The sequence below is a fragment of the Perissodus microlepis genome, chromosome 6 (genome assembly GCF_051167445.1).
Source record: "Perissodus microlepis isolate ML-2025 ecotype Zambia chromosome 6, ASM5116744v1, whole genome shotgun sequence".
Classification (NCBI taxonomy): Eukaryota; Metazoa; Chordata; class Actinopteri; order Cichliformes; family Cichlidae; genus Perissodus; species Perissodus microlepis.
Window position 1 is genome coordinate 7287250 of NC_140466.1, and position 143748 is coordinate 7430997.

The window sequence follows — 143748 nt, forward strand, 5'->3', positions numbered from 1 at the left end:
CTTGATTTCTGTAATGAGAGGCATATTCGAATCGTCATATCTCCTTAATGAAAGTTAAGACATAAGGCTTGTCCCAGTATATCTTCAGACACTCCTGACGCTCACAATTCAAGAATTATTTTCTCACCTATTACCGTTCTGAAATGAGTTAGACTTGTTTGAGGGTAGGAAATTCGTCCTTCGCTCAGATTTCTTCAGATTTCAAACTCTGGAAATGAACCACTTTTTTCTCTCGTCATATCTTTTTAATGGATTTCCACAGAGACCTGAAAATTTCCATGATTGTTCACCAAAGCCTGCTGTCTCTTATGGTGAAAGAATGATATTGATACTCCAAATAGATTTAGAGTTAGAAAGCGTTGTTTGAGGGCAAGTCAAGGCAGTTTTTGCTTTGCTCTACTCAGTTATGGTGCATTAGAAGTCAAATATCTTTAATAATTCATATTTTAATGATAAATTGTCAACACTTTAAGATTCCCCCATCTCTTCTGAACAAAACGGTGTAAGAATGACCGTTCTGGCCCCTACGGTTAGGAAATTATGGTCATTTGTTTGAGGGGAGTCGTCATTATGAGAAATAGACTGCAAAAATCCTGTGTCTCTCTGTGCTGCGTGCACCTGTTTTGGCGGGAAAAAATGCACAGGCTCTCTGATTGGTGGATTCAAATTCAGCAGCTCCCAGGCTGCTTGACTGAGCTAGAAACTTACTTCTCTTTCCCTGTGTGTGTGTGTGTGACAGAGAGAGAGAGAGAGAGAGAGAGAGAGAGAGAGAAAGCCTTTTTATGGGATGATCTCATTGTAAGATTTAAATTCAATATATTTAGACTGGTTGACTGAATTGGATCTTGTGTGTGTGTGTGTGTGTGTGTGTGTGTGTGTGTGTGTGTGTGTGTGTGTGTGTGTGTGTGTGTGTGTGTGTGTGACAGAGAGAGAGAGACAGAGAAAGCCTTTTTATGGGATGATCTCATTGTAAGATTTAAATTCAATATATTTAGACTGGTTGACTGAATTGGATCTTGTGTGTGTGTGTGTGTGTGTGTGTGTGTGTGTGTGTGCATGAGAGAGAGAGAGAGACCCTCTTTAGGGCAGCATCTCATTGTTGGAAAAAAGTATAATATATTCAGACTGGTTGACTGGCATAGACCCTCCGTGTGTCTCTCTCTCTGTGCATTTGTGTATACATTTTAGATTTTGTGTGTATCTGTTGGCTGTTCCTTCTTGTTTTTTAAATTTATTTTTATTTCTTTATTTTTTTTTCACAGGTGAACAACAATTAGTTTTGAGGGAACTTAACCATGTTCTGTTTTTTTTTCAGCTTGTCATCTTACTTTTCCAGTATTTTCACTTAAGTTATTACTATTCTGCTCAATCATAGTATTTGTTCTAAATCATTGTTATTATGCTATATTGTAGTATTTCTGCTAAATCATACTATTTCTACTGTATTATATTTTTCTCTCTAAATATAGCATTTCTGCTATATAATTGTATTTCTGCTATGTTATAATATTTGTGCTAAACCAGAGTATTTGTGCTGAAACATAGTATTTCTGCCAAATGATAGTATTTCTGTCAAATTATAGTATTTGTGCTAAAACATAGTATTAATTTAAAATTACAATATTCATAGTTCATCACAGTGTCTCTGGTAAATCACAGTATTTCTGCTATGTTGTACTATTTTTCTAAATCATAGTGTTTCTGTAATGCTTAAGTATTTTTGGCTAAATATATTCTTTCTGTTATCTTATACTATTTCTCCTAAATTCTTGTATTTTTGAGAAGTTATCATGTTTCTGGTAAGTTACAATATTTCTGCTAAGTTCTGCTATGCTATTGCATTTCTGCCAAGTATTATGTTTCCTCTAAGATATTGCAGTTCTGCTAAGTTATTCCATTTTAGCAAAGTTCCTTTGCTTCTGCAAAGTTTTTACAATTTCTGCAACTTTTCAGCTTTTTCAGCTAGTTTTTGCATACAGCTTCAGCTTTAAAGCATCCACACTGCATTTTCGCAGGAAATGCAAATTTTTATAGTTAATATTAAAATCTGTAACATAAGGTATTGTTTGGAGTTTAGTCGGTTACTGTTACTATTTTTACCATTTCTTCTTGGAGCAACTGTTATACACATTATTTCCTTAGGGATTAATAAAGTGTTCTGATTCTGATTTTGATTGTTTCAGGATGACCTGCCATTATCCAATGACACATCTGCTTACCTGTATCTTTTGCTCATTTCTCCTCCTCTTCTTTTCTATTTTTTCTAAACTGAGCACCTGATGGCTTTGAACTTTTCTTGTCCATCTTCCATTGGTTTTAATTTTGGACTCCAGTATGAACACAAATCCCCCAACTTGAGGATCACCACAACACAACCTAATAGACCTACACCTTAGTTCACAGATTCACTTTGTCTAAGGTGTATTTCTGGGATTTCACACAACCCAGGATTCAAATCATGAATACATAATGGGCTTGGATTTACAACATTATGAACCCCTTTCCACGGGTTGTGTGTGAGACATTAAATCATCAAAATATAAAATATACATTTTAAATTGTTATTGATCCCTTTACCCCGAGTCCTAAAGTGTATATTTATTTTCTTACTCTTCTTATATTTATTGTTTGTTTACTTGCACTGCTGTAACTGGAGCCTCGTCGTCACGTCTCTCTATATACTGGACTGTATGTAGCGGAGATGACAATAAAGTTTACTTTGACTTCAGCAGCAAGCAGGCGCACTGAGGGCTCTCGCGCTCACTTTTCGCGTATAGAATTTCGAAAAAACATCGGTGCAAATTATAAGTCTGTATCATAATGTCTGGTGTTTTCGTGTTTGTTGTTTTGTTTTATTTTGCGTGTTGGTTATTAGATGCTGCTCCAGCCAGCCAGAGAATCCCCCGCAGCCCCGCCCTCTCCTCCCTGCGCCGCAAGCAGCAGGCGCACCTCGCAAATGGAGGGTGCCCTTACTCCCAGGAAATGGGCGATAGAAAACCGATCGGTGCCTATGCCATTCCCAATATGCGCTGGCTGATGTCGGGGCAGCTTGAGTACGAGCAATTTTTTTTTTGCCGATGCCCGTGATGCCGCCCCCCACCACGATGCCGCCCCGGGCAACCGCCCGTGTCGCCCGTATCAAAAACCGCTACTGCTAGGGAGACTCCTATAAAAGCAAAGAAATACAATTTTAAAAACCGTAGAAAAAGAAAAGAAATGTGTGTTGTTAATCACAGGACCCTAGGACCAGATCCTTGCCCAAGCAAAGGTTTAAATTAACCCCCTGAAAAAAAGAAACTAACATTTCCAAGGCCAAGAAAGCACCGTCTATGGTAAATGTGAGAAGTCACGTGGCTCAGGCAGGAGGATTACCTGGATTGCAGAACTGCACTGCCACCAAGAGGATTGTTGTAAAAAGCACTTCACTTATGTGGACAGTTCATTGGAGATTTGGAGATAATTTACAGGATGAAGGAAACAAAATGCTGAGGAAAGAGTAATGAAACCACAGTGTTTTAGAAGAGCATGTTATACATTTATTATTGAACCAGCTTTTGAAATCCAAAAGACAGGGTAAGGGATTAAAAAAAAAAATCATTGCACTACTTAATAAAGTATTACTAGTAACAACTCTCATACAAAATGTACAAATGTTTGTTAAAAATTTCATTATCATCATCAACAGACCTTCAAACGATTTTGGTTACAGATATAATACATAATGAAACTACTATGACACCACTTTAATGAAAGTTTCATAGAGTTTAAAGGAATATATATCAAACAACCCAACAAATTGCATGGAAAATGAACAGATGCACACTAAGGATACTGGTTGTGCCATTTTCTGAAAAGACATAAATAGTGGGACTGAGGTAATTGCTAGTGTACCAAGCAACGAAAAACTGTCCAACAAAAAACGATCCTAAGACACAAAAGGGATGCGTACAGAAATGAAGAAGAAAAACAGTGATTCCCATTGTTTAAATAAGAGTTGTTGTCTTTTTAAAAACGTCTGATAACACTAAAGAAGTGTTTTGGATAAACCAATGTTCTTTCCAGATTCTGGAAAACAGAAATCCACTTTGAATTAATGTTTCCATCTGATGTGGCAACAGTGAAGAAATACAAGTTCTACCAGGAGAAAATCAGATTGGATAAAAAGGCATGTCAGACGGAAGACACTGCAGGTGCCGCACTGAACTTCCTCTTTACTTTTTATGGCCCATGTTAGCTTGTCATCTTAAAAATATTGACCATTTGGGATTTACATTTGAAAGCCTGATTTGTGCTTGAGGTTTATTAGTTATATCATGACTGATGATCATTATTAAGATACCGAGAATAAACACCTTTGGAAATAAACTGTGGGAATTTGAAAGAACTGATATATTGAGGGTGTAGTAAATACTGGAAAATGATGTTTGAAGAACATCTGTATTTTTTATGCATTAATGCTTCTTTTTCTTAGAAAAGAGTGTGTGTATAGGTCATAAATCTACATATTAAAGTGCTGAAGTGAAAAATCCACCAGTGAACCAAAGTAGATTTAACGGTGACCTTATAAGGCTCTTTAAACTTCTTCCCCGTGAGTGATGGGGAAAACACTGGATTCGCTACCTGCCAAAAGTATAGAAAGGTACCAAAAACAGACAGTCACATTTTAAATACCATATTCCCATTAAAATTATAATATATTGAGGATTGATGAAATTGTTGAGTTTTAATTAATTCAACCATATTCATCAAATATGTCTTGGAGGAGGAGCTTACTGAGCATGTTGAGATGTTGATAAATATATTTTCTGTTTTTTAAGGGGAAAAAACTAAACCTATACTTGTTTTAGAGAAGAAGGAACAGATGTAGATTCAAAGGTCTAATGTGTGGTTTAAAAAAGAAAGACGCACTGTCAGCTTCCCAAGAACCTTGGTTGTGAAGATCTGAAGTTACCCTTGACCTTCACTGGGTCTAAATCAATCTGAAGTAAAGTGGAAACAATTTAGGAAGCAAATGCACTGTACCACATAGGCTGCATAAATTCTACAGGAGGTGTAAAACTCACATCCCCACAAGTGAAAAGGCTCACACTGCTGAAAAAACACTCGCGCACAGACACTCGGATAGAGAAAATAAAGTGTATTTTTTCACTGTTCCAAAGTAGCTCACTCTTTGTCACACAGTGTACAGTATCTTTGTTTCACCCTATACAGACTGCTCAGAAACCAAGGAATGCAAGAATACACACAGAGAAATTAAACTGGCTCATTCTGCTGCACAATTATAATGAGTCTAGTTAAAAAGGTCAGTCTCTGCACACCAAAAATGGCACTGCTTAATTATAACCAGAAAAACAATAACGAAAATATTATCTTTGGACTGCCAATTTCCCCCCTCAGTGTTTGTTAGTACAACTATACAGGTGGTTTTCAAATAAGCCTGTTCTTCTCTCCACTACCAGAACTTAACAGTTCACAATTCAGAAGGGTTCATAATGCCATTTTTTTTTAAATACGTACATATATGTCCACCTGCACATGACACTGTGTCGTGGGTGTGTTTTTAAAGGCCATTTATAGTGAGCGTTAACCATCAGAAGAAGGCAGGGTAGCAGGGTCTAATAGTCCAAAAACGGAAGGCCTATGAAGTCCAGTGATAAAGTAAGCACGAGTCAGCAAAAAGTCTCCACACTTCTATAAATGCTGATCCCAGGTGAGAATTACCATTCAGTTTCTGGTGGGATAGAGTGAAGGATTAATGAGCAGTGGTCCCAGTTATGTGTAAGCAAAGGCTTGTGGTAAAGGGGTAAGGAAGTTCACTGATTGGTTGGTGCATCCAACAGGGAGTCAGGGATTGTGGATATTTATAGGAGGTCACTCAGAGTCCCGTTGTACCTCAGAGGCATCGGCTCGACAGATAGGACAGGTCCTGTTAGCCTGGGAAAAAATTAAATAAAGAACCTAAATTATTAATGTACCAAATACAAACAGCACAGCAAATAAAGTGTGTAAATTTTCTGTTTACTGAAGTGATTTACAAGTCAGGAGAATGCAGGCTGCTAGATATAAACACGAGTGAGGCAATATCTTTTTGGAAGTTCAGTTGTCACAGTTATTTGCTGTGCCATGACTGCTCTGCCTGAGCTTCACAACCTCAGTGGAATTTATTACCGTTATCCTAATAAAAGAATGTCATCACTCACCTTAAGCCACTTGTCTACACACTTGGTGTGGAACTCATGATTACAGGGTAATACTCTCAGAAGCTGGCGTGACTCGAAGTCACACATGCACACCACACACCTGAAAGACAAATGTTAGGAGCTTTTTTTACACATGGTCTTGGGCTAACATTTTAAATTGCACAAACACCTGCAACTGCTCACAAAACAAAAGAAAATCCACGCAAAAAGGTACTCACAGTGTTTGCTCAGATTGATGGTTGTTGGGGTTGAACCTGTATGATGGAAGCTGTTCTATATCTGCTTTAGTTAGACCTCTGGGCTTGGCCTCTCCCAAACGCTCTGCGAGGTTCAACAGGGCCTGAAGATTTCGAAGATAAAGGACATGTTTACAAAAAAAAAAGTCATCATATTAACTGTCGCTTGATTCTAGGATGCAGTATTTTCAAACAAAATGAAAAATGTGACAGCTCGACAGCAGTTTGTTCTACCTCGTAGTTCTCCACCTCTCCATCATCCACATCCAGTTCTAGACTGATAGCAGGGGCCACATTTGGAGGCATAGGAAGCACGGACCTGTGGTGGATGAAGAGCATGAAGAAGTTTAATACACTGCATTCATTACCATCCTGAGGTACACTCAGATCTCTTGCAAATTCAGCCACGTAGTTCCAACAGAATTTTTTTTAAGAAGGAACTTACAAGAAGTAAGGCAGGAAGCTGGGGTGGTAGGGAGACGGGGGTACTGCCTGTTGAGAACGGTAACGCCGGCTTGTGAATCGCCGAGGCATAAAGTGAGGATAGGGCTAAGACACAGCAAAAGAGATGGAAAAAAATGTATTACACTATGGTTAAAAATTTCATGTTACAAAAATCCTACATTGTAACATAAATGAACATCTGATTTGACAAATCTACTCACCACTGTAAAAAGCTCCTGTGACAGGGGGTCGTGGTGTGAAAGGAACTGGAGCGGTGTTGAAGGCGCCAGAGCAGAGGGCGGCTGGTGGTGATGGTGGTGATGGTGATGGTGGGCATAGCTGAAACCTCCACCCACTGAAAGCTGCTCTCCCAGAAGCTCAACCTCATTTTCAATCCTCTGTAAGGGCTGTGATTAAATGACGAAAGCATGCCAGGCGTTATGGTGGGTTAGACATGTTTGCTGTCCTATTTTTTTTTTCTCTGTCTTTGGAGATTTCAGCAAAATCACAAAACAGCATATTTTAATAACACAATTTATAACTGATGGCTTTACAGTTTAATTAATATTAAAAGTTGTAACTCCAATGATTCAACTACTCTTAAAGAGACACATTAAGACATGTAACATGTAAAATCTTAATATTTGTAACTTGAAGAAACAAATGTACACGTCTTGTAATGTGGAATAACAAACAGAAAAGAATACCAATTTACTCTATAACTTCTCATCTGTAGCTAAATAAAACACTTGGACAAATGAAACAAATATACTGGTCTAGTTTTAGCAACATTTCTTGTATTCTACCTTTAGTATAACAAACAGCAACAGCAACTTTGGGCAAATAACACACCTGTGTTTGACTAGCACTGACACTGTTTAAAGTCTTTATAAAACCAGATATAAGTCACTGCATGTATTGCACACAGCGATATAGGTCATTGCCAGTAAAGCTGATCACGTACCGAACGCGGCTGTTGTGTCTGGAAAGGCAGGAACTGTCCGGGTGTGGGGAGGTGGGGTGGGTGGTGAGACATGTGAGGTGGAGGGTGAAGCAGGAATTGAGGATCACTGGATAGCAGTGAGGGAAAGGCATAGGGCACCGGCAAATGTTGCACTGAACATGCCTGTATCATCTGGAAGAGAGTGGAAGAGAAGAGAGAAATAAAATGGGGGTCACTGTAATATGTAGTCTCACCACAAGGTGGCAGCCACAACTGAGAAAACTAACTAGTTTCCTCAAACAGGAAAGGTTTTGGCACACTTTTGTTGCTCACTTTAGTTTTCTTTTAAAGAAACTGCACAGTACAAAGTGTTTTATTTTTCAAATCAACAAAGAAACCCACACACTCCTACTAACTTTTACACTGTTTTATGCCTCTCACCGGGTGGTAGTGTTGTCCAGTGCTGAAGACCACGCTGCAGGCAGGGACCTGTTGTTGTGAGGAGCAGGTAGGTGGAAGATGCTGACTGCTACACAAAGGCGCTGTGAGACCGTGAGTAGGGACTGGGGTCACCGTGTAGGAGACAGGTACAGTGCCCTGCTGCAGCTGATGAGAAATCACACCAAAGTTGAAGTACAGCCTCTCTCTCTCACACACACACACACACACACACACACACACACACGCAGCTTTCTATCATTTTCCACAGAAAATAAAATATTTGCAGACTGACCTGTTCATGCAAATCCATAACCATGGCTCCTTGTTGCTGTTGCGTTGAATGATGCTGTTGCTGATGATGGTGGTGGTGATGGTGGTGAGTGGCCGGGTGCAGTAGTCGCGATGATAGGCTGGGGGGATGGAAAGCTCGGGGTTCCTCTGAACCTACCCCTCCACCCCCAGACGTGGGAGGCTGACCGTAGGCGCTGGGAGTGTGTGTTGGGTATGTCTGCGGAGTGGATGGATGGGGGTTGTGGTGGTAGTTTTCATCCTGGAGCTCGGATGGTGACAGACGAGATATGGGCCCTTGGGTGGGGGGGTGGTGATGAGGAGGCAGGTGGCGAGAGGGTCTGGAGAGACGGCCACGCTGACGTCTTGCTGGTGGACTAAAAAAGGGATAAATAACAGTTTTATATCACAGACCCTGAGGTAAGTTGTAATAGTGGAAGTGTAAAAATAAAATAAAATAAATAAAAATCTGGAAACTGCCACCTTACCTGCGTCTGTGCCGGGCTGGAGTGAGACATCTCTCCTGGTGGTAATGTGAGTGAGGATGAGACTGTCTCCGACTTTGGGGTCCTGATTCCCAGGGGCGGATGGGAGGAGAAGGGGTGGAAGGTGGGGGTGCAGATGAGGTTAGCTGTTCCAAGACGGACTGACTGGACAGCCTCTGGCGCTTTGGACTGGGGCTTTCCTCACTCTGTAGAGGGAGGGGTGAAACACGGAGGAGGAAAGGGGAGAGGGGAGAAGAGGAGAGAGGGAATGGATATTGTGGTCAGTGACCCATGGAACTCATATCAAATAAATCAATTTCACCATGCTTTTCAGTCCCTCTAGCTTACAATCCATACCATCACATTAGACATTATGTTCCTTTGTGACTAACGGTACTTCCTGTATATTCCATGCGAGCTTACATACTTTGGATGCGTGCATCTGTGAAAGAAAGCATATTACACCACCAGCTCTCGAAGGCCCTGAGGGTTGAAAGTCACTTCCTCTTGGCGCAAGGAAATGCAAACAAAACAAGCACTCACAAGCCCATGTGCGAATTACGAGAACACTCCCTAAATTGGATAGCTTGACAAATTCTTTCTTGCGAAGTCAAAAAAGTCAACAATACATACACAAAAACAGAGACATAGCTCAGTTTATTAGTCATCCAGGTTTAGACTGACTAATAAGTTATACACCGCTTCAATCCTACCAACTCATCTGTGAGTCACTTCACTTACTGTCAAACAGTGACTCGCACGCTTAGCACTTGGTGAGGCAAGAACACACACATATCCATGTGTCAGTACTTAGTCACTCTTTTACGAGGACCTTTGCTGTGCTCTGAAGAACACATGGATTCTTTAAGAAACACCACACACACACACACACACACTTCCCCATAGTTACCCTCTCAATGCTCCCCCCCTTTCTACTTATTTGATCCCTGCTTCCAGCTCCCCTCTTCGTGGGAGAGACACGTTGTTAAAGTGTGATAAAAATGACTCAGCGGCTGTGACTTTTTAGCACACATACACACAGACACACACATACACAGCTCAGCAACCTTGAGAGCAGTGTGATAGCTAACAGGAAACAGCTGGAGAGCAGACTGCAGAAACTCACACACACACACACACACACACACACACAGTTATGGAAACGCCTGCAGACATGCGCAAATTCACATTCACACATGGGCAGCTGCCACTGTTTGAGTTCTACAGCCTATAAAGAACAATAGCTTCTGAAGTTCTTTGGAGGCAAACTCTGCTGTTCGAGAAAGAAAAAAAAATGTTCAAAATGTATTCTGACTGCAGGCCCAAACAGAGTATACACTAATGGCTTGCCCATAATATTGAATGTGACCTGGGCTTGACAAGTTTATGGGAAAGGCAAACAATAACTACTATCAGGCAACAAGGACAACAAAAAAGTCATCTCCATACATCTCCATATGTTTAACAGAAATGGTGATGCAGGCCGCAGTTTTGAACTTAAATAGTTTGACCATAAATACAAATACCTTTAAAAAACAACAGTTTATTGATCAGCACCCTTTCATTGATCAGAATGTTGGCGATTCGACTCCTAGTCTGCATTAGGGGCTGATTAGTCGACTAGTCACGATTACGTCGACTATCAAAATCGTCAACGACTAATTTAATAGTCGACGCGTCGTTTGAAGCTTTGTAAGATCCCAAAAGACGCAGGAATAAGTAGTAGGAGTGTAATAACGGACTGAAACAGAAGATGGCAGCACTGCATGTACAAGGATGCCAGCTGCCGTTAAACCCCGAAGAAGGAGAAGCAGTGTCCGGTATCGTAGCTGTGTCCAAATTCAGGAACCGCATCCTCTTGTGCCCGCATTTGTAGGCCGATTACGTTACAGCGACACGACGAAGACTGTCCAAATTTGAAGACTCCAACAAATGAGCCCTTCATTTCCCCAGATTTGAAGGATGGGTCCGGGTGTATACTTCGTGGCCCAACCTATCCCAGAATTCATAGCGCGGCCCAGCTCAGTTTCCAACAATGGCGGCAGCTAGTTAGTTTTAATATTACTCTTATTATTTTTTCTGGGTCACAAAATAAACGTTTAACATATTTTCAGGCGAGAATGTAGCTGTGTAAACCTCAAATATCTGATCAGTTTATCAAGACACCACATATTTTCAAAAGCGCTCCGACGTTTTCGGAGACGTCTGTTACCCACCCGCTCGATAGCTAGGCTGGGTTCAAGGCTCACTAGAGCCGGTGAGAACACCGGAATTCCGGCAAATCGTTTTCAAACCCACCGCCGTCTTTTGCTACTCAGGTTAAACATGATGTATAAGTCACTTACATAACTTAAAAATGTTATTGTTTGGCTTTTTTCAGTATTGTATTTGTTCCTGAGTAAATCGGTTTGGCTGAGATTAAAGTTATAGTTTTTACACAGCTGAATAAACATCAAGCAGACAACTGATTATCAGAAGTGTGAGACGCTCGAAAATATACTCCAGTGTCCTGTTATATTTTAGATAGCAAGGAGCAGACGGCTGAGTTTATTAAACTCCACCGAAACAATCTGCAAATTTCATTAAAATTTAATAAACTAACATCTTGTCTTTATGTGTGTGTGAATGCATCTTCTATAATCAATAAGACTAGAAAAGCACCATTTAAATGCCAGTGAATTTTTATGAAATAGTGTGCAGGCGTGATTACCGTAAAGTAATCACGCCTGGTAAAGTTAGTTCTTTACCATCCCTAGTTACAACAGTGTTTACAACAGTGTTTCTGCCTTTCATCACTGGAGGGCTGGTCTGTACAGTAAAAGCTGTTTAGCAGCTAGAAGCCAGGCTAGAGTAAACTTGAGCACACCGTCATGTTCAAATGCAGTCAATTTAAATCACATGTAGATGGGAACGTGTGTAATCTCCCCATTAAGCATATTTGTTATTTAGAATAGTAATTTCTTGAATATTACATAAACTGGTACCAATATATCAAAATTTTTCTATTCTGCCCAGCCCCAACACTAACTATGGCTTTCTTTAGTATTGCATGTACAATATTATATCAGCGGACTGGAAAGAAGGAAGGATATTTGATGAAAAAATATATAAATAAAAAATAGAAATACAGAAATGAGTATTTGGTATTTGGTATTTGAATCTGTCCAATCAAAGGGCTAAAGCAACGTGAGAGAATGAGGGCCCCTTGGATCCCTAATGAGTGAAAAAATGTGGATTTGGGTGTGCCTCTTCAATTTTTTATATGTTATGTGACTCACCATACACCTTATCATTTGGGTCCAAGATAAACAGAATACAAGCAAGTCTGTTGTAACTGATTTTGAAGCCATGTGATAGCTGAGCAAATCCTTTCCTGCCTTATCCCCTGATTAAAATTCATTCAGATCTCTATTTTTAAGGGTTTTCTTCAACAGGTAAGGAGGAATGAACCAAACATTTTGAAAAATAAATACATGAATAAAATGGACGAGGCGCATTGAGATGGCTTTTGCTTCAGTCTTGTTTTTGTGTTCTTACTACTCTGTAAGCTGTTTTCTAGAACACATCTCGTATTCGGTGCTGTAATGAATTCAGTTTATCTTCAAAGTATGAAATTTTCTTTCGTCAAACAGGTGAACTCGAAACAAACTAAACAAATAAAAATATGAGCCTTGACATGACGAGAGGACTAAGACTTCAGTCACACAAATATGTTTTCATTTTAAAACAAATCTCTGTACATACTAGCAGTGTTTTAGAGTTTTACAAATAATCTCTTGTCTGTACTAACAAGGCTATGAAGGCATATTAAAATGACGACACACATGCATGCTGGGCATGATTGTGACACTGTAAACAAGACAAAAGGGATTTTGGCTTATAGAAAAAACTATAATGAACAAAAAGCAAAGGTACAAAAAGAAAGGACCTGGACCAAAGATGAGGAGTCGCAAAGCAAATATGACAATCTATTAAAGCAGTACCATAAGCATCATCAATCGCTACAGGAAGAAATGGCAATGGGGGGAAAAAATGCCCACACAAGAAGGATGAAATGCCTAGCTATAATGTTTTGACCCAATTTAATTAGCAAACATGGCTCAAACAGAAACGTAAGTCTTTTCTGCCTGCTGTCCAGGCTAAAACATAATCCCAGACTGTTTTTGAAACTAAAATCTGTGTTTTTAAATTCTTTTTTCTTTTTTAGGATGGACACTTGGCATATATGAAGTACACATCAACAAATTAAACTTATCCTCACTGCTTTGCTTTTGAAACACATTTTTAATCACATTTAAAAGTCAGCAGATTCTTTCGGGAGACTTGAATGCAACACAACATATGTTGAAGTTCAAGTTGGAATCGGAGTGAAACAGTGAAGACAGGTTATTTGTTATATAAGAAATGAAAAATAAGCTTTTCTCCATTCCATTTTATCAAAACCAGCAGAAGATACTACAATACGCCCATTACGGCATTGGATGGAGGGCACTAGTGGTCCACCCCCACCCCACTCTGAGACACTAAGCTCCTCTCTTCCAACCCAACACCCCACAACCTCTCTACCAGCCTCGCCCCAACCCCAAAACCCTAGGGACATCTACTGTGCCCATTTTCATATCTAAGCCAGTCTACTCTACTCACTCTCCCCACCCTTCCGAATAACCTCCTACCATCCCCCCTTTCCTTCCATCAGATAATCTAAACCCATCTATGATCGCCTCTTCATGTGCCCCCTGCTTTTTCCCTGTCTGCCTGCCCTGTCCAAGACCCTTGCTTAAAACATGAGGCCAAAAAAGGTTCTTAGACAGGACAAACACATCTTAACAAATGCAGACTATTGCCCATTACTATGAAAGTTTGATGGGCCTGTCTACCCACGTTAGAGGGAGGGGAGCACTGCCAGACAAAGGAGTGTGTGTGTGTGTGTGTGTGTGTGTGTGTGTGTGTGTGTGTGTGTGTGTGTGTGTGTGTGTGTGTGTGTGTGTCCTAAAGCAATGTGTTATAATGTGCCCTCATGTTCTAATTGAGTGCCCGAACTTGTGAACTTATACACAGACACACACATCTGGTCCAAAAACAAAAGCTAGAAAATATGAGAAGAAAACATTCTGACACAAACAAACTGACACACTGTGACAAACTGTGAATCCATCTATGGCAGCGGTCCCCAACCCCCGGGCCTCGGACCGGTACCGGTCCGTGAGTCGTTTGGTACCGGGCCGCGAGAGTTGAGGCTCAGGTGTGAAATGTATAGTTTTCAGGGTTTTTATCAGTTTTCAGCATTATTTTGTTATCGTTTTTATCGTTTACTCTGTTTTCCTGGGTCTTTTCACGTGTGTTATGAATAAATCTTCTTTTTTTCGGTACCGGTACTAGTTTTATTTTGTTGTATTTATCTGCGACACCTTAAAGGCCGGTCCATGAAAATATTGTCGGGCATAAACCGGTCCGTGGCGCAAAAACGGTTGGGGACCGCTGATCTATGGCTCACACACCCTCCTATTCCTTCTCACAGCATCCACAGCATGTTCACAGACCAGAGTGGACAGACATCCTGAAGCAGAAGTGCAGACACACCCTTCCACATTCTCTTTCACCATGTCTACATTTGGGGTATGCATGTATCCACTCTCACCCACATACGCATAGCAACTCTGGCCAACAGCTGTTATGGCTTCACTGTCTTTGCTGAGAACCAAAATAAAAGAGAGGCCCAGAGACTGCATGAAAATACAAACCTAAAAAAAATACAATAGAGACCGGGTTTCTCTTTCCTGCCATGAGAATCTGTTCACGAATTTGCACACTGAGCAAATATGGTCATTTGCTTTTACAGATTCATTAATATTTTGCAGACATGCTCCCACTAGCACTCAAACACTTCTCCCTCCCCCACTTATTTTCTTTCCATCAACAAGATTTCAAAGCCCATTTTGTTTCCTCTGCCACTGTTCCTCCCTTCCTTCCCCTCCTTTCGCTTCTCTCACTCCAACCAAGTTCCACAGCTGGAGGTGAAATCATTAGCAATACCCCCTCCCTGTTTTTGGCCTCGCCTCTCTCCCTCCCCTCTTTTCCTCCAAGCTTTCTGCAACACCTTCCTCAGCATCCTGTCTCGCCTCTCCTCCTTTTTTTTACCCGTTTTCCACTTCATCTGTTAGCTTTTAACACACAACTTCACTTGTGATGATGACTATCATTTACTCAAGTACACTTGTATACTGAAATATTATCAGTAGCACACACACAAACACACAAGGTTTTTGTTTTGTTTTTTAAACTGGTGACACAAACATATAGTTTCTGAAACAAAAAGGATGCGCACCCTTAACAGAAAAGGGAAACTGTTTTTAGTGAAAACACTGCAAATAACGGAAAGCGGCTAAATGCAATATCCAGTAATCAGATTAATCTGCTGTAAACAACTGGACATCAGCTGGTTATTCAAAAGCATGGTATGGTATGCTTCATTACACAAAAGTAAACAACAAATACATGAAACAATGACAGCCTAACTATTTGTAAAGAATAAACTTAAACAACAATCTGCAGTCCTCTCTCACAGATGTATAATGTGCATACAGTTATGTACCACCTCTTAACATACTTTGGCATTTATGAAATGTAAAGCAGAGGCACTGCTGTTTGAGTTTCTCAAGGAGGCAATTGGAGGCAAATGTCTACACAAGAAGCCTCATTGCCTGCTGCTGAATACTAAACACCATCAAGCACTTCCCAGAGCTAAAGCTTCATCTCTGGGAGAGGGGTCATTAAACCAGTACATTTTTAAAAGTTTTTCCATTTTGCAGAAATTCTGTGAAAACTTTAATAAATGTCTTTCTTACCTTATCGCTCTCCTCTCCATACGCATGGTCTGGGTGGCAGTGGTAGGACCCACCAGAGGCTCCTGTACAAAGAAGGAAAGAACATGTAAGGCTTGCTACAAACCTTTCGAAATGAGTAGTTTTTCCCTATTATACCACTTTCAAGTCCATTTGAAGGTCACAATTGATGCCCCTGTATGGTCACAACAAACGGAGGGCACTCAGACATCCTTACTAAGCCATCTCTACACTCCTACGACTCTTTTTCCCCACTCAGACCCTCTTGGATGCAAAAAAACTACAGCAAAAAGTCTTAAATTGCCCAGAAATCGCCATCATCTGCGCTTGGTAAGTTTAACAAAATTGTATTTGAACAACAACATCATGCCAGGCTAAAAAGTTTCTCTATGTATTTCTCATCCAAAAATACAGAAGCAGGTCATTTCCCTAAAAATACAACGCAAATAGGCATCAGTTTTTCTTATGTACATGGCCGTGAAAGTTTTTTTTTTCTGCAGTGTATTGTGTGTCATTTTACAATATAAACTACAACATAAAAGGAATACCTTTTGGCGTTATTGACATTATAGCCATCATTGTTTGGAGACCTCTGTATTATCTCCATTTAATCCCTTTGTTGTTATTATTCTAACCCAACTTAAGGCTTTATACACAGCAGCAAAAAACAATGACAACATGTTTGTTTGTGAGAACGCTTGCTGACCGTGTGTACGGCAAAAAAGTGACTGAAACACATATGGCATACTCTTGTCTCACATCAGAGGCAGTAGATGTAGGCACACATGCAAAAACACACACACACAAAATAAACACAGTAATCCTGGATTAGAGAAGCTTTCTGATGATACCGCTGCTTCCATCACAGCTAAGACTTTTACTCTTTTGTTTTTCAACAATCCTTTCATCTTTTTATTGTCTTTCCTATTTATTCTGGCTTTTATTTTTCCTTTGTCGTGGGGACGTCTCTCGCCTGAGACGTCCTCACCACAGATGGTGGCAGTGGTATACACACCAAGGGTAAGCACTCCCAAGGGCACTCCAGACAAGACTACCTTTTCAATAAAAATGAACAAATCAAAAGTAAAAAGAAATAGATGCACAAAAAAAAAAATTACAAAGGTGTTTAAAAAGAGAATTTTTCACCTATCGGCTGTTTGTTTGTGGGATTTTTCCTGCTTACAGCCAGCCTCTTTGAAGTGAAGCTATGACTGACAACAAAGGGGGGGAAGAGACAGAAAGAGGCAGAGTGAGGTTTTCACAAGTGAATTCTTCAGTCCTTAAAAAGCATTTCCTTTCATACTTCAATCCCTAGAGCAGGACAAATAAATGGATTGAAAAGGTTGAAGTAAGTAAAGCTTATATTAGTGTAGTGAAAACCAGGCTAAAAGGCTATTTCCACTGAGATGATTTGGGACGGAGTACTGGTGAAGTATTCAGGGAGCTCGCCGGCTGCATAGCGGCTCGTCTCTGCAACACTCATTCACTGATCACAATAGGCAAAAATCCAGCTCCCTCCCTGAATGTGGTCTCACTTGCACATTGTCAGAATCCTGTAAATTGACTCAGAAACGAGTCATTCGGTTAGAGTCACTCTATAGAGCACAACACAGAAGCTACAGAGCAGGTTTAAAATGTTGCAGTAACATCGTGTTCACTGTTGGACTAACAGACTGTGCACAATCTTGGTTCTGCTGTTAGGGCACAGAGAAAAGCCGAATGGTGGGATTTGCAGTATGAATTACAATGTGCGAGGAAATGGCAAATTCTTCGACAATATCTAGGAAGTTTTAGACAGTACAAAATGGATTTCATGGACACTGAACTACTGTACGAAGGACTTTGTCACATGAACCTTCATTGGCAAGCCACGGACTCTGCAAAGGATGTGACCTTCTTGAATCACCTTTTCCGTGTCTTCAGTCATTTTCGCAAATCCAATGCAGTCCTCAACTTTTCTTGACATGTGAGGAAGCAGTGGGGTCGAACGTTAAACTGTCTTTGCCCCACCAAGTAAAAAGTCTATGACAAAGAAATGGGTAATATAATCAAGTAAGTCTCCCATTATAAATAAAGATATAGATAAAGTCCAACTTTACTGTTTTGGACTACAGTTGGTGATGGTTAGTCTTATTCTGCTGTGGAGACTTCAATGAGATTGTTGCAGCAGCACATGAACCAGTTCTTCACCTGGTTTGAGTGGCCCTCCCAGCTCACAGCAATTTTCCAGGGTAAAACAGCACCAGTCCAAGATAGCAGAGTTGGTAGTCAGTTGGTGACAATGAGCATCTTTGGAGAATAATAATATCATGGACTAAAACAAAAGCAGTCTGGCCAATGAAGCAGTCAGTGTACAAATACAAGAGGCTAGGGTTAGCTGGAAAAACAGCTAACCAGGTTAAAAGCATAATGAACCAGTATTTGTGAAGTAACATTTACATACATGTGGGAAAACAGCAATAGGCTGCAAAGTTTTCTAAACTTAACTTTCAGGTGATTTTGTGTTTAAAACTGAATTTTGCATAGCTATCTGAACAAGAGGAAGTCGAACACAGTAAGATATTTTGTTGCTAGAATAATAAGGTCAACAGACTGCATCGTGATGGAGAATTGAGTTTTTTTGACAATTAAATGTCTGCCGTGTGAAGCAGATGATATGAAAAACTATGACTTATAATACTAAAGACACAAAGTACTGCTTTAGAGCACCACAATTCATCTCTTGTCTCCTTGAAAGTCACAAAACAAACTTTTGAAAAAACTTTTAAAAAATGAATTGAGTGTGCAGTAACCATTTCCTGCTGTGTGAAATTTAAAAAGGTCTTATCTAAATGAAGGAAAAATGATTGCAAGCAATGCCAGCTTAAGTAACTATGTGGAGAATGAATAGTTTGCAGGCCCCGCCTTCCCCGTGGCTGCAGAAAATTGCCATCGACTTTAGTTGTTTGTTTCACGAAACCAGCACAACAATGTTGGCAGGAGAGGGTGAAGGAGGAGAGAGAACGAGAGAGAGAGAAAAGTGTGGGTGACAAGAAGAGGGCAAAAGGGAGGTGCAGAAGAAGAGGACAGGGCTGGAAACATGCATGAAAAGGTGAGACCACTGAGGAGGAAAGGGAGACAGGAACAGACACTGAGTGGAAGAAAAACGAGTGGAGGGAGAGAGAGAAAGAGAGAAGAGCCAGAGAGAGGGAACAGGGTGGGGGTTGTGGCTTCCCCTCTTGACTGCTATTGATTTTCCGTAAGCCTCAGAGTGCATCAGCTATTTCTATCCATTTCCTTCACCTCTCCCTCCCCTTCTCATCCCTCCCTCCCTCCCCCCCTGCACTCAGCTCAGACACCCTCCTTACACATCCTCCTCCTCCTCACACTCTCCATCACTTCATCACCATCCCTCCCAGCCACCGATCTATTTCCCTATCTGCCGGCCTGTCTCCCTCCCATATATTCCTGAAGCTTTATCGCACGGCACCCACATTTCCTTTTCTTGCCCTATCGCACCATCTCTATCCATGATCTCCATCAGCCTCTCTCTTACCATCTATCTTTATTCAACTACATCTTCCCGTTTCATGTCCAAATGGAAAAACACAGGAGAGAGTGGGTGAACAGAAATGATAGATGAAAGGATAGATGATAGATAAGCAAAAGGTTTACTTAACAAATCACCAGCTCAACAGTAACAACCAGCCACAGAAGGCTTGCTGCAGAACTTGTATCCATTTACATAGCATTCACAGAAAGTAAGCAAAACTGAACATATGTATATCACACACACACACGCATATACACACCTCTCACATCACCCCGCCTCCTGAACACATGTCAGAGCACACTTCACACCCTAGCGCAAAGCAGTCAAGTAACAAGCTGATATCCAAGCTTAAAATAGGCGGGCATGTAACGCTTGCCCAACCATTACCTGCTTCACACGCGCTTCATGGCAAAAGAGTGTGTCACGTATAGAAATGGGACTGATTCTACCGTTCTCCCACTTCATTGTCCTCCTACATTTCCTTCCTCATTATCTTTCTCATTATCTTTTTTGTGCGTTCTGCTGCAGTCCTTGAGGTTGCTCCTCCATCCTGCATTTCTTCTCAAGCCTGAAAATTTACATCCCACAGTCTGCAAGCGTGTGCAGGTGGTTGCACATAACATACTTGAGTGCGAACTTGTTGTGAATATGGGCAACAGTGAGTAACTCACACGTCTATGTTCTTTTTTGAAACCTCATCTCTGCATGCCTACATCAGAATATTATGTCGTGTATGTATAATAAATAGTGTTTGCTGAAGCATCTTTCAATGTTTTTGGATTTAAACTTTTGCCATGATGAAGTTTGCATGCCTTATGACGAGGCTGGTATTGTTTTGACCTTATGCATCTTTCAACATAATGGCAAAATGTGGATCTGCAGACACACAGAAACTTTACTGTGCTATGCCATTTGGGTATCTTAACACCCACTGAAGTATACTTTGCAATTGACTTTCATTTCATTATACTACAATACAGGTCAGACTCAAACCCGAGCCACTGAACTCCATGCGGCATGTGGTCGCCTGCTCACCTACTGAGCTGAAGTGGTGCTTCACTACTACACTTTTTTTTTTTTTTTGTTAAATCCGTCTCCCTGAACTATTACATCCATTAATTTTCTTGCTCTTGCTTTTAAAGTTTGCTGCTAACCAACTAGCACCAATACTCCCTGTACTCATACCAGCTGGCCCCGTGTCCCTTGTTCTTCTAAACAGAGCCCCCACGACTCTGAGTACTGGTTCAGGAGCCATAATGTCGATATAACCACATCTACAGAACAGAGGACAGTACTACCGCCAGCAGGTTCAATCCAGTGGAGTTGAGAGTCCATTCGCAGGGTACGAGACTCACTGGAAATTAACCTGGTCACACCGCTCCAGTATGCTGCTCTTCTATTATGTATTTGTGACACAAAAAAATGTAAAAATTAAAATATTTGCAGAGGAGTTTTATTTCATAATTGATTTAAAAAAGCGCATGTGTTAGAAATAGTTGTCTAAGAACTCAATAGCGTTGCGGCTGATATGAAGCTGGTCTCTAGCTCGACTGTGACGTCATCCTGTCTGTATGCACATGTTTCTAACAGTCCCATTCCTGCTCCCAGCCCACCCAGGCAGCAAGTAAATAAGGCGTGTGCACTGACGCACCAAGTCAGTCAAGTTCATAAAAATACAAAATGCACACAGCGAACCGCTCTTTCACACTCGTTTTCTTTTCTCACTCTACCTTCTGTCTTCAGTCTTCCTCTCCACATTCCCCTCAGTGAAAGACAGAAGCCATCTGAGCAACAGCATTAGGACAAGGAAAGTAATGGGCAGAAAAGGAGAGTGCTAACTGTCTTAATTCTCTACTTTCCATCATAAATTTTGACACTAGTGCCACAAAGTGAGCTCTCAACTATTTGAACTACATTCTGAGGAGCCCATTGGAAATAGCTACTAATAAAATGTGCTTGCTCTCTGTCTTTGGGGCAACTAACACATCATTTATAAGCCAGGATCAAGAGTGTACCCTGGCTCTCTACTTATTAGAGCTGGGATCTGCTCCAATCCCTAACTTAAGTGAAACTAAGCCTCCTGGACATCTTTTATCTCAAATGAAAAGAAAAAAAGTGTAATATTATTTCATAAGCTGGAAGGTATAAATCTCACAGCCCCCAAAAAACCTCCAACTAGATACTGAGTAAATAAATAAGTAAATGAAATTATCTTCACATTCTGACCAATAAAACACCTTAAGTGCAATATATATATATATATATATATATATATATATATATATATATATATATATATATATATATATATATATATATATATATATATATATATATATATATATATATATATATATATATATATATATATATATATATCAAAAACAAAACCCAATTTCCCAGTTTTTTTTTAGTTTTTTTTCACCCCTGAGAGCTTGACAGGTGGCAGGAAAGGGTATCAAAAACAAACACAGACAGAAGCTTATAGTTCACTGAAATATCTTAATGACTCTTCTCTACCATCCCTACAGCGTGTTCCACCTCTCTGCTGCCCATCTGTATGCACAGTATGTTTAAACAGTTCCTGTTTGCCAAAATACAGCTCCATGAAGCGCTGAATTTTCAATGGATGTAGCCTTTTAGCCATATGTTGGCAAAATGATGAATGTTTGGAAAACACTCAGCATATGTGTGGACAGCAGAGAAGTGGATTATCCTGCACATGAGGTTTGGGGGTGGGAAGGGTTTTCTTACAATTACACTTTACTAAACACCCAAAACAAACTTACTACTTCAATCTCAACTATGCAGATTAAAATATTCAGTTCATGTAAATGAGCAGTCTTGGTTAAAGCAGTGAAAACAAAGACAAACAGAGGTGGAAAGGGAGAAGGACACATTGAGGGGTAGTGTTGAAATGATCAACAAAGATAAGGATACTCAACTGTTGAAGCACAGAATTGCAACAGAAGCTATTTGAGATTAAAAAGAAATTTCCAAAGGCGAGAATAAGAAAATATAAATCATGAAGTTGTATACATGAAGTTGTATTACACCCAAATTTCCCCTTGTAGGACAATTAAAGGATTATTCTATTCTGTATGAAGTTGGTTGGGTTTATACTTGTGCTAAGGGTTAATGGTGGCCCTATCATAGTACTTGAAAAGTACAACTTGACATAATATGCCATTTCCCAGCAGCTTACTGAGAAAGGGTTACATGAGCAGGAAAAGAATTTTACAAAAGAGGATATTTCTCGCAACAAAAGGGGAAACACAGGCTTGCAGCCATGATATAACAAAAAGGTACATCCAGTGGACATATGCAATTAAACTGAAAGTAACAGAAGGCCAACATGCAAACACCAGGAGCAAAGTATGCCTCCCTCCCATCCTCCTCCTTAATTCACTCACCATCCATTCCTTTCTGACACATACCTTTACCCACATTCCCAAAGTTAGTGCTTGTCTTGACTTCAGTCAACTGTTCTGGCCTCTTCATGCCTCCAACACTTTTTCAGTATCCACACCTCCTCTCAGGTTGCACACTCAACTGCTTTGTGCAAGAAAAACATGCTTCCTGTCTATGCTTTGCTTATGGCCGCACCCCTGACGTGCTATGTTTCTTCAACAGCCCTCTTCCTTATATTTGTTCACATCTTCCTTTTGTTATCACTGCCTGGTCTCAGCCTAATCATCTTCCCGTTCCTCATCCCCTGCCTGCAACTGACCTTCCTAAAACTCGTTCACTGTACTTGCTTAATGCAGTCCTATGACTACAAATTCCCACCACTGACTTGTTTTTTAACCAGCTATTGCAGTTTTTGCTCACTCATTGGCTTCCTTCTTCTCTCCTCATACTGACCTTTCTTCAGGAGTTAAGTGACCCTTTGGCATTCTCTCTTACACTTAGTCTCAGAAGCACCTTTTTTCCAAACCAGATCAGAGCCCTTTCCCTTAGATTCTGAGCTAATTTAAGGTCACTTTCCCCTATTCCAAGGATCCTCTCTTGCTGACCAAAGTGACTGCTTTGTTGTTTATTTGGAGTGACAGAGTAGCAGGGAACCCCTGCTACTTGGTCAATCCAAGTGAAAGAGTTTCTCTTCAAACTAGAGGGGGTTGCCTGGGCGACAAGACAAAGGAAAGCAAAAAAACAGAGTGCATGTTTCCACTTCTGTTACAGACAGAAGGATGGAGAGGACAGGAGTGGAGTGGAGGGGTAGAGGTAGAGTGGCAGGATTGTCCGCCTCTCTGCTGCTTTGGGCAATCCATTAAAACGATCCCTCCATTAGACAAATGTGAAGGAGGAAGCCAAAGAAAATGGACCGGAGGGGTACAGAAAGGGTTGACTGATTCAGACGGGAGGGAGAAGTGAATGTGAGTAACAGGACAGACTGTGACAGAGGTGGGTCGCAATCAGGGTAAGATATCAGCTGCTACAAAGGATGTTTTTATCAACTTGGACCAATTGGCAGCAGTCTTAAGCATTTTGAGAGCTTTTCTGTGCTTCTCTTTTGCAACCTCAAGTCTTAGTTTTGCAGACATCAGCTCTCTTAAGTCTGAAAATATAATGATTTCCTAAAAAGTCATGTGAACTTTATGACAGATAAAAAAAAGAGGAAAATACCCTTTGCACTGTGTACAATATGAAACAAGTATGAAAGAACAACACATAAAGAGGAAAATGGGAGCAAAATAATTACAACGGGGGACTAGGAGAGTAGAGGAGATGAGTGGAGAAAAGGGGAAAGGAGAGGAGAGTAGGGAGGGGACTGAAGAGTACAGGATATCATTATCTTTCATGTCCAACGCAGGTGACTAGCAGTGGAAGAATGGATTAAGTATCCCTCCTCTCTCCCAGCAAGCAAATCCCATTCTGAGAATGGAAAGAGGGTTTAATAAGAGGTGTGTAGTGGTGGGAAAGGTCCAGCTAGCCAGCTGCTTTACTCTTGTAGGAGTACGTTTAACTATAAAAGTACACCCCCACCCCCTGCTTCCTGCAGTTAACAATGTAAACAGCACTCAATTAAAAATACATAGAAATAAAACAATAACTTACATTATATTTAAACTGCAGTATCTACTAAATGAAAGAAACTTTTATATGTGTGCATTTTTTCTACTGTTAGACTCATCATCTACCTACACAAATGCAGGAGAGAGTAAAGTACAAACACAAATGTGTACATCCACCTGTAGCCTTTCTGAGTATCTGTTCTTTTGTGGGTGTCAGGTTGTGTTGAAATTTGTCTGAACAACAAGTTGGTAAATTTATAGAATTTCTACCCAGGTCCTCCTCCTCTAAATCAAAATCAATTTGGATGGAAATACAATAAAGTCATTCCATTCATTGATTTGAGCTATCCATTTCACAGCGAAGCTACTATGATAGAGTACAGGCAGCAAGTCTCAGTGGGTCGATAAACACTGAAGATAACTAGAAGCAGTTTGGTGAGACACTGTGACTTGGCAAACTAGTCTATATTTTTATTCTTATTCCTATTAATTTGTCTTGGTTCTTCGTTCCTTCCTAAGAACAACATACAGAGACACAACTTTATTTCCTTGGAACTCAACATAAAGGTATACAAGTAACACACACACTGCTTCGACAACCTAATGACTGAGTGTTCAAAAGAGGCCTCTCTTTGTTTATGTGGGTTCAGCTGTGTTCTTGCTCTCAGTCTTCCAAACAGGTAAATCCAGTCTCTCTAAAGACCTGCTCAGTTTTTTGTGTACACAGATATGCAAACACCTACTGTTTAAAATGTGACAGTTTTTTGTTTTGTTTTTTTAAGTCATCATCATCTTCATCATTATTACTCTTATATATGCAACTCAAGCCATGGACTTCAATAGTTTCATTTCACTGTGTATCTCGATGGTGTACCCAAGTGAGGACATATTTTGAAGAGGTGAGCAGAAGTAAGTACCTCCACAAAAAAAAAAAAAAACTAGGCCGTCTGTCATATATGAGTTGCTTAGTGAGAGAAATGACTGCGGTCTTAGACATATCCCAAGAGGTAGAATCGGCATGAGTAATTTGTCTGCTGTAATGAGACCAAACCTAAACCCTGCTTTTCCCAGAGTCCTTACATTTTAATGTCAATGACTCAAATTAATTTGCAAAATAAAAGATTTATAAAGCAAAAGTTCCACTACATAATGTCACTGTATAAAAAGGGGATTTTGTTTGAGAATGTTACAATGTTTCTTTAAAATAATAATAATAATAATAATAACTAGTAAAATGTTTCCACAACACCCGTGGATACTGCCAACTGCAGAAGCATTTTCAAACCTGTGAAGCCAGTTAGGTGTGCTATTAGCTTTAGTGAAAGGAAAACTTTCCCATAGCCTCAGTGAATGTGAAACTCTAGCTGTGCTGCTTCTATGTTATGAAGTTCACAACACTGCACTCACTGTGTTGTGTGAGAGTGCCCTCACATTTATTTAACACCAGTCCACACATACTCTAACCAAGTTTGCTTTGCAATGGAGCAAAAACGTCACAGCAGAGGTTACCCAGGTAGCTGTGAATAAAAAAAAAAATTAAAAAGAAAAGAACATTTGAAACGGAATACAACCTCAGACGGAAACCAAATATCTGTTAAAACAGAGGCCATGGCTAAGATTGTTTACCACTTTGGTCAGCTGATTCTCTGTCATAAGCACTTTTTTTGTATGTGTATGTGCATTTATAACAGTAAATGCTGACTAAATATTGATCTATTCAATATCATAATATATGAGTAATATATGAGGATATTTTAACTCTTGTTCACAACTTCACACTACAGTCCAACAAGTTGGGTTATCTAGCTACAATTTTCGCTCCAAGAAGCTTTGAAAAAGAACAGACCATACCTAGTTTAGTCAAAGATTTTGCCTGTACACATTATAAGGCTTGTTACCTAGCTACATCAATATTTGTGTAATTGACTAAAAGTAGACATGCCACAGTGCCTAAAGAAATGCAGTCTGGTTAACTAACTATGCACAGCAGTTCAACTGGCTTGAGGCTACCCCAGTCCACAGCACAGGCTGCTGTTTTTCATTTGCCTACTGTATGTGCTAACTGTGTATCACATCCACACTATAGCTAAGTGGCAAGAACATAAAACACCCCATCTAATTAAAATACATCAAATGTGTTCACACATGCACAGACACTACAGTCATGCCAACCCCAGGGCAGTCCCCTCCCTCTCTCTGTTAGCTTCTAAAGAAAGGTATTAGAACACCTCCGCTTATGTCCCTTCAACTCGCATACAGTGTGAAATTAAAAGTCTAAGTGGAGGTGTGACTCGCCTTTCCTTCTTGTTCTAAACCTACACAACCACATACACGTCCAGTGACGATGACAAGTGGAGACGTTTACCTGCTGCTGGGATGCGGTGCGCTCCGGGAACAGAAGACAGCCTCTGAATGCCGGGAGAGGCGTTACTTCCTGGGGCTCGCTGCTGGTTCTCCGAGTGGATACTGTGAGTTCCAAGTGGTGCGCAAGCGGCACCGTTCTGCTGCTGTGGATGTAGTTGCTGCTGCTGCTGCTGCTGATGGTGGTGGTGGTGGAGATGGTGGTGGTGGTTAGATACCATAACTGCGCTGCCGGTCATTCCATTGCCATTTCCAACACCGCACGACTGATAATATCCAGACCGTGAGCGAGATCGAGTCCTTGGAGGTTCCATGGTCATTTGGTGGGGGTGAAGGGGGTGGAAAAGAAAAGAGGAGGACGCTTCTGGGGACTGCGGCGGAGAGCCGTTGGTAGATCCGGGCTGTACAAAGCCCCTCGCGCCGCTCTGGCTGTAACTATAGCCCCCGAGTCCTCTGCCCCCCTCCGCGCCCCCGTACTCTATTCGCTCCGCAGACTCTGTCGCCCCCGCCTCGTCGAATAAATCAGCCCCTTTAGGGACAGGCTCCGGGGTGGAGGGCAACCGGGGGCAAACTCGAGGCTCCTGAGTCGTTGGCTGTCCAGCGGCTGCGATTGGCATTTCCTTTCGGGGGATTTCCTTCGTTTCTTTTCCTTTTTTGTTTCCTGCGTTTTCCTCTCGTTCCCCTCACCGAAGCAGCTTTTACACACTGTTAAAATGACAAATTAAATGAGTTAGGAAGAGTTAAATCGAGTTGTGAGGTACTCTGTTAACACTGTACATCACAACATTCACCAAGCTGGACTACCTACACAAACAAGTCAAAGCCATCAGTTTCCTTTGACATGCACGTGTGTTGTAATTTTGAGTTAACTGGTAGTTTGGTACTAAAACTTTGCTATTTCATAAACTGGTTCATCAGCTTACATTGTGAATATTGTGAATATTTAAGTTTTCACTCAATTATACTGTTTGGGAATTTAAAAAAAACAATCTACATGAATGTGACAGGGATACGATTCCTCTCCCGGCTCACCAGCAGCTTTAACTTCACAACAGCAACGACGATCGCTAGCTGACGGGAAGCTAGCGTTTGGGGGCGATGCTAACATTAGTGCGCATAGCACGCTGTGGTAAAGGCGTTATGATGTTTCTTCTAACTATATAACTACAGTGTTACCACACCAGCTCGCTTTCTCGGAATCCCAATTATCCTCGAACCGACTTTAAAACAACTTTCGCCACTTTAACCCACATTTAAACTTGTTTAGCCAGTCTGCGTAATGTCGTTCGCTAGCTTGGCAAGCCATACCAACCCCTCCTCCTCTACCGACCAACACAGAGAAAAATCCCATAGCTAGCCACCCACGCCTCGAAGCGCTTTAAAATATTTGGTTAATAGTAAGAAAACAAAACGGTGTTGTGTATAAACTTATTCGTGTGATTTCGCTGCGTTGGGATGAGCCGGTAGAGCTTTCCCGGTTGTATGGAAGCAAACAGCAAAGCGCAGAGAGAAACATTAAAAGTGGCCGGTCTAAAATTACAAAGAAAGAACCACGGCTAAAATTAACAGGATCTTAAGGAATGACCCCGCCTCTGTGTCTAACGCTGAAACCGGGTCTATTTCCCCTGCTCTGAGTATTTTTTTAACAACTTACCTTCAACGCGCTCTCCCCGACTGTACTCCCAACTCGGATCTGTCGATAATATTGCGAGCCCTGTCTGTGAGAGTGTATGAACGCGAGTGTGTGAGCCCAGTGTTCGCTCGGTGTCAGCGTGAAATGTGACAGACCGTCAACGCTCAAGTCGGATTTCACCAGACCGGATCAATCGACGACAGAAAACAGAGTGCATTTGTAGTTGCTTCCCCCAGACACAATGCTGGTTAAGTCACCGATGGCAAAAAACACAGACAAATGACTAAAACTGTTAATGTTAGTTTGTTTTTATAAATACAATTTTAAAATCCAGACTTTACCGGTGAAACTAACCGGTTTAAGCTCGGCAATCTATTAGTAGGGCTGTTAAATCAGAAGCCGTGGATAGCAGAGAGGCAGACTAAAAGGGGCTTTAAATTATTTATTTACAAATACCAAGCCTACCCATTGCAGCTGTTTCCTTTGGAGTCGAAAGTTCGCTTTAAAAATAAGTATTTGCTGTGTTTGCAGAAGTTACTTGAGCTACAAAATTACAGTAGCGAGAAAAAAAATAACTAGAACGTTATTAAATAGTGACAAACATAGAAAAATGGGGGAGGAGGGCAGATTATTCAGCCGTAATCTAAAATAAATTAGGCCACTAGGATAAATGAAGTGCCTGTGTTTATCAGATCTGGGCCAAAGTTTTCACGTTTAAAAAGGGGTTTTGCATGTTTTCTCATAAGCTGGAGAAAATGTGATTGAATGTTAAAACAAACAAACAGCTGCAGAAGCTTGAGACCATTATACCTTTTTTTGAAAAATGTTCAATGGTGCCGTGTCAAAGGTCAAGAACATGCCCTGTTTGAAATATTTATGAAAACTACTGTTACTGTGTGTGTGTGTTGGGGGGGGGGGGGGGGGGGATATGGGAGCAAGAAGAATGACATGTGAGAGGAAAACTGTACGTGTTTCTGATTGTCCTCTCTTTCTCAGACACACACACACACACACATCTAACGCCATCTGAGTCTATCTTGCCTCCTATACCCTATTCCCTTGGTCTTGTTCTCTCATTTCACACATACTGAAGCCCAACCCATCAACAACAGGCCTAATACACACATACGCCCAACAGACACACACATATTCTCTCCTCATTACACTCCCTTTTCCTACTTTGATGATATGCAAATATCCCTCCTACCCTCCTTCCTCTCACTCCTCCCTTCCTCCCTCTGTGTCTCCCACAAGCAGCAAGCTTACACACACACACACACACACACACACATCACACGCAGGCTAATGCGCTGTGGCAGCGTCCACAGACAGGCGGGGAGGATCAATTTTTCACCCAGTGTGCTACCGATATTCATAAGATAAGGCCACAGTAGATAGAGAAGAGAAAGAGAGGGAGAGGGAGGGAGAAAGGTGGGGGAAAGAAGGGAAACAGAAGAGATGGGGATAGCGAAAATGGCGAGTGGGTGTAATGACGGGGAGGGAGTATAGAAGAAAGGAAGGGTGTCCAGGAATAAGGGTGAGTGAGAAGAAAAGTGAAAGGAATGGAGAAGACGAGGACCATGGAGGTACTACGGAGGGTGAGAACGGGTGAGAAAGTGGAGAGGGTGGGGAAGTCTCATGGGTGTGTGGGAGGGTGGAGGCAGGATGAGTAAGTGGGTTAGGGGTGGTATGAAAGGGGGATGGGGTGTAGAGAGGGCTCTGGGGGATGGGATTGGAAATGGATAGGGTGGTAAGGGAAACCGAGGGATGGTGTGTGTGTCTGTGTGTGTGTGTGTGTGTGGGGGGGGGGGGGGGGGGGGGGGGTATTTTGCTGACGTGCTCTCTTATTGGCTTGTTCAAAACCTGGGGGAGGGGCAGTCACAAACCATACTCTCACCAGCTGTAGGGAAGAGCAGAGAAACAAAGAGAGAGAGCGAGAGAAGGATGGAGGGGGGCAGATAGGTTTTAATGTTGATATTCTGGTCTAATTAGATTCCTGTCTGAGTGGCGGAATGAATGGTGCTGATCATATAGGAACAGAGCAGAGCAGAAGAGGAAGCAGGCTTTGTTTGAGTTGGCGGATTCTGTTTTTTGTACACACAAGGGGCTCTTGATCTATAATTGAGACGCAGAGAGGAGCAAATTGTCTACACTGCCTCTTTTGGATACATCCAAACTCTCTTGTAGTCATGTTGAAAAAAGACCAAATGTCTTCTGTAGAGCAACTAAATTTTAGATGACGCGTCATTGCATTTATTATATCAGTGTTACCTAAGCATTATGCAATCAGCTTTTGAAGGCTAGACGTGACAACGACGATATTTAAAATGACCTGTGTATGAGAAACTCCCAATCCTTAAACATAAATTTCACTACAAAAGTACGCATTTGCCCATCTACAGTGTAACATAAAGATACTTGACTGTTTTTAAACATGTCCATAAAATTAAAAGAAGATTAAACAGAAAGCTTTAAACAGCACGGAGAAAGAAATACCATTCCAGCACACACAAGAAGGCAGATTGAGTGCCATGTGTTTGTGGAGCCCAGCTGAACCCCGCCTGCTAAACCAGTCCGCTGGCTGTGACAGACTGTCAGGCAGGGAGAGAGGGTGGTGTGTGTGTGCGTCTGTGTGTGTGTCTGTGTGTGTCTGTGTGTGTGTGTGTGTTTGAAGAGAACAAGACAAGAAAGAGGGGAGAAAGTGAGACAAAAAGACAGACTGACCAGTATAGACAAACATGAAGGAAAGAGACGTAAGAGAGGAGGTATATTGACATACAAATAGAAAGAGAGAGGGGTACATATTGTAGTACATATGATGAGAATGGGAGACAGAGAGAGCAGAGTAGAGGAGGCCAGGCTTTCTGTGGCTTAGCCAGACTGGAGCGGTGGGACTTGGCTGGCTGTGGACCCTTGGCTTCACTATTAAAGCAAGAGGGAAAAAAATCACAGTCAAAAAATGAAAAGGGCAACAAGCTATGCCAAGAATGCACAGGCAAGAAGCAACACATTAGGTTCTTTCCTTCTGCCTGCCTTACTGTTTCCTAAAGCAGATCTAAACAATAGGTGGGACCAGCCTTGAGAACCAAGCACTGTGCAGTCAGAACCCTACTTAGTGACTGAGAGCTCATGGCAGCTTTTCCCTTTGGGGTATATAGGTACTCTATTCTATCTATTTCTAACAGTTTTCCTCTTTTGTGTGGTCAGGTATTTAGTTATGAACCAAATTTAGGTGCACATTAGAAAATTTTCTGAATTATTATTATTATTATGGGACCAGAGGAAAAATCTGACCATTCACCCTGAGATGGATATAAATATCTGCACCAAAATTTGTCTAAATCCATCGACCAGTTGTATCATTTTAGCTAGGCTATGATGGGACTAGAGAAAAAGTCAGCAAAGATATGTAAAGAAAAATAATAAAATAGAATAGAATAGCCCTTTATTGTCATTGTACGTGTACAACAAAATTGTAGTTGTACATGTAATCACAAACAAAATCATAAACCATTCAACATTTATTGGGATATCTTAGGTTTATTTAAACAAAACGAGGAGGATCAATCAACTGACTGACCAACTTGTCGCTTACAAAGAAGAACATCATAAAAATCTGTTCACTCTAGTTTGTTAAACAGCTCTTGAAGTTTGCTATCACAGCAGTTTTTGCTGTCTTGTGCATCATGTTGAGTTTTTGGTGAGTGCGTGTGTGTTAGTACCCAGTCTGTTGCATATGCGGGGATGGCATTTTGGAAGCGACATTAGACATTTGGGGGACTGGTATTGTTTATAAGCCCTATGGAGAATTGAAAGCCTAAGCAATACTGGCATCTGTTTAATTTACTGTTCACGCGTGTGCACACACACACACACACACACACACACACACACACACACACACACACACACACACACACACACACACAGTGTGTGTCACGAACCCATGAATTCAGAGGACATTATAATGACTTTCTTTAACCTTAACCACAACTACTACTTTCCTATCCTCAACTCACTTTATACTCACCTTAAAACTACATTATGGAGATTTTAAACATGCACCCATTATGGTACCATAATATAAATCAGTCGCTGATGTACACACAACAAAGACTCATATACAAAAAAGAAAAACAACAGAATGTCCCTTAATGAAAACTGACTGACCCAGCCACTCACATCTACTAATCATGTAGTAATAGTTGCCATTCCATAATCATATCACTGCATAGAGGCATGAAGGGACTTATGGGCTTTGCCAGATTATGAGTGAAAAACAAGGACTTATTTTTCGGACTTTTCCATCCACTGATACCCTTAGTAGAGGATTATAGCCTTTAGATTGTTTGACTCCATGAAGACTGTCACAGAGGGGGATATTTGTGAAAAACACACCCCAGGAATGGCTTACCACACCACAGTGCAAGCAACCAAAATATCCATCTGACTGTTCCAAATGCACACCAGAAAGGCTTGTAACAGCAAAGGGTGAGAGACTTAGTTTTGGCTTGGTTACAAAGGCGTGAGCTGTTTCCCTTTCTTTAACAATCTAGTGATTATCAAAGAGGCAAAGAAAATTCATCTTGAAAACTGATATTTATACATCAACAATGAAAAGAGGCAAGTTCAAAAACAAAAAGGCATTCTCTGCACCTCAAAGAGTTACCACCAAGTAAATCACCATGTGGTCCTTTGGTTATCTTCATTTGTCAAATGTTTGAAATGCTGCTTGATTTTCTTTGCCATATGTCTTGTACTGTGAGGCTGACTATGTGTATGCAGTTGAGATGCAACCCTAAAGCCATGTCATATTCTGGGCTTGGAGGAGAAAGGAGGATGCCAAGAGCTGAAACGTGATGACTAGTGGGTGTGTGAGAGTGAGTGGGGAAAAAGGAATCCTTCCAAAGGCTCTTTTTGGCTGTGTGTATGTGTGACTGTACGTTCATGTGTACGCACATGTGATCAAGAGTGCATTTATGTGTGGGAAGAAGGAATCCTTCCAGCCGTTTTCTTTCCTGAGCCTCTTCCTGTGTCCCCTCCACCCCTCTGAATACAATTCTCAAAGCTGGCGTCGGAGGGTTTGGCCTATACAAGATCCAACCCACCAGAGGACACAGAGGAGAGAAGCCAGTGTTTCTCTACCTCTCTCTCTGTGTCTTCCCAAGCTCTGTCTCTTTCCACCACTCACTGAATGTTACTGTAAATCCTTCACTTCATACACACCATATTCCCACATCTCTCCATCCAGTGTGTTGGTGTATCTCATATGACTTGGCAGAAGTGAACCATGCATATGTGCTTGCCAGTACGGGAATGTGTCTGTTAAGAGTTTTGGCAGTTTTCTCAGCATAGCCTCACCAAGAGATCCACTGGGAAATGTGGTTTTAACGCCTCCTCTCTTCTTTCCACTTATTTCCTTTCTTTTCCTTAGTTCACAATTACATTACTTCTGTTTCTCCATGCTCCACTTCTGTTTTCTTCCTAATTCTATCCCCTTTCCTTCAGTATTCAATTTTCTGCAATTTCAACCTGTGGAAATCTTTTGCTTCTTCTTGCTTTAATGACAACGGTCTCTCTTTCTTTCTGCATATTCAAAATCTGCTCTCTATTAAAAGCACATCATCATTTGCATCAAAAAACACTGCATGCGTATAGGCCTCTAATTCAGGATGTAGCTCACCAAGTGCTGTCCACACACAATGAATGCTGATGGAGAGACATGATAGGTTATCCTGTAGGGAAAGCTGGTCAGATGAAATACCTACTTGGTATTCCATCCCTCTGCAAAGCATGACACACAGGAGAGGGATGCCGGTAAATATGCAAATGATGAAATACATATATTCCATGGTTTTCAGAAGTTCATCAGCTGCAGTAATGATTTGCAGATGTTTTTGGCACGTCTAAAGGCTGAAAAAGAAACACTTACTGTAAAACATTGACTATGTATTGAAAATACATGATGAATGCATGTGTCTATATACTATTTACTCTTGCATTATATTCCAAATATAGGACTTTTTTAATCCACAACATTTTTCTATCATCTAAATTGTGAATGTAGGGTAGAAAAGATGTGTTTTTGTCAAAATTATTGCAGAAGAAAAACTGAAAAAATATCTTACAATGCAACTTAACAGTGAACAGTTGTTGACTGTTAAGTTGAATGTGATATTTGGCCCTTTTAGCAGCTGCACATGTATGTATTATTGAACGGGGAGTAGGAGTGCGCTGCACAAAACACCCTTTTTTCTGACTTTGCACCTGCACTTTTTAATTTTCAATTTAAAGATATCACTGGAGAGAATTTGTCACATTTCAGTTACTCACTCTAGAGCTACAAAAAGCATCACTAAACTTTTTCATATGTAGCAGCACCCCCTAAGACCTTAAATAGATTTTCATGTGTATGCTGGTGGAATTCCCCTTAAGGATTAGAACCAACTAGTCAGTTTTATGGCATAATGCTTCCCGTGTCTGAAACATTTAGCTTTTAACTACTCCTAATTAACTTTTACTTAAGTAAAAAGTACATGCTGGAGTTATTTTGCTCTGAAGTACTCTTAATTAACTAAACCATGTGAATAAGTCTTCCATCACCATAGTTTCCTGGATACTCCTTGATTCAGTTCAAGATTGAAGATTCCAGAGCTTTATTGTCAATACAACAGTATACACAGTATACACAGTATACAGCGTAGCGAAATGCTGTTTCACCCCAAGCCCCTCATGGTGCATTTATAAGTATATAAAAGATATATCTCCAAGAGATATAAAACTAAGAATTACAAATAAATAACATGCTAAATTTTGGTAAAATTAAGGGATAAAAAGGTACTAATTACTAACTATACAATACTATACAATACTATAGTAGTAACTATACAATAAACAAAGACAGGCCAGAGACAATACAAAGTGGATTGTGCAGTAGGTATTGAATACCAGGTTCAAGTTATTGTCATGATATTGTAGACGAGACAGGACGAAGACATGTGCAAGATGGAAAATGTGCAAATATAATATAATTTAGATATGTGTTCAGTAACTATGAGACTGAGTGTGAAAATAAGCATATTGTTCCCAGGTCCAGTTTGTAGTGGATTAGCGGAAGTTTTTGTTGTTTTTGAGTCTTTTGGTGAGTATTGTAAGGTGTTTGTAGAGGTGTATGTGTATATCAGTCCTTTGGTGGTGGTGAGTGGACTGCTTGGGGAAAGAAGCTCTTGCAGAGTCTGGTCTTTGGTCCTTGATGCTGCTAAACATCTATTTCAGCCATGTATAAGCCCAGACAGTGATAGCAATCGAACCACACAGACATTTGCCTGTCTTCCACAGTGACTTCAGTGGCCTTGTTCTGCACTCAACAAAGTTCATCACAGTTCATCGTCTTTGTCCCCGCTGAGCTGTAGTTGGCTACTGTCTCCAACCTCGTCTCGCTCATCTCTCCTCACCCCTGTCCCTCCCAAGGTCTGCTTCCATCACCTATCCCTAGGGGATAACTGCCTCCGCTGCCCAGCCCCATCTGTCCCTCCACTAGGCCAGCCTCACCCTGACTCTCCCTCCACACTTTGGCTGCAGCCTCTTTATGTGATGTCACTGAGCAGAAGGATGGCCTTTTTGGTGAGTGCATGTGTGTGTGTAAATGGGTGTATGGTGTCTGTGTGAGTCAGTGAGCGGGAGGTGTGTGTGAGTATTTGACACACACACAGAGGGAGAGAGAGAGAGAGAAAGAAGACAGACAGAAAGAAGAAAAGAAAGGCACAAGTGTCAAGTTTCCCTTTTCAGTTCAGGAGCTCAAATCCTTGTTTTTAATCTAGAAAAGAGGGTGAAAAGAGCACGAAAAGGGAGAAGGTAGCTGGGAATTTGAGCTGGTGACAGATGTTTCTTTCTTTCTCTCTTTACAGTGTTATAGATGAGTGCACAAAACATTATATGAAGATATGAAAAGTTCACTGTAAAATAATGTGATTTAAATTATGTAAAATGATCAAACACACACACACACACACACACACACATATATGAAAGAGACAGAGAGAGAAACTACCTGTCTAGTTTTTCCACTGATGACACCATTTACTGCTCAAATCTCAAAGTTTACTCTCTTCCTGTGACGTCTCACCACATCCTGGTTTTGACTGCACAAGATGCTGAGATGTCTACAGTTTAACGGTTTTCCTGTCACTTTTCAGTTCACACCCGTATTCATGCGATTTCGCTCATAGGACACTGTGGACTAAAAAGGTGCACACATAAACGCATATACTGATAAATAATTAGATACTATCATGGTAGGCTACTGTCCAATTTGCGGGAAGCCTGTCTACTTTGGTAAGTCTGACCTGTTTAATTTTTAAACTCGATGCAATTGTCTTCCTCTTTCTGTCTGGCACTTGCTTTACACGCTCTTTATCTGTCTGTCTATCATCTCTGTGGCAGATCAGTTTGGCATTGTCATAAAACTTGAAATCTGGAATAAAGCACAAATAATGAACAGGTGAAACCAGGTGTAATAAAATTAATAAAGGGCATTTGTTGGAGTTAACATAAGATTGAGGTTCACCTTGTGTTTTGTTTTCTTTCTGCAAAGTCTTATTGTGTACATTAGACAAAGTGCAATGATATCAATATGTTCCTTAAATGCAAAATTGTTAACTATTTTCTTTTTAGAGGACAAAAAAAGGCATTTCACTCTTTCTTTTTAAGGCTTTTGGCTTTATTTGAACCACACATGCACACAAATGCACACACTCGTATCCATGATAACAACAGGATGTGGGTCTAGCCAAACAAGCATGCACTGCTCTTTGGGTTTCCTCCCTACCTCCTCTCTCTTTTAAACCAGTCCTTTTCCACATTCAGGCCTAGCCATTAGATCCACAAAATGACTCAAACCACCAGTTAGATTCCTGTTTGGTTGTTATTTTTGCTGTTAGTTTTTCTCGCCTGTTCATGCACCGGCTAAGTTCAAATTCTCTGATGTGACCTGCCCTACTTTTAGTTCAACATCACAGTCTCTGGCCTACTTGCACTGATGAGGCTAATAGTCTGAAACTTCTGAACCAGACACATGAAATCCAGACATTGTGTTATCAGAAATTGTATGAGATGCAAAATCCTTTTGACTTTTTAATTAAATATTAATAAAAATATCCGATCCTGCCTCTCATTAAGCTAGTCCATCTCTTCCTTTGGTGCAGGTGAGAAGAAGAGGTCCCTAGGGAGAGACTACCATCCTCTGTGTCTGAAGTGTCAGAAGTGTAACAGACAGCTCACCCCTGGACAACATGCTGAGGTATATAAGGACAACAACTGAGTCAATTAAGTATTCAAGGAAAGTAATATGAATGCAGTTTACTGAATGAGTAGGATGATGCTATAAATATGTGTTACTCGTTGTGTTTCAGTATGATGAGAAGCCATACTGTACACACTGCTATCTGAAGATGTTTGGACCGAGAGGTATACTGCCATCTCAATATGAAAACACAAACACGCACACTGGCCAACCACACGCTATTTCTGAATGCCTTCTCTCTGTGTAAATCTTTCTTAACAGGTAACAGGTAACTGACGTCGGTGTGGCACAGTATATCCCCTCAACAAAAGCCAGGATGAGGCAAAATGAACAAATGCTGACATTTAAAAGATCCGGTTTATATAAGGCAAAAGATAAAGGAGTGAATAAATAATGATGAAGGACCGGAATATACTGTAAACCTTATAGGACAGAGTGAGCTCTCTTTGTTCCCTTTTGACGAATTAAAATATTTATAAATGTGGTAGAACTAGGCAATGCTATGTATATGTGACTGTTCACTTTTGTAATGTAAATGAATTTGGATGTAGAAAAGTGTGAGTCAGTGCAAATAAATACATTTTTTGAATGTTGCAGCATCAAATTCTGATAGATGTCTAAGTTTTTAAGACTTTGCAATCAGGGGCTTACACTTTTAGATTTCTGGGCATGCGGCATGATTGTGTTCCCTCACAAACTAATAAAAACTCTAATCACCAACAATACAGATGCATGTAAAAAATTAGTTGGGCTAGAGGGTTCTCCCTCTCTCCCCCATCAAGCCGCCAGGGGAAAGGAGCAGGAATGGATAGGAGTGGTTGCTGTTGGCAGGGTAAACTAGATCTTCTGCCAGCAGAATCTACTGGAATGGGTGCTACAGTGAGGCAAACATGGGGCTCTCTCTGTCAAACACACACACACACACACACACACACACACACACACACACACACACACACATACACACACACACACGTGCACGTGCAAGCAGTGTGTCTGCAGTGTGCCTTCACTGCTGCAGGAGCTTGTCACCCAGTGGTGGGTGAAGTGCACAGTTTCGATGCACATGCTCTCTCTCTCTCTCTCTTTTTTTCAAACACACACTGGCACGCATATGAAAAAAAAAAAAAAACAGAGATGTGGTTGATGCGTTTTCCTGTTGAGTGTCATGTGTCACTCCAGTGACATTTCAGGTGTTTTCTCTTGAGGGTGAGATGGATATTGAAATAAAGGGTGAAGAGGCTGAAAAAGAAATAGTATCAAGAGAGGAGATGGACAAAGGGAGAGAGGGTTTATTATGACATCTAGCAAAGAGTAAGCAGAGATATACCTGTCTAGCCTTCAGTGTGCCTTTAAAACTGTCCATCTCCTTCTCCTTTTTCCAGATCCATATTCTATCCCAAGCACACCAAGCCTCTCTCACCTTCCATGTCTCCTTCACCCTCTAACCCCCTACCTTGATAGATCACATGACTGCTGTGTTACCAGCTGGCTGACTGTTCATTTGCAAGTGTTTCAGCTACACTCCCTTATTAGAGAGACCGGTGGTGGTGGAAGGGCAGAATTATAGGTGGAAGGGGGGCAGAGGGATGAGTGGGTGCTGTGCAGACCACTGGGTGATTGAGGGGCACTGACAGAACTGAAAGAAAAGAGAGGGAGCTTGAATTTATAGGCGAGACAGGAAGAGAGAGGGGAAAGTAAAACAGAGGGATGAAAAATTACCATATTAAGCCTTGCTAAGTTAATGCAGAGGTTATTCAATTTGCATTAATTCACCTTGGGTCGAAACTGGAAAATTGAGCTAAATAAAAAATGTCATTATCTTACCATGAGGTGGCAGCGGGAAAGGCCCATGTGTGGATCCAATATTAACTTCAGAGGCATTCTAAACCAGTAACTATGCTTGCCACACTTCAAACAATGACACTTGATGACGAACCGACAACTTGAAAATAGTATTTAAATATTTTACAGCAAATTAAAAAAAAAAAAGTATAAAGACTAGACAATTTTTGCTTGTGAGGCGATGCGTTGCAACCATTTTCATTTATGTAATATTGTTGACATCTAGTGGCCGTGAATAAAACTGCTGGACTGCGTCGAGTCAGTTGAAAAGCCTGTACGGTAACCACCACAGTATTTTTGTATTAATAGCTTAGAACATGCATTTTAATAAAACAAAAGAAATACTAACGTAGCCCTATCATGTGCCAATAATTCCAACTCAGTTCATGAATTTGAAATTCTTCAAGCACCGGAGAAGAAGACAGAAAGGGCAAAACTATGAATATATTTGTTTTGCAAATAAATAAATAAATAAATGCCAGGTCAGAAACGGATATCTTGATAGCAGGTCTACTTAACATAGCTAATCTCTAATAAATAGCGTAGGAAGGTACGTGTTTATAGACTGCATTAGAGACCGACATGTTCTGCAGCCTAATTTGTATTTTTTGTTCCTGTTTCTGACTTTGCAAACTGACAACTACGTTGGTCACACGGTAATAACAGAAGTAATGATGTAAAGCTCTTGAGTGTACTTGTCAACCGGGAATTTGAAACACGGGGGCTCGCTCACGTCTTTGCATTTCTTCGGCTTTTCCAAGCTGTACTTGAAGGCAACTCATAGCCAGCAGCGCCGTTTTGTGTGGCGCATGCGCATCTAGCTAACTAGGAAGCAGAGGAGACGGTCTCCACGGATTATGTGGACATATCGTTGAGTGAAAGCAGTAGTTGTTTGGTTTGGGTACATGCCGTGTTCTTACAATGAAAAGCTGACAGCTCGAAACGAAGTTGAGTTAATGCGATATATATTTAACTGTATGTATTAGGGCCTGAGTCAGAATGATGTCAGAATGCGACCTGACAGAGACAGAGACCGGCGAGCCAGTGCTGGACACGGGGGAAACAGCGGTGCCAGTGCTGGAGTCTAACTTTCACTCCATAGACCCTCCAAAGGTGTTATTTGACAGGAACCGGATAGGTCTGACAACTGGGGCGAACCCCGGTGGTGCCATACGTATTTCGGACTCTTGTGAAAGCGTGTTGACCGAACTAGAGACAGAGGGCTCCGGCGAAGAGGCGCTGCTGTTACCGTGCTTAGCAGGAAGCTCGTCGTCTCCGAGAGGTGTAAAAGAAAAGCGGAGCAGGCGGTACAGGCACAGCTCGTCTTCGGATAAAGATGCATTAGCCTCCCCGGGTAAGTGTTTCAAATCACGGCCTTTGAAATGGTTGTATATGAAACTAATAAATAGACAGCCACACTCAGACACTCATAGGGGGTATGTCTTTTCTGACATTTTGTTATTTGATGCATATGGCTCTGGGAAAATTCTGCCTACTCAGGCTGATTACGGTTGTGATAACAGGTAATGCAACGTGGTCAAATAGATATGTTATGTAAGCTCTCTGAAGTGAGCATTGCACGCGGCTTTTTAATGTTTGGGTCTCTCTTAAGGTCTGTTGAGGCTGTTGGAGAACCAACACTTTGGTTATTATTGGAATTTTAAAAAAGCACAAACTTGGTGTCACATTACATAAAAAAGTACCCGGTTTCTCCACAGCACTTGGTGAACTGAAGGCTTGGTGTGCAGTCTGTATCCTGTCTGTATTTTCTGCTCAATTTGTCATCACCCATATTTTAGTCTATCTGACAATCAAGACAGAATCAAGGCTACAAATATGATGACAAAAAAGTTTTTAAAAAAACAACAACAAACAAACAGTTTATAATACCTCCAGGATAATAAATAAGTCTGCCTCATCTATTGAACTCTTGCCACCTGGTTGAGATCATTGCGTCCTTCATCCAAATTATCTTTGTTCCTCAAGCTAGGAGGTTTTTGAACATTCTGGTCTGTTGTAAGATGTTTGTTGTGATAAAATGATTTGAGGCTATGCTGTGAACTAGATTGTCCAGCAGGAACAACTAAAGTTTCTGTCAGATTTGTTTTGGATGATGAGGAGGGGGGGGGGGATGCAGGGAAAGACCAAGAAAAAGGTGACCTAGTCGCTATGGAAGCGGCATAATCTGACTTAAATGCTCACTGGATTTAACAACACTCCCCCTCATACCGCCCACCTTTTGTTTTTTCCTTTTTTCACCCTGCAAAACAAATTCTGAGCATTTGTATTCATTTCTGTTATTCAGCCTCTCCCAACAGAGATCTATTGTTCAGATCCATGTCCTATTATGGCCAGAAATCTAGGCCACAGGTAGAGAGTCTGAGCCTTAAATGGCAAGTGTTGGCATCCCATTACTTGTGGCCTTTGTAGAACAATAATCTTCTCCTCTAAAATTACAAAACTGTTTTACAGATTATTGTTAGAATACTGACTAAGAGCCGTTTCTCTTGCACTTTGTGCCATTTAAAAATATCATGTAAATTAATTGTGAATTGTGGCTCTTAAATTCTGCTTTACGTGTCATGGGAAATATTAACCAAATAGCATCAAATAGCAATAGTGCTTTTTTTTTTAACAAAGTAATTGGTAAAAATTTGCATGCGTCCATAGATGCATTCTATTTTTCATCACGTATGCCATCTTTTGCTGCCTTCTTTGTCACCAGTCCAAAGAGCCTAGAAACAGCACGCAGGGTTTATTTATAGTTATAGTCTTTATGTAAAGTTCATTTTCATAAGCTTGAGTAAGTTGAAGCATTTTATCATGTAACTGTCAAAACACGAGGGAAACAGTTTTAGCATTTAAGACAAATTGTATCAATTTTATGCGCTTGCTGTAACTTAAATATATAGTTATAGAACACTTTTCACAGTCCAGTGTTGTGGCATGTCACACACTTTGTGCTCTGCAGGTCTATTGGAGGTCTCTGAAGTTATAAGTGAGGTACACTCCTGCTGTGTGTGCCCCATTAGCTGACCAGGACATCTGAGAGGCTGATATTAAATATGCATAATGCCCCTGTGCTAGCAGACACACTTTGTAGTCCAGTACAGTGTTTGAAGATGATGAAGAGGGAAATTGAGAGAAAGGAAGTACTATATGCGCATATACTATTACTTTGGCTTTCTACAGGTTCAAGCTAATGGGAAGTGGAAGACATACAAGGCCCATTACTGCCATCTGCAGCAATACACCACAGTGATCTTATCACAGACTATAAGCACCAGGGTTGCGCACAGGAAGCGTAGATCTGTCATCATACAAGATGATAGATTGAGCACACTTTGACCTGTTGTTGGGAATTAAATGAAGATAAAATATTGTATCACACAGAACTGGATTACAAACTCCTTACAGTAAATCAGAGATTTACTGTTTTAGAGCACAATCTAAAACTATGTTAAGATTTTCATACTAAAGTCAAAATGGAGCTATTTTTAAGTCATTACTTTTGGACAGCTTTTCCAGAAATCAGAGTTACCTTTATGGCCAGACATCTTGTCCCAGTGTGGTCCACATCCACAAAAACACTCAGAGTTTAGCCTTCAGAGATTGTGCACGTACAGCATGATCAGAAATTTATGGGAGTATTTACCCAATAAAATTGCTTAATGTTTGCAGCACAGTTTAAATTCTTTTTAAAGTAGGATGTTTGCTTTGCAGGTACCAAATAGAGCACGAAACACAGGTGCAGCCTAGCTTAAACCTCTGTTTCAAATAATTCAGTTTTAGTTATATAGCACCAAATCACAACAACAGTTGTCTCAAGTCGTTTTATTTTGCAAGGTAAAGACTACAGTAATGCGGAGAAAACCCCAAGAATCCGATGACCCGCAGAGTGAAACTTTGCAGCATTTATTGAGAAGATACAAGAAAAAGATCAGTCTGTCTAAATTCTTCTTCTTATTGAGTTATCTTACAGCCACAACATAATAAACACCTACCTAATGAGAATCAGAATACTTTATTGGTAATGCTTTTTGGTAATCTCAGTCTCTCACTGAACGTGCTCCTGTGACTGACCAGCATGTCATGGAGTGGGTGGGAGGAATTATCCAACATTGTCTTCATCTTAATGTTGGATAGCTCCCCAGTGTATCACCAAAATACCTTTGACGCATCAAAGTAATGCATAGTATGCTACCGGGACATTAACAGATAATTGGCTGCAGGGTGCGAGTACTGTGCTGTAATGAGGAGGTCTTGGTTAGTCGCTTTACTTTCTGAACCTCCCCGTTAAGTTAAATTGAGTTTGACTTTTAAAATGTGATTCTGGGTACTTTTCATGTATTTGTTCAGGAGTAATTGGGCCATACTAGGTCAGACTAGGTTTGACAAGTATCCACTGTTTTAAACAATCCAGATTAATTATGTAACGTTTGCTTATCACTCTTTCTTTTCTTCCTCGTGTTAATTAGGTTCTCTTGGGCCCTGCAGTTAAACTAGCTTTGAAGCTATCTTTGTTACTCCTTATCGGTCACCCTTGGCATGTTGACTGTCCTGTCCCTGTTTTTGTAGCACCTACCACATGTCTGTGACTTTATCTCTCCTTGCATCCCACTGTGACTTTAGTGTGACTGATACAGAGCATGGGTCTCTGTCAGCTGATCGTTCTGCCCTGTGCAAGGAGGAGAACTTATAATCTGCCATGTCATGTGTTTGGACCTTTATCAAAATAATAATTGGCACTATTCACCAGAGAGAAGTGATTTCAAGAGAATGACGTTTGATTTACAAGGCAGTAGAAAATGCCCGATTTTAACAAGTGGCAGAATCATTGGTTTAGACCAATTTTTTTTTAGTTTAGTTGGTAAATTCTCTGTGATAGTGTACACACAGTCAAAATATGGGCATGCGATTTGGAATTCCTCTTAAATGTGTGTTTGTGTATTCCTTTGTGGGTGATTCCTGTGATAGACTTGGCCACCTGTTTTATCCCACCCTTTGCACAGTGTGTAATGGGAACACTTCCAGTTTCCCACTGCCTAGAACAGAATAATCAAGAGGTGAGATGGGTGAGGTAACGGACAGTTTACAGTAGTCTCTATAAGGGAGATTGCTATTAATATTTTTTACCACTGATTTTTCAGCATGTATAATGTAAATAACTCATTCATGATCATTTCAAAGGTATCTGATGGTCCTAAACACCAAAACATAACACCCATGCAGAGAAACCTCTTGATGTTTACTTAATGCCATATTTTGGAATGGACATGTAATTGTAAATGCAATCTTATTGTTCTAGTTCTTAAGAAAATACATTTGTTTAATTGTAGCAAGTTCTGGTTGTATACAATGTAAAAATAAATCAAAGTAATCTTGAGTTATTCCCCTTCTAGGTACCAACAGTGGAGATTTCAACCATTTCCCCGACGACCCCGAGTTTGCCGATATTATCCAAAGGGCAGAGCAAGCCATTGAGAGTGGCGTCTTTCCAGAGAGGATTTCCCAGGGCTCAAGTGGGAGTTACTTTGTCAAAGACCCAAAAGGGGTAAGTTTGGTACAAATGACACCGATTCATGACAAGCGAAGGAAGGTTCATGGGCTAAACTTGGAGGAAGAATATAAATCAGTAGCTTAGCAACATTTCCAAACATTTATCTTTTCTTTTTTCAAAACATTAATCGCTTTAATCATAATGGTTTGTAAACTAGGAAGAAGGAATATGGAAATACACAGGATTATGATTCTCGTTTAATTATTTAAAAAGCAATGGTTTAGCTGATAACAGCAGATCACTAGCATCTACAGGTAATTACTGGGAAGATGGTGAGCCCAAGATGTCAGACGCATTCCTCACGCTTTACATTTGTTGCTTATAGTTATACACTATTAGTCTTTGGCTTTTTAATTGTGTTTTTGTAAGGAGATTGAAGCAACACTAATATGCGTGGTAAAATTAGTTCTCACTCTTTCTGTTTTCTGATCTGGGCTGTATGTCAGATTGCAAGTTTAGAAAAAAACAAATGTATCACTCTGTTTTGTTTTTTTGTTTTTTATTTACAGAAAATCATTGGTGTTTTTAAACCAAAGTCAGAGGAACCTTATGGTCATCTGAATCCAAAATGGACCAAATACTTTCACAAGGTACTTTCTGTCACATGTATCACCTTTTTTTTAAACATCTGAAAAGTTATTAAGATATATATTGTCATTCATTTAACTTTAATGGCTGCACACAGTAAGTAAGATAAAAAAAAAAAGTGGGGTAATATTAACACCTCATCTGTAAAACTTTCCCCATGTCTGTCTCTGTTGTTAGCTTTGCTGTCCATGTTGTTTTGGCCGAGGGTGCTTGTTACCTAACCAGGGTTATCTGTCAGAGGCTGCTGCTTCACTGGTTGACACCAAACTCAGTCTTGGTGTGGTGCCAAAAACCAAGGTGTGTGCTTTTTTTTTTTTTTTTCTCCGTAGAGTTTTTGAATTAATAACATGTAATAACTCCAAATCCCAGTATAAGTAAACACTTGAATTAATCTGGATTTGATTAGGGTCTCTGTGCTCTTCTTTCTGTTCAGCAGTGGTCACAGTTTCAAAGTAAACCAGTGTTATCTAAATTTTATCAGGTGGTGTATTTGGCCAGTGAGACATTCCACTACAACGCCATAGACAGAGCAAAGTCCAGGGGGAAGAAGTACGCCCTAGAGAAAGTCCCCAAAGTGGGGCGACGCTTCCACAGAGTGGGCCTCCCACCCAAGGTACCAAACACTTTTTTAAACCTTCACAGTCTAACGTCACCATTTGTTTACTGTACGCAATTCACGAGGAGCTTGGAATCTTGACCTTTCTCTTGTTCATTCCTGTGCCGTGTCCTCCTCTTGCTTCCTTGCTTTCTCTTTGTATTTGTGCAAAAACAGCCACATGCAGGAAAACCTATACTGATACTGGTTAAAACAAATTCTAATCTTCTTGTTTCAACATTTGTTAAGAGGTTCTTTGTCAAAATTGTTCTATTTATATGTACGCTGACTGCTTCTCTATCAAATACAAGAGTTGTTGCATCAGTGAGTGGAGGGCTGAGAATAGCCACTGATGGTAGAGAACGGTAAAAGGAATCATGCCACACTATTTTTGTGTTGAAGAAGAACAATGTGTTTAGATAAAAGGCCATCAGAACCATAAATGTTGTTTCTGCTTTAAGCCATGTTCTTTTTCAGGAGCTGTAATACTTACTGGATATATTTATCTCTTGTATCGTGAACTGTAATCGTATATCAGTTTTGTCTTTTAATCAAAAACATGTATAACAGGTATTTCATTCCTGGCTGTTTATTACGTGAGACAGCCTTGTGGGTGATCTAAAGATATGTGGATGTTAAGATGATGTGAAAACATAGCTGAAGTGTCTTCGAGGAAGTAAATATGAGGAAACTGACTGCATATTTTCAACTGTCAGGCACAGCTGACATTTCAGCCTTTCGACATTACAGCTTCACGTGTAATATCACTGCACACCACATCATTTCCGTTTAAACTGCCTACATACTGTTCTCAGAGCAGTGAACACTGCTATACAGTGTTTTGTTTTAATGGGTATGTTAGTTGCATTCATGCCATATGCGCCTCTGTGTGTTTCCAGGTGGGCTCATTTCAGCTGTTTGTGGAGGGTTATCGTGAAGCCGACTACTGGCTGCGACGCTTTGAGGCAGAACCACTGCCAGAGAATATCAGGAAGCAGCTGCAGTCGCAGTTTGAGCGGCTGGTGGTGCTAGACTATGTTATCAGAAACACAGGTAGGCGTGCACGTGTTAACATTTCGATAAATGGTTTAAATTGAAGTGATCAGTCATTGTAGTCTCATTACAGTGTTGGCAGCTTTATTTCGATTTAGTTATACACTGGTTATGATAAAAATTCCTTTGATCTTCATATTTATTTTAAGTTAGTATATGCTTGCGCACAACAGCTGTTTGCTATCTTTGACATCGTTCTGTCTTCCCTCTCATTTCTGCGTATCAAAACTTGTTTCTGTTTGTTTTCCTTGTTAGATCGAGGGAATGACAACTGGTTGATCAAGTACGAGACACCAGGAGAAGGAGAGGGAGAAGAACAAAAGGTGAGGTAATTTAGCACATGACAGAGGTGTGTTCAGACTGTTCACCAAGCACTCATTCACCTCGCTTAACTCTGTTGAAACACATGAACACTTATATATTTTTAAACCAGAACACACCTTATGTTGTTTTTGCTTCTGTGTATGTGCAAACTAGACTCACAAATGCATAGATAAACACATGTGTGGAACAAACTTGATGTACGTCTTGGTTACCTATCATCAATCATTATTTTCGATGTGCTGATAAATGACAAAAGTTGTAATTTATGTGTGGCAGTAATCACCCCTCAATCAATAACGAACTTGTTCATCAGTCATTAATAATTTACTCACTTAATGAATTCGAGGTCTTTAATCTTCTTCTCCCTCATGCTGCAGGATGCAGAATGGACAGAGAACACTCAGGACTCCTGCATCAAGATTGCAGCAATTGACAACGGCCTGGCCTTCCCCTTTAAACACCCGGATGAATGGAGAGCCTGTATGTTTATCACTTATTTCACTTTTGCTCACCATCTCTGTCAGTGACAGTAATGAGAGGGCCCTTTACATGTGCGATTTTTGTGATGCTTAAAAAGACTCATTGCACTTGTAGGAAAGGGTATTGTCAACATCACCTTCCGAAAAACACAAAGTGAAAAGGCACTTTTATTTTAGTGTTTAAATTCTCTTTCTGTGCCACAGTAATTGATGGTTGACCCGGCTCTTTGTTCACATGGGCTTTAGGAGATCTCTCTTGCAAAATGTGTCACAGCTAAAAGTCTTACTCTCATTACAAATCAGAACCAGTCACTGTGACTGCATGCAGTTTAGACTTGTGCTGTGTACTGAGTGATGCACAAATGCATTTATGTTGCACCACAAGTTTCATCGTACCTGAAGACAAAACATTGAGATACCATGAAATTACTGGAGGAGATTGCATGTCTGAAAGGGGATTTATTTGCATACTTGTTGAGATGTATACTACTTTTAGACCCGCTGTCCAGATTAGACAATACAATTAGCTTATCTTAGTACCAAGGTTGTAAATAGGAAGAAATTACTAGCTTGGCTTTTTCCAGATGTAAAACTGATGTAAGAGCTTGTAAAATTGTACTAATCTGTGAACTTGATAAAGTGTTGCAATTAGTAAGTTGTAGATGTGATGATATGATTTTTACCTTTGGACACTGCCACCGACAGTTCCTTTAATTTTCTGATAATCTCATTGCTATTGGATGATTTCAGTCCTTTTCTTCTCGTGGTAGAATCTTGTCATCTGTGTTCTGGCAAGAATTAAAGAATTTTTTACAATAAAAAAAATAAACTGTAAAGAAAAATTAGGCCACTAAACAATCCTACATGTGGCCTTATTATCAAATACAATGATGGTTATAGGTTCAATGACAGTGAAAGGCTATACAGACGGAAACATTTGTGTTGTCCTCCTAACAGATCCATTCCACTGGGCATGGCTTCCTCAGGCCAAGGTACCCTTCTCCCAGGAGACCAGAGACCTTGTGCTGTCCCGCCTCTCTGACATGAACTTTGTTCAGGATCTCTGTGAGGACCTCTATGAGATGTTCAAGGTATGAGATGTTCTCATAAGCTTTCATTTTTAATCTGTTTCTAGATTTTTGAATTCTTAATTGCAGGATATCAGCTAATATCAGTCGTTTTCTGTTTTCAGACAGATAAAGGCTTTGACAAAACCATGTTTGAGAGACAGATGTCCGTCATGAGAGGACAGGTGAGCTTTTGTAATTAATTTTTTTTTTTTAATGAGTACTTTAATGTTCCTCTGGTCATTTTTTTTTACTTTGCACTGTTCTGTCCTCTATTTTATTTTTTCCTGCCTGTTCCTTTTATATCCTACCTCGTTCTCCTTTCTCCTCTCATGGCCTACTTTCTGTCACTTTGTATGCTCTGTAACGTCATCACACAACACCACCCTAATTTTGCATCTGCAGACACTGTCCTGTCTCACCTTTCAGTCTTTCTATTCTTCTCTCAGCAAGCAGTTTAATAATAAAAACATGTTATAGTAGTAAACAATACTGTGCAGGATTTGAGTCATTCTCAATTCTTTGTATTTTTGTTCTCCTCCCCTATTGGAATTCTTTAATATGGTTTAAAGTGCTTAAAGTCATGTCCTTTAGAAAAAGGAATAAATCCAACAAAGGCATAACACAGGACCCAAGGACCTGAGAAAAACATCCGACCCGTCAGCTGATCCATCTACTGTTGTAAAGATGCCCTTCTTAAAGAAGGGAAAGAGGGTGAAAAGGCTGAGTTATGCCAAGTTACACAAGAACTGGACTTTTGTACAACAACCTGTTGTGAACAACGGGTCTTGTGAATTTTGAATCTAAATTTGACATTTTAAGTTCTAGTCAGTGTCATTGGAGTGTTATGGAGGACATCAGTAGAGAGGTACAACAGTGAATGTGTGCAGCATCTGTTAAATGTGGTAGAGGCTCTGTCATAGTTTCAGTCAGTGGTGTGGGGGATCTTGTCAAAATTGATGGAATTATAAACGCAGAAAAGTACTGTGCAGTACCATCTGGAAAGCGTCTTGATTGGCAGTAGCTTATTTGCAGAATTACATTGATCTCAAACACATTGCCAGTGCAGTGAAAGCACACCTGGGTAGAAAACGCATAATAGAATGCTATCAGTTATGGATTGGTATCCTCAGAGCCTGGACCTCAATATTATTGAAGTAGTGTGAGACAGAGGCAGGAAACAAATGGAACAAAATCAGGTAACATCCAGATTAGAGCTTCAATGTTAAGAAGCCTGGAGAATTATTCCTGAAAACTACTAAAATAGAGCCTGTTTTGAAGAATAAAGGTGCTTGTACTAAATTTGCAAGCTTGTCAGAATTTCACCATTTCTGTGTTTGCTTCATGTGCTATTTCCACACAGCACGTTTCACTGATCACTGCACTTATTTCCCATTTTCCAAGCAAAATATAACAAAATGAGGGATGACTCAAGACTTTGTCCTGTAGTGCAGTTGTTTTGTAATTTATTTATTTTTTTTAACTTTTAGTTAATTATTTAACTTTTGTCAGATATTAAAATGACCTGGCTGTGGAGAAAGTAGCTAATAATAACTGCAGTTTTTATGTATTACTGTCCTTTATCAAAGCCATGTCACATGCATAATATGTAAGCACAGACGATTTCATATTTCCAATAACTTGTTTGCATATTCTCTAAAAACTTCGAGTTGCTTTTGCACAACTAATGCACCGTCTTTTCCCAGGTGTTGAACCTGACCCAGGCGTTGAAGGACGGGAAGAGCCCCCTCCAACTGGTGCAGATGCCTCGGGTGGTAGTGGAGCGCAGCCGCTCAGGTGGCCAAGGTCGTGTGGTCACTTTGGGGAATGCGTTTACACAAACCTTCCACTGCAAGCGGCCATTCTTTTCCTCCTGGTAGTCGGAGAAGGATGACGAGGGGAGCAGAGGAGAAGCATCTGCTTTTTGTCCACACATCGCTCCTGGAGTAAAGAAAGTGAGAGAGAAGCTTACACTGGAAACTGTTCATATTTGTCCTCGGCAGGAAGGAAGTGAAGAAGGATACGGTGATGATGGAAAATAAGATGAGAAATATTTTGTGAGGAAATTGACTTGAGGCCAATTCCTCATTTGAGGAGAGTGCAGGGAACCGTGGGAGCTGGAGAGATTAGCATACCAGCGTCTCCTAGAGAGACCTTGGGGCTGTTTGTGGTTACTATGGCAACTTGATTAGATAATCAGCTTTTTCACAGAGGTGGGCTTTGTTTATTGTTAGGAAGCTGAAAGTTGTTTTTTTTCTTTTTTCAAACCACCCAAGCTACCTACTGAAGGTCTCTCGATAATGTAGTGCGTTGATGGCCAAAGAGCAAGCACCTAAATACCACAAGCTAACAGCACAGTGGTCCTGGTAGTGTTTGGGAAGCTTAAAGAAGTTTCTCTTGGTCGACATTGTTCCTCATCTGGGATAAAGTCCAAAATATTTGCTTTGCCTTATAGGATTACTTAGTGAAATATAGATGTGCACTTACACTGCTGGAAGTGTTTGACCAGTTCCACCCAGCTGGGCCAAAACACACTTTACCCAGCTTTAAAACCACGTGTTAAACAAAGACAGTGTCTTCAATTCTCAGTGCTGCCAAAGTCTTTGTTGAGGGAATATTGAAGAGCTTCAAGACAAGAAAATTGTTGAAACTTGAATTTGTAGGAAGTGGAGGACTGCGAATAAACACTTTGCTTGAATGTAATCTGTTTACCGTTTATACACAGAATTTTGCTCCTAAACATTTCAGTACAAGAGAATTCTGTAAGAAATAGACTTCTCATTACTATGAATGTATTTGTTGTTTGACTTGTATTTAATTGCTGGTAAGCAGCTTTCTCTTGAATCTTGTGGCATGGGGGGGTCGCAACTCTCCTTGCTTTTTATATTGTACTCTGTGAAGAGGAAAAACTAAATTGAGGAGACTTGCTTGATGCCATTCTGTTTTCTTATGTATGCATCTTGAAGTTTTTATTCCAACTCAGCGACTATATGGGATAAGTTGTATATTTAACAGAATAAAAAAAACAATAAAATTTGGCAAAATCAAGTATTTTGTAGTTGTCACTAGTAGATGTTCTAGTTTATAGGAAAAGGCTAATTTGAAGGTATAAAGAATGAAGTGCACCAAGCTGGAGTTCAGCAGTGACAAAGGTATGTTCAGCAGAGCTCTATCTGCAGGATGACAGTTCTCATGCACCTGATTAATGCCTATTGACTTTAAGATTAAAGATGTCAACAGTAATTCCCATCCAACCTGCTAAAGCCCAAAGATATCCAGGTAATAATGATGAAAACAAAAACAACAGATCTTCACACGCGAAATATTGAAATCAGTGAATTTTTAGCATGAGAAATTATTAAAAAGGTTATCAGCAATTAAAGATTTTCTGAGTGGAACTTTGCCGATTGCAAAGGTACAAGATCTAAACCAGAGCCATGGAAAATGTTTAATAGTGTGAAAGTGACAAAGGGAGCGGTTTAAGATTACAAGCTAATGGGGCCTTTTGTAAAGCAAAAAAACAAAAAGGTGCCCAGGTTCATCTGACCAATCAAGAATGTCAGTGATGTCATTCAAGACGAGAAATAGAATATTTCCTACAGGTGTGCCTTGAAATTGTGGCGTGTGTTCTTTGTGTAGCAGAGGTTTTCAAACCAATATACACCAAGGTGGTGGTAGATGTGAAGCACAGCTGAATAGGGTCACCACACATTCTCGCTAAGAAGCGACACACATCTGGAGAGGAAATAAAATGTGAAAAGAGATGTTGCAATACTACCAGAATGTCTCGTCATCTTAGCAGTAGTGTGACACGGAGCCTTGCACAACAGTGCCCTCATGTGGAAAGTTTTCTTTATAACCTCAGGTTAATGGGTTCAAGTCACCACAAAAAAAAATAGGCAGTCTTCTAAAATAGAGTACCAGGTCTTTTAAAACACTATAATAACCAAACGTATGATTCTGTACTCTGCTTGTGTATATATAGCTGTGGTCAAAGGTTTACATACACTCTTCATGGGCATGAATGTCCTGGTAATTTGGGGCTTTTTTAAACTGCTCTTTATCCACGGTGGAATGATTGTACAGCATACACCTTTACTGACTTCAAAAGTCAAGTTTGAGTTTATTTTTTATTTTTATCTGATCCATACTGGGTCAAATATATACACACAACCCACTAATATTTGGTTAAATGTTCCTTAGCAAGTCGCTCTTGGTTGCAATCAACAAGCTTCTGACATAATTTTGGTTGGATATTTGGTCAGTTTCCTGGAATAGACTTGGTGTTTAAGCATAATCCATACATTTTCAATTGGGTTTAAGTTGAAGCTTTGGGAGGGCCATTCCAGAAGCTTGATGTTTGCCTGTTTTATCCATTCTAAAACTAGTTTGATGTCTGTTCAGGGTTATTTTTCTGCTGGAACACTCAACTCTGTCCAAGTTCCATTTCTCTAAGTGTTGATTTGAGGTGAAGCTGAAGAATTTGAAGAATTCCCTCGGAGCATGATGCTGCCACCATCATGTTTGAGGGTTGGTACAGTGTCTTAGGTTTGTAAGCCCCACCTTTACCCCTACAAACATGCCTCTTGTCATAGTGACCAAACAACCCAATCTTTGTTTTATCTGAACATAAAACTTTCCTCGAGAAGGCATTAGGCTCATGCCTGTGGTGAGAAAGTGAAAATTTCAGTGATGACGTGTCGATTTTGAAGCAGGGGCTTTTTTTCTGGGTTGGCAGTCTCTCAGTCCATGGGGATGTAAAACTTGCTTTACTGTGGACAGTGATGTTGGAGTTTCAACAGTTTCCAGTTCACGCTTTAGCCTTGACGGTTCCTGGGCTGTTCCAGAACATCCTAACCAGTTTATTCTCATCCGAGGATGACAGTTTGGATCTTCTTCCAGATCCTGGCAATGCGGTGACACGTCTCACTAACTCATACATAGATACAGTAACTTGAACTAATGGTTTTGTAATCTGCAGTTTTTTCGTAATGGCCCTGAAAGACCTTCCTAAGTTGTGTAATACAATAAGTTGTGTGTACAATTACGCTTCTTAAATCGTCACTGAGTTTCTTGGGCTTTCCCTTTGTTCAAAGTATTGCTCAATCCAGTGAGTACTGGCAAAGGAAAAACTACCAAGTAATCAATCATGAACACTAATGAAAATTTAACAGCACTTGCATTTGTCAAGTAAAAGCACAATGTAGAACCTTCAGCACTGCTTATTAAAATATTTAAATAAATGTACGTCTATACCTGAGCCTGTATCTACAAGAACTGGAGAAAATGCAAAATTTAAAAAAATAAAGTGCACCCAGTTCTTTTTTTTTTTTTTTTTTTTTTAAAGATAAAAACCGTTTCAAAGGAATCAGAAGCCCAAACTACCAAGACATTCATGCCCATGATGTGTGTATGTAAATTTCTGACCTGTACAAGCTTCCCTGCAGTTATGTCTGGTATGAGCTTTTGTTTCCACTAGATGGCGCGCAGTATCTGTTTTATTTTAGTTGCCTGCTGTCGGAAGTGCACTTCAAGGCGATGAGTTTAGTCGTTCACAAAAGTGATGTAAAGTCACAAGGCTGTAAAAATATGCAGACACAGACGGCTTGGCTTGTAGTCCTTTTTACCAAGAAGAACCACGGGAGATTGTACTCAGATTACTTTTTAGTTCTTAAAGAAGCAACCCCAATGTTTTCAATGTAGTAATTTAATATGATTTTGTGAGGGCATATATATATATATATATATATCATATTTATTTAAGCTTTCTGGCACTATTGACATGATGCAGCTCTTTATATTTGTGGCTGCGTTTCTCTTTGCGCACGAAATCACCGAAGCCGTTCGCTCTGACAAGTGCACCTCCCGGTGCGATGTGAGCTCGTGCCCGAGCCCCAGCTGTCCCGGTGGCTACGTTCTGGACAGATGTAACTGCTGCCTGGTGTGTTCCCCGCGTGAAGGAGACCCCTGCGGCCGCAAAGACGACCTGCCCTGCGGGGATGGATTGGAGTGCAAGTTATTCGCTGCGGGGAAGCGGCGAGGCTCCAAAGGGGTCTGTCGGTGTAAGATGGACCATGAAGTGTGTGGGAGCGACGGGAAAACGTATGGAAATGTGTGTAAGATGAGAGCAGCCAGTCGGAAAACTCTACTCAAGGGGAGACCCGCGGTCAGCCAAGCGCACAAAGGACCCTGTTCGCCTTTAGGAGCAGGTAGGGTTGCTTTGAGGTCGCCACAAACTTAGAATGTACAGGGTGGAATAAATTGTTTTGGGATTTGAGTAACGTGTATGTATGTATGTATGTATGTGTGTATGTATGTATATGTGTATATGTATATGTGTATATGTATATGTATATATGTGTGTATGTGTATATGTGTATATGTATGTGTATATGTGTATATGTGTATACATATATACACATATACGTATACACATATACACATATACATATATATATATACATATACATATACATATATACATATATATGTGTATATGTATATATGTGTATATGTATATGTGTGTATATGTATATGTGTGTATATACACATATATGTGTATACATATACACATATATGTGTATACATATACACATATATGTGTATACATATACACATATATGTGTGTATACATATACACATATGTGTATATGTATACACACATATGTGTGTATACATATACACATATGTGTGTATACATATACACATATGTGTGTATACATATACACATATACACATACACATATACACATATGTGTATACATATATGTGTATATATGTACACACATATATGTGTGTGTGTATAAAAAAGCTAGATTAGGGGCACTGAGGCAAGGTTGCTTTTTTATTTTTTGTTTACTGAAACATATTCCAATTATAGTTATATAATGGACATAATGTGTAGACTCTCAGCTTTCGTTTGAGGATATCACATTCAGGTTGGATGAGGGGTTTAGGAGTTTCGGCTCCTTAACATGTGCCACCCTCTTTTTAACGGGACCAAAAGTAATTGGAAAATTGACTCAAAGGAAGGTGTGGGCAATTCCTTCATTATGTCATTATCAGTTAAGCAGATAAAAGTCCTGGAATTGATTTGAGGTGTGCTGCTTGCATTGGGAAGATTTTGCTTTGAACAGACAACATGCGATCAAAGGAGCGCTCCATGCAGGTGAGACAAGCCATCTGTAAGCTGTGAAAACAGAAAAAAAAACATCAGAGAAACTGCTACAATATTACAATAAGTGGCAAAACCTACAGTTTGGAAAGAAAGCACTGCTGAACTCAGCAATGCAAAAAGACCTGGATGTCCAGAGAAGACAGCAGTGGTGGATGATTGCAGAATCATTTTCATGGTGAAGTGAAACCCCTTCACAACAGCCAGCCGAGTGAGCAAGACTCTCCAGGAGGTAGTCGTAATCATAAACCTCAAGAATAAAAAGGTTGGACAAGCCAAAAAAAAATCTAAAAAAGCCAGCAAAGGTCTGGAAGAACAGTCTTTCAACAGATGAAACCAAGATCAACCTCTACCAGAAAGATGGCAAGAAAAAAGTATGGCGAAGCAAACCACGTCATCTGTAAAACATGGCGGGGGCAGTGTGATGGCTTGAGCATGCATGGCTGCCAGTGGCGGACTGGGACACTAATGTTTATTGAAGATGTGTCTGCTCAAATCCAGTTAAACTGAGTCACGTTGATTGGCCGGTGTTTCATAATAAAAATAAACAATGAACCAAACATACAGCCAAAGCAAACCAGGAGTTTATTAAAGCAAAGAAGTGCAATATCCTTGTGTTGCCAAATCAGTCACCTGATCTTAACCCAACTGAGCATGCATTTCACTTGTTCAAGATTAAACTTTGGACAGAAAGGTCCACAACAGTAACTGAAAGCTGCTGCAGTAAAGGCCTGGCAGAGCATTAAAAAGGAGGAAACCCAGCATCTGGTGATGTCCATGAGTTCAAGACTTCAGGCTGTCATTGCTAGCAAAGGGTTTTCAACCAAGTATGGGAAATTAACATTTTATTTTCAGTAATTTAATTTGTCCAATTACTTTTGAGTCCCCTGGGATGAAGGGATTGTGTTACAAAAATGCTTTAGTTTCTCACATTTTTACACATCTTTTTTGTTCATCCCACTAAATTAAAACTGAAAGTCTGAGTTGTTTCAAAAGTTGACTCTGTCCAAATATTTATGGACCTAACTGTAGCTATAGATAGATTGATTGCTGTCTGTATTAATGTTTTGGTGGGGTTTTCTTGTCAGTATAGGTCGTACCCTGATTCGTCTCAGCAGCCCTCGATACAAGTTCAACTTCATTGCTGATGTCGTGGAGAAAATAGCCCCTGCTGTCGTCCACATTGAGCTGTTCTTAAGGTTTGGCTTGTGTATGTGTATAAAAATAACAAAAATTGTTTATTTATATTGTTTTATAGTATAATGGCTTGATTTGTCTGCTTTGATCTCAAGTAAGAAAAAACGAGTGCAACCTGTTTCCTCAACAGGCTGTTTTTAGGGATATTGGGCCCAGTCAAGTGCTGTTTGCCTGCTATTATAAGTAGCATAAAATTACTTTCAAATTTAAGCTTAAAATTAAAAGAAAATTCAAATCATGCATGAAATTAAGCATACAATTTAGTCCAAAGCACATCACATTAAGGCATAAAACTCTCCAAGCTGCCAAAATTACTTCTATATAGGGCAACCAGAATGTGAAATATATGCAAGAAAAGCACATTTTAATTATTATTGTTATTATTAATCATGTTCACTTTAATAATTTTTCATTTGCCCTCTGTTTCCAGGCATCCTCTGTTAGGTCGCCACATGCGACTCTCCAGTGGCTCTGGGTTCATCGTGTCCCACTCAGGTGTGATTGTGACCAACGCTCATGTGGTAACCACAGCTGCCTTGGTGACAGGCAGGCCACAGCTGCGTGTTCAGCTCCACGACGGAGATGCATATGAAGCCGTGGTGAAAGACATAGACAGGAAGGCAGACATTGCTACAATCAAGGTCAATCCACAGGTAAGGGCACAAGCCCTGACATGCTATCATCATAAGCTTCTCTACCCTCTTCTCCTTTTCAAATATAAACACATGAATCTTTAGATTTTTTTTACATCCATAAATCTTAAATGAGCCCACATAAACCACACAGCCCACATCCTGACACATTTCTTTGTCAACATCTGACAGTTTTCTGCTAGACATTAATAAGACTTTCATAAACACTAGCTCCGTGAGTCACAGACAGAGCGCTGATGTGTGTAATCTCACACCCCTGTCTGAAATACCTGGAGAGTTTTGTAAGCTTTCAACTATTCCTCTTCCTCTAAATGTCTTTTCTTCTTTTCATCTGTATTGCTCTGACATACTCGTGTTTTCGCCTGTGTGCTGGTATTTTTTGAGTGGTTTTTTTTGTGCTTGTTGTAGCAGAAGAAACTTCGCGTGCTGTCTCTGGGCAGTTCGGCTGATCTGAGGCCAGGAGAGTTTGTGGTTGCCATTGGCAGCCCTTTCGCCCTGCAGAACACTGTCACCACCGGCATCGTCAGCACTGCACAAAGAGATGGCAAAGAGCTGGGCATAAAGGACTCAGACATGGACTACATCCAAACTGATGCTATTATTAACGTGAAACATTTTTAAATATCTGCATCTATACACATTGATTGCATTATTGAACTACATAATTGTCTTTTAATATTCCCATATGTGTAAGAATTACTGTTGTGCTTGTTTCTATTTTATATCTTCCATACTTGTGTCAAGTACGGCAATTCGGGAGGACCTCTTGTTAACTTGGTAAGTGGTGTTCTCTAAGGTACAGTAGATGATCCATTTGACTTTGGAGTGTTTTCAGTTTGGCCTGAAACAAAGAACGGAGTTTTCACTAACGCAGCATAAACAGTTATGAGTCACCAAATTGTCATATGAGCCTGAATATCACAAACTTATTATTCCCCAAAGCACAGAGGGAGCTTAAGTGTGATATACACTACAGACATTATACCTGATTTTGTTGTATGTATTGCAGCACATTTAAAGAAACTATTAACTGTCACATATAGCTTTGTAGATGTGTGCATAACAAGGCACATAATGCAAACAAAATGTGAGCTTTACCAGCTGAACAGTACTCCAAGAAGCACAAAGTTAAGAGTTACGAAAACCCAGAGAATCTAGAAAGAAGAACAAAGAACCAGGTTAATTCCAAAGAAAATAAACTGGACAGCATGAAAGGGAAGTGGAGGAGCACACACAGGAAATTCCAAAGATCAACAGTAAAAAGGGACGACAGGATTATAATTACTCGGAAAAATTATTATTGATGAAAACCGTAGGGAGAGGAGCACAGGAAGCAAAACTGACGCAAGACACGAAAGAAAGCAAACCTTCAAAGTAAAACACTAACAATTAACAAACGAACACACATGGAAACTCTTGCTAATATCAAAACACAAGATATCATAAAAAAATAAAACTCACGCTCTACGAGAACAAGAAATGAAAACAGGAAATCCAGATGTTCAACAAACACAAAATCAGAATCAAAACACTTTATTAATCCCTAAGAAAATTATGTGGTCACAGTTGCTCCAAAATAACAAAAAGAGTAACTATCTAAACTAAGTGAAATAATACAGTGTATTGCAAGGCTGAAAAATATAGCAAAAGAGCACTAATAAATAGAAATGGCTCTAATCATAAATATAATTCAGTATATTACACATATTAAATATATATGGTTGAAAAAAAATCTAAACTTCAAACATAGAAAAATAAAACATGACTAAGACTCAAAAATACTAAGAAACCAGAATGCAGAACCAAAGCACAAAAACCTGCGATATGATACAGTCTTTGCTTGTTTTATAAACCCTCTTGTGTCCCATGAACTATGAACTCAAAATGGCTCAAAATTGATTTACAGATTTGTTCAAGCATATTTTCTTGTGGCCAGTGATTAAAATATTACAGTCACCAAATAATACACTGATCAGTACCACTATTTCTGCTTTTTCTAGCTATAACGGCTATAGCTGTTACTCCAATTATGGAGTTCTACTAATATTAATTATAAAAAATCTCAAAGTATAAACATGCAGTTTATTTTTATTGACTGCAGTAACACTGGGACACAATCGTGACACATCATGTGTCACATGCTTTAAAGTGTTCTGTGTAATGATACATTTATAACGCCATAAACGAGTGCACGTTTAAAAAGGCACATGCATTGTGTTTTTATCAATATATCATAGCAACTGTAGTTGTGCCATATGCTCGGCTCTACATACCAACTGATGCAGTTTTTTTTTCTGGAAATCTTGACATATTTTTCTCAGTTCTTACTGGCTGATATTTATGTCAGCATCAAGTCCTTTTTGGCAGCCATCATGTTGTGTTTGTCTTTCCACATGTGTTTGTGTTTCCTTCAGGATGGCGAGGTGATTGGAATCAACACTCTTAAAGTGACAGCAGGAATTTCCTTCGCTATACCGGCAGACCGCATCAGCCGCTTTCTCTCAGAGTCACAGATTAAACACAAGAAAGATGGTGACTTTTTTTGTGAAGTTTATCATCTTATTATCTAAAATATCTAATATCTTTAAATGACTATTTTCCCCCAGTATATGTCTCTAATTTTCATTACCTACTACTCTGACGGGCTTTTGTTGTGACAGAAAAGAGACAGCAGAAAAGAAAAATGGACAAACCACAGTCTGATGCAGGTGAGAGACAAGACGTTTTTGTGCAAATATTATAACTATTTTCATATATGTCAAAATATGGCAAAACATGCAGTTAAGAGTGTAGACTCAAAGTGAATAGATCTTTAATAACAAATGAAATCCTCAGGATTTGGACTATAATTTTAATGGTTACATTTATATTTTAATATGTGTTTAATAAAATAGTTATTAACTGTCTCCTCAGCTCATCTTTCCCCGTCAGCCCAACTTAACCTTTGCATGAGGCTGTGTTTAAATTATGGTTATATTGTTGTGCTTTCAGACGCGTCCCTAGTTAAGAGATATTTTTTAGGCATCTGGATGGTCACCATCACCAAAGCGTAAGTTGTTACAAAGTCACACACATATTAGACTGTAAGGAGAAAATAAATTTTGCACTAATGTTCTTTAATACACTTCCTACTGCAGATAAATACTAAGAGCAACATTTGTTTTGTGAATAAATCATTTAACAAACAAACCGACAAATTCTGTGTTATTCTATGGGAAACATAAGTTGGCTTCAGGAGCTGGTATTGCTGCTTGTCTACTTTTTCTGTAGCCAAACAACTTTACCTTTGAGTTGTCAGCAGGAGCTGTTTCATAGAAAATCAAATGTTTGCATGTCTGAGTATGTCCAAAAAGGGAATTAGTTTTATGTGATGCACTTCCTTTTTTACATAATTGAAATGATAATGTGTAAAAATGTGTTAATAGCATTAATATTGTGTCCTACGTGTGCCACAGTCTTGTAGAAGAGTTGCGACTTCATAACCCAGACTTCCCCGACATCAGTAGTGGAGTTTTGGTGCGGCAGGTCATACCTAACACTCCAGCAGAAAAGTATGCTCACACACACCTGCAAAAAGTACACACACACACACACACACACACACACACACACACACACACACACACACACACACACAAATGATATCACCCTGTTTCATACTTCCAGAAAGTGATTGCAGATTTATGGACAATGATGTCATTATAAGTCTGAATCTTCTTTTTCTTTTTCTGGCACGCTTGTAGTAAACGGTTGACTCGAGTTTCTTTTCTTTTCCATATCTTAGAGGAGGGATTAGGGAAGGCGACGTTATAGTGAAGTTGAATGCAAAGCCAGTCAGGACCACTGAAGACATCCATGAGGTGTTGCAGAGCGACCAGCCACTCCTACTTGAGATTCGCAGAGGGAACGATGACTTACTCTTCAATATCCACCCACAGCTTTTGGTACATTGAAAACTGGGAGAATTGATATCTTTTAGTTGTGAAGAGGCAGGACTCAATATGTCCAGTATTGATTTCTTATTAAAACAAGAGAACGGAAAAGAGCAGTTCCTTTCCCAACTAGCCTGATGATGTATGCTTTGGTAGAGTTTGAAATACTGTAGTTTAACACAGACTTCAAAGTACAGCTCAGTAGAATCCATTGCACTGTATATTTAAGGCGCTTTAGAATAAAAGCTTCCAAGAAGGATCTGTGCAGTTGTGTGTTTTTCTGTCTAGTCTGTTCAGCAGCTGCTTTCCAGAAGGCAACTTCCATTCCTTTGTTTATGTCTTCTCATCCCTCCTCCATCCTCTCTCTTGGAAAGACTTTCTCCTAATTTAAACAAACTTAAGTCAACACCTCCACATACGGAACACAGGCATTATGAGTAAAATCCTGTTACAGGGAACAGCTGGTTGTATTCTTTCCTGTTTTGGAAATGAAAATCTTCAGTCATAACATAACCTGAATCTTAAAGTCGCACACCCTGAAGTAGCCTGAAAGTACTTATGCAAAAGCCAAATTAAATTAAGATGGCAGAAAAATATCTTTCAGTTGCTTGACATTTTGCACATACTACATATATGCTTATACTTTTGAATAGTGTTGTTTTGGTTTATTTATCATTCTAGAAGCCTTCCTCCATGCTGAAATGACCTCAGAAATGACCTTGTAACCCACTTGAACTCCCTGTAAGTCCACACATCATAAACTGAGCCCAGACAGAAAACCCTTCCTGTTTATTTAAACATAGACTCTGTCTGGTTACCGTTGGCTGGAACAAGCAAAGAGGCCAAGGAAGCAAAGACAAACTGGAAGAACAAAAAAGAAAGATAGGCTGCTGGGCTCACAAACAGGAAAAACAGGGAGGAAATGTAGCTAATAAGCGACTCCTGCTGTGAACAAATAACTACCATTTCAGCCGGTCCTCGCAGACTGATTTTAATATGGTTCTCTGTGCTGCACTCAGTGTGTGACTTGATGGAGCAGTTTTTGGAGTGTGGGTGGTGTTTTCTAGTCTTGCCAAGACAGATTGTTATAGCTGAGCGCCAGACTACTTCAGTAAGGCAGACAGAGGACACAGCTGTGTCCACACTAAAACAATATATCTAAGCCCACACTAAATATAAACTTTCACTCAACAACAAAGGCCATGTGTTTTTACAGTAAAGCCAGAGTTTTACAGATATCTCTGCATGCATCTAAAGCACAACATATACTCTTCTGTACACTGTTTGTACTTTAGATTAGTGCATTCCCTATGCAACCCAGTCAATGTGTTGCCATCTAGAGGCCAAATATAGTTTAGTTTGAAATAAACACAATTTATGATTCCCAAAGAGTCCACTAGATGGCAGGTTGAGAATAAAGAATTTCCTCCCAACGTGGCAATTGCTCAAACGCTCATCTTAAAGGACTGCTGCACTATAGAAGTCTATATATAGCTCTGGTTTCTGATTGCATCCTTTTGCACTTAAAGCAGAAGAGACGGTTAAACATTTCAACAGCATGTAAGACTGTCAGAGAGACAATCGTGCAGATGGAACTACACAGATGGAACTATTTTATTTATTGACTTTTTTTATATATAAGGTTTTCATAATATACAACCTGGATATCTCTAGGTGTATATTACCTCTCGCCCTGTGACACTTGGGATAGGCTAGGGATAAGAAAATGGAAGGATAGATGGATTCCAAGTGCTAATCATAGTGCTAAAAACAATATAGGGATAATGTCTCATTTTCTATAAACAAAAAGAATTCTTTATTAACTCTGAGACATCACATGGGTGTAAAACATCCCATTTTTCCTCTATCCGATCCAAAGATTGTGCTTTTAAGATGTGGAAAAAATAGTTGATGTTGAAGATTTTTAAACACAACACTCATGCATTATTCCAGATTTTGATATTCTTTATAAAGCCTTGTATCTTAAACCTCAAACTTTCATGTATTGATCTGTAATGTTGCTGTATCTTTTCACTTTTATTTGTTGGTACATAATTTCTCAACCACTTTCTTAATAAGATCAATTGTACACAGATGGAACTATTTTATTTATTAATTTTTTATATATAAGGTTTTCATAATAAACAATCTGGATATCTCTAGGTTGTATGTTACCTCTCGCCCTGTGACACATTTAAGAAAATGGAAGGTGTTGGGATTAAATAATTTACAGTGCCTCAATAATAAGTGTTATAAAGTTATATAGTGTAGTATTAAGTGGACACAGCCCTGAAAAATAAAGGCATGAGACCATGTGTCCTTGGGGAGTAGAAAGCTGTAGACTCTCGCTCACGCTTGCTTGGGAAAATGTAGATAAGAGGGGACCATCTCTAGTGGAAAGTTACTGAGACACTGTTGTTTAGACTAGAATGAGAGCTTCTGTAATAAAACTGTTAGGGCCACACCACCATTTTGAGATCCGCGGCAACGTGTCATGAAGGACGCATCTCCCTTCTAGAAGTAATAAAGTGTTAAATGGTCTACTGAGCAGTGTTTTGTCTTCCATCGGATGCCTCTGAGGAATCAAAAGAACTCGGTGAAGTGTTGATATTTACAAAGGATAGATGGATTTCCATATTTGTGCTTTTGTCTGTGGTCTTCTGTTTTCTATGACTCAGCCGTCATCAGCATTTGAATCACAGTCTGATGACACTTGTGATGTAATGTTACCAAGGTGCTGTCAATCTAATCTGATATCTTGGTGTTGAAGTGAAATAAATAACAACCTGTCTTTTTTCTAACCAGCTATCTCACTGCTGCACATTTAACACGGGATATTTCACATCTTGGAGAAATTCTTAAATTTTCAAGGACTTTTTCAGGGATCTTCATCCTTGCCTCTTTTACTCTCTTTCCGCTCATTCCACACCAGGGTTTCATTCAAAACCACCCACACTTTAGCTCCCATCTGTCAGTGTTCAGTTTATGGTAGGAGTCCAGGGTAAAGGCCCAGAGACAGATACCTTAGACATCTAGGAGAGGCAGCCATGGGGAAAAATGGACCGTCAGCTCAATTACATGTTCACACAAAAATGGTGATGATGCTTATGATGCTTTGTGAGTTAAGGGCTAACAGATATTCATATTAGGGTTTAATCATAACATCCCTTATAATGTCAAACTGTGAGTCAGCAGTGACCTCAGAACCTGATGGCATTTTGAGTCCCATCAGCAGCACTTAATGGAAGCTGAGCAACATCATCTCCTCAATGCTTGAAAACACACACAGGACCTTTATGTGCCACTCAGAATATCCAGGGATGAATTTATCTGTTCGTAGGGAATGTAACTGTTTAATTAATGATCTAATAATAAAAAAGAAAAGAAAACCCTTCTGATTTTGGATTTGTGCATATATGTGGGTTTTCGTCCAATCGAGGAAGTGAACTGGAGACGTCCGTAACAGTAAACACTTGACAGTATTAGGTTTGACCTGTGTTACTGGCAACCTCTAGCAAGAGACTGTGTTTATAGTAAACTTTTATATTTAGAGGAAGTTTAAGGGTCAAGACCACAGATTGGAGCATTTGGCGTAGACAGCTTGCACTGGCTTAAAAAAAAGAAACCCTGTTAAACTGTGGTGTTACAGAAGTACAGGCCCTAACTACACCCATCTGTCTCAAATCCTACTCTCTATGACTCATGGCTTACTGATCACTACTAACGTGGGCAATTTACTCTAAAAAGACAAAAAGACAAAGCTACCAGACTTTTACAGAGTGAATCTGTTAGTCTTTCAACCTACCTCCCACACAGGCACACAAACATCCTCAGCATGGATGATAACACAGCAATACACCACATTTTCCACACAGTGATGCTCCACAACTGGACAATTAGTGTTAGAAAAAAGTTAAATACACCCATGTGCTGTTGTGTTGAGCGTTTTGCTGAAAATAGACTTCTTGTTTCCTCTTCTGCAAACATAATAAGTTGGTTTATCACAAAGTGAAGTGCAAAGCTATACTAGGAATGACGTGCACTTCAGGACACTTCAGATTATATTTCCCAGAGGTCGGTTTTCTAAAATTTAACGAGAGCTTGAATTCCAAGCATTCCTCTCAAAGTATGGCCTGTTTTTATTGAAATCTTTTTTGGAAATAGTCCACAGTCACTTCAGAGTTGGCTTTTTCAGAGTGACAGGAGATGAGTTCTCACTTGTTTTTCTCTTTGTCTTGCTACACATACATCCTATCAACCCATTTTCACAGTGGTTCCACATGGGTTTAGTAAATGACAGATGTGCTGCTTTTGATTATACTAAAGGGGAAAGAGTGAATACACATTTACTTTCATTATTTCATGCATTTAACATATGCACATATGCCAGAGCTGCTGATGCCCTCCCTGTCTAACTCTTCTTTCTTTGACTTCTAGTTTGTTTTTCAGAAGGAAAATTAGTCACCAGTGTCTATTTTTCAGATGCCTAGCCCTTAGGCACTAACTGCAGAGCTTATAAAACACTTGGAAACTGTGTAGGAGACATGGTGCCCTTTTCTGGAAGACCTCTCATTTAATATTTCTAGTTGTGAATGTGCTTGGCATTAAATCCTACTGTTTGATATTGCAGTATTTATAAATATTCACTAAGCTTAAAACTTATGCAAGAATTGTTTTAATATCAGACACTCATGATAGCGGATCTGATATTGTCTGTATTTTGAACTCCCACTGTCAACATTTCAAGTTATCAACAGCTCCCAAAACTGGTATGTGAAAGGTTAGCTTGTAGTAAGGAGTTACATATGGACAGTAAAAGAACCAAGTATGCAGCGTCTTATCAGCTCTATAAAATTTTATGGTCTTTCCTGCTCATTCTTCTGGTTTTTCAGACTGCAGCCACTATTTTTAGTTTGCTTTATCCTCTGTCATCAGTTACCCACACATGTTCAGTGTTGGGAAGGTTACTTTTAAAATGTATTCAACTACAGATTACAGAATACATGCCCCCAAACGTAGTTTGTAATGCATTTTGTTACGTTACTCAATGAGAGTAATGTATTCTGAATACTTTGGATTACTTAATATATTATCAAGCTTTTTACAACTACACGAATGTACTATTGCTGTATGTGTGTGATTTATTACTATTACTGAAGGCTACTCGCCATACCACTACCAACTAGATTTTTAAATCTTAATATAAAATGAGTAACAGTAGGGTGGACATAAGGTAAGGCTGCACTTTTTGCAGTGATCTTGTATAGTAAACTATTTCTGTATCAGTAATATGTTTCTTTCTGTCTGCTTTCAGGACTGCACGTGATTATTTGCAGCTAGCAGGTTGTTAAAGCTATCCATCAAGTCTAACAGTTTGCACATATATGAACTAACCTCAGCTAACGCCAGCTAACAATGTTAGCTCGGTGCCGAGTGGCCTTCAGTAATAGTAATAAATCACAAATCGTACATTGAAGATACTGTGTGAAGTGGCACATAAACCAGGTAGCTACATCAAGTAAAACAAGGTAGTTGCAGCAGACTAATATTAGTTTTTTGTTGTTGTTGTTGTTTTTTTTAAAATAACTTACTTCCAGATGTTGGAGGTGGAGTCTTTTGACACTGAGAGCAGATTGGTTGCTGGAAAACAGAGTTTGCGTTGCACTGTCAGATTTCTTCCATCCCTTTCTTCTTTAAATATTTATTAAATAAATAATAAAATTTAAATATTCATTTATTTATTTTGTTTCACACATGGTACAGCAGTAATTCATTTCCTATACACAACCTTCCTTTCAATTAAAGTATAAAGTGGTGTCGGAATTTCCAAGTAGGAAATGCATTCCTGCCCGCGGATTGCTGGTTTTGATGTCCTGGCTCCGGGTCCATTGTGTAACTAACACTACCAACATTAACAGGACACTAACATTAGAGCCTCTCATTGCGTGTTTTATTTGGGTTTCCACCAGTGTGGAATTACCAAAATTAGAGAGGGGATAGAGAGGGGATAGCCTAACATATGAAACAGGAAAACGCTACCGTGTAATCTATTTATTTCAACAAAGTAACTGTATTCTAATTATCACCTATTTAACCAGTAGCTGTAACAGAATACAGTTACTCATATTTTGTATTTTAAATACATAACACCGGTACATGTATTCCCAACAGTAAATGCAGACTGTGTTGGTAGTTGCTTGATTTTATAAACATGTAACAATGGGACTGAAAACACCTGACAAAGAGGTGTGACTCAGTGCCTTTTTCCATGTAGCGTTCAGGTTTAGGTGATAATTATTATTAAAACCAACACTTATAACATTGTTACACTGTTTTCACTTTATAATTCGCTGTTATTTTTTTTTTAAAGAAAGAAAAATAACATAGACACTTTAGTGTTGCCATTACTGTGAAGCTGCCTCTTTTATAATATCTATATGTCCACACATGAATGTGTTAAAAGCTACACGTTGTGCTTTTTCTGCTTCATTTTCATGCTATGCTAGGCTAACCCGCTTTCTGGGTGTGGCTGAATATTTGTGACTACGATGCGTTTTTTTTCTACAATGTTGAATTGTCTCTTTAAGGCTACTACAAGTTACAATTTCACTTCATGCTTTTAAGAAAAATTATTTTAAAAGAAATATAGAAGGAAATATTTGCCTATGTTTAATAGACTTTCCTCACAAACAGACTGCTGCACACACAAACATTGAGTTACGCTCATTTGTAACCCAACCATACTATTACTTGACTTTGTCTCATTGTACCCTAATTGAAACCAAAAATTCATCCTAAAATCAAAGGAATTTGTCCCAGTATGAAGGCTGGTCTCCAAAATGTGACCGTGTAGCACACTGAGGTCCCCACAACATAAGCAATACAAGTACGCATAAACAAAACAGCCACAGTAAAGTGAGCGTTTTGTCAGCACTCCAGTGAGAGCTAAATCCTCTGAGCTCTTTTTATGTCTCTCCACTCCTGTTTTCTGGCAGACTGCTGACTCATGCATCTCCCCCTCTCGTTCTCTTTTTGTGTGTTTATCTGTCTTTCTTTGTTTCTTTGTAAATCTAGTCGGTGGACTTTTCCCTTGTCTCCTCTTGCACAAGCATTTCTCTGGATTTTGAATAATTCAGCTACATTTCCACATCTTGCATCCTCTGTGTGGGTGTGAGTGTGCACTTTCATACTGGCAATGTATGTGGTGGTTAATGCCATGTGGTATCTTTATGTGTGTAATCAGTCGTTGTGTTCCTGCGTCATGCTGTAGCTGGATAGTTGGTTAAATCGCTTAATGAGAGTAATGCCTGCTGTGTTTGGGCACAGAGTTCAGTGGGTAAAGTTGGTGTACATACCTAAGGCAACATTTTACTGCTGTTTGGAAAAAAAAATCCTCTAAACTGAATGTTTAGCTTTTAGCATGATCATTCTGTTATAGGTGTTTATCATCTGTGAAGCATCATCGATGTTGTTGACAAGATGCACAGTAATGAAGTAAATTTTTGGATACAGCATCTAGAAATCCCCTTTAATATTTCCAAATAAGAAACATCTGGAGTGTATCTTTGTGAAAATAAACTACTAGTCAGCCAAGGAAAACGGGAACTATAATCTTGCATAACTGGAAAGAAGAGAAACATATGCTCTCTAATGGTCTGGGATTCAAATAGAGTTTTCATAGCTAACCCTTGGCAGAGGGTTAGCAGAGAGAAATCAGAAAATGTGCTCAGTGTACACTAAACAAGAGGACACAAATTGACTTTATCTCTGCCATGGGCCTGACATGTTTAGTTTTCTGGAAGCCAAAACAGCACTGTTTGACTTTATCACAACCTAAACCTACAGGGTGATGCCAAGTCGAAAGACCCATCAAGTTATCAGTTTTCCTGTCTGAGTTTTTTGGTGCCTGACAAGAAATGCAAACACTGTGCAGATGGCAATGATTGAAAGCAATTAAAATCTTTCCTCAATGACACTTTTGAGGAACTAAGTCTGTAAATATAAGCATACAAACAATTTTTGTACACACATTAAAATTATATAGAATTCTAACATGACTTGGGATGACTCAAGATACCCAGAAATAATTTAATGACATAAAGGCAGTGAGTCAAAGTGCCAGTAGAGAGAAAATATATACAATTAGGGCTTTGAAAAATGACTAATCTGGTCTTTTCTTGAGTGTAACCAGACGTATCCACCTTGTTGTGAATCTGCAGCGCACGTTCTTGACTGTGACAGCGATATGCTTTTCTCCTTGACGGTATTTTTATCTTGTCAAGATGTTGTGAAGCTGTTTTTCTTAATCCCAGAAAGAATTCACTATCAGCTACTGTAGTTGTCTTTTGTGGTCTTTCAGACCTTTTGGCATTACTGAATTTATCAGTGCATTCCTTCTTTTTAAGAAAGTAACATGTTGTTGATTTGACCACTCCTAAAGTTTTTGTTATTGTCTTGGTCAGTCAGGAAGACACTTCCTGGCTGACCTAGTTTTGGGCCTTATGTTTGCATTGTTATTGTTTTCTCTCTCTCTCTCTCCTTCCTCTCCTCTGTCTGCCTGAGCAGAGCTCATGTTGGGCTCCGGCCCTTGGCCCACACACCTGGCATAATCAACCTGCCGCTGACCTGTGTGATTGCCAAGCCACTATTTAAAACAGTGGCTCAGTGCGCTTCTTAGCTGGATCATTGAGTAACCTCAGTAATCGTTGTTTCTGCAACCCTACAGTGGTTTCTGATTGTGCTCTATTTGTGAATAGATTCCCAGACCTGTTCCTGTTTCCTGTCCTGTCCCCAAGTCTGGCAGTGTGGCGTGGAGTTTATTGGAGTGTAAGTGCCCGAGGAAGAGTTCGGAACGAAGTGTGGAGAGTGTGGGAGTGGAGTGTGTTTTGTGGACTCTTTTCCTTTCCTTCCCTGGACTTCCCGACCCCTCGCACTGTATATGTCTTCACCTGGTGTTTCTGTATAAATAAACTATTGACTTTTTTATTCTGAACGAGTTATGCTCCAGAGAAAAAAGGTTAAAAATACTTAATCAACTTAAAAACCTACAGGCAGACTGTTTTATTGCAAGAGACTCACAGGCCTGTAACAGGTTTGAATGATGTTTCCTAATGTGTTTTCAGCCTGTTATAATTCTTGACAAAGGGGAGTAGCAATTTTAATACATAAAAATATTAATTTCACAATACTCGACACAGTTATAGATCCAGAGGGCAGATTCCTAATCATTAAACTATCTATACTTAACAAAAAGCTATGTATTTTAAGTATAAATGGTCCAAATGTTGATGACCCCTCATTCTTCCACTGATTTTTTAGTACACTCTCTGAACACTTAGATTGCACAATCGTTCTTGGGGGAGACCTCAACCTGGGGCTAAATGTAAAAATTGATAGGCTCAATGCAGCAGGAACTCAGTGCAATTGGCAGTCCACAAATATAATCAAGCAGTATATGAGCGACTTTGGTCTTTGCGATGCTTGGCACTCCCTTCACACCTGCAGTAAGGAATATACAACGGACTTAAACTTAATTATGATACAGCAAAACATAAACAAGAATGGAGGAAGGCAAGGACTAAACTGGGAGAAAAACTAGAAACAAGTAAAAAGAAAGCAGAAACCTAAGATGTGAGGAATGATACACAGATGATTCAGCAACAAACAGAGGAAGACAAATGGCTTAAATACACAGAGGGATAATCAGGGAATGAGACACAGGAGGAGAGCACAGCTGGGAGCAATCACACACAACGACACCGGTAAGAAGCAAAACTGAAAACACTAACATGGGACATGAGACCGTCAAAGCAAAACAGGAAACAGTAGACAGGCACAGAGACACGGACTTGACGCTGAAACAAGGACAAGCACAGACATGAAAATATAACTTGACTAGACGTGACACAAGGAACACACGGGAGGCACAGAGACAGAAACCTAAAGACCAGTCGCAACCGGTCGCAGCAGATGTCCGCCCCTCCCTGAGCCGGATGTTTCTGGCAGAACCAACCAGGGAGTTTTTCCTTCTCGCTGTCGCCAAAGTGCTTGCTCATAGGGGGTTATTTGATTGTTGGGTTTTTCTCTGTATGTGTTATTGTAGGGTCTACCTTACAATATAAAATGCCTTGAGGCAACTGTTGTTGTGATTTGGCGCTATATAAATCAAATTGAATTGAATTGAATTATAAATAAGCAGAAAACAATAGTGAGAATCAAAACCATGAGAAACAACAAATCCAAGAATATAAATTAATCAAAAAACACTGAGTCCCAGACCCAGTACTGTGACATGATGGCCCCTTTCACTTGCATTGATATCTTTTTGCACCTCATATCGATATTTCTAGTGAACCGCTCTAAAATGCTAATTCAACACTCAAAATCGACTCTAGATTGATCTTTAATCTCTTTAATTTTTTTCCCAATACAATACAATGATGAATGATCATGTTGGTCATTTGTCATTACTTTTGAGCCACTGAACATGGGGAACTATACATAGAAGGACTGCAATTCAATAGTTTCTTAAAACCTTCTGAATTAAAGCTGAAAACTTGCATTGCAATCACCTCACAACTTTATTTATTATTTACTGTAATGATATATAGAGTCATATGAAAATTTAGCCTGTTAATTGTTTTATTTCATTTATCTCTATTTATAAACAGTGGCTTTCGGATTGAACGGGGATGCTTGGCTTGAATATGTGCTTGCTGCGCCAGAAGCCTTTAAAATTGCCTTTGGCCCCCTGAGGCTACATCGCTATATTAGCTGATGGGTTGCCAGATTGCACATTTATTTAACTGTGTTACTTACTTGTTGTTTATTGTAGACTGTACTATTTTTTTGCTCTTCATTATGATGCTACAACACAACAGTTTTCCTTGTAGGATCAATAAAGTATTAATCTGTCTATCATCTATCTGTTGGGTGAAATCCAAAAACAACAAATAAATAAATATCTGCATCATTTTTACACTTATGTATGAATACATAGATCATAGATTTCACCTGAGTCTGTATGCTCTGACCTGGATACACATCATTAGAAGTAGTTTCACTCCTGTCCCCTCCTTTCATTAACAAGTGTAAAAAGAGTGACACCTTTAACAGTATCGTAGAGTCACTGTTAACATGTGACTCAGAGTGAAATAAATAGGAAGGTAGAAGAAGGAAGGAACAGGAAGACTGACAGAGAACCTTGGAGAAACTGATGGCCTGTGTGTATCTGGACATGTGAGTGTCTGAGTGAGTTAGTGTTTGTGATTGTTCTGTAGCTCAAAGGGTCACGACATGTTCATTCACCCAGAATCTCACACTCCAGAAACACTCACCCTGACATTTGGTTACAGTCTTTGTCTTCTTGGCAGCCCATCTCTTTTTTTCCTCTCATGACCATCAGCATCATTGCTGAAAAGTTATCACAAAGCAGGGGCATGCTACCAACACCACCACAGAGCGCCTTCCTCTTAAGTCTTTCTAATGTAGAACTGATTTTAATAGAGCAGACAGATCAGGGTCATAGCTGCCAAAAAGGAGCAATCTTCTTCTCTCTGTCACTAGCAGCCTTTAGTACTACACCAAACATAGTGGAATAAGCATGTATAAAAACCAATGGGTTTCATTTTAAAATAGGCCAAGTACACCTACAAGGATCCATATATCAGAATGATGGAACCTAACATAAGAGATAAGAGACTGTCCTTAAACCACTGTCACAGCATCACAATGAAATTTACTCGTACTCAAACAAAAAAAGCGAAAACTCTTAAATAATATAAATACAAACTCTCAAACACTTGAATAAGAAATATTAAAAGGAATACATACCTCATATATACAAAAGACTTGTGTGCAGTAGTAATAATGAAGGCTACATTAACAGATGGATGCATGGACAGAAACTAAAAATATCGTCATATTTTATGGGGAATTAATAAAGATGAAGTTAAGGTGAAGAGAGAGCTCTGTATTATGTTGTTGACTGCGGGAACTGTGATGTTACGTAATAGCGCAGATACTCACAGCATCTCTCTCTCTCTCTCTCTCTCTCTCTCTCTCTCTATATATATATATATATATATATATATATATATATATATATATATATATATATATATATAGCAGCCAGAGGCAGTGGCTCAAGGTTGAGTGGGATGCCTGCCAGTGGGACTTCTTAAGTGCTTCCCCATCACTATTCTGATACTGGCATAACAGCTTCACCATCCACAGAAGCCCAGTGAGAATATGAGATCACTTAGAGGGTTGTTTCCGAAGGTAATTTCTCCTTCTTTCTCTTTTGCTATTTCTCCCGATATTTCGTCCTTCTTCTTAGCAACTGAGAGGTGCTGGTTTTTCTTCACAGCAGTTTAGCCATTCGATTACACACTCAATAACAATAATCCCACTGAGGAAAGCAGCATGACAAAACACCAAAAGAAGAAAAAGTACATCACTGGGGCTATTGCAGCACATACTGTAAATATGATCTTCTAGAAACCTGTTAATAATTGAATATAAATGTAGTCTTTGGGGACACAGAGGATGAAACACATGAAGAAAATAGGAAAGAAAACACAGCCCACTTGCATGCCCTAAGATAACATAAACTGAATAATGTGTGTATAATGAGGAAAAAGATGTCCATCAGTCACACTCACAAGCCCGCACATGTTTTTAGGCTTCAAACACATTGTGTTTGAACTGTGTTTGAACTAACTGTGCAGGCATTAGATTTTACATGTGACAGGAATTATCCATGTAACCTTAAATCAATGTTAGCACAGAAAACTGAAGTGAAAAAGGGGCTTTTTTCTATGTCAAGATGGAGACATGTCATTATTGCCAAAATGAGAACAAACTAAGCCCCAGTTACAGCCTCTGAGTAGGAATATGTAACACTGAAAAGTTAACATCACAGTGATAAACAAAAAATGCATACATAAAATGTAAATCTAAAATAAAATAATGTGTACTATTTTCAATTGCTTTTTTTTTGTTTGTTTGTTTTTAGGCACAGTAATGTAACATCAAGCTTGTTTCCACCAACTCGTTAAATGGGTAATATTTTTCTGTTTTTATTGATGATTAAAATCTATCAAAGAGTTCAAATGGAAATACACTGCCCGTAAAGGCAATCTGAAACTGCACTGTGTATGTAAAACAACAACCAGCATCTTTTTTTCTTCATTTCTCCCACACGTGTTCCTCCTCCCCCTCAATCGAGTTTCCCTTCAGCTTTTCAGGTTCCATCCGTCTTCTCTTAATTTGCCAGCTCTTCTGTCCTTTCAACCTGCCTTTGTAATCCATATGATCCGTAACACAGCGTATGATGCTTTCAAGAAGTGTATTTAAATGAACATGCGCTGGCAAATGACTTCTTGAAGGTATTTGAGGGCAAATCAAAACAAATCAGTGCTAAGTAAGATGAAGTTCAAAGAGTGATGAAGACACCAGAGATCTTCTGTTGCTATGGAGATGTGTGTGTGTGTATGTGTGTGTGTGTGTGTGTGTGTGTGTGGTCCCGATATTACTCATGTTATGGGGACCCAAATCTGCTTTCACAGTTACATCATGGTGACAAAGGGCTGTTTGCTGAGGCAGGTCATTCGATTATAAGGTGAGTATGTGTTTCATATCTAGAATAAAAGGTTAGAGTAAGGCATGAAGCAGCTGTGGTTAGGATGAGTCAAGCTTTTCACACACACACACACACACACACACACACACACACACACACACACACACACACACACACACACGAAAAGCTCTGCTCTCCTTCCATAGTTACAGACAGCACAGCTGAGCTTGTCTTTTGGGATAAAAACTTAAAGCTGGATGCAAACACAACATCCCCATCTCTCACATTAACTCTTGCTCGCATGGATATTGTTCAAGCGTCACATGAGCCAGTCACCGACCGCACGTGCAGGGCTCACGGCATTGCCAGTGAGAGAGGAGGTGCCGGGTAGTGCGCATGATCGAGAGTAAGCGCTGAGACCACCCGGCAATCTCGTGTTATCCTTTGCTCAGCTCTTCAATTTGGACTAAACTACTGTCATTAGTGGAGAAATCGGCGCGATCAGTAGTATTTGAGATCCTAGAAATCTTAAGCAACTTTTAAGTTATTTATCTCAACGCTGACGGGAAGGTTTGTTGAGGCATTTCAGCACCGGACAGCGCTTTCTCTCTGCTTGGCTCACAAGTGCGCGTCTGGCACGTGGCAATGACTATCCGTCATAGCTGGTGGGGGGCAAAAGGAGAGAGCATGGCGGACTCTCCATAACATCCTCCCCACAGCTGCTGCTAACACGAACCACGAGATATGAGCATACCGGAGTTCCTTCTGGAAGTGTCCATTGTGATAATAGCTGTTGTCTCTCTGCTGACCAACTTGTCGGTACTGCTATGTTTCGTTCAGAGCAGCGATTTAAGAGCCCATGTACCAGGAATCTTTATGATAAATCTGTCTTTATCTAACATCCTCCTCAGTATTATCAATATGCCTGCCACTTTTCTGGGGGTGGTCAGTGGCGCAAACCCCTTGGGGGACTTGTTCTGCCACGTCGTCAGCTTTGCCGAGACTTTTATCACCAGTAATGCCATGCTGAGCATGGCGGCGCTGAGCATGGACAGGTGGATAGCGGTAGTATTTCCTCTGAGATACTCCAGCAAGATGCGCTACAGGGACGCTTTTCTGATCGTGGCCTACTCCTGGCTTCACTCTCTCATCTTTTCTCTCACTCAGCTGATGATGGACTGGGGAGGCTACAGCTACACTTACGCCTCATGCACAGTTCACCTGGACTCGGAGCAGGTGTCTCAGCTGGGAATCTACGCCACCTTCACAGCGCTGTTCCACGGTAGCAGCTTTGCGCTCTGCCTCCTCGTCTTGTGCTTCGCTTACCTGAAAGTTTTGAGAGTGGCTAAGTCACACTGCAAGAGGATAGATGTAATTACAGTGCAGACTTTGCTTCTGTTGGTTGATATCCACCCCAGGTAGAGTGTTTTCTTAAAAAAAAAAAAAGTTTGACATGCCTCTGTTTTCAAAACAGCTTAATTGGATAAAAGAAATCTCGACTAGTTACGCCATACTGAAAAAACGGTTGCGTAATATTAGGTAACATGTTAATCAGTTTATTAATTATTAATGTCAGAAATTAATGTGTTTTTTTTTTTTATCAGTGTGAAGGAGAGGTGCCTAGCGCAACGGAAGAAGAGAAAGCAGCGCGCCACTAAAAAGATCTGCGTCTTCATTGGCTCCTTCATCCTCTGCTTTTCACCATATGTTATCACCAGGTAACCCTTCCAGTGTAGTTAAGTGGAATGGCAGCATGGCACCAAAGTTGACTGAACTTTGTTTTAAAATGTGAATGTCTTCTATATTTTATAATATTAAGTCGCGAATATATCTAGAATGTATACATCTTCCATAAAGTTGAGTCATTACTTCTGTAACACAGCATCATAATTAGCCCTAATAAGGTTTCATTCGTTGTATGAATGTTGCAGTGGATTTCATTAGACCCTTTATTTGAACAGTAAAAAAATAAAACAACTTGCCTCTAAACCAATATAACAGGGGAAGAACCCCCATGAAGGCAACAGATGCCTTTTGTTGTTTCCATAACTTTCCATGCTATAAATACACATCCGGGGAAGTGGAATTTACTTTTTCTGTCTTACTCCCACAGGTTGGTGGAGTTGTTGCCCTCTGTGCACATCCCTCGTTACTGGGGCATTGCCACCAAATGCTTGTTCTACGCCAAGGCTTCCAGTGACCCATTTGTCTATTGTCTTCTGCGGCAGCAGTACAGGAAGGTCCTGGTTAGTATTATCAGCCGAGTTGTAGGAAAAGATCACTACTTACTGTCTGTGACCAGTGCAAGCAGCACATTTGACACCACAGATGACAGCTGTCTTGCCAGGATTACTTGAGCTTGATGTGGTCATTTTTAAATGATTTAATGCTTTGATCTTTTTTGTAAAAGGTCACAGTCTTTAAAGTCAAAAGGGTCAGCAGATTGAAAGAAGTCAATGCCTTGCTCAAGGACTTTTTAACAAAGAACTGTGTCATGTGACTGTTAAAGGAACATTATTTTCCACTGGGAGAACTGTGAAGGACACATAACAATTCATACTGAACGGCACCTCTCACCTCCGATGTGTGCTGAAGCCTTTTCAGCCTCTACAGATTGCTGTTTCCATAGGGCTCATTAGTTTGCCTGGAGATGTACAACCACATGAAAACTGCAACATGTTTAGTACTGTGGAAATGTATCTATAAAGTGTGATAACACTGGATTTGTCCATTTGCTCATTTATTATTGTTTTATGCTTACATTTTGTTTGTGTTAATGACTGAAATAGAGTGCAAAAATAGATACAAAGAAGATGTGTGAAATTGTTATATCAGAGCACTTTCAAAAATAAACTCCACTGCCACAGATGAAAATCGAGTCTTCTATTTGAGTACTTAAAGTGAGTGTATACTGCAATACTGCATCAGTCTAGACTAGTGAGTCAAATATTATGATCGTTATCTTTTATTAACTAATATGAACTGAACATATTTTAAACTTATATTTCCACGTGTCTCTGTTCATGCATAAAAATGAAGAAGTATCCAATATTGAACGGTTAAAAGAAAAAATTAGAAACCTGTGATCTAGAATCTTGTGAAGCTATCATACTTATTTTTGAATCTTTTGCTGCTTCCTCTTAAGCCCATGGAAACTGCTGCTAAGCACTTTAAATCCCTGTTACAGCTTGGTAATGGCTTATTATTCTTACAAAATACGAAGGTCGATGAAGATTCTCAGACACCCTAATGGTGCAAATCTATCCATACACTGGTGTGTGAACAGCCTCTGCAGCGCTATTATGTCAAATAATAGGCAGAGACACAAACTTTTCTTACTCCCACCCCCACAAGCCACGTTTCTTCCTCGTGCCCACACCCCACATACACATACATACGCGCACAGCACTCTGTGCAGTGAAATATGATCGGCACAGCCGCGCTCCTGGTTCCCCTCAGTTTTTACAGGTCAGGGATGCACCGATAAAACAAAGGAAGGAGGTTTCCGTCCTGTGGGTGGTAATTATCATCCAGCATAGAAAACGAAAAGTGGCAGCTTCAAACACACACTGCCACATCACACACCGAGTTTTCTGGCAGCGCAAAGCACTCCAACATGCAGCTAGGACTTTTGGTAATGTTTCTTTTCTGGGCGAAAACTTCGTTGTGCGTCCCGCAGCAGAATTGCCATCCAGGAGACGAGTATTTAGGTAAGGTCATCTGGTCCAAACAAATACGCGTACCGTGCAAACCCAAACCTGTGATGCATGCTTAGAGTCCGTGGGAGTTAAAACAGAACTTAACGTCCACACGGTTTAGCTGATAGACTGCTTTCGACTTCCGATGTTAAGTTACCCTGATACTAATTCAAATAATTTTAAGGCCTACCTATTCATTTTAATTCTCTGCTTCGAGACAGCTAATAGGCGCTTTTTTAGTCTGCATGTTTCTCAGTTTCATTACATAATTGCCAAATTAGACTCTGCAGAGACGTGTAAAGGAGATTTAAGAATAAATGTGTGTGACAGACTCATGGCCAGCTGCTGCTTGTTTCTGAATAAACTGTGATTTTAAATGGAGTTTCTTCTTTGGATTGTTGTTATGATGTCTCCATCTAGCGTTCAATGAGCGATGTTTATACATTTTTGAGTTTGTATTATTTATTTTTTTCACAGGAAGATGCAGCAACAGTGCATATGAAGAAAAACGTATGTGCATTTTTTTTTACTGGACAAATTTTTAACTGCATGGATTGAATAACGATTGGGTAAACCTAGCCGTGGAGCATGGCCTTAGTTGAATTTTGAGCCCATGACCTGACCTTTGAGTCAGGTAAAACAGAAGAGCTGTACCTACAAGATGCAGCATGCATCTGCTCCAGATAGATGAGATAGATCTGTAATCTCTGACATAAAGAAAAAAAAATGCAGTACCAATGCTCAGTCTGTATGGGAGGATTTGTGCTTGTCTATTCTGTGATGAGGTGCTATATCAGACAAATTAGCAGTTTTCCCACAAAATCTTATAAAAGCTGATAGCAAATGGTGCTTTCCCCCCAAAAAAACTTATCTCATTGATTCTCATCCAAGAGACAGTGAACAAGTCATAACAAGTCAGGGCTAATGGCACATAATCATACAACATCAGAGCTCTGAAGGAATGTGAAAAACTCAAACCATGTAATCCATATGAACTGTATCCAAAGAGATAAGGCATTATCTTCAAACTACTTGGAAATATGTGATTTACAGTATAGTCTTTATATTTGAGCACTGGCGAAAAAAAAAAAAAAAACATGTAAAGAATACTTAAAAATAATGATTTAGTCAAACCATGTGTGTCCTCTTTTTGACTCTTTATCTTTCTTTACATCTACTCTGTTCCAACAGCTAAATGCACAGAGCTGAACTTGGGCTATTGTAATGATATGGAATACTCTAGGTAAGTAACAGGGCTTGGCCAAGAAATCTGTGGCAACAAAAACTGTAACTACACAACGGTCTCATAAGGTGCTGTTTTTTTTTTTTTTTGTTTTTTTTTTATTGTTTTACATGTTGATGTAAATCATGCTGTTAAAAATCATGTATACATTATATCCAGAACCATATTCCCTAACATCCTTGGTCATCGGACTCGTTTGGAGGCAGAGTCAGGGGCAGAGTACCTCCTCCTAAGTGTCATCCATGGCCTTTTGAATGGGGAGTGCTCCCCTGAGATTCGTCTTGTAGGTTGCTCAGTACTGGCCTCACCCTGCAGAGATGACAAGATGGTCAAACCGTGCCGGAGCACATGTGAGGCACTGAGGAAGGACTGCACACATGCCTTTGAGGCCATTGAGATGGCCTGGCCTTATTTCCTGGATTGTGACCGCTTCTTTGCCAGTGACCAAGAAGGCTGCTTTGATCCGCTGGCAGGACTGAAAGGTAAAGGTCATGTTAATGCTCTGTATACTGCCTGAGTAAGTCTGACGCTCTTTTGAAGCACTCTTCTTGGCTTCCCCTAAATCTTGGTGTCCCTCCTCCAGCCAGACAGGCGCAAGCACTGTCCAGTCTCTCTCCTCAGGAGCCCAGTACTATCATTCAGTTCACCTACACCTCCAATGCACAGATGTACAGCATCTTGAAGAGAACAGCAGCCAAGTGCTCTCATATCTCCCACGTCTACAGCATCGGACGGAGCACTGAGGGCAGGGATCTACTGGTGATTGAGTTCACCAACAACCCAGGACAACATGAGCTATGTGAGTAAGGAAGGTTAATGCAAATGTATGATGTTATTTTTTAAAAAAAGTTTTACCTCTCTAAGACTTGGGGAAAACAAATGGTCAGATATTTTACATACAGCATTGCTATTTGTGATCTTATCAGCAAATAGCACCTCCTATCAGCGCTGCAGGGTTTTACCATTATTTAGCTTGATGTCTTAAATGCAAGATCCCTTACTCATCTTTATTCGTTTGGCTTTATATTAGCCCTCTTAAAATTGTTTCTAGCTTTAGATTTTCTACACTAAATATATATTCTCAATATAGTGTCAGCTAACAAGCCAGGTGCTTTCTTTAAAAGTAGATAATTGACACAAACATACCTGAAAGGTTATTTTGACCCCCTCCCCTCCTAGGTTGTTTAAACATACACACACATTTATTAAATTCATCAGAACAACTACCTAAATACATAATTTGATTTGTGTTTATTGCTTGTTCTGCTCAAAATGGCAAAAGTTTAAAAAAATAAATAAGAGAATGCAGATTTAATGATTTGCACTTCTGTCCATGAACTGTAGTAGAGCCAGAGATCAAGTTGGTGGGCAACATGCATGGCAACGAAGTGCTGGGCCGCCAGCTGCTCATCTATTTGGCCCAGTACCTGTGTTCGGAATATATCCTGGGAAACCAAAGAATTCAGACCATCATCAACACCACTCGCATCCATATTCTAGCCTCCATGAACCCCGATGGCTATGAGCTAGCTGCCTCAGAGGTAGAGGATAACAATGACCCGGAGCTCATCAACCATGAAGTAAATATTGTTAACAGAAAAAAGACAAACTGTCATTATCCGATCTCAATTTATTGATTGATCTTGGTCTATTTAGTCTGCTCAGCTTCAGGTGTGAAGGTGGAAGAGTGGGTCAATCTGCTAAGAATAGCTAATGCACAGAGCTTTTCAATGTGGATTGTGGACTGTGAAATTTGAAACCTAAGAGGAAACTTTTAACTATTTAATACATAACCGTGTAAGCACAGAAGCTCTACGAAATGACTCCAGGCTTCCACCTCCTACCTCTTTCTCTGTCAGCCTGTCTGCTTGTCTGTCTACATAGTCTTGTTGCCCAGGGCAAGTCCACCTACTCTCAGACAAATGCATAAACTTTGATTTGAATTTGCCAGGGTTTCAAAATTTCTGAAATTAAGTGTGCATACATATCATAGCTGGCAGTGGGAAATCTGCATGTACCTTTCTTCACTTATCTAGCCTGTTGAGCAGTTGTAGAAGTCTCTGAGCTCTGTTTATTCTGGCATGCATTATGCTGGATTCTCAAACATGGTGAGACTTCTATGCTGGCATCTCTTAATGAATACTCGGAATAACAACACTGGTGGTGGAACATTTATTTGAAATGTTGCATAGGCATGCAGCCTTGATGTTGTGCCTCTGACACACTCTGCATAAAAAGAATACACTGACTGTCTCCATGCTTTAATGTGTGTATCAGCTGTTTGATACAGGATTGATAAAAAGATTATGAAGTCCACTGTTAGAACTGCCATTGTCATTGCATGTACTGTGCAGTAATTTAAATACAGCAGCACCCACAAACACATTTACTGCTCTGAATGATTTATCCAGAGAGCATGATTTAAATACAAATGAAAGTTTAGAGTGTATCACACATTTTATATGAATATGACCATATTTTAAATGTTATGTACTGCATGTAGTGTGGTAACTTTCCATTTGTATTTATTTAAAAAAAGAGAGAGAGAGTTAAAACAGAATGTTGAAATATTTGTTCTGTATATGGACACATATACATAAATGTTTACAGCATGTAACAATTTAAATAATCCCCAAAAATATCTTTGTTGATTATTTGGATGAGATAAAGAAATTGTTGTGCTCATTCCAATTTTATTGCATGGTTGTGCTTACAATGACAATAATGCTTATCTCATCTCATCTTATGTTTAAGACTTAATGGTTTCTGCTTCTATTCGCTACTCTTTCTCTTGACGGATATATGATTTTGTCTTCATGTTAACAATAGAATTAACAGTCATAGTCTAACATGTTCCTTCTTGGATTCCTGACTAATAATCATAATATCTTGCTCTTAATATAGTCACGGCACCTACTAATGTCTGGACATGACATCGTTACAGTTAATGTTGTCATCAGTCTCAGCAGCCTTACACATTTTAATGCTTTTAGTGTGAATCTAAATGTTTCAGGGTCACTTGTTGAATGGTTGGACCAATGGTCGAACCAATGCCCAGAATATTGACCTGAACCGGAACTTTCCGGACCTTACGTCTGTCTTGTACCGGAATCGACGCAGCAGGCACTACCGTACTGACCACATCCCGATTCCCGACGCATACTGGTTTGGGAAGGTAAGAAGGCAGTACCAGAAAGTTGACTCTGTTCCTTTGGACGTAGAGATTTTTCAGTGGCAGAAACGTTTCGTCAGTCATCCAAGTGACTTCTTCAGTCCCAGCGGACTGCAGGTTTCCCCAAACTTATTAACAGAACATTTGCATAATGACTGAAACTAGCAGTTTTAGTTTCTCACACTGAAAATGCTACATCCAGATGACCAGAAGCAACTTTTTGGGATTTCTGTACATGGATGATTGAGCATGCATCAAGACTTAAGAAGGTAGTACTAATTTACTAACAATTACCAGAAATAATCTCCAGCAGTTATTTCATATTGGCTTCCAAAAATGATTCAATCTTTTCTTTTTACTGTAGGTGGCACCAGAGACTTACGCAGTGATGAAGTGGGTCAGGTCTCTGCCTTTCGTTCAGTCTGCCAGCCTCCACGGAGGGGATCTGGTGATCTCCTATCCATTTGACTACTCTAGACATCCTCTTGAGGAGCGGATGTTCTCCCCCACTCCAGATGAACAGGTAGGGGAGCGGAATTTTATAGATAGCAGATTTCTAATAACAATCAATGTCTACCTTGGCCAATAATCTGCCAATGCTCAGGTCTTCAAGCAGCTGGCTCGCACATATGCCGATGCTCATGCCACTATGTCAAACAATGACACAGAGAGGTGTGGTGCCTCCTTTTATCGAACTCGGGGGATTATCAATGGGGCACTGTGGTACAGTTTTGCTGGTGGTGAGATACTTTTAACTCCACTCCTTAATTCTGACAGCAAAAGACAGAAATCAAACTTCTTTACGTAAATATTTTTTCCCCAAGTTTCCCACAATGTGTGCACCTCTCCTACTTTTTTCAGGTATGTCAGACTTTAATTATTTACACACTAACTGTCTTGAGATAACCGTGGAGCTTGGATGCGACAAATTCCCCTCAGAGGCTGAGCTTTACCCAGAATGGAAGAGGAATAAAGAAGCTCTCCTCAGTTTTCTTGAATCTGTAAGTGTCACTTTTTTTTCTTAACTGTGAATAAAGAGAAATATCTGTTCAAATAATAATATTTCAAAGTTAAACAAGATATAGTAGCATGTTCATAATCTATATGTCATATATATATATATACTATACTATACTATAAATCTATACTATAAATCATCGTTGGTAAGTGAATTGCTAAATTATAATGTTGAACGCATGGATAATTACTCTGTTCAGGAAAAAAACTAAACCAACTAACGCTTGACAAATCTTGCCTTTGTATTCCTTTTCTCTAAACAGGTCCACAGAGGAATAAAGGGAATAGTTAAGGATGGTAATGGTAATGGAATAAAAGATGCAACAGTCTCCATCAGGGGTGTTAGAAAAGATGTCACCACAGGTATACATAACTATGTCAGTATATATTTTCCACTTGAAGTGTTGGAGTCTTACTTTTTATCCACTTGTAAATGTGTAAATTAACCTTAGACAATACACATTTTACTGATTTTCTTCTTTTAACTTTCTTCACTTTCCCTCCCACCGTTCTGCGTCTACTTATTGCCTTTCTTCCAGCTGAAGATGGAGACTATTGGAGGCTGCTTAACCCTGGAACTCACATCGTGACAGCCACAGCCAAAGGATACTCCAAGGTCAGCAAGAGAGTTTATTTGCCTCACACCATGAGCAAGGCTGGACGTGTTGACTTTGTCCTGCAGAAGGTTTGTCTTCAAAGTCCCGCTGTACCCTCTGTACCACCTTCTTTTAAATATTACCTCCTTCCTCACCTCTGCTCTAATATTTTCACTCATGTCCTGCATCCAGGTTCCCGTGGAGCCCGATATTGATGACCACCTCTTCCCCATATCAGACACATGGGATCGATTTGACCCCTACAACCAGTTTGAGCAATACAGGGATCCAGATGTGGATGATAGTGGGAGAGAGAGGGAGGAAAAACCATGGTGGTGGAACTACTTCTCCCAGTCTGGTATCTCACCTCCAACCTGGCTGCTGAGAAATGTGTAGACACATTTGGGACAATAAAGATCCTGATTACCACCTCCACCACATAAGGAGACTGGTGAAGGACCAATTTACATCCAGTCCCACTGGTGTTCTCAGAGGCGTTTATGTAGCAGGAGCTGTGACACTAACCAGCAGTAACCGAACACATTGCAGTACTTCCTGTAAGGATGTGAATTATCATTTTTTCCAAGGGGCAACACATTTAATTTTGGGCTGTGAGTGAGATTTGGGGGCAGCATTGCTTTGAAGCAGCATTTACTGAAAAATGAATGAAATATGGATGCCACAATCATCCCCTAAAACCTCATCACAATAGAGAACACAATAGAAGAAATGAGACTTGATATTTTGCTTACAGTTTTACAACACTGCATCTGGACACATTTGTGTACATTAAAAAATGAGTTGGGATTTGTTATGTTTATTTTTTTATGGGCATGTACAAGTAAATTTCTTGTGACATTTATCCATATTTTATACAATACACAAAAAATGTAAGCCCACTGGATCAGTAACAGCATGTGACATAGAGCTTGGATTAGCAGCAACACTGTGCCATCTCAAAACTGTAGAAAGCCTTGCTTTTCCTCCACAAGTATAACAAATAAACAGTGAATATTTCTGGCACTCATTTGTTTCAATTATATTTCAACTTCGGGGAGTGGTTTTCGTATTATGTCACTAGAGGGCGCAAGAGAACATATAATGGTATTTTCGTCGACTTCAACAATGAATTCTCTAATTAGCGTAAAGTCCATTTGTAGTCTTCATTAAAGAATTTATAAATTTCTTTATCCTAGTGTTTAGTAATTTGTTAAATGTTAGAAAAACATTTCACAGTTCAATTAAATTTCCACACTTTGATTTTTCTGCGTTGAGTTAAAGGTCCATGCGAATCTCAGGAATACCCAGAAGAGAGGATAAGCTGTCACAGTGAAGTTGTTTTTATTCTTATGTTTTTAAGCTATCCAGCGGAAGAACATGTAGCGCTGGTGTGCAAGTGCGTCCTGTATCCTTGCGCCTTTTCCAGGTGCTCTGTTGTGATTTTTAGCATTGAACGACAGTTGTTCTGCTAACAAACTCCGTAGTCATGTATGTACTACCACAGTTAATGCTTCCAGCTGCTCCGTACATTATTACTCTTTGCGTTTCTGAAAGGAGAATGTGAACTGACAGTTGGCAAGTTATTGACTTCTATCTGCGAGAAAAGCCCAGCGCAACAATGCTATTTTTCAGTTTGACACATGACTTTCCTTCAGGTGCAAACTTTAAGGTGATATAGGCTATGTTCACACAGAGGTAAGTTGCGCAATTCCTAACAATTTGAAGGCATATTTAATTTAAAACAGATTTAATTCTCCCCTTTCCAGGTTAATGGCTTTTCACCCCTGGGTAGTTTGGTTGAAGTATTGTGGGTTTTGTGGGAAGAGTTGTTTAAGCGTGCACTTCCCCTCCATTGCTCTTCTGTTCGGGCCTATAGCCTATAAAGTAGAAATAGTAAGTACTAGTGATACTAATACAGTGACGCAACCTGAGTTTGGCTGTGTAGATTTTAGAAACACTCTTCTTCTGAGTCCTCACTGAACCGTGCTGCTGATATTAAAGCAAGAACACGGTTATACTAGATGTAGGTTTTCTTTTTGAAAAGGCCATTTTTGCATCATGCTATAATTATCTTTTTTTTTTTTCTTTTTCCAAGGCGGTGTGTTCCCAGATGCCTCCTCCTTATGTTCCTGGAGTGAGTTTCCATCTGGCAGTCTTCCACTAAGGTCTCTGGCCCTCTCTCTTTCTCTGGCTTTCCCAGTGCACCATGTAGTCACTTTCAATCTGACTGCATCAGTTTCTCCAACATAACACTTTTTAACACTCTGCATATATAATGCAAATACCAAACCACTTTGCTCTGAGCTTCCTCTATCCTGCTCTCGTCCTCGCCTTCCTTTCCCTCTGCGTCAGTCAGTCTTTCATTCCTATAGCTATCTAGCTGCTATGCCCCAGGAGTAGAGGCCTGCTCAATGTGGCAGAGATGATTTGTTTGCTTTGCAATTATTTTCCGTCAGTGGAGACAAATGGATTCATACTGCATAGAAAAATGCACGCAGACGGGGCTGGAGTGACGAATACCATGGAACATACTAATATGTATAGCCCAAAGATAAAGAGGTGAGATGAGGAGTATAGGGATCCTTGGGTAAACTTTATAGACATATTGAGGGACCAAAAATATCTCACTTCCATAAGACTGTGCTGTGTGTTGAAATGCATAACTGTGAGCCGCAACAAGTAAATGCACTATAATGTTTTAAAGTGACAGGTTGCTGTGCTATTCTAAATCATAGTTTGTAACCCCAAAATGCAATGTGTATATAAGTTTACCAGCAGTACTAATTTGGATTGAAGCTCTTTTTATTTAAATGTAGGCTTTTGTACCTACACATAACTTTGTTAAAAATATATTATTGCACTGCTCATATGCAATTAAAAATAATTTTTAATGAAAAGTAATGCGTCCTGGATGATCTTTTTACACATGTTGAAAAAACCCCATAGAATTAAGTGATATTTCAAATGAATTTGATTCTAATTATTGTTTTTGATACAGACGAAGTTTGAACTTTATGAAGATTAATGTCTGTAGTGACCCAAGCTGAAACACAAGTAACCATGCTACACACACAAGACTCAGCCTGCAAGTCACCGGACACAAAAAGGCCCTGTAGCGCATTTCTTTACTTACCTGTTTGAAAGAACTGGTTAGCGGTAAGGTTGGTGCGATACAGTTGGTAACAGACAAAATTGTTCAGGCTATTTTTTAATAATGTGTTAAACAAACAGTTGTAGAAACAAGGGAACATTACCAAATTTACCAAAAAACCCAATCTAGGCTATAGGCAGATGGTAGTGCTGTCACATTTGACACTGAGACTGTTAAGGATCTTTTGTCTTTTCTCACAGTCTCTGCTTTGTTGATGGTTTTTTAAAAAACCAAAAAACTCAAAACATTTCTATCACAAGCGATTACATGATTTAAGTTTTAAAAAGCTAAATATAATATTTTCAAACCAAAGTTTAAAACAAAGACTGTTCAAATACTTTTAATCTTTTATCAATTTTGTTATCTATGTTTTTTCTTCATTTTTGAGTTTTGTGAACATGTAAATATGAAAAACGAGTACTTTAAAAAAATAAGTTTTGAAGTACACCAGCATTCACATAGATAAGCAGTTAAGAAAATGGGGGGTGGGGTGGGGGAGAGATGTTTTAGTTCTTCTTAATAATTTTCCCAGTAGGCAACACTGGGAATATTTTCTATTTAACCATGGTCACCCATGGTTAAATAAGAAAATTTGTCAGCAAAGTTTTGTTGTAGCATCTCTACAATTCTCCCAAAGTAAAATATCAACAGTTAAGTAAACAGTAAAGTTTGAACATTCAGTGAAGAATCAAGCAGTCTGTGCTTGAAGTAGCTTTGTAAAGTCAGGTAGCCATTTTGCTGGCTTGGTGAAATACGCCAAAAATATGAATAAATGCCAATAAAATTAGTGGCAGTCTTGCTTTAGCACTGTTAAAGCTCTAATAAACAAATGAGAAAACATGATTTCTGTAACTATTTATTAAACAGTATGTAGTTATAGAATACACTGGAAATGTTTGGTCTCCTCTTATGCCCCCAATATAGGACACACACAACTGGGCTGCAGACTTTTGTGTGTCTGATGAACTTTCAAACTATCCACAGTAAAAGAGATTAACCTTTTCCTCCCAGCTCATGTCTTTTTGGGTTTTCTTTTCTTTTGCCTTCTGTCTTCCTTTCTTTCATATGACCTTGTCTCCCCTTTTCTAGTGTCTCCGTTGACTATCGCTTGTCCTGTCCCCCCCTCCTCTTCTTGTCTCTCCTTTACCCTCCTTTTCCTCCTTTTATATGAAGGGCAAGTTCAGGGGTCACCAATTACTCTGAGAGGGCTGAGAAAGTTGTATGGGCTTTGCCCTTGGGGCTGCCATGTTGCATTATCATCAGGGAGATTGCAGGTACGCAGCAGCCACTGGCTGCTGGCACAACCGCCACAACGTCAGCCCTAGAAGCAGGCCATGTAGACTTAGCCAAGTTCAAGCTGTCCTTATGCCTGAATGGCTGGCTGGCTTCTAGTCCTTCCCCCTCACTTACTGATCTGCTGGGCAGAACTAATATGTATGTCTTGGACCCCTCTACCAAATTGTTTTGGCTAGCTGTGCTGATAGGCTTACTTTTGTGCTGCATTGTGGCTTGTGCAGATTTGTGCCTTGAAGAAAATCTTCTAGTATAGTTAGTTTTATATCAAGTATCTCCAGGGTTTCTAGTTTAACACTTTCACTTGTGCTACTAAGTCTGCAGAGTTATAACATCTGTCTGTCAGCAGTCAAGTACCACATTTGCTTAAAGGTTTTGAGAACAAAACTACATGTGCCGGTTTTACTATCCTTTCAGATTGACAGGAAACGGTTATTTGCTGCAATGCGGGACACATTACCTGTTATGAACTTGTCGCGGATGCATCAGAACACATCGTTCTGGTTCACCATCCATCATCGTGATTGTTTACGCTTGTATTTTGTGCTTTCTGCTCATGAGTGGATCAAGAGGACAGGTGTTTTGTAGCTTAATGTCTCTACCAAATCAGTAATGATGAAGTATACTGTATCGTAGGGAGCAGAGGTGGCAAAAGTATAGACATTCTGTACTTGAGTAGAAGCACAGATATTAGTGTTGAAGTCCGGATTTGACTTCTTTACTTAAGTAAAAGTCAAAAAGTACCGGCTCTGAAATGTAGTGAAAGTAAGAAAGCAAAAGAAGCTCCCTGAAGAACATTTCTACCACTTATTTCTATGCAAAGGCAACTGAACCTAGTGCTATATTAATGTAATACTAAAATATTATTTGTAGATAGAAATACAAACTTAATTTTAGCCTACATTTTTATTTAAGTAGAACATGAGCAGAGAAAAATAAGGAAAATAAAATAACAGCTCTCTTTTCTGTTGCCTACATTGTAGAGTGTGACTTTGCCTCTAAACAGGAAAATGTGTAGGGAAGAGGTCAAAGTGAGAGTCAGCAGGTGGGGAACCCTAAAATTAGTTGTAATGTCTCAGTGTGGGTAAAAGAATCATAATGCACAACAATTTCTATTGAAAGCTTCAGGTTTTCTTAATGTACAGGCTGTGAACAGCTGATTGAAATCCATCACAGTGCAGCAAACTAACCTGTTTGTCCCGTACTCACCTGCAGAGTATTCTTCATGCAACCTTTAACACAGTTAGTCTACCTCAGATTGTTTTGCAGCACATTTCACAATATGAAAAATAATGAAATGTATGAAACATAGATGTCACATGTTATAGAGACCTGGAAAAGTATTTGTACTTTGTTACTTCCCACTTCTGGTAGGGAGTGACTGATTAAAGTGACCTTCAGAGGTGCTGGGCATCTATTTACTACATTGTCCAAGTCATTTTCCAAAAGCCAAACGTATTTTTAATTGACAAATAAAAGGCAAAGCAAAAAATAAATAAATAAATAAAGAAGAAAATTTATTTATTATTGTGTAGTTTTTCTTCTGTTGCATCAGTTATTGCCCAACATATAAAACAACACTTTAGTGCAAATAAGAGGTTGGTAGATGGGTAGAATAGAGGTTCAGTGCTCCTATTCTGATGCTATCTTATAGATAAAAATGTAAGAATACTCAGATCAAGTCACATTAAAGCAAATAAACAATACAGGAGTTCACCCATAAGTGCTTTCCAGTCAAAGGGTAGATCCAATAGGATAACCAAATAAACACAATGTAAAACAAATTCAGGTTCATATTCTTCAAAATGTGTTTCCCCAGAACAGATTTTCAGGGTCGCACAGAGGCCCAGCCCAGTGCTGTTTAGGCCGGGGCCAACAGAAGCTGTGCAGCCAGTTGGAGTTGAAATGGCTTCTGAATAGAGAATCCCAGAGTCTGATTCAGTGTGTTCAGCCAAATCCTCAGTAATTGCAAAAACAGCACTTGGTCCACTAATAATGGGTGCGTGTCATCTCCAATCCCCAGTTCGCCTGTCTGTCCATGCCACAGAGGCAGCAATTACAGACTCGGGCCTGCCACTGGACATGCACACTGCAAGGGAAGAGGAACAGTTGACTGTGTGTACATGTGTGTGTGGGCGCGGTAGGTTACAGGGTGCACGAGTAACTGAAAGAGGTGTATGCATGCTTCAGTGTGACTGAGAGAGGACACTGGAAAGAGAAGCTCGAATTAAAAGCTTCATAAATTATTACAAACTTTGAAAAAACAGTTCAGACTTGAACTGGCAGCTCCTCAGTTTACAAAAACAGCGATGATGAAATAGGAAGTGTTAGTAAGTGATTCATTCTTTGTTGAATCCAAGTGTAATGCATAAATATGCTCACAGCATTTGCTGTTGCTGTGACTGTCATTTTCCATTCTATTCAAGATTACTGTATCACCTGGTGCCATAAAAATTACATGGCAGGACTTATCCATGTCTTGCAGTGAAAGGAAACTGCTGTAGTGGTATTAACTGAAACATCCTATTAATGTGTCTGTTTTCTCCCTCAAGTCAAAACCTGTTTTGTGTGACAACCAAGACCTTGTTTGAGCAGCACTCGTTTAGAGATTTTTCTGAGTCACTTCCTTTACAAAACACTCTCATGGCTACCCATCTGTGATCTCAACAATGCCCGTCACACGGATTTACTAAAACATCAACTGATCTTTCCTGTTGGACTGCTATTATTTTATTTGATTTTTTCCACAGAAGCATGACGAGTTGGTGTTGTGGCAGACAATAGAACAGACTCGGGGTCTGACCCCAAAACTAATTTGCCAGCTTACGCTCACTGAACAAGTGGCAGTTTCAGTACTAGTCAGTTTGTTTACCCCTCATTCTTCTCTTTATATGTTGTGATTTTGTTCACTGTTATGAACACAGCTATAAAAGGGAAAAGCTAAAAGGATAGAATTAAAAAAAACAAAAAGTTTCTGGGCTTCCCCCATCATCTGCTTTCTCAAACCACTCTCATTAAATCTGTCCTGTATTTGGAAGTCGAGATTATATCTTAAACCTTCCTGTGATTTCAAACCATTAATATGACAAGATAAAAATTACAGGGCATGATTGTGACAATTCCAGTATTGTACATTCATTTAGTAAATTGAGAAGCTGGTTTTTCTTGTAAAAAATCTCGCGTGTTCTTCGGAAACTTGGCTTTCATTGTTCAAGATTTGTTAAGAGACAGTATCTGCTTTTCATTTTCCTATAATACTTTTGTTGTAGAATTATACCATAACAACCAGTGTCTTGTTTCTGAGGGGTCAGAGGTTGGGGCTGTGTAGCCGTAAGCAGCAACAATATGTGTGAAACGTGACACAGCTATGCACCATTTGTTTGTGATTATGTCAATTTCCTAGGGCAACTTCTGTCGGCAACTTCTCACAGACAGATAGCATGCACAATTACGAATTTATGATGTGAGAAAAAGCCATGTGCTCACGTCTGACTTTATACTATGAAATAGATAAATATTTGTTGTGACGACTAGGTTTTTCATGCTGTAAAATTAAAGATACTCAAACTTTTAGTTAGAAGTAATACCAGAAATTCAGCTTATAGCTATTATTATCTTGGTGATAAGAGCCGGGTCTCTAGCTGTGGCCAAGTCTCCTTCGACTTCATCTTCCAGCCCAAAATGAAATGGTGTGGGGGTTGGGAGTTACATTACATTAATCTGCTTTTTGATGCTGGACAGGCAGTGCAAGTTTGTTAATCAGAGCTGAAAGTGGCTTACAGTAAAAAGTGAAACTTTACAGCAGGGTGGTAATTCTCTGAATTCTCTGCCGTTTAATTCCTGAGTGATAACTCAGAGGTCATCTGATCCATTGCTGATGTAAAAGAATGTTAATTTGCAGAACTTTAACAAATTAGAAGGTTTACTAAACTGGGCCATGAACTAAATACAATGCCCTGCTCTGAAGTGTTGAGGAACAACACATACCATTACACTTACCATTACCAAAGGATGCTGGGCAGAAGATAAGACAGATGTGAAGACAGAATTTCCCCAAACTATTCCTACTCTAACTGTTTCTCTGTCAGGAAAATGCCCTAAAGCTACACAAACACAGAGACAAATATAAAAGCGGAAGATGCAACCCTATGGAAAGCTGCATTTTTAGAATTACTCATCATGATTCAGGGTAGAAGTGAGCAAAGCTAATGAGGAGAAAAAAAGGTCAATGCAATTATTTTTCACTTCAATGCATTCAAAATCAAGGTGATTTTTTTGTGTATTTGAGAGTTTATGGAGGTAAAATTGTCTGACCATTCATCCAGCTAATGGGATTATTTATTGTGGAGTTCTTACAGTGTCTAAAATTTCCTCATGGATGATCAGTCAAAAGATTCACTCGAGATATTTTAAAATATGTCTGATTCACTGTCTGATGTTGAATCGGGGCGATGAAGTCAAATGCTAAAGTTGAAATGTCATTCAAAATTAATGTCAGTACTTGAACTAAACATTTGAGACTGTTCAGTGTGCAGAGACATCTTTTGTATCTCTCCTTTCAGGGAGTGCTGAGAACTGGCCTTTGCACCATTCAGGTAAAACTGTTTTTTTTCCTCTTTCATCTTTTCTGTAACCTTTAGTTTTTGGTTTTGTGGGAAGTAGTGAAGTAAAATGCAGTTGAATTAAGTGGTTGTTAACCCGAGGCCTCTGGTGTTCCTTTTCTTCCTCTGCTCAAGTGGTTGTCCCATTTATTCCTTATGCAATGTTGAGATGTAGACCATGCTGTATTTTTTGCTATTATTACACATTGCTGTAAAATAGTAAACCCAAGCGTTTTTACTGAAAAAACATTTGATTTAATACAATCAACAGTGTAACAAAATCGTTAGAACCTGGTAAAGACCCTAATCTGGTCTTTGCCAAGTTTCTAAAATTATTTAAATGCAACCACAAATGTATTTAAACAATACATTTCTGATATTATTTAAATACATCAGTTTAAACACATATTACACTGAATTGTTATTTATTTAATAAAATCTATGCCAGCGCAAAAGCACTGTTTGAAAAACTAAGTGCCCCCATCATTCAAGAACCACCTTTAGCTGCAATGACTTGAAATTGAACTTTTCTAGCTTTATTTGTCTCTAATATCGTTGTAGAAGAATCCTGTTCCACTTTCGTTTATAATGTTACTTTAGTTTGTTGAGGTTTGCAGGCATTTACTCAGTCAGATTAAAGTCTAAACTTTGACTGAACCATCACAACGCCTTGTTTCTGCTCGGCATTATAGCTAAACATCTCCACTTTGATCTTCTCCATCCAAAAAAAAGAAGTACCAGAAGTGTTGTGGTGTGTACATATCTGCAATGCTCTTTTTAGAGAGAATATGCTTTCTCCTGGCAAAGCTTTCAAAAAACCATACCTTCTTGCAGATTTTCTAATTGTGTTGTCATGGATTTGAATATTTAACACACAAACTGAGGCCTATAAAGTCTGAGACGTAGCTTTTGAGAGATTTCTCTGAGCACTGCACAGTCTGACCTTGTGGTGTATTTGCTGGGACGTCCACTCCTGGGAAGATTGGCAGCTGTCTTGATTGGTTTTCCACTTGTGAATGTCCTGATAAATTAGAATTTTGATTTGAAAGAGGGTGTACTTTCTTTTTCACATCTATGCAGCTTTTTTTGCCTTATTTCACAAAAGGAACTCAGGGTACAATGGTTTAAAACTCTGCCTCACTTACTCTCAACCCAACCTGACTTTTACTGAATGACATGTAAACTGGCCAAAGCCTTTGGCAGGGCCATGATAACGCACTAAACAGACACTAAGATCATTTAGTTTGTTGATCATATTTCCTCGGGGAGAACGAAACAGAAAAACACTTTAAAAGTCAGCTAGAAAGAGGCAGAGAAAGAGGAAAAGCCCTAAAGGCAAATGGCAGGAAACATCAGTGCCGTTAGACGGAGCTACTTTAGCTGTCATGCAAGAGTATGTGAACGCACCACTGAACGCACATAGTCAGCATCACTGAGCACACAAATAGCCCTGGTGGTGGTGATGATGCCAAGCTATTTCCTATGTTTAAATTAGCTTTATTACACTTAGAATAACCCTACTGCTATACTACGCTACAACGCTATTTAAAACGTATCAAAAAGAAAACGAGTTGCACAAATAAAAATAAAATGTGCAGCTGGGCTTATCCAGTGTACAGTTTATCAAATCAGCTTTAAACCTTTACACTTTTAACGTTACCTGTTATAGATCCTCTAGAAGTATGTTTGAAGATGTAGACAGATGACAAATGAAATAAAAAAAAAAATTGAATTGGTTTGCAAAGTCTTGGGACCACAGTGTTTCTTTGGTCACTCATTTAGTGTGTGCACCATCACGCATTGGTTCAAAATTTCCTGAAAGTGTTCATTAGGGTTGGGATTTGATAAATGTACGGCTACAGCATGCAATTGACACAATTTTGATACTAATGAAACCATTCAGTAAACCTTCATTCCCTATGGATAGGACACTATCATCCTGGAAGATACCATTCCCATCAAGATACCACTCCCATCACTTAGAACAACCTCGCACTGATTTTCAGTGACCATTTCCTCTTCCTACACAAATGTGTAATATGTTTTGTCTATCCAGAGTTCATTTGTGTATGTAGAGTCCCAAAAATAACATCTACAAGGCTGTCCTCATTTAAGAGTTCAGGATATATGAACACACAAATAAACTTAGCAGAAGAACAAAGGAAATTTGTGTTTGGTCAGTTATTTCTTTTTGCTTTATTGGGAATAATTCTTATACCCCGCTGATAGCCTTTTTATTTCCCCTTTGAGAGGAAGTGGAGTTCCCCTGCATTTGTGGGTTGAGCAGCACGGTTGAGTACATGAGTTGTGCTCACTAACAACTTGCCAAATCTTCAATGCCAATGCCAAATGGCTTATTCTGGAATTTACTTTTGATTGTTGTAGTTTATTGGATTGGATTATTGAAGTCTAAAAATACAAGACATAGTGGCAATTTAACATTTTATTCACTCAACAAACATGGGCCTTAGTAGTATGTTGAAGAAACATACACTGCCGGTCACCAGCTTGGTCAATCACTGCTGTGGGATGGCATTCCATTCTTCAACCAGTGCTGTGTTGGTCACATAATAAGGTGTTTGGGATAGGCAGAGAAGATTTGGTAACCCAAATACTCAACTCTGCTGTAGGGCTGCCACGATTAGTCGACTAGTCACGATTACGTCGACTATCAAAATCGTCGACGACTGATTTAATAGTCGACTCGTCGTTTGAAGCTTTGTAAGATCCCAAAAGACGCAGGAATAAGTAGTAGGATTTAAGAGTGTAATAACGGACTGAAACAGAAGATGGCAGCACTGCATGTACAAGGATGCCAGCTGCCGTTAAACCCCGAAGAAGAAGAAACTGTGTCCCAGAATTCATAGCGCGACCCTGCTCAGTTTCCAACAATGGCGGCAGCTAGTTAGTTTTAATATTACTCTTATTATTCTTTCTGGGTCACAAAATAAACGTTTAACATATTTTCAGACGAGAATGTAGCTGTGTAAACCTCAAATATCTGCTCAGTTTATCAAGACACCACATGTTTTCAAAAGCGCTCCGACGTTTTCGGAGACGTCTGTTACCCACTAGCTCGATAGTTAGCCGGGGTTCAAGGGTCACTAGAGCCCGTGAGAACACCGGACTCCCGGCAAATCGTTTTCAAACCCACCGCGGTCTTTCGCTACTCAGGTTAAACATGATGTATAAGTCACTTAGATAACTTAAAAATGTTATTGTTTTTTTAGTATTTTATTTGTTCCTGAGTAAATCTGTTTGGCTGAGATTAAAGTTATAGTTTTTACACAGCTGAATAAACGTCAAGCAGACAGCTGATTATCAGAAGTGAATATATAAATATCAAGAATATACTCCGGTGTCCTGTTATATTTTAGATAGCAAGGAGTTTATTAAACTTCACCGAAACAATCTGCAAATTTCATTAAAATTTAATAAACTATCATCTTGTCTTTATTTTTAGTTAGCACATACCTTAAACACTTAAAGCTGTAAGCTAATGATAGTTATATAAGAGCAGATGCATGCTGGTGCAATAAGCTGTACGTTTTACGTCCAATGGATGATGATCTGATTAGTCGACTAATCGCAAAAATAATCGGTGACTAGTCGACTATCAAAATAATCGTTTGTGGCAGCCCTACTCTGCTGCTTAACCCGCGAATGCATTTCCCATACAAATAGGTCACCACTTAAGGCTTTCCAGCAGTTTACTGCCAAACTGTATTGCCAAGAAATGTTGTTACAACAAAGACAAACAAATCTTTTTTATTTTATTTGCCTTTTTCCAGCTTCATTTATTATTGTTATAATTTAATTCAGTATCACATGGCTGTTAGAAAGCAACTGTAATTTGTTGCATAGTTAGAAGTCAACCAATGAGTCAAAGTGGTGTAAACTCTCCACAGATATTTGGTTTGTCTGAGCTGATTACACTCATGGAGGAAAAAGTAGGCACTGTGGGATAACACGTGGTGGCATTGAGTTGAGCCGTTGGCCTCAGCCTGTTTACTGGGCAATGTGTTAGGACAGGGAGAATGAAGCGGAGAACTCGTATGGGTGGAGATGATAATGGGCGATTTCTCACACACAAGCGTGTCTCTTTCTCATTGTATTCAATGACACTATCTGTTTGTTTTTGCAGCCAGCTCTTATTATCTGGTAGCTGTGTTTGCTTGTGCAGGCATGTGTGAATATTCAGTTTAAGTGTAATTGTAGACAAGTGCATTTATTGGAACAAGACACATGTTTGAAAGTTGCATATACGAGATTAGGAAGAGAGTATTTTTTTTCTGTATCTGTGTGGTGCAGCCAAACACGATGGAGCTTTTTGTCACACACCATCACCCGGCGGGATCACACAACACGATGTGACAGTGCACAGTGCAGCTCAGCAAGTGGCGCTGGGATTTTAATTGATGTTAAAACCAGTACTTGAAGCGCTGATGGGTTATGTTACTTGAGGGCAGGATTCTTTTAAAGCAGACAGAAAAAATCTTAATTGATGTTTTTTTTGTTGTTGTTAAGATGAAAATACTTTTTTCTTTCTTTTACAGAAGTTTTAATGGAATATATTGATAGTCACTATTTACTTTTAACTGGTTATCGCTTTTCAGAAGTTAAAATGAGCAAGGTAACATTTAATATCCCAAATATGTGAATGTCTGTCTTGATATTATACTACTATTAAATATCTAGAAACTCTCAATCTGTTTGTATTCAGCTGTACTTGGAAGACATGCCATCACACAATTGATTCACATATTAGATGAAGTCAGCAAAGTTCTTTTTATGTAAAAACCACACAAGTTCTACCATGGAATGTTTAGGAATCTGATAACAAAAGGGTTTAGTGTAGTGTACCTCTAGATTTTCACTGAAAAACAATTGTGCAAATAAACAACTCGGACTAAAACTGAAAACTATGATAGGTCAGTTGTCACATCAAACATATGGGCTTCAATTAGAACCAGACTACAGTAAAAACAGTAATTTTCTGAGAGTTGCTGTTATTATCTTACTTACTGGATTTAAGGTTACATATTTATGCTATAGAACAGGTGCTATACAGTTCAGCTCATTCAGTTGGTTAAGGAGTTATTATACTGAATGCAGCGAACAGTATTATGCTTGTAACCTTCCACTTAAGTTTTTCTTGATTTGTTCCCTTGAGACTTCAAACTAGTTGTAGCCAAATCCTCTGCATATGACCTTCCTTAATCTTGTGTTAGACAAAAGTGATCCAGTGTTAGCTTGGTGCATTGAGCTCATTACACAGTGATGAATCCCTCACATTGCATTAAGTCATTTGGATGACAAAATACGTAGGTGTGCCCAGTGAAATTAGCATAGATTTAGCTTAGCCTACCACTGCTTTGCCCATAGCTATTGAAAAATGCACCTTTAGGCGGACAACAAAGCTAATATTAGCTTAGCATTAGCAAACAGGGGGCTTAATCAGGCTGCTGGGCTGTCAGAACGTATAACCACATGCTTCCAAGGGTCCCTTTGGAGTTATAATCCAGGGTCTCGGCAGGCGATGACCTCATGGGCTGGACTGGTGCCTGTGGGAGGATTGGGGAAATTGTGTGTCTAGCAGGCCACTCACTCAGATTTGTGCGTGTCTGTGTGTGTTCTTCGTGTTATGTGGGCGATTGTTTTATTGAGGCATACGACACAGAGAGCCCACTGACACTGGCGAGCTGAACTTTGGAAAGATGCACAGAATAGAATTCCAGCTGTTTTGTTTGAGCATTTTTGTGTTGTATCTCATGGAGCTACACTGTATGCGTGCGTAGGCCCCGGGATATGAGAGCAATGATATTTCAATTGCCTCCATGCCACATTGTATTAGCAGTCTACATTGTTTTTCCTCATGGCTACGAGATAATTGAAAAGGTTAACCTGTCAGTTTTATCTTATGTTATTTGTCTGTCCTTAGACTAAAATAGTGGTTAATGACATCTGTGACTGCCAAGATGGCACACTCACGTGAGTCCTCTGTGACCAAAAGGCCATCTTGTACACTCAGAAATGATGAGGATGTCTATAATGCCAGACTAAGACTTTATTTGGGAGTAGGTTACATTCGCCCTGCTATAAAGGAGTATTAGGGCCACATTAAGAAAAACAATATATTACTGATCATTTTGAGAATAAATAATTAAAGTTGGAAAAAATATTTCAAGTAAAAGTCGAAATACTCTTTTGAGAAAACAGTCCAAATGTGGAGATAACTGCCACGGGTGCTACATTCTCTACAAAATGCCTTATTTTTATGGCATGGTGAAATCATACTTCAGAGTCCGTTTTAGTTATTAGGATGCATATACACAATAGGACAGCAGATTGCTTTTTACTAACTCATCTACACAAAGTAATTTGTAGAGGGTATAGGACCTGTAGCAGTTGTTTGGCTTGAAACGATAACTCTAATCTCTAATTTTGACCTTTTTTTTTTTTTTTCAAACACCATTTTAAGTTTAATCTCAAAATTTAACTTGAACTTGTTTTTTGTAATGTTGCATGATGGTGACACCAAAAAATATCAATAAATGTATGTTTAAGTTGCACTTGATCTAGTTGAGACCCTAGACAGACCACCCCTTTTATAAACCTAGCTCCAATATAAGTGGTGGGGGCTTGGGGTTAAAATAACTCTACATCTTCACACAGAAAGATGGAGATTGAAAATTAAAAGTCAGTTGACTGAGTTAAATGCACACACATGCATGTGCAACACACACATACAGATGATGAATCTAGGACTCTAGTTGCAGACTGCTTTGCTGTCAGTATTAGGAAATGTCAATAGCTGCAGCCAGCCATGGACATTGTCAACCAGAAAAGACCCAGGACTCGCTGGCTCCACTGAGGATCGCAGCAGAGGTAACCTGTCAGTGTGATGCAGAAGGGTTCAGATCTGAGGACCAAAGACTCCTTATGAAACATAGTGTAATCATTAAGCTTTGCTGATGATTGGTAAGCAAAAAAGGGAAAAACTGGAAGTCACAACTTGATATCAAAATTACCTGCAGAGATCCATAAAAGTTAAATGTGTTAATTTTTTCCAGGGTTGTCTGTATCATAAAAATAATTGTGTTTAATTAAAAAAACCTGACAAAATATAATAAAATTGAGATGATGTGGTCTCAATCAGAAAAGTAAAAGAAATAACAGAGGCAACGTATGATTAGTACATAATAGATGCTAATAATACAGCTAATGCTACAGTAGTATCAACCCTGCATAGCAGTAGGTTTTGGATAAGCTAGTTCCAAAACACGAGTAAAGTTAGCCTCAAAAAAGTCCAGTATATGGTAAAGATAATGATTTATTTAGATTTAATTATAATAATGTCAAACCTTCTAACAAGTATGACCATCTGCCAAACACTGCACCAAAAACCTCCAAAATTAGTTTAATTGGTAGCAAGTTGAATGTTTTCCAGAGTTTTAAAAGAGCAACTGCTTGTCATTTTGGCTCTAACATGGAGTGGATCCTATCCTACCATAGGGCGAGAGGCGGGGTACAGCCTGGACAGGTAGCCAGCCTATCACATTGTAACTGGACAAACTAACATAATTTTAGATGTAAAGATTGTTTTTAATGCTTAGAAATCCTTTGCAATTAATGAGTGCCTGTTGTCTCATGTCTTGTCCCCATGTGCTCTTGCAAAATATTCTCCCCGGGGCTTTAATGTACCCAATTCTTGTTGCCACTTGTTTGTGGGTCTTCCTTCATTTAGTTTTATATTATATAAGTGAAATCCATTCTCTGTTGGGCTGAGATCAGGTGACTGACTTGGTCACTGAAAATATACCATTGAAAATTGCCTTGTGAAACTCATGGGTTGATTTCTCTGTATTATTTTGCCTTCTTAGCTGAATCTTTGACCACTGATGTGGTTTGCTTCGGCTCATGAGCTGTTCCTTTTCTATTCCTCCTCCCATCATTTTGGTGGTTTCATGTGTCCATTATTTTTCCTTAACTTACTTTGTGTGTGTGTGTGTGTGTGTGTGTGTGTGTGTGTGTGTGTGTGTGAATGTCTGTTGTCTACTTGTACATGTAGTGTGGGAGCATAATTTTTACAGTCTTTGTTTTTTTGGACTAATAAACAAATGCACAAAAGTTTTGTGGATGAAGACTTGATTGGAACCAATTGATTAGTCTTCAGACTTCAGGCCTGTGGGTACAATTTTATTCACATAGTGGAATATCCAGTCAGCAGTTGACTTGTTAAAGCCATTCTATTCTGTGACTATCAACATTTTCAAATACACACACAAAAAAAGAAAGAATTTTCAGACTGGAAATTTTGAAACTGCATTTTATGAAAACCAGTTAGTCGCCTCTTGTGCACCACACAGACTATCTGCCCACATCCTTAAAATTCACATGCAGATATTTGTTTATCAAGAATAGGCTTTGATTAAAGAGGGACGATTCTTTAATCGATTTCTGTTGACTGATTGTCCTCTGAAGCAATGGAAACATAAATCCTGTGCCTGTGTGCGTCTGTCTGTTTATTGAAGTGTGTGCACTCTTGCCCTATGCATGTGTGTGTCCATGCTCTCTCCATGAGAACCAGCCCTCTGGCCTTCCAGCTGAGTTCACAGATCCAAAGTCGAGTTAATCTGGTTTTACCTTTAGCCCCAAAAACAACACAGGAGTAATCCAGGAATAGCTGTAATCAACCATGAAACCAGTGATGGCTGCATGCTAGCTGGGGTCAGGGAGCACAATCAGAAGGCGACCTGGAGAGAACTCTTGGACATTGAACTAATAGTCAGATCACATCCAGAAAAATCTCTATCTTCTGTCATACAGGCTCTCTATAACTGCTATACGTTTAGTCTTAGAGTTTGTGACAAGTTTAATCTTTCTTTTCCTGATTTTTGCTAAAACCTCCTCACAGTTTACCTTTCACAAACATTAATTTGTTGAAATTGTAAAGCCAAGTAATACTGCACACAATGGAGCCCATTGTGTTTTCCCTACAGTGTCTTGTGTGCTGGTGTTTTTGGTAACAGGTCAAAGATTCTGTCTGGTTGATGTCGAATGTCTGGAGTGGCGCAGTCTGGACCTCTGTCAGTGAATCCCTGTCTCAACACATTCAGAACAATTATATAAGGAGGCTTAGGATGCTGAGAGGCAGAAAGAGAGACGAGGGCAGGAGTGAGATAAAGACGGGAGAGGGTACAAACAGATGAATAAATGAGTTAAGTGGAGAGAAGGGAATTTGTGCTTTCACCCACCCACCCCTTCCTGTTGGACAGTTGAGTGTATGCTATAAGTGCTCTCCCTCTTCTCCTTATGCTTCACTGCTTCTCCACTCATCTCCCAATAGAAATTGCTCTGTGGCATTAAATATGTAAAATTAGCATTTTAAGTAGAACACATTTCTGTGTCGTGCCCCACTCCCCCCACTCCTCCCCTCTGCCTGCTGCCCAGCCCTGAGCGCATCAGCCACACAAACTCATGCATGCATATGATATGCATTTGGTCATCTCCATGGTAACACTTGTGGGGGAGGGGAGGGGCTCAGAGATAGAAGGATAAAATGGTGTAGTCATTGAAAATAGATCAGGTTGTATTTATTTTTTATTTAGTGAGTTTATTCATGGAATAAGTCACAGTGCTCTGTTAATGTGAAACGCTATGTACTCTATATACACACATGTCATTTGGGAGCTCACACTTTTCCATTCTGGCTATACAGACTCAGATGTAGCTTAACTCTTCTGCCTGCTTTTTGTAAACGTTTTACTGTTATCTTCTGTTGAAAGCATTATAGGTTCCTCTGGAGGCGGATATTTTTAGACAAAGTCATCCTGCTTTGCAGTATCTTTGTCTTTTGACATAGACGCATAGTTGTGAGTAGTAAGAATACAAGTCACACAGAAAAGATGAACAATTAACTTTTGCCCTCACAATTCTGAGTCAAAAGCCAAACATTGTCTGTGGAGAACTGGCCTTTGGTACCCCAACACCCCAAGTCCACCTCTAAGTCTACAACACCTAGTACAGCAGTGATACACACTATCCTTCTTTGCAGTACAAGGGCATTTAGTGTTTGTAAGTTACATCTTTTGTTTGTCTTATATTTTCTATGTAAAAGATTATCTTAACTCACATTACAAGAGAAGATTAATTTTAGCTCTGTTTAGAAAAAGAGAAAGATCAGTAAAATTTGCTTTACAATTCCCTGATTGTCAAAAAATTGCATTTTAGAACATATGTGTAAAAAGAAAAAATGTTAGTACAATAATTCCCTTTTTTATTCAACCATAAGAGTTAGGTATGGTAGGATGAACGTTGCTTTAAACAGTTTTGAAGCACTTATTTTTTCCCCCATTGTGTACTTTGTTGTAGCACCGTATTCTAACCTCTGTCTGAAATGCTTACTTTCAGCTCCTGACTATTTAATGTCATCTTTCCCAAAAGTCCAGTCTGCTTTGATTGATCAGTTGAACTCACAAAAGTTAGCCAGCATATAAATGAGTAGCATAACCGTGTCAAAGCTGTTGACTGCTGTCAAAATTGAGCCACATTTGAATGATATTCTGTCATTTCTGGCTTGGTCTCTGAGTGATAACTCTGTACACATTTTGAATAGTAATTTTAGATATCATTTCTGTTAAAGAAAATCAGAAGTTTAGTAGTGTAAAGCATGTGGTATAGTCTTAATTTACTGAATTAGTATCATCATTTAGTTTATGTTTCGTTGTTTGAAAACTAATAAAGAAAAATATACTATATCCCTTTCATGCATAGTAGTCGCTACAGTGGACAGCTATTCAAAGGCTGTTTTCTTGTATTTGTGTCAGTGTTGACGGTATACTTGCTCATAAACCACTACATTATACACTGAGGTGTCACTCCATACCAAATTCATAAGTCAAAACGTATGTTGTTCACCTAAGTGGACATGTAACAAACTCTTTGAAAAGTACATGTTTAAATAATGAAGTTCAAAAATCTTTTTTTCATGCCTAAAGATGAATAAAAATACTTAAGAAAGAATCCTGATTGAGGTTGTGATAATTCATGCATGAAAGGGATATGGACAGAAACACTAGGCCACCTACATGTCATACCGACAGGAGCTGCTCAGTGATGGAAACCAATACCATGAAGCTTCCACTGCACACTTTTTTGCTCTGATGCTAAAGCTAAAAGGAATTTGGAGCTCTAAAATGATTGAGTCAGCAGAGTATTTGCAACATCCACACACTGCACGCATCCACGTAAACCCTGTTTTTTAACTTTACATAGTCTTGAACTTTTCAGCTGAAATGCTGTGGTTCCTAAGTGCTTCAATTTTGCAGCAATACCATGTAATACCAAATGTTTGTAAAGGCTGACTTCATGGCAAGATGTTTGATTTTACACACTGTGGTAAAGGAACTGAAAATACCTGAATTCACTGATTAAGAGGTGTGGCTAATACTTCTTATCCATAAACTGTTTGCACATTACTATTGAAATACTGTTGCGAATGTTGGAAAGTGTCATCATAGGGGTGGGCGATATAAACAATATATGATAGAAACGATATAAATTTGGCCAACGATAGAGCGGTATAGTCAAAATCTCTATCGCGATAGCGCATGTTGATGATGTCATCAAGCTGCGCCTGTTTTGGTCGAAAGCATCGCAGCGGCTACAACCATTATCATCTGCAAATTATGCCGGGCGACAGTCATAGCAAAGAGATGAAGCACTTTTGAAATATGGGGAAAGCCAAAAACTGCGCTTCCTCCACTTCAGTAACATTGATTCATTAATGTTGAATTCTCTCGCAGCTGCTCTATTCCCATGTTGTTGCAGTATGTTAATAACTAACCTTGTATTGTGGATGAATAATCTCAGTTGTTCTCCTGACTGAAGTTTGCCCCGTGTATAGCATCCTGCTATGCGATTGCATTTGTCCCTAACCACCAGAATCCCTCACGTTAACTTTTATCGAGTGGAAAAAAAGTTGGCGTTCATCCTCCAGCTTCACTGTGCTAATGTTATGCTAACATAGCTGTGTCGCTAGCAATCACGTAGCACAACATTATATACCAGGTAGTCCAACTTCAGTAACCCTGCAAACGCCACTGCTTTTTAGTTTCCTGTCTTCATTTATGTTGGAAGTGATAGCAGAGCTGTATGTTTTAATTAGTTTCAAAGATCTCTCAGTCAGAACATGGTATGTCATGTTTAGGTGGAAACTAGCAGGCTAACTTCCTGTTAACTTCTAACTCCGTTAAATTTAATAAATTCTGTTTTCATTGATGCATGGATGTTAAACTTAATTGTTACACCTGCTAAAGCAGCAACGCTGATGATTTTATTAAAGATGAAAGAATTTAGACCGTTTTTAACTCTCAGTGTTCGTTTGACTTTGGGACCTGAAGAGGATGGAGTTTTGGACTGAGATTACTCCGCGAAGCTCCTCACTACGGCAGCCGTAATGCTCTGACAATCCATCAAAACATTTTTTAACAGATTTCTGCACGCCAAAATCGGTTCGAGGTCAGTAAGCACAACCAGAATTCATACATAAGGCACACTCGATTTTTGAGAAAAATAAAGGATTTTAAGTGTGCCCTTATGGTGTGGAAAATACGTTATACAGAAGAAAAGAATATATCGCAATATATATCGTTACCGCACGTGCTTCAAATTATATCGCGATATGGATTTTAGGCCATATCGCCCAGCCCTATGTCATCATGCACTTTGGTTACTTTGGTATCAAAAATAGGCAAACCACTGGATTGCCATTTCCTGAAATGACAGGAGTGCATGATTACTCTTCGGTTCAAGCTTGCCATCAACAGAAGGTGTTTCTTATAATGGAATCATTCTAGAGTCAGTGGGAGAAGAAGCTGCCCCTCCAAAAAAATAATGATAGACTGTGAAGCAGCTGGTTGCATATGGAATTAGTTGATGCAACTACTAAATCTTTGTTTGAGAATATACTAAACCAGCTGCTAGCCAAGCACTATGCCAGTGGTTTAGTGTGACAAATATAAATAACAAAGGAAAAGATTTAGGTACAAAAGATGCACTTCAGGCAGTTACACAGTAACATTTTCTGTAGATGAGAATATGTATGTTTGAGTTTGAGTTTAAGAAATTATAATTTTTTTTTAAAACCTAGTAACATTCAAACAACGAAAGCTATATAACAGATCTAAAGAACATGGAAAACCTTGTAAAAGCACAATACAGACACTACTTTTTTTTTTCTTCATTTTTACTCACTCTTTGGTTAGGTTAAAGCACCATAATTACTTTTTTAGTAAAAGATCTTTCTTGCTTTGGGTTAGACCTTTTTGAAACATTAACCAAATTAAAGTTTGTCAATTTTCTACCATCGTTTGTATGATTGGTTGCCTAAAATGGAACAGCAGTAGGAAAGCAAAGCTATAAATGGCAAAGATATATTACTAAAGTATATATGACTTTCAAATGAATGTATCTAGAATGAGCTTTAGATGTATGGGAGCATAATTTTCATGAGATCGGGCTGACTGATGACAGATAAGTTAAAATGTGTTCAATTTCCCGCCTTAAAGCAGCAAGGTCATGTCTCAATCAGCGTAAATCAAATGGTATTGGATTTTTCAGCTTTTTCTGCTCCACTTGCAACTGTGGTTAATGGCCAATCAATAGCAGTTAACATCAAGATTATCATTTAGCAGCAGCACCAGCAATTACCTGTACTGCAGGAGTAGACTGATTACTGATCAGAAGATGATTGTCTGCCTCAAGGTCTGCTGCATAGTGAGAACCTTCTCAACAAGTGTAAATGTGTGTTCATTTCTTTTTCTTTTTTTTACATTATTGTAGTACGAACAACAGCCTTATTGTTGACCCAGTGTAATACAGATTAATTTTTTGTTTTACTTTTGGTACTTCTTAAAGTGTTGCAGTGGAAAGGGATATCCTTTGACTTTTCAGCATACTGATAAAACTCACAAGGCCTAAAAAACATCTCAATGTTCCAGTAGAACTTTCTAGTTTTGATGATAATTTAGCGTAAAAGGTTAATTATGAGTGGATGCAGCCACAGTTGTGTGGAAAATTGATTTGAATGCAGTCTTTTGGCGTTCGTCATGCTGAAATTATCACCATCATATGTGGTTCTTACTAAAGGCCGTGCTCATTACAATGAGGGATCAGGGCAGGGCGCAGTTTCAACACCAAGATACTATACATTTTGTTCAATCATTTTGCCAAATTTTGAAAATTCTGATTTTGTTCATACAAAGTAAACCTCATTGAAAAAAAAAATTGCCTTTTGGGTTATTAGACAGACCCATAGGATTTTTCTAATAGAAGTATTTTCTGATCTGCTACACCTGTTAAATACATATGTACCTTTGTAAAAGTAAAACAATGTAATTTTAATTTAGCAGTCAAATGGTCTTTGATCTGATATTTCTGTGTCTCTGTCCTGACTCCGTGAGTCTGAACAACCCATGAGAGGGGTGAATGCTCAGTGGCTGCAACACTCAGTATAAATGTCTTGAAGACATGGCTGAAAGGCACTAATGATTTTCTCAGCAGTTCTCAAATTCCTGTCCACTTTGATTTTCTTCTGCTGTGTTGTTTCAGAGAAAGGAAGCAAGTAAATGACTACAATACATGTAGTACTTCAGCCTGCGTAGGGAGTGGAGGTATGGTTGGTCATGATGGCTGTGGTGTTGTCAGTGGAGGTCAGGTGGTCTATCAGATGAACTCCCAAATAACTTGCTGTGAACTCTTCACAGCTTCAAATGGTCAGTAAGTAGGTATGGGAATTGCTAAGATTTTCACGATTCCGATTCCATTTTCGATTCTGTTTAACGATTCGATTCTTTATCGATTCTCTTATCGATTCTTATTTTTAAAAAAGGAGAACACTAAGGGTGATTACCTTAGAACTTTGTTTTATATCTTCTCTTTGAACAAGATAGAAATTTAGGAGTAACATGGCCTTACAAACCCAACAGTGAGATCTTAAGAGATCCACAGCCTACGGCTCTTCAATGGGGTGTCACAGGGTCCCCGGGAAAAAAAAATGTAAATGTAAATTAATAAAATAAATATTCTTCTGTAGCAATAACAAAGTATAACATAAATTATTCTGTAGCAATTACACAAGAATATCCAGTAATGTCCCTGCCTACAATTAAACACATTCACTTACCAAAAATCGGGGGCATCTGCTGTGGCAAATGGGTGCAAGCCTTTTACCACAAACTTAGTCACTGCTCTGAGACATTCATGTATCCTGGCCTGAAAGGAGACGCTACCGGTAGACTGCAGCGAGAACTGCCAGCATCTGAGCCAGCCAGACTCTGTCTGTCTCTCTCATCATGGTCACCTAAATGCAATGCATAGTAATGGCAGGTTTTGTAATAAGGCAGATCGCGCTAACATAATATGCACTGTTAGTTTATTATTTACCTGCCGCATTAATGGGAGAGGACGTGCAAACGTTACCGCTGCTGCTGGGCTGAGATTCACGAGTCCGGAGCGGAATTAAAAACACAACATTCAAGATTCAAGGTCATCGCGTGTTTTGTGAGCAAATGCTTTTGCATATTCGTAGTGTTTCCTCCCTTCAATGAAATATCTACTTTGCAAGTATTGCAAGTTTCCCTGTTGTCATCCGTTCTCATAAAGTATAACCAAACTTTTGAGCGTTTGAGCCGCTTAGGCGCCGTGTTTCCTGCCAGGTAAATGACACTCCGCAACGTGGTGACGTCATTCGGGGCGACTGGAATCGATAAGGGAATCGTTTGCAAAAATGGCAAACAATTCCAAGGAATTGAAACAGTGGGAACCAGTTCTCAACAAGAACTGGGTTTCGATACCCATCCCTATCAGTAAGTGATATTGTTGGTAATTAGTCCTCCTGAAGTCAGTCGTCGTCTCCTTTTTCTGTTTGTGTGTTGTGCACCTCACTCGTCATTGTCAGCAACTGTGGTATGATCAGCAAACCTTATGATGTAACTACTGCTGTAACCATCAGAGGAGTCCTATACTAGTGATGTAAATAGTAAGGGGCCCAGTACACACCCTTGTTGTGTACCTGTGCTCACTGGGATTGTTTTAGATTTTCCACTAGTATTTTGAGTGTCTGCTGTCGCTCTGTCAAAAGGCTGTGATCCAGCTGCACATGCCAGACCCAACACCCAGCAGCAACAACAATGAGTACCAGACCAGTTCACTCTGTAAGCAAACTGCAGTGGGGCCAGATTAGTTGAGTCATGACTTGATTGTGACAAGCCTCTCAAAAGACCCCATGGCTATGGGGCTTCAAGCTACAGGGTGAAAGTTGACATGGATACAGGATCTGGTGTCTTGGCATCTGTATTAGGTTGGCCCTTTTAAAGAAGACTGGCACACTGGCTTGACTGAAGGAGAGATACAAAAATATCTGTGAAGACACCATTTAGCTGTTCTGCACAGTTCTTTGGTACATAGCCTTGAATATTATCTGAACCAGCAGCTTTCTGAGAGTTGATAGATCCTCTTTACACTGTGTGCTGTCAACAGTAGTACCAGGCCAATAGGAGGCTGTCTTTGTGCTGCTCTATAATCTGCAACCTCAAACTTGGAGAAAAAGGTAGGTTGAGGTTGTCAATTAGGGAGTGGTCACTGTCTTCTGTATTTACATAAGACTTATAGTATGTAGCTGCATGGAATCCCTCATTAAATAGGTGCCTCGTGCCCTTCGTATCGGTGAAATGATTGCACAACTTTTTCTCATATGGCCTTTTTGCTTCTCTAATTCCTGTTTTTATTTTTTTTCTTGCAATATTGCGTACTTTAGTGTCGCCAGCTGTTAATGCAGCATCACAAAGCTTCAGTGAGCAGCGGACTGTCCCACTTAGCAAAGACTTGCTGGTTGAATACAGCCTAACATATTTAATAATGGTCACATTCTGAAATGGCTCACCTCATTTCTGACACAAGGCAAGATGGCGCCTGTGTTTGGCTGTGCCGCTGCCTCCGTCCGTGTGTTTGTTTACTTTATATGTTATGCAAGTGTTCTTGCTACAGTTTTGTCCGGTGTCATCTCCCTTCGGATTTATGATCGCCATGCGTTACTGGCGATCAAATCTGCTATGGATAACTTTCAGAGTCAACGATACGACGTTGTTTTCCCACCGCCGCTTGAGCGCGACGCAGCACCCGGTTCACCTCCACTCTTGCCGGTCAGCTCAATTTTGCTTCAGAGGCCTCGTCGGAGGAAGCGGGGGAAGGGAGCCGGCTTTCTTGTCCTGCTCCGTCGTCTTCGGAAAGAGGCAGATCTTCGGGGGCTTTATTCCTGGGCTGCTAGCGGTAAGATCCGCCTGAGACTTGTCGGAGCTGGATTAATCCCCACAACCCACTGTGTTTACCACCCAAGCTTCCACCTAAAAGTATGGAAAGCAATGCCTCATCGCGGCAGGAACCCTGTTTTGCTGCGCAGCTTACCGCATAGTACGAACTCTGTTCCTGGAAACTCTACCCCTGTCCCGGTGGGTCGCAGCGTTAAATGGATGTTAATTAAGGCGCGCTCAATTGCCAACAAGTCTTATATCTTAAATGACTTGTTCTGTACGGAGAAGCTTGATTTTATGTTTATCTCTGAGACGTGGCAGCGTGAGAATGAAGTCTCACATCTTTTAGAGCTGTGTCCCGCTGACTGTTCATTTCTCTGTGCGCCTCGGATGACTGGACGAGGGGGTGGAACAGCGGTAATTTTCAAAAAGACATTCTTATGCCAGATGATCTCCTCAAGCTGTTACAACTCTTTTGAGATGATTATGATAAAAATTGGAAGAGAACAGCCCATATACGGCATTTTAATTTACCGTCCACCTGGGTCTGCTGCAGCTTTTCTGTCAGACCTACAAGAATTTTTAACTTCCACGATTAAACTGGGCAAGGTCATCATTGTTGGTGACTTCAACATTCATGCAGAGGACTCATCAAATAGTACCACTAAGGAGTTCCTGAGCATTATGGACTCTTTCAACTTTGTTCAACATGTATCAGGTCCTACTCACACAGCTGGGCATACTCTGGACTTGGTCTTCACCTGTGGTGTTTCCCTTGACCACATGAACTTAAATGATGTTTCTTTTAGCGATCATAAGTCAGTCTTTTTTAATGTATTATTCAATTCAGAGTCTCTTCCTCAAAGTTTTATTAGGCGCAGGCGCTTTATTGATGACTCTGTCATTTTAAAGTTTTCTTCTCTTTTTAATTTTAAACCTTCTTCTGACGAGGTTGACATCCTTATTAATTCTTTTAATGAACACTGTCTTGCCATTCTTAATCAGGTTGCTCCTTTCAAAACTAGTCATTGCACTGTTAGTTCCTGCACACCATGGTTAAATAATCAAACCCGTGGTCTTCGACGCTCCTGTCGAAAAGCAGAGCGTCTCTGGAAGTCCACTGGGCTGGTTGTCCATCGGGAACACTTCAAAGAACTTCTTCACTTATATAATGAGTCAGTTAAAGAGGCCAGATCCTCTTACTTCAATAATCTCATAAATCGTCATAAAAATAACCCAAGAATTCTATTTGATACTATCAATAGTATTGTTTCTCCTCCAACTCAGCATGCTGTGTTACTTTCTGACGAAGACTGTAGCACTTTCCTCAATTACTTTGTAAATAAGGTGATGGACTTGAGATCCAAAATCTTTTCAAGTGCCTCCCCTTATGAAGATGCCCCTTGTTGTCCCGGGTCATTTACTTCTTTTTCTCCAATCACACTCAGTGACTTAATTGCAGTAATAGGTAAAATGAAATCCTCATCATGCTCCTTAGATATATTACCTCCCTCTGTCCTGTCTGGGACTCTCACCAGCATTGGTCCCACATTACTATCCATCATCAACAATTCACTGAGGCAAGGCTGTGTTCCGTCTTATTTTAAACATGCTGAGGTAACCCCTCTGTTAAAAAAACAGAATTTAGATCCTACCTCCCCTAGTAGTTATCGTCCTATTTCAAGATTGCCATTTATAAGTAAATTATTAGAAAAGATTGTAGAAAATCAGTTCAGGTCCTTACTATGCCGATTGCAGATTTTTTACCCTTTTCAGTCTGGCTTTCAAAAGCAGCACTCTACGGAGACCGCTCTCTTAAGGGTCTATAATGATCTACTAATGGCATCTGATGCAGGAAATTGTTCCGTGATCATTTTGCTTGATCTTAGCGCTGCCTTTGACACCATCGACCACAAAATCCTACTCAACAGGCTGAAGGTTCTGGCTGGTGTATCTGGAACTGCCTTAGACTGGTTTTCTTCCTACTTATCAGACAGGACCTTTTTCTGTTAGGACTGATAGGTTCTCCTCTAACACTGCTGCCCTAACCTGCGGGGTTCCACAGGGTTCAGTATTGGGTCCATTATTATTTTCTTTTTATATGCTTCCTCTAGCTGGCATTATTCAGTCTTTTAGTGACCTGTCTTATCATTTCTATGCCGATGACATTCAGCTGTATATGTCCTTTAAGCCTCATCAGCTGGATAGGCTGTCCACCCTAGTCCAGTGCTTAACTCAGGTTTCTGACTGGCTTTCTAACAATTACCTTGTTTTAAACATGAACAAGACAGAGACCATGATCATAGCTCCTCCTGATCTATATTCTAAAATCAGTCAGGTTCTTGCCCCTTTCTGTTCTTCTGCTAAGCCAAATATTCGAAATCTTGGAGTAATACTTGACTCTTCTCTGGGCCTTGACTCACACGTAAAATCTCTGTCTCGTTCCTGTTTCTTTCATTTAAGGAATATTTCTAAATTGCGACATATGGTCTCCTTAGCTGAACTGGAAAAAATTGTCCATGCATTTGTGTCATCGCGTTTAGATTATTGTAATTCCCTGTTTACCAGCTTGGATAAATCATCTCTTTCTCGCCTCCAAGCTATACAAAACGCAGCAGCCAGACTACTAACTCGCTCTAGCAAGCGAGCTCACATCACTCCTATTTTATGTTCTTTACATTGGCTCTCAATAGATTTTAGAATTCGTTTTAAAATTATTGTTTTAACGTACAGAGCACTAAATGGCCAAGCCCCAGATTATTTATCCAAGCTTCTCACAAAATACACTACTGCTCGCTGTCTCCGCTCACAGACTCAGAGTTTGTTGGTTGCTCCCAGAACACGTCTGAAGACGAAAGGGGACAGAGCCTTTCAGTCTGTGGCACCAAGGCTGTGGAACAGTCTACCTCTACAACTACGTTTGGTTGACTCTGTGGAATCCTTTAAAAAACAGTTAAAAACTTTACTGTTTAAACAAGCTTTCTGTTGACCAATGCTTTTTACATTTTTATATTTTTAATTTACATTTAAACTCTATATTGTGTATATGGTGCATTTTGCTATTTATCGTACTGTTTATTTTAATCTCTGTGTGCAGCGCTTTGTGACTACCTGTCTATGAAAAGCGCTTAATAAATAAACTTACTTACTTACTTACTACATTATTAAGTGGACTTGTGTATATATCACAGGCTCAGTGTGACACAGATCCCAGTTACCGCTGCCTTCTTCAAAATGCACCATTGTGTGAGCTCAAAGCAGCTCTGTAAAGGCAGAAAAATCTTGACATGGTAATATCCTTCATTACTGGTGGCTCTTATCTCACACTGGATCTGTACACAGACTTTAGCAGGATAGTTGGGTGATAATTGTATAATTGTAATTGATATAATTGTCAGTGGTTGCCAGTGGGAGGTAAGGGGTCTCTTCAGTGTATACTTGTTTAAAGTTAGAGAATGGTGTAAAATTATTTCATTTCCACAAGCTGATGTAATTCATTTTGATATCCAGCGCTAACAGGACTGAGGGAACAGATGGTCTGCTTAGGATAGCCAGTTTAAGGGCTAACCCCAAATTAAACAAATGTATATGCAATTTGATCCTCTGCTGAATTTGTGAGATTGCTCACTTACAAAAAAAATAAACAGTCTGTAATTGTTATGGTGGTTTCATTTAAATGGAGAGCGACAAAACATCAATCACAAATTCAGAAACAAAGCATTACATAGAATGTATAAGTTGATTTCTATGTTGCTGAGTGAAGTAAGTATTTGATCGTGAAGAAAAACATGACTTAGTACTTGGTAGAGAAACGCTTATTGGCAAGCACAGCGGTAAGATGTGGTGCTAAATGTTTACACATATCTCATGAGGGATTTTGGCCCGAAGGTTGATGTTTGTTAACATCTGCAGCCCCAACACAGATTTTTTTTAATAGGAACTTACCAGACTTGTATTATTTCCAGAATTAGATCTACTGAGCATATAACACCTGTTCTTAAACAGCTCCATTGGCTTCCAGTTCACATCTGTGTCAATTTCAAGATCCTGCTTCATACTTACAAAGCGCTTCATAACATCGCTCAACCATATTTATCTGATCTTCTCCATACATACTCACCCCCTCGTACACTTTGCTCTTCTTCAGCTTCCCTTCTGTCTGTTCCACCTGGTTGCCTGACTGCCATGGGACTTGGAGCCTTTCGTTGTTCTGCCCCAAGATTTTGGAATGCACTTCCACCAGATCGCCGGACCACAAACTCTCTCACCACTTTTAAATCACATCTCAAAACACATCTATTCAAAATTGCATACACCTGATTCTGTCTTAGTCCTAAGTTAGTTGTGTTGCTCAGCTTTTATACTTTTTGCTTTTTTTCTCTTATGTCTAAATTTTATTTTGCCATTTTTTTTTATTGTATTGCGTTTTTGCTATTGTTCTTGTGCTATTGTAAGGTGACCGTGAGGGTCTTAAAGGCCCCTATAAATAACACTTATTATTATTATTATTATTATTAGGATTCAGGTCTGGAGACTGACTGGGCCACATGGCCATGGCCTTAGTGTGCATCACCTGTAGCCTCTGCTTTGTTTTTTTGGCACTGTGTTTTAGGTCATTGTTGTACTGGAAGATTCATATTCAGTCTTCTGTTGTAAGGGGAAGAAGGTTGTCATCCAAGGTTTTACAGAACATAGCTCTGTCCACTGGCCCCTCAAAGTTGTCAAGTCGTCATCTACCCTCAGCAGTAAAACAGCCCCAAATCATAATGTTTCCATCTCCGTGCTTGACTGTAGGGATGGCATTCTTTGGGTCATACTTTGGCATACAAGTTGATGCCAAAGAACTTGATTTTGGTTTCATCACACAGCACCTTTTTATAACCGCTGCACTTTCTCCCAAGCTTTCTGGCAAGATGGCAAGCTTAAGATAGTGCTGTACACGTGCCTTCGTGAGCTGGGAGACCCAACTGCCTTTAGATCATTAACAAGTTCCTCCAGTGTAGTTCAGGGCTGATCCACCACCTTCGTTATGATCATCCTTTCTTTGCTTGGACCTCGGCCTGAGGATGATGATGGCCATTTTTCATTTCTTCCATTTCCAAATAATCAAATAAAGCTTCCTTTGACAGCTTTTTGATCTTGCCCATGGTGATGGAGAAGTGAAATGGAAGAAATTGATTTTGTGGACAGGTGTGCCTTATACACAAAACAAGATAAGATCAGGAGAATCTGTAATTTATTGATTGATTATAAATGTTATGGGAGGAAGACTTCTGGCTGGGTTGCAGGGGCTCAAATACTTATGTCACCCAGCAACAGTGATGTTAAGTATCATGTAATTAATAGTGATTGTTCTTTTTTTTTTTTTTTTTTTTTTTTGTAAGTGAGCAAACTTGCAAATTCAACCGGGGATCAAATAATTATTTCCCCCACTGTATGTTGGGAACCATTCAAAGTCTGTTTCTAGACTTTGGGGAAAAAAATCAGTGAGGGTATTTCCCAAAATGGTGGGATTTTATAATAGTCAAATGCTGATGTATCCACTGCAGATACTTCATGTGGTTATCCACTAATCCAATCTTGCAAAGATCTTTTTAAGGGCTGATATAATGGCCATCTTGTGATTTCCACATTTTCAATGAAATAGAAAATAACTGGATGTCTTTATATCAAATGACTTTGTTCTACATGAAAATGACAGCAAAAATAAAAGTTGTTTTCCACCATTAAACTTCTGCTAAGCATACTCACAACATTAAGACTTTGTTAATGTCATAATCGAGTGTGGGCTCAAATGGTGTCTCTGCTCAGCCCTCAGTTGCTGAACAAATACCCTGGTAGTTCATGCTATGGATACACAAGCAAATGTTTTTTAAACGTACGCTTACCTACATTTTTACTATCGTAACAAGTAGAAAATGTCTAGAATCTTGAATGTATCACCACAGCATCGTGACTGGCTCACATATAAACATATTTTGGGTGTCGATTGGCTTTTAATCATTTCAAAATCTTCCATAAATTGCAATTCATAATTTTTTGAGTGACATGTTTCCTTCTTAAATAATGGTTCTTGCTTTTGTTAATCGTGGTTTGTATTACATTCTATATATTAAAGGAAAATGCCTTTCTGCCATGTTCGATAGTTTCATAGTGCCCCATCTACAAAGCAAAGCTTCTGTCAAACTGTCTCTAAAATAAGCAAAGGGGGCAACTTCCTCCTGCCTATTTGTGTATAGGCTGAAAGGAAAAAGCAGAAGAAGAGTGAAAGTAGTGTGTGAAGTAATTTTATGCTACTTATGTGTCCAGTGCACAGCAACACACACGCGCATGTAGACGCTCACCATGTGTTTCTGTTTTATTCTGTTTGTGCGCACGATGGCCTCCAGCTTGGCTCTCTGTATGGGAACCAGGCACTGTGGACGAGATTATTACAGCCTCATTCATTAGTCATCATTTAACTTCTGATTTGCCCTCTGTTCAGCTCAATGCCACTCACAAGACTTCTGCTGTCCCACATTAACACCCATCAACACACACAATCACATACACGCACACAGACAGCAGTTATCCTGCCCTTAGAAAACTTCCCCTTTAATACTCCGTTTGTATCTTGAAGTTGTGTTTCTCTGTTTTTCCATATTTCCACATACTGTCCTGTTTCAAAATATCAAAATACTTCAAGGATCCAATTCACTCTCCAACACCAAAAAAACCCTCAAAATAAACTTTGGCAGGCCTTTCCGTCCTGAGCGCCCACATAATCAATCATAACCAGGGCGTACAAATTCATCAGCTTGGATCCATTTTGCCGTAGTTAGAGATCAAAAGGTTGCCAGTTGACTATAGGAAGTCCAGGTACTAACCCAGACTAATTTATCTAACATGGGAGAGATTTAGCCCCCTGAGGAGATGAGGACATGGTTTTTCTCCATCACACTGAATATCTTCGATGGGGCTCGAGGGCACTTACTCTTGCCACAGCATATCCTGTACACCGTTTAACATTCCATTGATCAGATTAATTGCAGTTGATTGTGTCCTGTTTGAGGAAGCCTGTGAAAGTACATGTTTAACTGAACTAATTAATAAGATGTACCTAGATACAAAACAGCATACCTGTTCTTCTTTTGGGGCCCCTTGATTATGATCTTTGTAAGACGGAAAAGAATGATACCAGTGTGATATATGGTTCATGAAAATAATTGAAATAATTAATTGTTCTATGACGTCTTCACTTCGGTTTCTGTGGAAAATAGGGCTGGCCACCTTTCTTGCTTTGTACTAGATTTTGGCAAAAAAATTGGTTTTACTTCATTTCTTAGTTTTTCCTGCTGGTTTGCCAAAGTCTTTGAAGCCTCCTGTCAACTTTGTCATTTATTTGGGCTCTCTCTTGGTCTTTCTTGTTTTCTCTCTCTCTCTCTCTCTCTCTCTCTCACACACACACACACACACACACACACACACACACACACACACACACACACACACACACACACACACACACACACACACACACACACACACACACACACACACAGGCTTTACATTTCTCTGCAATTATGAATAATTGTGACTGTTGAAATGCCCTGGTTCTCTTCATAGCTCGAGGGGGCAGTCACCTCTGCCACATCGGTTTCAAGTGTGCGTATGTTCTCACTCGTGCACACACATTTCACATGTTCAGTGAAAGGGCAACATTCAGGAAGTAGCAGTGCTTTGAAGACAGCAATTCATGTTTCCAAGCGTGGAGCACTTATTGGAGGTCAGACTGACGGTCTATTAGCGCCCTCATATTCATTACAGAGGGTTAGAGGCGAGAGTCCCAGGGAACGGCAATACCCCCTAGTTACCATAACCTCTGGACTCAGGATGTTTTTCTGTTAGTTTTTGGTTGTTACCTCTTGAGGAGGAGTGATTCAGAGTTTGGGATTAAGTTCAGTAATTTGTTTTAGTTAAATCCCAAATTGGTGTTTAGGGGAAGACATTATTTTAAATGTTTGTTATATTATCTGATTTCAGGTATAAATTTTTGTATTCTCTAATAGCAGAATGTTGTGCCTGTAGTTTATAAATAAAAAGGAGCTAGAGGCAATGGCTATTTCAAGAAGACGGTGATGAAAATCATAGTGATGATTATTGTCCAGACATGGAAGGAAAAGCAATTTTCAATTCACTGCCTGAGGATTAATGCCAGTGAGTATTTCCTCGGTGTGCTTTAAGTGATTGTGAATGTCTTCCAGCCTGATTTTAATGTACCATTACTATGCAGTAAAATATATCTGCACCAACTTTTTTGTCTCTGTTACATGCTTGCGAACATGCCAAAATATACAACGCTCAATCTCGCATGGCTACGGAAACGAAAATTCATACAGATCAAACATGCACACACACCTTCTGATCCCCTTTAGGGAGGTAATTCTACACCACAGGCCGGAGCACATATCCTTACTGATGCTGTATCACCTCGAAGTCTGTGTCTGTGTGTTAAGCACAGATGTCAGTTTAGACTAAGGTGATCGGCCCGTTCTAACGTAGCCCCGGCCCCACGGGGGTATCCCAGTGTCCTGTTGTCCCGGTGTGGGAAAGCAGAGTGTTGGATGGGGTATCCCGTAGCGCCTGACTGGCTCCTGGGCAGCAGACAGCTAAATCAGTCACAGATTGGATTATGAACGGCGAGTTATGAATACATCTTTCTTAGATTGCACACACAGGAAAACACACACTTGTGAATGTGTCAGTGCTATTTATTATGACTCCTATTACGATGTAGCCAAAACATGCATATCCACACTGAGATTGTTAATGCTAGTTAACGCCCTTTCTCTGTGTGTAGTATTTATCTTTCTTTTATTCCCTGTCCTTGGAAATTTTGTCTCCTTCTCTCCATCTCTATTTCTTCTTTCTTTCTTTTTTCCCCTTTCTTCTCAGCCCTTGGGTCAAAGACTCAGTTTCAAAGTGTTGATCCTCATCTGAAATCTATTGCAATCAGCACAGGACTCGACATAAAATACATGCCTGTGAGATCTGATATGCGTGTGTCTGTGTGCATGTGTGTTCTTTGTTCAGCAGGCTTTATGTTACAATTTCAGTCCAATATAATCAATAGAACACCTCGTAGAGCAATTGTGAAACATGTAAGATGATACTTTGTTTTAAATTTGCATTTTCTCTGTGGAATGTCATTTGATGTCTTAGATATTAATAAAAAAAAGAGCTTCTGTTTTTAAAAATATATTTGTTTTGCTTGGTGACATTTACACAACCAAATTAAGCAAGTAAATGCTAGCATGTATGCATTCTGAAACATCTTTACTTTGCAGTTAATTTCTTTAAAATCTTAAAATTTTAACAAGAAAACCAGAAAGGAAAAACAAAACTCGCTAACATTCGAGAGGTTTTAAAGTCGAAATAGACGAGCCATTGTTGGGTGGATTATTTCTCAGCAAGGCTGTTTCAGCTGTCATCAACCTCAGTAAGAAGTTATTATTTAGATTATAGTAATTTCTACATCTATATTGTTTTTAGTTTGTTTTAATGTGGGTTTAGAAGATGTATGGGTTTATTTGTGAGAGTGCCCCTATGGGGCTCTTATGCCCCATGCAGGGTTTTGAGTATCCGTCCTGATGACCAGGAGCTGATAAGGTGAGTGTAGTTGTTGTCTATCATCACCCGGGATGAAACATTCCTTTCTAATAGTTTGGATCAGGCTCACAGGCTGTTAACACAGGTAAGGTAAAGACACACAGACCAATGTTTCCTCTGTGTGCACTGGATGAAAAAAATGTGGACTCAGACAATCTGGACTTTCTGTATTAGTTTTTGACCAATAGTATTTTCTTTATTCATAAAGTTAGGGAAATATTTTCTTCAGCTGATCTTTTGGTAAAAAGTATAGCACTTTCCTTCAACATGCAATTAAAGCTCTTTAACTGGTCAGCGATCCCTTGTCAGAAAAATAATCTTGACATGACAGTCTAATTCATCAATAGCGTCCCTGGCAAATGAGCTGTCTTGTGTTTCTAAAAGCATAAGTAGAGTTCTTTGTAGTCTTTGTCCGTGATCATTCGGCTCGTGTGCCAGCCAGGTTAGAAAAAGGCAAACCCGTTCTCTACATTGTTAACAACATTTAATCAAAGCTCAATCAAAACAGCTGCCTTTTTTCCAGTCCCAAGCCGGAGGTAAATTATGTCTATTGGAGGACGTCTTGTCTCTCTCTGCTGACAGACGACCAAAGAGAGAGCTCTGTATGTTCTTATCTTCATCTAACCCTCCCGTCAAATCAACCTGCACATGAAAGAGAGACTAGAAAAATACCCCCTGAACTAAATTGTGCTGTACTTTGTAGACTGTAGGAACTTAATAAGAATAAAAATGATCATAAAAATAACAATAATAATATTAAAAACAAATTTTAAGTTTTCAAATGTTTCTGAAAACTAAAATGTGTTTGGAATATATTTGGCATTTTGTTGGGTTCTTTTATTACCTTTATATAAACAGGAGAGGGCTCCTGGCTTAACCAGGACAGCTGATTACACTACAAATAAAATATTACTTTGTTTTTTGACACTGATTTTGAAGTTATACTTTTTATTTTCAGCTAATTCACTTCAGCACAAACAAGAAATGCATTGGTTTCATGGCAGATAGTATTACCCATATGGGAACAGTCAGACTTAGAGCTCGAGTTCCCAGCCCATATGCTGACCACTCCAAGTATCAATCACTGCATCTAAATGACTTAAAAGAACCATATTGATTACCAATAGAGCATCATAAATCAAGACATAGACACTGGGCTTTTTTTCTCCTCTCACTGGTGTGCACACGCGCACACATTGGCTTGCACATACATGTACTTCATGAAATTGTAACAATAAATCTGGAGGATGGGTTTTATGGACTTGGAGATGCAGATGAAGTAATCTGATAAACAATTAGAGACAAAGAATCATTGGAAATGTGTGATGAAAAAAGATGAATGGTTATTTCAGTATGTTGCCATTTAAAAGTCAATTTGCCACAACAGGCTAGGATCAACTGTGCTTTCATTTTTCATTCCGCATACAAAGCGATGGGTTTGTCTCCTTTTGCATTTGCTCTTTGTAATGGGACACATGTTCCTCTGCTGCTTGGCCAGAGGGCATACATGAAAACTCTGCAGCGATAAGTGCATTTCATTCTGGAAATGTGTTTTTCTCACTTATTTATTCATCCCCACAACACCCTTGCAATATTGATTGAGTTAAGAGTCGCATAATTTTTTTAAGAGCTTTTTAGTTATCCAAAAAGGAGGAAATGTCTTTTTTATCGTTTAAGGTGAAATCCAACTATATTCATGACGGAGGGACCTTTAGTTCTTTTCATTTTTTTCTTCTTCTTCTGGTGTGTGTACTATTTATGTTGGGTTTGTTCTTCGCGTGTGTTTTCAGCTTAAATTTTACTTTCTCCTTTATTTTCTGCCTCCTGGTTTGCTGTGTAAGTACAGGCAGCGCATTTCTGAAACAACAAACATGACATGCACTGTGCAATAAAAGTATCCCATCTAATATTTATCACTAAACTCTAGACTCTGTGAATTGAGTTGTGTTCTGCCACTCGATTTAGTGTGAAGATGGAGAGAGTGCTGCACACAGATGGTATTTTTAGGTGTTCCGACTTGTTCAGTGTGTTCACTGGAAAAAGGCAAAGCGAGCTGAGATTTGACTTGTTTTGTGTGGTGTAAAAATGAGAGATTGTTTTAAACCAAACAAAAAATGACAAAGCTGGCCCCGATCTTTCTTATTGAGATGCACTAGTCCATTTCCTCTCGCTTTGCGGCACTTCAATGCCGTCTGCTTCTACTGAAGATAGCATTTTCCAAAACTGCAGTACATACATAAATGTATAGTTTTTTTTAACCCCAAGTATTTTATTACATAGTTAAGCACTTGATGTTAGTTAGAAAGGAGTAATGACTTTTTGAGATGCTGCCTTTAGTCCTATAAAAAGGTGCGTGGTTGATTTGAGTGCTTGTTTTCAAAATAAAAAAGTATGTTTCCAGCTGCAGCTTTGTATTGGTAATCATTTATGTTTCAGTCAAAAAAATAAATAAAAAAGGCTATATGAGGTAAACAGGCTAGATTTCAGCAAAATTAGCCATTTATATCTGTAGTCCAAAGGAAGTTAAAATAAATATAAAATAAGAGACAGTGCACATTGATAAAATAAAGAATGCAAACTAAAATGATCACAGATCTGGTTTGTCATAAACCTTTGAAAAACTTTCTAAAACACTGTTCACTTATTTTGCGCCTTGGTCATGCAGTAACCTTCAGAGCGCACTAAAGTCCAATGCTTTGTTTTTGTTCAGAGCTCTTTAAAAGATTCTGTGAGTGAAGAACGCGCTTCCTATTCGTAAGCCGGACTTTGTATTTTGTATTACATTACTTGTTGACTCTGACTTCATTTATTTTTGTCTTATGTGTATTCCTGTTACATTTGATTTGATGATTTCTGTCATTTTGTAAATGTTTGCCTTCTCAGACAGGTCTCTCTTTTTATAACAGATTAAAAAAGCCCCTTGGGATTAAAATCGCTTTCAATCTGAAGGGGCTTAAATAAAGGTGGAATAGATAAAAATATATATAAAAAAAATAGGATATGTAAGCATTATTTTATTAGAGTTGGTGGCCATTCAATTTTTGTGCTTGTCTTAGTAATATCTTGACAGTAAGGAAAATATATATATATTTTTAATTAATCAGCCAAAGAAAGGTCTCCTTCACCAGTTTAGCTCAAATTTAAGAAGACATTACATAAGTGTCATACTAGTTACTAAGTATTTAGTGCTGTTTGGTAAAGCTGTCTGTTGTAAAAAGAAACACCGTCTGGCCTTTAATCATTAAAATAATTAAGAATGGCATTTAATTTTTTGGCTGTATGTAAATTTAAAGGCAGGCAAGTTAATATTGCTCCTCTAGTGTGGTTTGTGAACACTCTAGAAAAGACTGAGGCCTGGCAGCAGCCATGGGATTTAGGTAGGTGTGTTGGAGGTGTACTTACTTACAACTGGCACATCAGCCTGCTGCCAGACAGTGATAAAACAAAGTATTCAGAACTTGAAAGCCAAATGTATTCCCAAACTTATTTGATTGTCTTGCAGTTTATAAAATATTGCAGAATTACTATTACAATACAGTTGTTATCTTAGGCAATGACATGTAATAGAATTTTATTGTGAATTATTTTATGATTTACACGCCTCGTGTACAACTACCTTACAACTGTACTTAAGTACTGCAGTAAATACACCATGTTAATTTACACCATCGTTTCCAGATGCTAGAGGACATCTTTATGGGTCTTGTAAACTCATTGCCCAGCCATGCCTCAGGAGCTCTTCAGGCAGTACATAAATATATATAAAATATATTCAGCAGAGGTGGGCATGATGTTTTGGCTGATCAGTGTGCTTTGTCAATCTACCTCACCCTTCTCTGACAATTGTATCTTGTTGGCACTTACTCTGTTTAATAGTTCCTCACTTTCTCCTCACTCTGTCAGTGGGGATGAGAGGATTTGGCAGCACTTTCTTCAGGCAAAGAGAGCCAGTCTCATTAAATTTGCATTAAGTAAAAATACACACATGCTCATCCACACAAGACCCACAACAGTGCGTGCACACATTTATAGAAGTCAGTATATCTGTCACGTGCTTGTATTTGCATTTCACTTTTGTGTTATGCAACATCTGTAATATCTCTTGATGTTTCTATAAAAATGAATAAGCCTTTATACCACCATAAAGTCCCTAATAAAAGTGAAGAGTATTTCCAAGTTATAGACTGTTGCATTTATTGCTTCTGTTATTAATAAGACTGCATCCATTTCTCCAGTTCCTGTCTTGTAGTTTTCCTCCATCTGGTCTCTTTTACATCTGCTGTCCACCCCCCTCACTTTTCCTCTTCTCTCTCTCTCACTCTCTGGTTATACTGTCCAGGTCACTGCTCTCCCATGTGGAAATGTGAGAGTCAGTCACTCTTTTGCCTTTTCCTCTCAGTACTCTGCAAGCCTGCATGCTACAGTAGTTAAGGACAGTTTCAGTGTTGGCTTTTTAAGGTGAAGGTAGCTTTGAAAATAGGTCTTAGTTAATGGGAATAAGAAATGTAAGGTGAGTTATTATCAACTATACAGTACCTATTTTGTATTGATAGTTTAAGCTTGTTGGTGTCAAGAACACATGAGTATTGATTTTAAAAGAGTTGTGTTCTGTCAATATTGGCATGATAAGCAGGTAATCTGACTATGCTAAAGAAAATGTTGTCATTACGTCAGACTTTAAATTGTCTATAACAAATTTGTGGAAGAAGGAGTTGTTGTGGAAGTGTGGAATTGGGAAATTGTGAGAACAGCCCTCAGAGATGTTTTCATGATTGCACACAAATGCACCAGATGGTAAGTGATGTCACTGGTATAGAATTTACTCACAAACAAACAAACAGAAAACAGTTTTAACACCTTAGCCAATAGTAGGTGCTACATTTTTTGGGGGGGGGGGGGAAATACTTGCACTGGCAGAATTGCTAGTATAATCAAATACAGAGACAGTTAAAGTTGTAAAAATACATTGAAGTGTTTAGTTCAGTCTACTTTCAGCTGTTCCACATGTTTGATTTGGCAGTTTTTACACCAGATGCCCTTTCTGTGTCTCCGGACAGAATCAAAGCAGTGATCTTTGTTTGTTTGTTTGTTTGTTTTACTTGTCAAGCACACGTTAGCCTACACACCATAAGAGGCATATGTTGAAATTGTTATTTATTTTTGATAAAACTGCACTTCTTAAATTAAATACACAACTAGTTTCACAATTTGTGAAGGTATTGAATAATGTATTAAATAATATGATCATTAAAAGGCTATACTTGTATAGGCTATACTCAAACACATAGGGTTTCGCATTTATATAACAGCAACAAATTGCTGCTATTATGGATAAAATTCAAGTATCAGATGATGGGAGACATTGTCATTCAACGGTGGAGCTGTGTAAGTTTTTTGTGTTATGTTGCATTAGTAGCACCAAATAGCAGTTAAGCCATCAGGAAGTGGTATGGTAGAAAGGGTAGAAAATTTGTGTTTGCACTTATGAGAATTACTTGAGCACAGGTCAGCCACTTTTGTTGTAATTCAGGCCAGTAGCATTTTTCCTTAGAGTAATTAGTTATATTAACTCAGGTTTTGTTTAGCAAACAGACAGACAGACAGACAGACAGACAAACACTGGCAAGTAGGCACACATACAGATGCCTACAAACATACATAAAGGCACACACAGACTACAGAGGCAGATAGTCTGAAGACTTGTAGTCCATTCTATGCTCCAATTTAAGCGTCTGATCTGAGCAGAGCAGACAAGTGAGAGCAGTGTGCCCTAGAGTCATGTAAAATGCAAAGGAATATACTACTCTATTAAAACCTCCTGATAGCAGAGACAGGCTACACACACATAGACACACACACACCTATACAGACTCACGCTCGTGTTTGCACACACAAGTGGAATGCTCTTAAACTTACTGTTCAGTCTTCTGCATCATAACATCTAGACACTAGCACTCAGCAGTACTTGCTTATGAATGGAAAATATTCCCATTAACTGCCTCTAGGTTAGAATGTTGTAGTAGAAATATTAAGTGCTTTATGACACACTCGGTTAATCAGATCTGGGGACTTGTATGGTTGTTTAATTCCAATTACGTTAGAGGGAAATCTGTTTCCTCGACAGATAGAGAATTGACCCAAATTCGAAGCTGCAGTTTGTTAACCATCTTCCTGGCACCTTCCCGTCCCCACTTGTCATCTGGTATCTCCTCTGCAACACTTTAGAGTGCACTCCTAAGTGTACTTAACTCTAGCAAGTCCACATGTTCTTGTTATATTATTAAACCCTCCCAAAAGACTATCAAGTTTTTATTATGCCTGCTGCTAGAAGTTGGTTATTTCAAAAAATTTGTCTCAGTTCTGTAACCCCAAACGACACTTTAAAACACTTTAGTTTGAATCTGCCCCTAAATCACAGAACAAAATATTTACTTCCAGACAGGGTTATTTTTTCTGTCTGACTATAAGCGGCAAAGTGCCGGCAGTAGTTCGACTCTCAAAAGATAGATGACATCTTCCTTTATTGTTGTTGGGAGATCGTTCTGTGAGACTTGAACATTATTATTGATAGACAATCTTGGCGCTGCAGGGCCAAAGTTGTTTATGTCAGCTTCAGTCTCCTGTTCATCTCTTTTCTGTCCGCTTAATTGGTGTGCAATGTAGTGATGAACATGGCATTTCAGTTGCCTCGGTGTGCCAGGGTTAACCAGGGTTACATCAGTGCTTTCTGATGTTTAACGATTCATTCCAGACTGAATTAAAACAGAAAATTCGCACGAACATGCCCGTGCATGTACATATCATGAAATATTCCTTCAGGCAGGTGACCCAAACATACCTCTGTATGTATACAAACACAGTTGAGGCTGATCCCAGGTAACTATATAAACGATACATGCCTGAGCTCTCCTGAGATTTCCATGTAACTATTTTTGGAGTCTGTGCTCATCTCGGCTCATCTCTTCTGACTCTCCGCTTACAGGCGGCTCTCTCTGTCTCATGCTTGCCTAAAATGCTTCCCCACCCCAAGCCACTTGTTTATCAGTCTGTTTGTTCTTGTCAGGCACAATATGTTCTCCCTCAGCAGCAGTCTACTCAGTTATTCTTCATCTGGCCCCTGGGCTGTTCTTAGTCAGCCTGTGTCCCCAGACACCTCTCCGCTGACCAATGGAGTGCTTTAACTATTTATGGCTGTTAGGTGTAGGCTTCATGCAAATGAATTAGGTAATGGGGCTGTATAGGGGACTTCAAGGGAAGCCAAATGTTAAAGCATTTTGTAACCCCTTACTTGAGCAAGAGTGTTTTGCAACATCACATAGGAATTATGAAGTCATTATAAATGCAGATGCTTTTCTACAACCATGTTTCCAAAAATGTTGGAATGCTAGGGTCAGTGAAAAGAGAATTCAGGGATTCGCAAGCATTTTAAACTTACATTTAATTGAAAATTACAGAGACAACAAATGTAAAAACCCATCTTGGTTGTGATGAAAGTCCTAACTTTTGGAAACAACATTGTATGCATAATAAATATATATATATTCTGCAATCATGTTGAAGTCTATAAGCTTTTTGATGTACTAGAAAAATCAAGTAAAACTGATCCTAAAGGTATTTGCTGAAAGCATCTCTGCAGTATCCCAGTTGAGGCATCACAAATGGAACATGTTTGGAGGTTTCCCGACCAAGAGGAATTTTCCTTTTTTCATTTCCGTTCACTTGGGATGAGATTTCACACCATTAGCCCACCAATCCCCCAATACCCCCTCCTCACTACCACTAACCCACCTGTCTCACACCATCCCTGGACCATGAATTTTTCATACTCTCAATCTATATTCATTATAAAACACATGCCCATTGCAATACGTGATCAAGAGGACACAGAGCTTTTAGTTATTCATCTTATTTATTTATATTTCTTTCCTGAGGGCCAGACGTTGGTTTCTGTCCTTATGTGCTGATTGCCAGCTATTACAGAGCACTTAGTGTCCCGAGAACTGGCCAGAAGGGAGCACAAGCCTCAAAAGATCCACTCATTTCACAGCTAAGAGGTGTGTTGGGAGGCAACAGTGAGTTATCACAACAATTCTAACAACTACACTTGTGTTGAAGAAAAATACAACTCAAACTGGATTAAAAAAAGCCTCAAGCTGTCCTGTACAGGATAATAATTTAGCTCCCATAACACAGCAGTTCTTCTCATATTCAACGGATTAGTTTTCATGCAAATTTAATATACACTCCACATATATTATAGTCTCTCAGCTCCTCTTATGTACCTGTTTTCCCTGCCAGTTACTGTGGACGTTGATGTTTCTGTGTTACATGATGTTGTTTTACAGGAATGAGTTGTTAGCTCCATGCCCAACCCTCTAGCTTGGAGGACCGGGTTCAACCTTTGTCTGGCTTCTTGCCTTTTATCTTTCCAGTCTGATTCGAGCTGTCATGAGCCAAAGCAACGGCTGACATCGTGCTCAGGCACCTCAAAGCAGGCAAGAGACTGAGATGGGTGGACACATGTTGCAACTTTAACGTTTCACATGGGATGAAGACGACTGGCTGTATATACAGTATTTAAGATGCTTCTACATTCTTCACATACCTTGAATACTGTTTTGAGCTGTTGAAAGGAGAACTTCATAGTCCTTTAAGCATGTGATCTTTACTACACAAATAATCACATATTCTGATAACGATATGTCTGTGCACATCTTGAATTCACAAATAATTTTGAATTACACCGTTTTGCTATAACTCTTAACCATCTACTACCGAGGAACTCGTTACACACGGCTGTGTCCACCTTAACACCTGTTAAGCCAGCTTCACTGCTCTAATGCTTGTGCTGCTCTTTATTTTAGTGAACTTCACTCAAACTGGACTAAATGTAAAACTAGAAAATGGTAATTATGTCTGAGTCTGCACCCAAGCAGATATCTGTTGTATCGATGTAGAACTCCACAACATCTCTAACTCTGAGATGGCGTTCTTACTGTTTGATAAATGTCTTGTCAATTTCATCAGAATAACTGCTAAACATATATAATGCCAATAAACTTCTTTCTTAGTGTCTCTTCATTGCACTCACTGCAAGAAGACTCAGTTTAAACTCTAAAGGTACCAATTTGGTTTACATGTTAGTTGCAACAAGAATTTATCTATGATAAAACAAGCGCTTCTTTTGTATGAACTCTCTACATCAGCTAGTAAACTGGTGAGAAACACTGATAGGCAAAACACCAGAAACTGCTCCTCTAGGCTTTATTGTTGGAGACCCAATGTGCCACAACAATAAAACTGGGAGAGCTGTTCATCATCACAGAGAAATCAGTGTAGCTTGGGCAATGACAATGCCATAACTTATTCTGCCTATGTATTTTTTTACTTAATCATGTTTTTATGTTCTTATTTCATGAAGTGTTTCAATGTAATTTTGCAGTGAAATTTAATGTAAGTATTTTCCTAATTGTGCAGTTAAAATTGATTCACATAATAAATTATATGCACATTGTTAAGTTATCAGAGCTGAAGTAGGGTGTCAGTTTCACAATATTTTTGTAGATACTATTGAGAGCTATCGACTCAACACCTCATGTACGATAATGTCTGCTCAAGAAAGTGAGATCGTAAACCTTTTTATACCTTTCTTTTCCTGAAGTCAAATTAGTTTTAGTTATTTGCTGCTAGACTACATTGTACCAATTCTTTAAAATGAAAGAGTAGCACTTTTAAAAAAATATGACCATCTGGTATCTGTGCCAACTGTGCCAAATGCAGCCTGCTGCTTTTTTCTTTGGATTTAATGATGGCGCAGATAGCATGGATTAGTATATCTTGGTGTTCCCCATCCAATCTTTGGATGTGGGTTTCTTAGATTGCCATTTTATTGCCTAAATTTTGCTCTTTTCGCTAGCCTCTTTAAGATCTTCATAGTGGTCGGTTGTTCTTTGGGGACTGGGTTTCATTGCAGCTGTTTATTCAGCATCATCAAGTGACGCTGTAAATGGCAGCAGGCCAGTTACTCCCTGGTCTCCTGGGACTTCTCGTGTGTCATGTCACTATAGAGGCGCGCAGGTCAGCTCTGCTTCATGCACACTACATGTTCTGTTCTGCTTAGATCTGCATGACCGCATTTTGTGGTACATGATCATCAAGGTGTGTGCAGGAAGCCTGAATGAACCTCTCGGTTTAAGGTGTTATAGACCATTCATGTGTATGTATGTGTGCACACGTAACAGGCTTTGGAACAGTTAAGTATATCCAGTTGGATTATTTTGGCTCCTTGACATGTTTGGATAATATTTCTTCCAAAATAAAAGTTTTGCCAAGATTTAGGACATATCTTCACCTGTCTCATCATCTTCTACCAAGGGGAAGTAAAAAAAAAATATATATATATATATATATATATATATATATATATTGTTAATGCAGCAATCATACCTGCAAGAATACATTTGCAGTTAGGTTCATAAACTCTTTAGATGGTCTCATTATTTTGCTTGTTACCACAGTTCTATTATTTTCAATTTCATTTAAGCCCCTAAAACAAAGGGGATGTTTTATTAATTGGTATAATTCCTATAATCTGTCAAACTGTAAACATGAGCATGAATTAACAGGAGCTCTGGGGCTTATATGTGTTGTATATATGACAAATATTTGTGGTGCAAGTGTAGATTTAATGACATTTCAAAATTTTGACTGATTCAAAAGGTTGTCTTGGGGAAAAAACCCCAGTAACTACCATGTTTACAATGTAATGTTGATAAGCTTAGTTTTAGCTGTCTGGGGACCAAAAACCAGGACACTGACAGTAACGCATAAACCTTTAATTAAAACCCAGGGATTAAACAGGCTTAAATATAAAATTTCATGAGTAAAATTAAGAATAAGGCATTGAAATGAAGTCCAGGCAGACTGTTGGTAATGCTGATTTGTGAAAAGATGGAAAGCAGGAAGAACGAGTTAAAAAAAAAAAAAAGTTAGGACACTCTAACAACTGTATTTGTTGTTAATGGACTTATATTGACTACAAGCATGAAACCACACAGAGTATTCCATGTCCGCACATAGAGGAGCTCATTCTCTGGGGCTATGGATAAGTGTTGATGCCCCCACTCTCACTCAGAGATGTCCCCCCAGACTCTGAATATCCCTGCCCTGTCTTCTGTCCTTTTCCTCCTTCCTTCTCCTCTTTCCTCTGCCTTATCCTTCCATCGTACCTATTGATTGGCCTATAATGTGTTTTCAGTGGTAGATTAATGGCACATTATCCTGACAAGGGTGTGTGAGGGGACAGGACGTGAGGGAGAGTGTTAGAGATGATGTTCTTTAATTGATATGCTCTGGTGTGTGTGTGTGTGTGTGTGTGTGTGTGTGTGTGTGTGTGTGTGCGTTATATGAAACAGAAACATGAAATTAAAAACTCACATTTTTATTAGAAAATGGATGAATGGGCAGAGATTTAAGATTATTTATTTGAAAATCAAAATAAAACTATTTTTATAAATAAATGAGACATTAATCAGGATAAGGTAAGAATTTTTATGAATTTTGGCAAGTACCTTTTCACTTCGTGCAGAACCAGGAGGTTCCTTATCTAAAATCTCCATCCATTCATTCGTCCATCCATTTTCTTAATTACTCATCTAACTTGGGTTCTATCCCAGGGCTAAAGCAGACAACCACATACTCTCACACCCACACTTCCAGTTACCTAACCACTGCAATTTTACAAAAAATGCATGTCTTTTGAGTGTAAGAGGAAGGAAGACTATTTGGAGGCGACCCATCCAGGCATGAACAGAACATGCAAACAAAGAAAGAATCATGTACAGACCCCAGGAGATGGAACCAAGTGCTAACCACTGCATCACCGTGCCATCCTGGAGGTAAAACTGAGTTAACAAATTGTAAGAAATATGTCAAGCCAAGTATGGCGAACACTGCAAATGTAATTAGTTCCCAGAACTTAAAAATATTATGCAAAATCGTTTTCTTTTAAAGTACCGACTAAGTTAGGGCAACTCATTCATTGTAAGCATCTAATCACAATGAATGAGTCATAGCACAGCTAGTTTGACTCGGGCTTTTGAAATGCAAAACAGAACTCTCAAAAAGCTGCAGCTAACCAGGATGACACAGAGAAAACTGGTATAAATTTCAGTGTTAATGTAAACTTAAAACAAACCCATTTTCCAGCGTAGTGTCACTTAGTTCATTTAGTTCATGAGCGTTTTCACTCTCTCACTTAGCTTGGCTTACAATTAAATATTGGACACCTTCCAATGTGGTCTCGTCCTCCCTCATCCCTGCACTCTCTCGCCTATTATCTCGGTCTCTGTATCATTTGCTTTTATCTCAGTTCATCCCCTTTGGCATCATTCAATTTCCTCAAGCAATTTGCATTATGGAGTGGGGGGTGTCTAAATAAGCAGATCAATAGGCCATCAAACAGTCCTTAAGTGTGACACACACACAGATCTTGTGTCTCAGATTTCCACCTCTAACTAATAGCCTTGTTGTTTACTTTACAATGTGCTGTGTCATGAAGTTTTTGTGTAGGGTTGCCCTACAGGGCATTGGGACTCCCCAGAGAATCCATTTGCAGACTTTTGCAGTGCTGACTGAGGCTGGAGAGCACAAATACAATCACTCTTTTACAAACATTTTCTTTTCTTATTTTGTTTTGGCAGAATTGTTGAACGCTCAGAGGCATGAATACTTTTTCACCGAATATTATTCTTCCCCTTTAGTTTTGCTTCCCTGGAAAATTGTTGAAAATGTTTGTGACAAACCCACACCATTGCCCTATGAAGCCAAAAATAGAATTTCAGTTAAAGAAAATCTCCCATGTGAAATCTTTTGGTGACAGTCTTTTCTGTACTTTAATGGATGGGCTCTCCCATCATCCTGGGCGATGACCTTTGTCAGTTGACAGCGAGAGGTCAACAGAGGTTAAAGTAATAGGCAAGCTAAGAAAGGGGCCCCCGCCTAGTCATGCAGAAAGGAGCTGCCAGAGCTTTACACAGGAATAATGTGCGCACACATACACACACTTGGAGTTGCTCTCCATCCAACAGAGACAGCACTTCCTCGCTCCTGACCAAACAGACCTCGGCTATAGAGAGGCACAGACCCATGCAGAAATACAAATGTGATCGTAGTTTTTCCAACACAAACACACACTCATCAACTGGTTCTGAGTGATCTCTCCCTCTCCCCCTCCATCTCTTTCAGTGTTACACACTCTCCTGCTCAGTCCCTCTCATTCAGTCACAGGCGCACACAGTCGGGCTTCAGTGCGCAGATTACTGTGATGAGCTATGACAGGGCAAGAGGCGAGAGGGAAGCACAGTAAGAATGGGAGAAGAGGACAGAGTGACAAAATGAAGCGAGTACAGTGGTGGAAGCAATTAACACTTCTTATGAGAAGTACTGAACTCAATTTGTGCATTTATGTATGTGACACATAACAAATCAAGCTGATTATCAAAGTGTTTACTTTATTCTCTACAGTCCAACAGCTGAAAGCCTTGGTGCCTTGAAGACGGTATGATCTTCTCCATTAACTATGGCTTGAATGTTAATAATATACCATTTGGCCACACCTCGTATCTTGACAGTCCGCCGTCATGTCTGAGCTGGTAGCCGCTGGGGATTGTGGGTACTGAGCAGTGTGACTCTCCAGCAGCTCTGAAACACGAGACAGCCTGCCAGACATAACAGGCCTCTTTTCTTCAGTGAACACACACACTCGATGGAGTCGATGTCTGAATCACACACAATGATAGATGTGAATGCCTCTGAGATTCCTTTATTTGCCACAGAGGATCGGTAATGAACACATAGTGGCCTGTTTTTCTCTTAAGTAACTTCATTTTAACTATGTGATTATACCTCCGTAGTAGATAGTATAGATTACTCAGTATGATTTAGGCCTATGCTATTATAAATGTGCAGGTTAAGTGTTTTGGCAAAGTGCCCCGTGGGGTCAAAGGGCAGTACTGATAAGGTTAGCTCACTTTCAGCTCATTCAATGCAGAAAGAGAATTTTTGTTAGTGGAGAAAATGGCATTATTGTTTTTGACAAATTATTGTTTTCAATTACGTTTTCTTCTGTTGTCTGTGACGGACCACTTAGTCTAAGTCAAGGGTATTATGCTTGTGGCACACTCAGACTCCCTGCGGGCATCAGTGAAATATCAAATTATCTTTGGTCTTGGGAAAATCATAAGATTTGAAACATCACAATGTTACCCTGTGAAACACCATCACAGTGTTTTAAGATATTTTGCAGACAAATGTTACTTCTTTTTTAGTAAAAACACTATAAATCTAGACAAAATAAGAATTTTTTTTACATTATTTTGCATCATTTTTTTCCTTTAAAAGAAGAAAAGTATTAAACAATGACTATAGTTTTATACCCTGTTAGGTATACCACAATGCATACTTTCAATTCTGAAAATGCATATTATATCGCCATTTAGAAAACATGTTATTTGCTGTAGTTAGGGATCTTTACTAGTTACTTTCTCTTTTTATTTTCCTTCTTGTTAGCTATATAATTTAAACAGCTAAGACATCTTATCTCAGAAATAAGAACTCCAGAAAGCAGATAGACTTGTTTCTGTTTTGGGGGAAGTGCATTAATTCACTCTGGAGTCCTGGGTGTAAATATCCCCTTGCTAATACAGCTGACACAAAAGAAGTTAACTCAAAAGGAAAGAGCCTTGGCTTGGCTTCACGGGAGTGGGCGAAAAGCTTCCCATTGTGTATGCTTAAAGTCATGCTGGAGATATGTGTACATTGGTTTGCACACTGAGCGCTGGACAGAAGGGGAATTTAGGTAAGCTTTCTGTCATAACCAAATGGGGAAGGAGGAGCTTCACCTCATATCTACATCTGTCAGCTCTACATCTTTGGGTCAAAAGTTTTCCAAAATATTTTAGTTTCTCAGCAAGTTACAAGATTAGTCTCATATTATTTCTCCTCTGATATAGCACATCGTAACCAAGTGTAACCTGAAGTATTTACCTACAGAAACAGAAGGGAATGTCTGAATGTGTAACCACTTTGCTTCAATGTAAACAGTTTTTTTCTTAAGGTAAAACAGAATTAGTCTCACATTGTATTGCCAATTTCATTTACTGTCATTTGTAGTTATGCCTCTAAATGCCGTTTTTTTTATTCAGTTGAAGATAAAAGTGACACTTTTTTTCCCAGACATACTGAGGTTGTTACTCCATGGTTTGTCTTTTATGACGCAGTATAATAATAATATTCAGCTGGCTGTAAGGTATTTAAAATGAATGTAGTATAAAGTACTGCCCTCCAAATTTAACAAATTATCTATGTTAGTGTGCCACTATTTTGCCTAAGCCTTGTCCTTTCACCCATAGAGGTTAGGATACAGCAGCATGGTGTAATTTAAAACAAATTTACATTGAGTGGTTTTTACAGAGGCCATATGTTTACGTTTTTGCATGATTTACCTTTTTGCAGCTGTATTTTTTATTTCTTTTCAGTCAATAGGTCCTACAGAATCCTCATAACAAAGATATTGAGAAAATTAATTAACCAACAACTGCGTCCATAGCGTATTATATACAGTTTTGTGAAACTATATACAATTTATGTCCGAAACACAAGGGTCACTGCAAAATACTGAATCAATTCTGTGAAATATTTCTTGAAGATATTTTAATTACAATTTCAATAAAAGGTGTAATGGGCCCACAGGCAAACGTGAAACAAAGTAAGAATGATAAAATATTCAGAAAAACAAAACACATGCGTGAAACAGAATAAAATGTTAATTACATTCATTTAAATACAAAGATAATTTCAGTAAAATTCAAAATTCATTTATGATATAGGAAATGCATGCAAATCGGATATAATAATTTCTTTGGTGGCTTAGGCTGCTGGATATGCTTTTGTCAATAATAATAACAATAATAATAATAATAATGTAAACAATAAAATGATCTAAATTATATTGTTTTGGGCCTCCATCGGGCTATCATTAGCGTAGCCTGAGATTGATCTGTACAGGGTGTGTAACAACAGGTTTCGTGTCAGGCCTCTACAAAACCCACAGATGACTGAAAATAAATAATACTGAATCCGCTTATTTGTATGTGATATGTAACTACTCCCCTGCCACTGTAGTTGCAGTCTTAATCAACAGTTAAGGCCGCAGAGCCGTCTCCTCCATCTAAACCACCTTAAATGCTTCAAAGTTGGCAACAGACCACTAAAAGTGTCTCTTTCACTGCAGGGAATTGTTAAAAGCATCATACGTCCCCTTCATACAGGCTGAAGTACTTGCTGGCGTTTGAGAAGCAGAGGTAAGGCGTGCTACTTCCCGGGTAGACCACGGGCAGAGGCACGGGCAGCAGGCATCTCCCCAGCAGGTTGCTCTCTTTGTACAAAGCCGGGAGTTGCCCCACCACCACAGGCTTTCCAGTCTCGGGGAAATCGCTAACTGGTCCCTCGATTTCGTTAGAAATTTGTCGTTTCAATTTATTCCTACGGTTCTGAAACCATATTTTTACTTGGGTCTCCGTGAGCTGCAACGAACTGGCAAGGCAGGCGCGCTCTGCGCTGCTCAGGTAACGTTTCATGTCAAAAGTAGACTCCAGCTGAAAAATCTGTCTCTTTGAAAAAATAGTGCGTGTTTTCTTTTTCGTTATCATTTTATTCTTCTTGCCTGGGCTCCCTCCTTTGTGGGGGTCTGTGGCTGCGGTGGGGGAGCTGCTGTCATCGCAGCTGCTGTCCCCGCTCTCGAAGCGCGCCTCCGTCACCTTCCTCTGATTCCCGCGGCTGATGACGACCGTTTCCGTTGATCCGCTACAGTCTGTGATTAACTCTGCAATAAAATGACACTTTGATTAACCCACTTTGGTCATTACTCAAACTCTGCTGTCACGTTAAACTGAATTATCGACGAGTGCGAGCTGTGCGTAAATATGAACACCGATAGAAATTGGTTCAAAGCTCTTACCACTGTCGTTGAGCCTGTCCGGGTCCTGTCTGGCTTGAGTTCCTTTCTCTTCGTGATGAAAACTGTCTTTACGCATCGCTGTGGCCAGTTCATCCTGCGATCCGGCGGAGTGACAAGTGTCACAGTTACTGCCGCTTGTCTTGAGGTTGAGGATGTTGTCGATAGTGAATTTTAGAGAGGCGGTCGGGCGACGTGGTGCTTCTGCTTTGTTCATATTCTCCAAGGCGCTCCAAGTCCTCTCTTGTTTACTTCCTCGAGTCTATTCGTCCTTAACTCTAAACCGGGACGTTAATCTCACCACTTCGTCTCGATACACCATAGCAGCAGTCACTGAGCAGAGCCTGCTGGGCTGGCTGTGCTCTGTACGCGTCGCTGCTACACACACAGGATGGAGCGCTGTGTTCTTGCTGATTGGCCCAAAGAAACGTTTAGCAGTGACCAATAACAGCGCAGGAATGGCAGGGAAAGTGGGGGGGGGGGGGGGGGGGGAGCTGGAAAGTGATGTTGTGCCTAGACCAACAACCCCCAGTCTTTTCTGACTCCCCCTCATCTTCATGCATCTGCTGCGAGGAAAATCGTCCGGAGCCCTGCAGGGATTCCCCAGCATAATCAAGCAGTTTAATTTCACTGTTTACAGCATATACAGTAGACTAGGTACGCTCTGACACAGTTTTTTTTATTGTAGTGTTCAATCCCCCTTTTTGTGAAGTGGGCCACACAACTACTTGAGTGTGATTTGCGTGCTCAGAGCGTTAAATATTTAAGTATTTGTCAGCTTAATATCAAATTTGACTGAAACGAGACTGGCTTAATGTAGCAGTACGTGTTTATCTGAGGAATTTGTTGACGCCCCCCCCAAAAAATGAATAAATAAATAAAATCTTCTTGAATTCGGATATTAGCTTTTTGTCTTTGCAAATCGTGGCCTTGATGCATTTTCTGTAGCTTTATATAGAATAGCATTTTTTAAGTAAAAGCAAAATTAATTAGAAACCAAAAACATACTTTGATTTAAATCACGCCACATTCACAAAATCGTGACTGTTTTCAGTGAGCCTCTGTATTTTGTAATTAAGGCCCATTTTATTGCTGATGGCTACATTTTTGTCATTAAAAACGCTCCAGATGTAGCTAATAATAAAGCTTCCCATTAGAGTTCACTTTGTAATAATTACGCTTTCTGTAATTTTATTACTTTTGCATATTTCATATATACTTTTTCATTTGCACCCTTTTAAATGGACCTAATTCACCTTCAGAAACTTATCTTAAGTTGTGAAAACACGTTTTTAGACGTGAATTTTTTTTCATCCATATTGATTACCTTACTTTCTCCAAAATGAACAGCAAAGTCTTCAGACAGCGTTTCAGTCAAATGTTTTGCTTGGCCGTAGTGCTCTTTTGTATACTCTCACTGCCTCTTTTGTGCATTGTTATTATTATTTATTGTAATTATATACATGTTAGTTAGTTCACTTTAATAAAGACACACAAGGGTTTATAGTATAGGCGATCATGCTAAGGTTTAGCCGGATGCTACAAAAGTTCAAAAACTGCATTAAACTTAACTTTGTTTCCGGAACACTTTAAGCTTTGTTCTTTGTTCCAAACACACTGATTCACTTCATTCTCTATATACATAGGTGTGCAATCCTTCATGATGATTGTTAGACTGGCAGAAGTAAAAGAAAAATGCAGTGTTTCTGTCACATATATGTTTACAAACAACACAAATGCTGATAGTTTGTGCTTGTTTTTTTTTTTATTTATTCATTAAGTGAAAAAGTGACAAAGATGGAAAAATGTGTGACTTTAAATACAAAAGTTTGCAAAAATAAGTGTGTATTTAAACATACAGTATTCATCTTCGGCCTCCGCTGCCCTGGAGGCCTTGCCATGCTTGACTGTATTAGGGGTTATGCTATGCAAGAGCAGCACTCTTGTCGGAGTTTATGCACCGACATATAAAGATGGTTCGCTACTTTGTGTCATATGGACTCTGCGGACTGTCTTTGAGTGCAGACAACCTTTTCGGCGGTGTTGGAGGTTATTGCACAATTAATAAAAACGAGGTGACTTTGTGTTATTAGCATACAGTTTGATAAGTCAGTCTTTACACCAGTCCTGTCATTTGCGATCTTAGCATGCTCATTGAGTGAGCAAACGTCGATAGAGGGTAGTTGATGGGGCTGGGGAAGCTTCCCACGGTTTGAGAAACGGGATGTCCGTTTAAGCTGAAACCCAGTGCTGGTGTGGGTCCTTCATGATACAGAATTGGGACCCTGACAATCCGCTGGGTAGAGTTTGGGATTTGTGCAGCCTCTAGATCAGCCGCCAGCTGCCTCTTCCATTTATTCCTCCGGTTTTGAAACCAGATTTTGACCTGAGTCTCTGTCAGGTGAAGAGATGCTGCCAAACCGGCCCTCTCTGAGCTGCTCAGGTAGCGCTTCACATCGAAAGTGGACTCCAGTTGAAATACCTGACTGCGACTGAACACGGTTCGGGTTTTCTTTTTCCTGGCGAAAGTTGCGTCAGATGAAGCGTCTTGTTCTGTACGTGCGTCAAAAACGTTTTGCGCGTCCTCCACGTCTTCCGTGAGGTTGCTGTCGCCCGTTTTCCTGTCAGGTTCGTCGCTGTCCTCAGTTATCGGCTCAGACACAGCCGGTGAAGCCCTGTCGCTGGTTGATAATGAGCAGCATGGATCTAGTGAACCTGTACTGTCTTTTGGACCTAAAGGGAGACAATGCAACAGAAGAACTTGCTTAAAAAAGACAATCAGACATTAAGATACACATTCTCCAAATACTCCGTTATCTTCAGTCAGATTTTTTAACTGGCTACACCGTCCTTCAAATTGTTTCTTATAGTAACTGGTTCATAGGATAATCTTCGAAGAGTCAAACTGTCGACACTCTTATTGTTGCACCAGAAAACAAAAATAAAAGTGACATTTTCACCTGTTTAAAAATCGTGTTTATTGTGTGTCGTAGTATACCCCTTGTCAAAAGTTTGGACAAGCATGGGCAAAGCTTAGGCGTTTTGACTGGATTGCATAACACATAATGCATTCGATTAAGCGGTTTCAGGCCCGATTATGATACTTATTATTATAAATATAAACAAGAGTCCAACAACATCTTCCCAAATATGCTAGTAAATACTAATTTAATGTGTGGCTGTTGGTATTGATATGGGACTTTCATTACATGTAAACACAGTATGGTGATATTGGAGTTTTAAAATAAGCGTATTTGGCTGTGAACACCAAAGGGTGGGGCACTTTGTTCTGAGGTTGCATATGAGTGTCACAAATCCACCGAATGTGCGTAAAAGCGTCATGTCGACTTTCCGTACTACTTCGTTTTTGTTTTGCTTTGTATTCTGGGTTTTTGTGCGTAATCCGTGTGCGTAATCTTCAAGCCGTATTATGGATCTCATGACAAGCAGCCATGCCGTCAGTAGAGAACGAATTTCAGACATGAAAACGTTAAGACTTGCATGTGTTTTCCAGCTCAAAAATGCCCCAGCTTTTTTCACCATTAAAAAAAGATGACTTTTAATACTCGTACTGTGGTCTATAGATAGGAGAGCTCGGTCAACTAAGGATGAGTAAACGGAGAACCATAGTTACAAGTGTGGGTGTCACACCTCACTCGCCTCAAGTTTGCTGATTTTATCTAGGTTATATTTAAAGAGCAGAGAAGTGACTCGTGACTTGCTTGTATTTTGGATGAGTCAATCATATATGGGACTGAAAACCTGACACCAAAGTACGGATCCACAAGACTCATTAGCGCATTCCGGAACACTTTCTGTATGTTTATCAAGCGAAACTATATTTTTAAAAGAACTATATGGAAAACTTACACCAATACATTTAATATATATATTATTGTAAGATCAATAGTTAAAAATGTCTTGTTGCGCTGCACACGGGCAAGTGAAAAGACCTTTAACTTATTTTAGGCACGAACTGTTTTCTAACTAATATTTAACATGTTCTCGTGGCTCGTGAAGCTGTTCTATACTTACTGTGTGGTGTTTCCAAAGCTCTAAAGTTGAACGCAGTCCCTTCGCGGTACCACTGCAACAGCGAGTCTCGGTATAGAGACCGAGCTAATGAGTTGACGTCGGGCACTGAGCCGCTTGTGTCGGTGTGATATGCGTTTAGTTGTCTTTCGGTGGAGATGTCCCCTCGACTTCTATCGGTCATCGACTCCTCTACATCCTGCCTCTTGCTCAGCAGATTCTCGATAAAAAACGACGACGCCCTCGATGAAGTGGGAGCCTGAGTGACCGTCAGTTTTTCCTGCATGATCTATCGACGTCGCGATGCTTTTACACAAGAAGCCGATGGATTCTCTTTTGATCGTGCCTCAACGCAATCTAAAGTCCAAGCAGTCATTTCCAGTGATGCTGCCTTTGCGCTGTGTTGGGACGTGTAGTCATGGCCGAGACTGCGATCCCTCGGTGCCCACAGGAGGAGAGCGAAATGGATAGAAGGAAGTAGCAGTATAGTGAAACGTCAAGTCAAACGATTAATGAGTCGAGGGCATCCAGCGATTGGACGAGCACAATAGCAAATGGGGGTTTCCAAGAAAAAGAGAATTACGGTCTCGTGCGTAATCCTCTGCTGCTACTCCGTGCGAGCGTGTGTGTGGGTTCACGTTAAGGGCCGTCCCCTCGAGGTCATCCAGACAAGAGAAGACCTCTGTTCTTGAAACAGCACTCTCTTTTTGGGCTCAATTAGGGTTCAAATCAAAATAAAGATCCGGCAGGGAAGCAGTCATCCTAGGGCCTCGACCTCCCTCCACTTAGTACAGAGAAGGATAACTTGTCAAATTCAAATAGATTCCCCCTTTATCCAATAACTGTACAAACAGATATTATATGCATATCGTTTAATTATTTTATAGGCCTATTACGCCGCCATATAATATCTGAAAAGTATTTTACAGCAGCTTGTAGATTCTAATGTTTCAGTTATCCCATTTATCCCAAATAAAATGATTTAGTGCTGCTCCGAATGGTAGAATTTTATTTTTTACCTCATTTTTCTACACATGAGTGCACTGAACCGTGCTAAACGGCACGAGACGCTGCACCTTGAAAATAAATGCTGTCAAAGGTTATCCAAACTTTCCGCAATGGCTCAGATATTCCTGATAATAAGCATGTTTATCTGAAGCTGTGCAATTCATGGCTTTATTAAGCCCTACTACACATGATT

The 143748-nt window shown here is 39.5% G+C and overlaps 8 protein-coding genes and 1 long non-coding RNA gene across 13 annotated transcripts; 5 read left to right on the top strand and 4 right to left on the bottom strand.

Moving 5' to 3' along the window:
• Positions 1–3511: 3511 nt before the first annotated feature.
• rnf38 (ring finger protein 38) lies at positions 3512–28590 on the bottom strand. The gene is made up of 13 exons (XM_084930418.1): positions 28442–28590; positions 26792–27492; positions 15883–15944; positions 9041–9243; positions 8557–8929; positions 8265–8429; positions 7845–8015; positions 7102–7287; positions 6882–6985; positions 6671–6755; positions 6419–6540; positions 6201–6300; positions 3512–5934 (listed from the first exon to the last, which is right to left on the bottom strand). The coding sequence occupies exons 2-13, from the start codon at positions 27402–27404 to the stop codon at positions 5872–5874; spliced, it is 2247 nt and encodes a 748-aa protein (XP_084786544.1). The 5' UTR covers positions 27405–27492; positions 28442–28590; the 3' UTR covers positions 3512–5871.
• Positions 28591–29776: 1186 nt separating this feature from the next.
• Positions 29777–38325, top strand: LOC146384943 (cysteine-rich protein 1). 2 transcript variants are annotated; one of them, XM_084930419.1, is made up of 4 exons: positions 29777–30018; positions 37624–37718; positions 37831–37885; positions 37983–38325. In XM_084930419.1, exons 1-4 carry the CDS (start codon positions 29910–29912, stop codon positions 37991–37993), a joined length of 270 nt encoding a protein of 89 aa, XP_084786545.1. In that variant the 5' UTR covers positions 29777–29909; the 3' UTR covers positions 37994–38325. The 2 variants fall into 2 exon arrangements, with proteins under 2 accessions (XP_084786545.1, XP_084786546.1); XM_084930420.1 differs by lacking the exon at positions 29777–30018 and adding an exon at positions 36055–36754.
• A 2042-nt stretch (positions 38326–40367) lies between these two features.
• pi4k2b (phosphatidylinositol 4-kinase type 2 beta) lies at positions 40368–52280 on the top strand. The gene is made up of 11 exons (XM_084930421.1): positions 40368–40920; positions 44969–45120; positions 45636–45716; positions 45892–46011; positions 46196–46327; positions 47209–47362; positions 47618–47685; positions 48064–48166; positions 49123–49256; positions 49358–49417; positions 50939–52280. Exons 1-11 carry the CDS (start codon positions 40566–40568, stop codon positions 51110–51112), a joined length of 1533 nt encoding a protein of 510 aa, XP_084786547.1. The 5' UTR covers positions 40368–40565; the 3' UTR covers positions 51113–52280.
• A 2432-nt stretch (positions 52281–54712) lies between these two features.
• On the top strand, positions 54713–62447 carry htra3a (HtrA serine peptidase 3a). Of its 2 annotated transcripts, none has more exons than XM_084930424.1 (10): positions 54713–55441; positions 57500–57605; positions 58034–58256; positions 58668–58862; positions 59001–59033; positions 60671–60788; positions 60917–60964; positions 61248–61305; positions 61712–61807; positions 62041–62447. In XM_084930424.1, the coding sequence occupies exons 1-10, from the start codon at positions 55015–55017 to the stop codon at positions 62207–62209; spliced, it is 1473 nt and encodes a 490-aa protein (XP_084786550.1). In that variant the 5' UTR covers positions 54713–55014; the 3' UTR covers positions 62210–62447. The 2 variants fall into 2 exon arrangements, with proteins under 2 accessions (XP_084786550.1, XP_084786548.1); XM_084930422.1 differs by having other exon boundaries at positions 54717–55441; positions 58665–58862.
• LOC146384946 (uncharacterized) lies at positions 58695–74161 on the bottom strand. Of its 2 annotated transcripts, XR_014800446.1 has the most exons (4): positions 74021–74161; positions 59355–59410; positions 58991–59097; positions 58695–58785 (listed from the first exon to the last, which is right to left on the bottom strand). It is a non-coding gene; the product is annotated as an uncharacterized LOC146384946 (long non-coding RNA). The 2 variants fall into 2 exon arrangements; XR_014800445.1 differs by lacking the exon at positions 58695–58785 and having other exon boundaries at positions 58856–59097.
• Positions 74162–75963: 1802 nt separating this feature from the next.
• On the top strand, positions 75964–78644 carry gpr78a (G protein-coupled receptor 78a). Its single transcript, XM_084930425.1, has 3 exons — positions 75964–77188; positions 77375–77488; positions 77884–78644. The coding sequence occupies exons 1-3, from the start codon at positions 76515–76517 to the stop codon at positions 78125–78127; spliced, it is 1032 nt and encodes a 343-aa protein (XP_084786551.1). The 5' UTR covers positions 75964–76514; the 3' UTR covers positions 78128–78644.
• A 508-nt stretch (positions 78645–79152) lies between these two features.
• On the top strand, positions 79153–86519 carry cpz (carboxypeptidase Z). Of its 2 annotated transcripts, none has more exons than XM_084930426.1 (13): positions 79153–79480; positions 79946–79978; positions 80660–80711; positions 80871–81193; positions 81295–81510; positions 82056–82291; positions 83725–83886; positions 84248–84406; positions 84488–84623; positions 84745–84884; positions 85164–85263; positions 85440–85585; positions 85689–86519. In XM_084930426.1, the coding sequence occupies exons 1-13, from the start codon at positions 79387–79389 to the stop codon at positions 85890–85892; spliced, it is 2001 nt and encodes a 666-aa protein (XP_084786552.1). In that variant the 5' UTR covers positions 79153–79386; the 3' UTR covers positions 85893–86519. The 2 variants fall into 2 exon arrangements, with proteins under 2 accessions (XP_084786552.1, XP_084786553.1); XM_084930427.1 differs by having other exon boundaries at positions 82056–82252.
• Positions 86520–137254: 50735 nt separating this feature from the next.
• On the bottom strand, positions 137255–138859 carry hmx4 (H6 family homeobox 4). Its single transcript, XM_084929955.1, has 2 exons — positions 138519–138859; positions 137255–138383 (listed from the first exon to the last, which is right to left on the bottom strand). Exons 1-2 carry the CDS (start codon positions 138730–138732, stop codon positions 137809–137811), a joined length of 789 nt encoding a protein of 262 aa, XP_084786081.1. The 5' UTR covers positions 138733–138859; the 3' UTR covers positions 137255–137808.
• A 1454-nt stretch (positions 138860–140313) lies between these two features.
• Positions 140314–143053, bottom strand: hmx1 (H6 family homeobox 1). Its single transcript, XM_084929956.1, has 2 exons — positions 142551–143053; positions 140314–141248 (listed from the first exon to the last, which is right to left on the bottom strand). The coding sequence occupies exons 1-2, from the start codon at positions 142831–142833 to the stop codon at positions 140632–140634; spliced, it is 900 nt and encodes a 299-aa protein (XP_084786082.1). The 5' UTR covers positions 142834–143053; the 3' UTR covers positions 140314–140631.
• Between the last annotated feature and the right edge of the window lie 695 nt (positions 143054–143748).

What these genes read in the sequence shown, in the direction of transcription:
- gpr78a (XM_084930425.1), top strand. Translation starts at nt 76,515, where the DNA reads ATGAGCATACCGGAGTTCCTTCTGGAAGTGTCCATTGTGATAATAGCT. An exon ending in TTGGTTGATATCCACCCCAG is followed by an intron (nt 77,189 to 77,374) that starts GTAGAGTGTTTT and finishes TTTTTTTATCAG; the next exon opens with TGTGAAGGAGAGGTGCCTAG. An exon ending in TCACCATATGTTATCACCAG is followed by an intron (nt 77,489 to 77,883) that starts GTAACCCTTCCA and finishes TTACTCCCACAG; the next exon opens with GTTGGTGGAGTTGTTGCCCT.
- pi4k2b (XM_084930421.1), top strand. Translation starts at nt 40,566, where the DNA reads ATGATGTCAGAATGCGACCTGACAGAGACAGAGACCGGCGAGCCAGTG. An exon ending in GAGTGGGCCTCCCACCCAAG is followed by an intron (nt 46,328 to 47,208) that starts GTACCAAACACT and finishes GTGTGTTTCCAG; the next exon opens with GTGGGCTCATTTCAGCTGTT. An exon ending in TGTCCGTCATGAGAGGACAG is followed by an intron (nt 49,418 to 50,938) that starts GTGAGCTTTTGT and finishes GTCTTTTCCCAG; the next exon opens with GTGTTGAACCTGACCCAGGC.
- htra3a (XM_084930422.1), top strand. Translation starts at nt 55,015, where the DNA reads ATGATGCAGCTCTTTATATTTGTGGCTGCGTTTCTCTTTGCGCACGAA. An exon ending in AAACTGATGCTATTATTAAC is followed by an intron (nt 58,863 to 59,000) that starts GTGAAACATTTT and finishes ACTTGTGTCAAG; the next exon opens with TACGGCAATTCGGGAGGACC. An exon ending in GATTAAACACAAGAAAGATG is followed by an intron (nt 60,789 to 60,916) that starts GTGACTTTTTTT and finishes TTGTTGTGACAG; the next exon opens with AAAAGAGACAGCAGAAAAGA.
- LOC146384943 (XM_084930419.1), top strand. Translation starts at nt 29,910, where the DNA reads ATGACGGGGAGGGAGTATAGAAGAAAGGAAGGGTGTCCAGGAATAAGG. An exon ending in CCATGGAGGTACTACGGAGG is followed by an intron (nt 30,019 to 37,623) that starts GTGAGAACGGGT and finishes CCTTTGGTGCAG; the next exon opens with GTGAGAAGAAGAGGTCCCTA. An exon ending in CCCCTGGACAACATGCTGAG is followed by an intron (nt 37,719 to 37,830) that starts GTATATAAGGAC and finishes GTTGTGTTTCAG; the next exon opens with TATGATGAGAAGCCATACTG.
- hmx4 (XM_084929955.1), bottom strand. Translation starts at nt 138,732, where the DNA reads ATGAACAAAGCAGAAGCACCACGTCGCCCGACCGCCTCTCTAAAATTC. An exon ending in GGACAGGCTCAACGACAGTG is followed by an intron (nt 138,384 to 138,518) that starts GTAAGAGCTTTG and finishes ATTTTATTGCAG; the next exon opens with AGTTAATCACAGACTGTAGC.
- rnf38 (XM_084930418.1), bottom strand. Translation starts at nt 27,404, where the DNA reads ATGCCAATCGCAGCCGCTGGACAGCCAACGACTCAGGAGCCTCGAGTT. An exon ending in GCACCGCATCCCAGCAGCAG is followed by an intron (nt 15,945 to 26,791) that starts GTAAACGTCTCC and finishes TTCTTTGTACAG; the next exon opens with GAGCCTCTGGTGGGTCCTAC. An exon ending in CCAGCCCGGCACAGACGCAG is followed by an intron (nt 8,930 to 9,040) that starts GTAAGGTGGCAG and finishes TCCCTTTTTTAG; the next exon opens with TCCACCAGCAAGACGTCAGC.
- hmx1 (XM_084929956.1), bottom strand. Translation starts at nt 142,833, where the DNA reads ATGCAGGAAAAACTGACGGTCACTCAGGCTCCCACTTCATCGAGGGCG. An exon ending in AGCTTTGGAAACACCACACA is followed by an intron (nt 141,249 to 142,550) that starts GTAAGTATAGAA and finishes GTCTCCCTTTAG; the next exon opens with GTCCAAAAGACAGTACAGGT.
- cpz (XM_084930426.1), top strand. Translation starts at nt 79,387, where the DNA reads ATGCAGCTAGGACTTTTGGTAATGTTTCTTTTCTGGGCGAAAACTTCG. An exon ending in CGGAGCTCATCAACCATGAA is followed by an intron (nt 82,292 to 83,724) that starts GTAAATATTGTT and finishes TAAATGTTTCAG; the next exon opens with GGTCACTTGTTGAATGGTTG. An exon ending in CCCCCACTCCAGATGAACAG is followed by an intron (nt 84,407 to 84,487) that starts GTAGGGGAGCGG and finishes GCCAATGCTCAG; the next exon opens with GTCTTCAAGCAGCTGGCTCG.